Below are 103,277 nucleotides of genomic sequence, written 5' to 3'. Positions count from 1 at the left end.
TAAAAAGTAATATTTTTATTGATATTATATATCACATCATTACTTTAAACATGTTTTATATACAATATCATCTCTTATTTATATGTAATAATATTACGTTAGCAATAAATAATTATTATTAATTAATCCAAAGTAACATCTTTTTATATAAAAAATAATATATTTTCTAAATACAATGTTTATAATTCAATAATTATAAACCTATGATAAGAGATAGGATCCTATAAATTCTTTTAGTTTTACATAAATTTAACATCGTTAGACGAGTAAAAATATATAATTAATATCAACAATAAGAAATAAAAAAATATTTATTGAAAAAAAACAAAGAATTAATCTCAACAATCTAATTTAATAAATTATCAATAGTTTTAAGTACATTAATATCATTTATTAGACAATAAAGTACATCTATATTCCCCGATGAGATGGACATAGAATTCTTTAACACCTTACGGGTAGGGCGGGTAGGGGTGTATTCGGTTCGGTTCAGTTTTTTACCAAAAATTAAACCGAACCGAAATAAACGGATTTTCAATATTTAAATCGAAACCGAAATCGAATAGTTAAAAAATCGAAAAAATCGAAATCGGTTTTTTTGGTTCGGTTCGGTTTTTTTAACGGTTCGGGTTTTTCGGTTCGGTTTTTCAATAAAAAAATCACTTGAAACTATAATTTTTTTTACAAAAATTGTCTATTCGGTTCAATATGGAACAAATGGGTTCCATATGGAAAACCCAAACCGAATCAAAAAAAATGAAGCCTTTAAACCGAACCGAAAACCGAACCGTTTAAAGCCAAACCGAACCGAACCGAACCGTTTTATTCGGTTCATATCGATTTTTCGGTTTTCTCGGTTTCGTTGCTCAGCCCTACTTACGGGGATGTCTTATACTTTTACATACCAACGTTTATATTAGGAGTGGGGATTAAAACATTACAAAATTGATTTAAAATATGTTAGATAAATATTTAATAAAACAGTTAATCTAAAAGTGTAGATTTTGATATAGAAATAAATTCCGAGATAATAAAATTGGAAGTAAATAAGAATATGATATATATGAAAAGAATTCTTACAAGGCTTAATACCTAAATAACCACTCAAACTATACTATTTTTTTCTCGAATAGGGGCTTACAGTATTTTTTAGCTCATCTAAGTGACTAACGTTACAAACATTATCATTTTAGGTATTCGGGCCGTCAACGACGTTAATTTCCTTTGTTAAATGACATGCATCACAATATGATAATTTAAAATATATATATAAAATAAAAAAAATAAAATTATATATATTTTTAAAAGGAAAATACAAATTTTGAAATAACCCAAAACTTTAAAAACCTTCATTTCAACCCCTAAACCCACATCGCCCATCACCCTTTGCCGTTGATGAAGCTCTGCCCGATCTCACCTCCTCAGACGATCAAAACACCTATGAAAATCGTGACTGATCAACAGTGAATCGATGATTTATACCCCACGAACCTTAGGATGAAAATCGCGATCCCACGTGATTTCGACGGTCAATCAACAACAATTATGGTGGCGTATAACTAGGATGATGGCAAAGACTATGTCGGCGACGACAGGTTAATGTTAGGATTTGAAGATTTTAGGGATTTTGAAGTTTTTTTTTATAAATATAATAATATTTTTAATATTTAAAAAAATTTAAAAATAACTAGATTATTACACATATCACTTAACGAAGAAAACTAACTGCTGTTACGTCTCAGACACTTAAAGTGATCATATTTATAACGTTAAATACCTAGATGAACTAAGAAAATATTGTAGGCACCCATTTAGATAAAAAAAAAAAGTATAGTTTGGAAATTCTTACAAAATAAGAAGTAGAAATGGTAATAATTAATTATTTTGGAAGTAAAGGCACTCCCAAATATATTTTCCATTTCGCTTCCTTCGTCTTCTATTCTTTTCTTCATTCTTTCTCCTCCCACCAACACCAACAGGAGAGGGGAAAAAAACTGTTTTTGTCTTCCTCTATAACATAGCCACTAAAGAAAGACAATTTAAAAACAAACAGAGGATTGTTTGCGTTTCTTATTTTTTTCAAATGCACCCGAAAAATAGGATTCCAAGTAGCGGTCGCAGCACCCCATCACCGCCGTCATCACCACTGCGTTCACCGAGGTACCGCCAGGGGAGGAAGTCGGGCCGGTTCAGCCCGTTCCAACCGGGGAGGACCATTGCCCATCGTCTCGCTTGGTTACTTCTTTCGGTTCTTCTTCGTCGACAAGGGATTTTCCTTTTTGCTCCTCTCATTTACATCTCTGGGATGCTTCTTTATATGGGCACCGTTTCCTTTGATGTCGTTCCCGTTATTAAACACCGACCCATACCCGGCTCCGTTTACCGGAGTCCTCAGCTTTATGAGAAGCTTAACATTGATATGAATGCCGATAATTCCTCTGTTGATGCGGTGAGTCACTTGTTTTCGATCTGTTCCTTTTTACTCAATTCTGATGGCCTCTTGGATCTTATTATTGCGGGATGGATTTTAGGTAAGATTTTCTCTTTTGGGTCGGATTTGTTTGTTGAACCATTCCAAATTTTGTGTTTTTGTTTGATTTCTTTTTTCCTTTTTGGTTTGGATTGTGGTGGAATTTTCAGCAACTTGGATGATATAGTTAGTTATATTTCTTTTCCAATTCTGTTAATGATTTGAGCTAGACATGAGATTTCTGAATAGTTCTTCCAATTCTTGAAAGTTTAGAAACAACAAGCTGACTATATTTTTTCCCTATTTGAAGATTCCCTAGAGGTAAAATGCTGAATCAAGGAATCATTTTTAGCATTATTCCTTTTTTTTTATTTAAACTTCACTGTTGTTTGCTGAGGAAGTAGACCCTTGTTTCTTGTTGTATATGCTTCATTTCCAGCTGTAACAATCTTTAGGATCGTATCTGGATCTGAAGAACATGGGAAACTACATTGTCTAGCCAGTTGTCTTTTTTCTTTTCTTTATAGTGAAGATAATTGTACCAAGGTCCGTTTACTGTGCAAGTGAATTCAAATCAGAAGATTCCTCTGATTGATTAAATCTTTTCAAAGTGCAGCACTGGTGATTTATTGATGATTTGCTTCTTCTAGACCTAACTTGGTAATTTGATAATAGTCTCTTGCAGAAGAGGAATATGAATAACTCAATTTTGTGCATCTTTTATTTGCTTGTATGAGTTACGATGCCATGCAATTGAAGTGTCCATTTAACTTATGTAGTCTATACTGCAATGGTTGCATGGTGAAGGCTTTGTGCATTTTAACTTGATTGTTGCAATTTACATCTTCCCTAAACTTATTCAATTTGTTGTAGATTTCGACTATTTGGAAAAATTTCTATAAGGGGGGGGAGTGGAGGCCTTGTTTAAATAAGTCATCTGAAGGTATGCAACTATGGCTTATTCGCTTCATTTTATATTAAGCAGGTTGTAGTTATGTTTCTGTATTTTCATTGATATTTTGGGATTTTATAATTTTCTGATAAATATAAAAATATTACAAGTAATATCCATATCAGTGAATCTCATTATTGGCATTACTTTTGGCGAATGGTAACAAATTGCTTCCTTTTAATTTGTATCTACCGTGTACCGTCTACTTTATTTTTCGGTTTGATGGTAATTGTTGCAAGCATCAAAATTTGACTAAAAAAATTGGAATAGTAGTAATTTTCTAAATCAATGGTACATGCCAAAAAGGAGTTGGAATTGGACACTTGAAGAGTTAAAATCTTTTGCTGGATCTTCCTGGCCCTCCCTTATTTATATAATTTTCAAGCCCATGTAAAATTCTAGTTTAGACTTACAAATCATTTGATTAAATGTCAAACAACTCAGTTATTGATTGAGTAGGTTTCGAGGCTGGTAAGTCAATGATCTTGGGAGTACTGAGGATTGCAATTGGCTTATTGTGTTGATGACAGTTTAAATAGTATTGTCATACCTGGAATTTGACTAAGTTTTGCAATAACTCTTAGCCATTATGCCTAGGAGACCTTATAGCATTAGAAATAACATTGTTTGTGCTTCAGGTGTGTGGAACTATCCCATACCAACATATTTATTTTTGGTTATGATTTCTTTCGCCATAAGTTGAGTTTGAGTAACGACGTTTGAGAGTGCCATTGAGAGGGAGTAGATTTGGCAGTCCAACCGTGTGTCCGTGTCTGAGAATAACTTGTCAGAACTTTGGCAAAATCCTAGTATGTCTGGAACTCAGGTGCCTCATTAACATTCTAGTGTAAATGTTTCTCGTTTAGAGTTTTATGTGCCATTTCTGGTGCTTTGCAGATTTGAGGTATTTGCTTGTTTTCTATGTGCATGTGTGTAATCATTCTCCAAATTTATTTTCATGAGAATGGTTTTTGGTTGTTGACTATCATCATTTGTTTAAAACTGGGCTTTTCTATTAACTACTATAGGCTTGCCTGAATCAAATGGTTACATATATGTTGAAGCTAATGGAGGCTTAAATCAGCAGAGGACATCGGTTGGTTTTATTTCTCATTTGTTTATATTAAGCACTTATGTTTTACCTCCATTTTATTAAGGCTTGCCTATTTTATGATCTCTACATGGTTGGTTTTTTATACTTTGCAGATATGCAATGCAGTTGCTGTGGCTGGCTATCTTAATGCAACACTTCTAATCCCAAATTTCCATTTTCATAGCATATGGAGAGATCCCAGGTTTGTGATAATCTTTTTTGAGTTGTCATGTCATGTTGTTAGTGTACCATCAAAGAGAAGCAATAGAAGTTTTTGAAAATTTCCTTGAACAAAAAATAGCTTTGATTTCCAATTTTCTTGGTTCATGTACCTCAATTATTAGTTTGCACATCATTTCTCTTGTGCATTACACTTGTTAGTTATAATCATCATGAAATATGAGTATATGTTACCAATCATTTTGTTATCATGTCAATTGAAGTTCAAATAACTTTTAACTTTTCCAGCAAATTCAAAGATATCTATGATGAAGATTATTTCATCAGTGCCTTGAAGAATGATGTACGGATTGTTGATAAGATTCCTGAGTACATAATGGAACGATTTGATCACAATTTGACCAATGTTTACAACTTCAGAATTAAAGCATGGTCGTCCATTCATTATTTTAAGGATGTAGTCCTACCCAAGCTCCTTGAAGAAAAGTGAGTTTGAACTCTTTTGATGCTTTTGTTGCATAATTGTTGCATAATTGTTGCATAATTGTTACATTTTAAGTTTAGCTTGTTTACTTGAGTGACATGTGGTGATTCTAAGTATTATTGCTTACAGCAACATTGCATGGAGAAAAACAGGACTTTCTTTCTATGCATGCAGCATAGATCAGCATATTTACACCAATTTACTCTCGTCTAGTTGTCTTTATCCATTAATAAACACTGTTTATGGTTGTCTTAATTTAACCTACTTGCTTTCTGATTGAGTGACTCAGGATTATAAGGATTTCTCCTTTTGCAAATCGCTTATCATTTGATGCTCCTCCAGCTGTTCAAAGACTCAGGTGCTTGGCAAATTATGAAGCTTTACGGTTTTCAAGTCCAATACTAAACCTTGGGGAAACTTTGGTTGCGAGAATGAAAGAGATCAGTGCAAATAGTGGTGGCAAGTATGTTTCTGTACATCTTCGTTTTGAGGAGGTTAGTAGCATGATTGTCTTCTTAGCATAAAAAGTTACTGCTATGACTGTTAGTTGCCATAGTTTTTCACTGTTAAAAACTAGTAGTTTATCGACTCCTTTTTTTTGCAAGAAGTGTATAACACTCTTAATGTGCAGGATATGGTTGCCTTCTCTTGTTGCGTATTTGATGGTGGGGAGCAGGAAAAACAAGACATGATAAAAGCAAGGGAAAGAGGTTGGAAAGGGAAGTTTACAAAACCTGGTCGAGTTATACGCCCTGGAGCAATCAGAATAAATGGGAAATGTCCACTTACTCCTTTAGAGGTATTGTTGGTTTCACTTTAGATTGGGATGGTACTCAGAGATTAGTGTAGGTAAAAGGACATCTTTATGAATAGGTTTTCTTGATTAGTTGATTATCTATTGTCTTGTTTGCTGGTGGTATCAGAGGCTCTCAAAATATTTATATTACCTGATGAAATGATGAAATTTCTCTATTCATTATCTAATAAATAGCACCAAATGAAACTAGAAAATTTAGACTGCTTTCAATAAGTTTATATAGCATGTGTTACCTGGCAAAAAGAATTAATTTTATTGTAATTTTTTTTTTGATAGGAATAAAAGGCCTCAATAAAACCCCCTTGGTGATTAACGGAACTTAACAATAGTTCCTTAATCCACACAAGGAGGAAAGGAGTGCCCTAGGATTCATTACCTGGTCAGAATCTTTTATTTGTACTAATTGAGTCAAAATAGTAGAGACTCAATTTACCCAAATATAGTAACTAAATAAACATTCTTGTATCTTTCAAGGACTGACCTCAGAATGTGACAACTCCTATATGAATTCTGCTGCTGCTTGAAGTAATGAAATCTTAAGAAAGATGACTTACTGTTGCTTTTGGACTTGCCTTTAGGAATTTCTTTGGCTATTTGACGGTTTAGTTAGTCTGTTGCTTGGCCTTAATAGAGTTGGCATATTTAAGTTACATATTAAAAAAAATATATCGACATGACATGGTAAATGTTGCTACTGTATTGATTATGATGTTCTTGTATTAAAAAAATATATCATACATGTACAGACACAGTATAGTTTCTCATATCAATTATAACTCTGTTTTCTTGCACCTACTAGGTTGGATTGATGCTTAGAGGAATGGGGTTTGATAACAATACATATATCTTTTTGGCTTCTGGAAAAATATACAATGCTGAGAAAACAATGGCTTCATTATTAGAAATGTTTCCCAACTTGCAAACAAAAGAGATGTTGGCGACCAAGGAAGAACTTGCACCATATAAGGTTGAAATATAGAAGATTTCACCACCCTCTTCGATATATATATGTACATATATTATATTCAACTTTTTAACTTGGATAACTGCTTTCAGAACTTCTCTTCCAGAATGGCTGCCATAGATTATACTGTCTGCCTTCATAGTGAGGTATTTGTGACTACTCAAGGTGGGAATTTTCCTCATTTTCTGATGGGCCACAGGAGATACTTGAATGGAGGACACTCCAAAACAATTCGACCAGACAAGCGGAAGTTGGCATTAGTGTTTGATAATCCTAATATTGGGTATGCATTTATCTTATTTCTGAATCTATATATACTTTTAGTTGCCTTTTTTTCTTTGAAAGGACCAAAATGATTGATTTAGTGGGCGAAAAAAGGAGGGTGAAAATGATTGTAAGATATGTAATCACTATTAAGATTTGGGCCAAAACAGGGATTAGTTTCTCCTACGTTTAATGGCTTCTGTAGGGTGGAAAGAAAAATTCTTAGCAGTACTATTGAAAGTTTGCAAGTCTTGGAAATATTGGCAGTTAGATAAGCATGAAGAAATACATATTGAAAGAACTATCTTTTTTGCTAGTCTTGCAGTTGCTTCTTACTTGTAATAAAAATTGCTGGATTCAATTCACTTTCCTTTTTATTCCAGGTGGAAAAGTTTTAAGCGACAAATGCTGAATATGCGGTCTCATAGTGACTCTAAGGGATTTGAGCTGAAAAGGCCTAGTGATTCGATATATACTTTTCCATGCCCTGATTGCATGTGTCGTACAAACAAATCAGCCGCATCAAGAACATCATCAGGAACATGATCGACTTGGAGAGGGATTTTGAGGAGCATTTCTTATACCTGTATGATTTAGTGAGCACAACTTGCTGCTGGCCCCGCTTTTTGTGTCCGACTTTTTAATTTTGTTATCCTCTTCATGTTGCAAGAGGGCACACGATCAGGTTTTGGGAGCTTTGATGATTTTTTTCAGAGGTCACATTGATCTATCGATCAAATTACTTCACCAGGATTGAGTTGATGGGGAGTTGCATCTTTTTGTATATGATGCCAGAGAACAGGAGATCGACAATTTTTCTACGAGGGGTAATCCCATCATTAACCGGAGAGATTGTTTCACGATTGCGGTTACAGCTGCTGTATCTAGTAAGGCTGTTGGTATAACACATTGTATACTTTCACACCCTAGTTTTGTTATTGTTTGTAAAATAATTTCAGTTTGAAGTGTTAAGACGGGGAGGAATTTGGTGTACATATTGTCAGAAATCAGGGTCCTTATTTTTCATGTATAACTCATTTAGATTCCAAGAATTTCTCAGCAATTCTTGCTGGATATTTAATCCTTTAATCATTTTTAGTCATTGGTCTGTTTCAGACATTTGTCTCACATCTGTATTGTCTTTAAACTTGTGCAGAAAACACAGCAGTTGTTTTTCAAGGGTTTTTGCTTATTCTTGTCTAGAAATGTTGCCGTCTTTTTCCTTCTTTTTTTGTACAAGTTTTTCTAGGAATGTAATTAGAGCCAACAAGAAATGACCATCCAGCTCAGTTGGTAGAGCACAAGGTTCTTAAATTTGAGGTCGTAGGATTGAGTCCCATGGAGGGTATTTCATATTTTGGAGGTCTCCTACGGAAGCTGCTCTCAACCTAGTGTTGGGGACAACCTATTTTCTTATCTTTCCTTGCCCCATTACATATGAGAACAAGGACAATCATTTTTTTTAATTAGAGCCAACAATTTCATATGGACATTATGTAATTTTGTAGTCTAATATCTAATATCTCCCTCTATATATACAAACACACACTTGCACGTGAGCATGGCATGCCACAAATTTTCTTTCAAATTGAGTGTAATAGGCAGCAACAACCGCAGCACTAATAATTAAAGCAGCAACAGGACTAATAATTAAAAGGCTTGTATGAACTTTAAGATAACAAAAAATACGGGCTACGGTCTGAGCTATCAGCTATGGCGAAAGGTTGGCTTTAATTTTTATTTTGGGTAAAGTATACAAATGGTTCATTGATTATAGATAATCATTTTGTAACTTTTAATAGTTGGAAGACTCAACAAAATAATATCCTATACTCGGAAGATTATTGGTGTATTTTATCATTTTTTATTAGTTTAGGGTGATTACAAAATAAATCTGTTTTAAAGATTTTCAATCATATTTGATAATACAAACTTAAATACCTTTTGCAATTTCTGGTGCTTGAATATTTAGAGATAACGTAACTTGGTTCGTACAAGTTGGCTCCAATTTCTTGAACATTGAGGTTTGTTTTTTATTGAAGGACGGGGCTACACCACACCTATTAGGCATTTGAATTGTTTGTTTTACATTTTCATTCGCTAATTTAAAGCCCGTAAATACCCATTTTTGTGGTTAATGAATGTAGGAGATGAAAGGATTTTTGGGCCTTGAGTTGTTTTTGAAAATGTAAATAGAGATCTTAGACATAAATATGGTGAGAGACGTTAATCTTTATAGAAAAGAAAAAGAAAATGTTAAAATTTATAAATGGTGATGTTATACATTTTATCAAATATGTCTATCGGTAGGAGAGTAATGACCCCGTGATATATAACCATACTAATTGACGTGGATGAAAGAATAATTAGCCCATTTTAGGTCCAGTATATAAAAATACAAAGGAAGGGTATTTGTAGGTCATACAATTCAATTTATTCATTAATACAGTAACAGTGGTACAAATGGAAAGAGTGGGAGAGCGTCAAGTGTTGTTTTACCCAAGGGCAATGGTGCACCAAACAACAATATAAAAGTGTATATTCCCGCAGACAATGGCTATTAAGACTGAACTGGCTTCTCACAACACACTCTCCCAGCAACATTTGAGTGAAAAAAAAGAAAGAAAAAAAATAGTACATTCATTATGTAATAAACAAACAGAAACCAAAACTAGAAAACATATGCAAAGAAAATGCGAGCAGTGGGAGAGTAAAAAGGTGCTAAGTCCAAAGATTTCAGAAGGGGAAAATTAAGAAGTTCCCGGGAATCAAGGGTCAAGATCATGTGACCACACCAATAAGGTAAGGAGCTTTTCTTTTCCTCTCAAATTCCATAGATTTAGAGAGAACCAACTCAAAACTCCCTTCTTTTTTGTACTGTATAGAGCAACTCAGCATTATCCCATTTGGTCCTTTTATGCTTCAGCTGCAATGACAATTCTTACAGGCGGCACTGGCAGATTTAGTGGAGTTAGAGCTGCAGTTTTCTTCATGTATATTATCTTGATTTGTTCTCAGTTTAGTTCCCATTGTGCTGTTCATAATGATGAAACCAGCACTACTAGTCATCCCCCAAGGAAAGTCCAGTTTTTGGACACTGCTTCTTTTCATGCTCCATCAAGCCTATCTCAGTTTTCTGGGAATGAAGATGATCCAGCAGACACTGTAAATGAAGATGATAAGAGGGTAGTTCATACGGGTCCTAATCCTCTTCACAACTAGGGAAGTTTTCTGCTATTTTTTCATGTCACCAGTTTTTTCGTTTTTCTTTGTATTATTATTTATTAAAGTGAATGGGAGAGTATTGACTTTAGCCTTTTCAGTGAGAGGTTTAAATGAGGATTTTATAGGGCAGTGAAGCTTTAGCAATGATCTAGAGAATTATGAGAAAAAAGGGGAAGAAAAGGGGAAAGGCTAGTGTTAATGCTCTTGTTTCTTCTGTACCTTCTCTCCTGTTATAATCCTATAAGATTCAATATAATTTGCCTTCTGCATTAATGCAATTACTTTCACTTATCTACTTTACTATGTTCTGCAACTGCTATGCCTGCCCATCACGCTGGTTTCCCTTTCCCCTTCCATTTTCTGCAATGAACCTCTCCAAAACCAGATTCCGAATAATCCATGAATAGATGAGATAACGATGTTAAACCAAAAAAAGATCAATAAAACTATGTTTCACGTGATTCAACATTGTTTTCAGCTCCATTCGATCTTTTCCATTGTCTCTCTTCCTTGTGTTATAAAATCTAATTCAATTTTTCTTGTTCGTCGTCTATGGATACATCTCAGTTCATTTATTTACAACAGTTCCACTCCTTACCAAACAATTATATGCACTCTACTTCACTCAGTTAATATAAATGAGAGTGCAAATCTATGAAAACTATGGGACAAAACCAAACCATTGCTTCTCTCTTTTCAATCAATTTTAATTACCCATCAAGGAAAAGATGAAGAATTGAAACATGTTGAAGTTGAGGCAATTTCTGACATCTGGGAATACTACTATTATTAGGGTTTCAGCCTAGAGATGTAGGCTACGGTTTTAATATATCCAAACTGTATCATAGTTGTAACTTCACGTATATACAGTGTGCCAATGAGGGAATACTACTATTATTTGGTGATTCATCTGTTACTTAATTTCTATTTTGGTCACCTAATTATTATTCCTTTTAAAATCATACATAATGTTATGGTTTGGTTATATTTTGATCACCCACCGTTAAAGATGTGAATATGTGATGTTGATATGACATTTTTAATTATTTTTCAATGCTAACATCATGTTACTTTACGGTGACACGCTAATATCATCGTTAATTTTTTAACAACGGGTGACCCAAACAGAACCAAAACGTAATGTTAGGTATGATTTTGAAAAAAAAAATAGTTAAGTGAATAAAATAGAAATTAAGTAATAAGTGGGTGATCAAATCGGGAGTTTACCTAATTTTAAATTCTGAATTCTACTGATTAGTGTAATCAGCTAAGTTGAACCTCTAAAGGGGACAGGAGTCATGGAAACTTCCTCAAGAATCGGTTTTGTGTCAAACTAAACCCATAGAAAAAAGAATCCTTCTGAAATATAATATTGACTTGGAAAAAAGGAGAGAACTTCCTTCTTTAAATATTAAAAAGTTTTGAGAAGTTCAAAAGATTCTATGGAAGTATGAGAAGAAGCTATGAGTTTCTGCAAGGAAAGTGTATGGTATTCCCCCCACCCAATGAAATGAATGTTTGCCTGTGAGCCATTATAGAGGGGATGGGGCATTTAAAACTGTGAGTTAAAGAAGTGCAACTACCTTATCTCTCTCTTGATTATTATTTCCAGTATAGAAAGCATGGCTAATAAAAGGAGGCCCTACAAAAGCTGCATACTTTGTTGGAATTGCTAATAGTTCATCACAGTATCATCAACCACCCAAAGATGAGGTTGAATTGATTTTAATCAATGTAGGTCGCATTACAAGCTGTGGTGGTTGATTTTCGTTTTCATCATCACTCTTTCTGTTTTCCTCTAAAAAATCAGAGGGGATAGTTTAATTGATCTGATCTTTTCCATGAAGAATCCAAGTCATTGATGGCACAGAATGTTGCCATTCTTTTGTGGAAGTAATTATCATATTGACTTCATAAAAAGTTTGGTTTACAAATTAAATGACGTTAATGAGTAAGGAATTTGTCATTATCACTTGAGGTTAGGGGTGGGATTAGGCCAGGCCGGCCTCCAGGGGCCTGGGCCTGGCCTGTATAAAGCCTGGCCTGGCCTGGCCTATTTAACTAAACAGGCCGGGTCCAGGCCTTTTTAAAAGTCTATTTAACTAAACAGGCCAGGCTTAGGCCTATTAAAAAGCCTTATAGGCCTGATAGGCAGGCCTATTTAGAGTGACTACTTTGTAAAATATACTAAGTTAGAGTGACTTAATAAGGATTTTACTCTAAAATTAATGGCTAAACTGAAAATATTAAATGTTTATTGTTAAACAGGCTTTTAAACAGGCCAGACTTTTAAACAGGCCCAGGCCAGGCCTAAATAAAAGCCTTTGACAGGCCACAGGCCAGGCCCAGGCCAATACAAATCAATGTAGGCCAGGCCCAGGCCTATTAAAGCCTGGCCTGGCCTGGCCTATTCCCACCCCTACTTGAGGTCCTGTGTTCAAGTACCGCGTATACAAGGTATAAGTTTAATTGTCAAAGGATTTTAAAGAATTTAAATAGATAATACCTTGTATTCACCTTAGATTTATCCGTGGTAAAAGGAAATGTATTTATTTTAAGTTTCAATTTAGTATTTAGAGTTTTTTCTCTCTCTAATTAGATATATGAATTTGATTTCTTAACTCAAATGGGTACTCCAATTAATTTTTTTGGTCCAACTTTATACTTACGTTACTGATTTATCTGAACCATGTCATCAAATTTAAGTATCAATTTGAATCATAAAGTCAGGTGCAAATACTTTATTGAACTAAAGGAAATAAAATACCAAATTAAACTTTTAGACTAGATTCAGAAAAAAACCTAAAAAGATAAAATTAAAACTTAAATAGTACATTGTCTCTTTAAGTCATGTACTAAAATATACATATTTACCTATTTCAAAACAATAACCCCATACTCTAATATTTAAAAACAAAAATGGACCTAATCAAAATCTCATGGCCCAAAATTTTAAGACTTAAAAGAAAAAAAGGCTTGCAGTCCAATTGGCCTAAACAATCCACTAATTCAACAAACTGGGTTTAACCCAATCAATCGATCGATTTATGGGCCGTAAAACCCATAAAATTAAATTAAAAGTTAGTACCAAACTATCCAAAACTAAGGTTTATTGGACCCCAGGTTGAATCTAATTTTTGGACCGCAACAAGTTGAGTTATAAAATGATAAATTATAAACATAAAAAAGCAAAATCTAAAAATATTAAAATTTCAAAGTATTTTTAATGATTTTATAAATATTTTCATAAAGATTAAATATCAAATTTTCAGTTACAACAAATTATACCTTCGAACACAATAAAAAAACCCATTATGTCATCGAACTTAGCACAAAAGAGTTCACTAAATCCTTTTATCATGTCATCATTTACATATGGACTGAACTGTTATATCAATAACATGGATAGTCATGTTAATGCCGTCTATCACATCGATATTATAACAATCACCGTCCTAAAAATAAAAATGATGATTTTTATGACAAATTTCATACGATTAAAAAGTAAAGATAAAATCACGTTAGGACGAAATTACCCTACAACGATTAAGGGAAGCATGCTATTTGATACGTAAAACAAAGGTTACAATAATTTTCATTCTCAACAACATTAGACGTACTTGATAATCATGCTTCTGGTACACAGAAGAAGCCAATTTATTTTACAATATTCAAGTGCTTTCATATGATTTATTTAAAGACGACATCATTTATTATTTATTTAATTAGGCATTGAGAAGGTAAGCATCGACACCCTTAGACAAGGCGGTCAAAAACTCACCGTACTTGACGGGATCAAGGATGTTTTCGTTTTGTTTCTCGAATTCCATAGTCCATTTCACCAAGCTTCCCTCTCTCATCGGCATCACGTTACTGATGGATTTTCAACCCTTGTATGCATTCATGATATCACCCTCCACCAATTTGTAAACAATGGTCCTGTTTGTGTCATCCACCTTCTCCATCATTTCCTTAACAGGCTCAATCTTACCTGCAAGAGAGCAACATAAAATATTTGATTATGTGAAGAAAAGATTTTAGGTATTTGTGGCCATAGGCTGCTTACCTGCAACAGCAATATGCCATAGCCTAAAAGAACCTTCAGAATTCCAGTCGCCTTGAAGAAGTTTTACATCAGTAACTGTTTGATTGGACATTTTTGGTATCAGGTAGGCTTTGTTCTTGTACACATCAAAGAACTTATCAGCTGAGGATTTCATCTCAAATTGGCATTGTGGACATCGTTTTTGGCCCTGGCGGGGAAAAACAAGAACCGACTTAGGGGTTTTTCTTTGAAAATATTTTGAAATGTGAGGAGTCGCCACCAATTATTTTAAGGTGCGATCGGGAAACCATAAAAATCGGATGATTTTAATAAAATATTTTATTTTTATCAAAATAACAAGTTTTAGGGTATGCGAAAACCAGAAAATAAGTTCGGGAGTCAGTTACGCGTGGGGAAGGATTAGCATCCCGCAACGCCCAAAAATTGGTATGTAGTTGATTACCCTATATTTATAATCGAAAATTTTGAGTTTGAATTTTATCTAATTTAAAAATCATTACGGATGCAAAGTTAAAAAGGATATTCGTTTATTAAAGCCAATAGCATTCGCCCCCTAGCATGAATGCGAGAGATCAGCTATTGTGCCCAATAACCGGATATTGCCTCGATTTTAGAATTTATGGTACAGTCTTGAAAAGGATGTCGACTTATTTCGGGAATCACCGGTAGCCACCCCTGAGCATACATGCGAGAGATATACTATTGACTCCCTAATAAGTGAACATTGCCTTAGGTTTTAAAACAAGATGCAATCAAACAATGTATTATTAATCTTAATTAAACTAATGGTAGATTAATGTTTTTTCTAGCTTAAAGTATCAAATTATGAAGAATTAAAGAACCTAGAGGTTCAAACCTAAAAATGTAGGCTCTAATGCTAATCCTATTTGATTTTAAACAATTATTGAATCGCATAATCGTGATGGTCCCTTGAGCATTTAGGCAAGGGCCAACTCAGATTACTCCCCAAATTAAAGGGACTAAATTGAAATCTAATCTAAAGAGGAAGCTCTAATATTAACTTAAATTATTTTTAATCATTATTGCAATTTGAATAATTAAAGTGGAACCTCGAGCAAAAGCGAGGACCAAATTAAGAAATCTCCTAATTTAAGGACTAAAGGTGAAACTAGGCCTAAGATGGAGGCTCTAATATTAATCCTAATAAACTTTAATCAATTATGGACCATTGAATGACTAACTTGGAACCTCAAACAAAAGCCAAATTAAGAATTCACCTAATTTAAGGATTAAACCTAAAACAAAAAATATAGATTATGACTAAAATATTAAAAAATCTAAATTAAGAGATTTAATAATTAAAATCTAAAATTCTAGAACTAATTTAAAGAAATTGAAATTAAAGACAACAATTAAAAGCAATTACCAAATAAATGGACTAAATTGCAATAAATTAAAAATACAAAGCTGAAATTAAAACATAAAGTAAAAGGACCAAAATGTAAGAAATCAGAATATAAGGATTAAATAAAATCAGTACAAAAAATTAAAAGTTGAAATTTAAAGGATTGTAATGCAAATACTAAAAAATAAATGCACAAATTAAAATAACAAAAATTTAAAGGGCAAAAATATAAATTACAGAAAATAAATTAATCAAATAAAATTATAAGTTAGAGATTAATTTTTAATTGCTACTCAAACCATGCATATCGAGAATCATACCCTAGGGCTGGTCACCACAAGGTCATATTAAGGTTTAATATTCTTAATTTAAACAACAAGGACTAAATGAAATAAAATAAAAATAGTAGCTAAATCATAAATAAATAGTGACTAAAATGCATGAATTGAAAGTACAACCCAAAATTCATGAATAAATAATAAAGCATAATCAATCAAGTGACTAAAATAAAATAAAACAAAACAAAAATCAATGACCAATTTCAAATAAATGAAAAATAATAGTGACTAAATTAAAATAAAGAAAATAGAATGATAAAAATGCATAAATTAGAAAAGGGAGGTCCAGCGATCAAAATGTAAAAGCACAATAAATATAGGGGGACCTGTAAGAAAATAAACCAGAAATTAATTTAGAAAATAAAAATGGTAAATAACGAAATGAGGACATTAATTTTAAAATTGATTGAATTAAATTGAAATTGGTAACTAAATTGAAAGAAATCAAAGGTGAAATTGGTTGCGGACATGATCTGACCATTGGGGACCAAAACGCATAGTTATAGTCCAAATGACGCCTTTTGATTTGGGTATAAATACGCTTTATATCATTGTTTTCTCTTTTTTTCTCATTTGTTTTTTCTTTTTTTAGAGAGAAGCTCTTCATTCTCTCTAAACCCCGCCCACCCGGCGACCACTTTAGCCACCTCCGCCCGTCGTGCCGGTCGTCGTATCCGGTGGCCGTTTGACACCAAAATTCATTGGATGGCTCGTATCGACCTCCTAATTTGAGACTTTTCGGCTCTCCAAGGCTCCGATCGCCGCCATCCACTGTTGGATCAGGTCGATCTCGAGGTATGCCACTCCTCTTTCCCTCGTCTCTTTCTCACCGTTGCGACTCACCGAAGGAAGCCTCGATCGCTGGTGAGAGGTTCAATCGAGAAGGTATACCTTCCTTTCTTCTTCTCTTTTTGGTAGTGTGTAAGGTTAGTTAAAAAAATGGAAAAATATAATTTGGTATTTTGTTGTTGAAAAAAATGGTTCTCTCTCTGTTATTACTTGAAAAAATGGTGAGGGAAAGAATCCATTTTCCTTGCTTTTATTGATCGAAAAAAATATAGGTAAACTCGTTTACATTTTTTTTCGAGCCCCCTCTCTTTACATTTTGTTGTGGGTTTTATATAACCCCAAATTACAAATTTCATTTCCTTTTTTTTGCATGTCATCTAATGTGGTTGAGTTGGGATCGGTTGGTGGCACAGTGACGGTGGCAACGAGAGTGGAGATGGTAAGGGCATGCTTGTGCCTATGGCTTCAATAGTAGTCGGGGTATTGAATGCCCCATATATTCAGGGATTCTCATTCCTTTTTTTTAATTATTTATTATATTATTTATTATTATTTTAATATTGGTAAAATTGGTGATTACAAACATTCCAATCTCTGAAGTTGAGCCATGGTCACTAGGGGTGTGCAAAACTACCCGACTCGGTTGACCCAACCCGCCGTCAGGACCTAAAAATCCGGGCAATTTTCTAAAAAAAATTACCCAGTCGGGTCTGGTACTCGACCCGACATTTACTGGGTCGGGCCTGGATCACAAAATCTAGTTTTTCTGGGTAACCGATTAGTTTTTATATAATATAATATAATATAATATAATATAATATAATATAATATAATATAATATAATATAATATAATATAATATAATATAATATAATATAATATAATATAATGAATTATTTATATTATGGATTATTTGATTTTGTATTTCGAACTTTTAAATTTTATGTTCGGATATTAGAGTATATAATTCGAAGTTTCGAACATTTAAATTTGTGTATATTTTTTTAAATTAATAATTTGAAAATAAAAAATAAAAAATTGGGTACCGAGTACCCGACTACCAGGTACCCGATTATCGAGTACCCGTAACATCTGGATCGGGACACGGGCCAAAAAATCATCGACTCGGAAGTTCCGGGTACCTGAAAATCCGGGTACCCAAATTTACACATGCCTAATGGTCACTAGCAAGGGAAGCCCAGAAACCAATACTTGAGTTGAATGTGAATCTTTAGCATAGTTAGCGTATCACCTTATATAGACGATTAGCTATTCACTGCCACGCAATAAAGATTCAATTTTGAATATTAAAAGAGTGCATGTGAATCGAGGTTGAATAATAAATTTATGTTTGTGTTTGTTTGTTTATTTTTGAAGATGTTCATGTTCAATTAAATTTTCAGTATTGTATTTGTGTTCGTCTATTTATTTTTAGAAGTGTACATGTTCATTTGTTTAACGTTCGCGAATATGTTCATTTAACATTTGCTTAATGTTCAAAAACCAACACTATTTTAACCCTTTAATTTGCCAATTAAAGAAAAATGGTGAAATTATGTCTTAAATCCTTTAATTCCTTATACTTCACAATTTAAACTCCAACGTTTACCTTATTTTCAATTGAGTCCAAACCTTCATAAAATATTTAAAATATAAAAAATAAAAAGAAAAGAAGAATTGAGTAAACGAGCTTATAAACGAGTCGATAAACAAGTCAATAAACGAGCTTGTACATAAACATAAATAAACCAAACATACCTATGTTTGTGTTCATTCGTTTATTAAATGAACATAAAAATTTTGTTCATACTCATTTATTTAGCTTAATAAACAAACATAAACAAACGTTATACGAACGATTCATGACCAGCTGCTGAACTCACAGTTCATTTATACCCCTACAAATAATCAAGTAAATATTATTTCTTTTTCCAAAATGAACATTTCTAGTTAACACTAATATCTACAATATCTACATCTATATTTATAATATATATAAAGATAGTTATGATCTATTTATATTTAGTGTACAACTTTTAATTTTACATATTTTTATGATTGTTGAAAGTGTGAAATAAACGATTGAGATCACCTTCTTATTTTTTCCTGTGAATATCTTATCATTTCTTACTGTTAATATAACAACCCCAACCCGTATCCGACACGGATACAAATCCAAGGTGTCACATTGACTTTTCAAAACATTTACTTTAAAAAAATAGTTCAAATTTAAACATACATTTGTATAAAAATGGTGGAGCCCTGAATCCAAAAGTAAATATGAAAATTCAAACTCAATTTGAAAATAAAAACTAATAATTTACATAAATCCAACAAGTCTGTTTACAAAATCTGTTCAGAGCATACACGATTTAAACATTTAATTACATGACAACACAATTCAACATAACAAAAGAATATACTGTTTAAATCATTTCTGACCTAATCCTTGGTAGATATATGTTATCTTGACAGATCCTAGCTTTGCTCTTCCTGCTTCGTTGCACCTATGTGTGAAACACTCACACGCTAAGTCATGGACTTAGTGAGACATAGAAAGTGTAAAATAAAACCTTAAACACTTAACATAATTTGAGCATCTCATACAATCATATAATACATAAACCATAGAACATATCATATAACATATACATACACATATATATACCAGCATTATCATGCAATGTTCATTTATATATTTTCTTTTAATAGCCCATGGTACTTCATTGAGAACATAAGGTATGTGAGTGCATTGAGGTTGTGCACTAATGTTGTCACCATAGCTCGCATAAATTGCACCGAAGTGCGGAGTAGAAATTGCACTGAAGTGCCACATAGAAATATCCCGAAGAACCGCGTAGAAATGTCCCGAAGGACCTCGTAGAAATGTCCCGAATGACCACGTATAATTGTCCCGAAGGACCGCATAGAACCCTTGACTCTTGGCATGCCAATTATACCTTTAGCTCTCATATCACATACTCATGGGCTTTACCATTTACACATTTCTCATAGCTTGTATCATATAGACTTACAATCACATAGATTATAGTCATATAGCTTACATCACATTTTCATGTAATCACATAAATCATGTAACATGTAGGATGACATGTAACACATAGATCATGTAGAACATTGCATATAACACTTAGATATATGTGTGTATTCATGTTACACATATAAACCATTTCAACAATATACTAGTATTCATGAAATCATGAAATCAAAACATTGAAAATAGACTCATCGCAAGTCTTATTTCCATATAATCATATATTATAGTAATATTCACTCACCTTAGCCTCACTTAGTCAAGCAAAACACTTAGCACTCTTGATTGATCTTATGTCTTAGAATCGTTCTGAACTTGCCTTCGTTCGATATCTACACAATAATACGATTGGTATAAATATCGGAATTCATATCACTATAATCAATCCTTAATAACATAAGCTAAACGAAGCACTTAATTCACAATTTCAATCTGAATAGTATCAGTATCCAAGGTACAGTACCGATACTTCCTTACTGTGGTATCGATACTTTACTTCAATATTGATACCCTTTCTAGATTCTGGAATTACATCTTTAAAAATGGTACCGATACTTGTCCATTAGTATTAATACCCTTGGTATCGATGCTACACATTTAGTATCGATACTATACTACTGATTCGTACAATTTCACCATATGGTATCGATATTGTTCTTCTAGTATCGATACACAAACTCAGATGTCACCTTTTTTTGCTTTGAAATATCGGTACTGTTTATTCAGTACCGATACCCCTTGCCCATAACTTACTCATTTAACCCGAAAATTTTCCAAAACTTTGCTAAATTCCTCACTTTACTCTCCTTTTAAGCCTTTAAACTCAACTACACTTATCCAAATCAACTTATATCACTTTAACACATCTAAACATCCAATATCTCAATAGCATACTTGAAACCAAAAATTATACCAATTAATCAATGTTGTTCTTAATCCTTTCTAACACTTTAGATTTCTTATTTCAGCTTATGACAAATCAAATTTCACTTCAAAATTCATTTACTAACTATTTCTCAATAATTCACTCAAAAACCCTTTTTACTTAATCACCCATAACTTGAATTTCTTTTAATTTCTACTTCTCTTTAAGCTTTCTCAAGCTTTCCTAACACTCCAAGAATAATAACCAACTTAAAAATGAAAGGAACAATCAACTTGAGACCAACTCACCTTACCAATGGAGTCACAGGAAGAGAAGAAGAAGATAGTTGAACCATGTCTCCAAAATTTTCTTTCATTTCCTCTCATTCTCCACGTGTATATAATACCTCCACTAATGATTTTTTTATTCATTTCTTGTCTAATGACCATTATGCCTTTCCATCTCTCAATCTTTGTTAAACAATCCTACAAAAAGAAATTCTAATTAAGTCCCTGAACTTTTCAATTTATAACAATTTAACCACCAAGTTTTAAAATCTTACACTTTGGTCACTAGCCCGGTTTTTGGGATGTTACAATTAATCTCAGTGGCGTATCTATAAAAAATTTTAAGGCTGCACACACATATATCAATAATATAAACTTTTTATATTTAGGTGGATACGATAAAATTTTAGGGTGGACATAATAAAATTTCAGGGTGGGCACACATATATTAATAGAAAAAACTTCGAGTTTTAAAGAAGAAAATTCAAATTTTAGAAAATTTCAGGTGGGCACATGCCCACCCTAACATCAACATACATCCGCCACTTATTAATCTTATATGTTTATTTTCATTCATCCAACAATCCTAAAAGGTGTGAAACTAAAAAAAATTATACGGTGTGAACAGATCATGCCTCATATATATCCTATTTTTTATAAGATAGTATATATTCAAAGTTTTCTTTAATCTATTGACAGTGCATATGCACCCTGCAAACACAACTGTTCAAATCTGGATCCTCTAGAAAGAATAACATTTTCTTTTATCATTAAAGTCACTAAATAGGTTCTTATAAAATATTTAAATTTTAAATAGTATTATTTATAGATCAAATTTAATAATTTTTGAAAATCAAATAAAATTAAAATATTATATGCACAACTACACAAATTAAATTTATATATAACATTACATATTCAACTAAAATATCTAATATTTGAATTTTAAATTCAGTGATACCTAACACAAAAAGCAACAAACAATATTATAATAGTTCATATAAATTAGAACAGGGTTCATAACTAGTTTAGCAAAATACATATATAACACTCCAAAATTTTAATTACTCGGAATACATCTGAAATGACCTATTATTATTATTATTATTATTATTGTTAACCAAAATTTGAGAGTTGGACCTCATCATTCCCGACTAATAATTTTGCTTTATTGTCCCCTTCAAGCAATTGCTAGTGTGTGTCGAATAATTGAAGGATTAAGCATTCTAATTATTTTAGTTATATGATGGTAATTTAAATGCGACAGCTGGGTTATTAAGGGCACTTGATAAAAGATATTATAAATAAAATGTTGGTTATTGAAACTTAAGGTCGGTTTAATGTGGTGGGGAATGAAGGTGGTTATAATATAAAATATTTCATATAAGGTAGGAATGGTTTGATGTAGTCTGAATCTGTTTGTGTATGTTTATTTTTAGATAAGATTATTCTAATAAAATATAATTTATTAAATTTTATATTTAATTATTTGTAGTTGTCATAAAATATTTAATATGATTTATGATTATTAAAATAACGTTTATAACAATTAATTATTTTATAATTATTATTGAAATTTTTACCATTTTATCTCTACTTAAGCCTATACATAGAGAGTTTATATAAGCTTTTGAGTATTACAAAAATGAATTCTCTTAAATGTTTTCACTCCCAAAAGCTCTTTAATTTATTTCAAATTATGTTTCTAACATAAAAGTAATACCATTTAAGTCCATTCCATTTTTCAAATGTACGAAATTTGTAGAGGCGATGCTAATCTTAAATGATTCATTCGTTTATTGTATCGATAAACATATCATGACAATTTTGGTTCAAAGATAATGGATCACTACAATACTGTTATCATTCTATTTAATTATTTTATTTAACATTTTCTAATAAGTGTTAATGCTTTGTTTTGCAGTAATTTATTTTCTAACAAAAGTAAAAATATTTTTTTAATAAATTTGAGTTATTATAAATTAATATTTATTTAATTTTTTTATGTATGATAATATATATATTTTATAAATATAATTACTCAAATGTCATTCTTGTAAAAAGATAATATTTTGTTTTATGGTTGAAGTTATTTAATCAATTCGTGAAAATGAAATTATAAGATCGCTTATTGGAACTTAAGCCTTGTTCCTTCTTCATTGATAAAGGGAGCTCGATAATTTGGTGCCTTCGATTTTGGGATGTGCTATAATAAAGGCTAAGGTACATAAATGTCTTCAATGATAGAGTATTATTTTATTAAGTTTTTTTATTATTAAAAAGTATAAAATAGTCATTTGACTATAATACGATGTTTGCTGAAATTGCTTGCTGGAATTGATACGAACTTCAAAGGCATCTAATATTGAAGACGGCGAATTTGCGTTTTCAAATGGAGATCCCTCCTCATCCCTCCAACCACATTATTCATTGTGAACCTGGTGGGTATTGTGGATGGTGTATCGTATGCGATAAACAGCGGTTACCAATCATATTATGCGCGCCATTCTTCTTGCTTCCATCTTCGCCCTGCTGTAAAATTTGGAGGAAAAGCATATGCATGATATTAGTTCTGACTGTATGCATGAATATATATGTGTGTTATACATGTATGTATCCATGAAATTATACGTCGGATGACAGATGGAGACCTTAGACCAAGGACCATGAAATTATACATCTTTAAGCCAAAATAATTTATAATTGATGCTATATATTGTGTTGTTGAACATGGTTTTTTAAGTAGGTGGATTATTGATATAATATTCACTTTTGATATAGCAAAATAATGGCATTGGTGGGTCATCGTCTTCGAGCAATTGCTTCATGCCATTCGGGGGAGGACCACGGCTGTGTGCAGGAACGGAGCTGGCTAAACTGGAAATGGCTGTATTCATTCACCATTTAGTCGTCAACTACCAGTGGGAGTTAGCCGACACAGATTGGGCCTTTGCCTTCCATTTTGTCGACTTCCCTAAAGGTTTACCCATCAGAGTCTGAACTGGCTGAACTGCAGTTGTGCGAGTGTGAGGGCGGTCGGCGACAGGTTACTATCACCACTTACAAGGTCGATTATCGGAGTTCGGATAATCGGCGATAGCTGGGTGGCTGTTCGACAGCGGTGATAGCGAATGGCGATGGAGTGGGGGTTTAGAGTTAGAAATTTAAGGAGTTTGAATTCTTTGGGTATTTTAGAAAAGTTTTAAGTTTTTTTTTTTCAAAAAAATTGAAGTTATTTTTATAATAAAATTTTGAAAAAATATAAACGTGATACGTATCAAATAATGATTTCTTTAACGGCCGTTACGGTGTAAGTATTTAAAAGTTTAATAAAGAAAACGTTAGACATTTATTTTGAGCAAAAAATTCTTTATACACCTAAAATTAATTTAAGATATAGTTTGGACACTTATTTTTATATTAAACCTAATAAAAAATGTTGAAAAGATAATAGTAGATTCAGGTTGATGAGAGACAACTGAAGACTTTTTTGTTTTGAAAGTGTTCAAATTTTATAAAACTTCATAAATATTTTTAAATTTTTGTTTTTTATATTTATAATTTATCATCTTATACATTTATTTTTTATGTGTACTTAATGTTTTATATTACTTTTATTCTTAACAATTTTGTGAATATTTTAATTATTAATTTTATTATTATAATTTGTGATAATCAATGCTAAAGTATTTATTTTGTACTAGTAATTATATCAATAGATAAGATCAGATCACGTTAAATCTCGTGTTTTATATATAATCTATTTCATGTTATTCGTATAACCTGTTGGTAACGCAAATAGTGGATCTTATTATGAGGTTGATCAACGGTATATATATAAGAAGGGAGAACTCTTCCTCATATCTAAGATGAGATACCATGTTATTATTCTCTTTTATCTCCTCTTAGTTTCGAGTTCGAATGAAGTAACACTAATTGAATTTCACTTCTTCACTTTAAGTTACAATGTTTGAGGTCTATGTTAATTTTGTAAAGCAACCTCCATTAAACAAATCCAAAAAAAATTATTTTTCAGATAATAATTTACTTCGATATAATTATTATATCATTTCCCTTGTATTATTGTTATTATTTGCGATAGTAAATATTAATATTATTATTTTTCATAAGTAATTTTGCTAATATAACAAAAAAGGAGTTCATAATCGACGGAAGTTGCAAATAGCAATTGAACTAAAAAAAATATGAGGGTAGTTTTTTTTATTAATTTAGGATGATTACTTTGTTATAAAGATTTTCAATTATTGGACAATGAAAGTTCAAACACCTTTATAGTCTCTAATACTCGAACTTGAAAGCTTTAGAGATAACAACTATCTTTTTAATCACCGAGATAATTTAATTCTTACTTTTTTTTTCATGTTAGGTAGAAATTACCAAAAATAAGAGAAGCATGAGATTTGATAAGTAAAACAAAGTTTACAATAATTTTAATCGTCAACAACATTACACGTACTTCTTAATCATGCTTCTCGAAACCGAAGAAGCGAATTTATTTTACGATATTCAAGGGCTTTCATATGATAATTCATATGATTTATTTAAAAGGCGTCATATATGTCGTTTTCTTAGTTACTTCATTGAGCATTGAGAAGGTAAGCATCGACATTCTTAGCCCAAGCGGTCAAAAACTCGCCGTACTTGACAGGATCAGGGATGTTTTCGTTTTGCTTCTCGAATTCCATAGTCCATTTCACCAGGCTTCCCTCTCCCATCGACGTCACGTTAAGGATGGTCTTCCAAGTCTTGTATGCATTCATGATTTCACCCCCAACCAGTTTGTAAACGATGGTCCTGTTCGTGTCATCCATCTTCTCTATCATTTCCTTCACAGGCTCAGTCTTGCCTAGAAGAAAAGCAACATAAATATTTGATTATGTGAAGGAAAGAGTTTAGGTATTTGTGACCATAGGCTGCTTACCTGCGACATCAATATGCCATAGCCTAAAAGAACCTTCAGAATTCCAGTCGCCTTGAAGAAGTTTTATATCAGTAACTTTTTGATTGGAGAGTTTTGGCATCAGGTAGGGTTTGTTCTTGTACACATCAAAGAACTTGTCAGCTGAGGACTTGATCTCAAATTGGCACTCCATTCTCTGAAGTTGAGCCATGGTCACTAGCAAGGGAAGCCCAGAGACCAATACTTGAGTTGAATGTGAATGTTTAGCTTAACGGTTTGCCTTTTATAGAAGATTAGATATTCCCTGCCACGCTATATGGAATCAATTTCTAATATTAAAAGAGTATAATAAAATACCGTTCAATCCAATTTGATGTGCATGTATTACCAAATATGGAAATATATATATTAATAAGAACGTACACATGATTTTATGGTGAGAGGGAGAAATTTATAAAATTTGAAGTAAGGAAACTTTACAAAATTTTAGAGACAAAAACATATTTTGAATGGAAAATAAGAAAATATCTAAAATATATAGAAATTTGAAATTTTTAGAGGCTGATTGTTCTCATCTGCCCTGTTTAATTTGAGACTAAAAAAAGGAAATGAGAAGATATTCATTAAAGAAAATAAAGAAATAATCTTAACAATCTATTTCTATTCATCAAACGGTTCTAAATCAATGTAAAACTTAATTTTTTTATATTGTGTAATTGAATCTTAATCTTATATATATATATATATATATATATATATATATATATATATATATATATATATATATATATATATATATATATATATATATATATGAGCTAGAATCGAATTACATAATATAAAACTTTTTAATTTTACATCTTTTTAAGATCGTTGAACAGAAAAAATCAAATATTAAGATTAACAAAAGGAAATGAAAATATATTCACCGAAAAAAAATAATCTCAACCTTTAATTTCTCTTCATGATTTTACAAATAGAAAAAGATTAAAAGTTTTATATATATATAATAGAGAAAAACGCTTAATGGTGAGCACGCTTTTCGCCTTTAAATCTTATGGGTTGGATTCTCGCCCTTCAAATTATAAATATATAAATTGATTCGATGAACATTGTGGAACAATAGCCTCAGCTTTCTCGCCCTTCTAAGCGTAATGGGTTGGCTTCTCGCAGTGGTCCCCCGAATTATATATATCGGAATATAATTTTTATTCGCCATCTATTTTTAAGTTGTTTAAAGTTAGCAATTAAATGATATCTTTTTCTTTCAAAAAGGGCATTTCTAGTTAAGGGTAACATCTATAATATCTACTTCTCTATTATTATCTTTAATACGAATTGTGTAAGATTTTCTCTAAATTACATATTTATAGATATAAAGACTATATATCATATAAAATTTTAACTCTAATATGGATATTAAAATCTTAATAATAAATTACATCAAAGTCTTATTTAATACATAATGTTATAATTATAATAGACATATACATAAATAAATATTAATAACACTCTCTCTTAAATATCTTTGAAGATTACGTACCTCGTTAAAACCATACTATGATAAGAGCCTTGTGAGAATAAATCTTAATGAAGGAAAATAGTTTACATATCTTCAATACGCATAATATGTCTCATTAAAAATCTTACCAGGAAAACTCGGTACGATAAAATCTATGTTAAAGGAAAATAGCACAACACATATTTACTCCCTCATAACAATATCACATAAGATCTTCGAGTATTTACAATTCAATTTTGAATAAAATCTTCAAATTTTAAAATAAATAACACAATGGTGAATAAATTTTCAAATTATCACTTGAATGTATTTGTCAAATATTTATATTACTATTCTTTTGAAGATCATGTGGGAGGAAACTTTTAAGGAAATCTATTTCTTTTGATGTATCTTTTTTCAATTGAGCTATATATTTTGTATTATCTTCATATAAAATAGTTAAAATCTTATCACGTGGAAGTAAAGCACATATATTCTGAATGTGTTGGATCAATAGTCTTAATCAAACACATTATTTGTTTGTCTTGTGCATATCAGTTATTTCTATATGATTTGTATATGCATCAAATAATGTTTGAAGATCTAAAGATAATGATCTTATAATCCTTAGATAGTATTCTTGGATAAACATAAATACGATGCTTTTGGACCAACTAAGATACAATGTTTATGGACCAACATAGATAGTACTTTTGATCTTCTGTTTCTATATGACTATTATTTTTGTTACAAGTATTTGTATCAAGTTGATAGAGTTTCAAACCACACTGGGATTTTAGCTTATTTCATTTCTTTCTTCCCTTTCAGATAACTCGAAGTTACATGATCGAGTTTTTCATCTAGAGGTTTAGAGTCTCAGATTTATGTAATATTTTTACACTAAACTTCTACTATGATTTTATTTATCGGATTATAGCAATGGTTTGATAAATTGATATTTATGTTTTTGGACTAGTAGATTTTTACTTATGTTTTATATTTATTTTAATATATAAAATTTGTAAATTATATTCTCGTCACTCCAACAAAAGTTGTGGCATTCGGTATTCGACCGTAACGTCTAAGTCAGATGTTATAATAATAGTAAATTAGTAATAATAATAACGATTATACTATTAATAATAACAAGATAAGCCAAGGGACTACTAAATCAAAAGAAATAAAGATGCAAATATGGATTATATTGAATAGAACAAAAACTATGATGAGCCAAAATAAATACCCTTTTATTCTGAAGGTGCAGATCCATCAATTCGGTTGGGTCAAGGCACGAGTCCCTAAGACACCAAAACATTGTCATTTCACTAAGGTTATAAAACCCTCTTTCTCCATGTTTTCCATTTCTTTCTCTTTTTTTCCCTTCCTCTTCTTAAACATTTCCAAAATCCGGTATCAACCACCGTGTTTACCACTATCGACTGCCGTGCGGGCCGTCGCCTACGATGACATTTGAATCCAATTGTCCTCCAAATTTTCTTTGGCTTTTGAATTGTGAATTCGAAATTTGTTTCACCAGAAGTTGTACCAAACTCTAGATCTGACATTAAACCATTCGAATCCTCATTGTCCAATCTCAAGATATAAACGTCCTATCAACATAGTTATTAGATACGTTGATCTATCTCTTTGATGATCCACAACCTGTTGACTTTTTTAATTTAATAACTATTTTTCTTATAATTCTTATTTTTTGTTTTATATTTTAAAATATCAATAATTTATGTTTAATATATGTATTAATAAATAATTTAATGAAAAAAATATACCTTATATATACATCTAAAACAAAATGAGTTTAAAATCTAAGTCCAAAATTTAATATTTAAAGGTCAGCTCACAAAATTTGGCCCAAATCAATATTCAACTAGTAATGCAATTGAAGTTCGGTCGACGAATGGTATTTAACTATTTAAACTAAAATTGAGTCATTTTAAAAATATCGTTTAGATTCGAACAAAATTTGATGTCTACAGTATACTCATCATTTGTTAATTTATTTAAATTTATTTTAGTGTAGGTCTAGATATATTTTGATCATGAACGAGGACAAAATTATGATTGAATATTGAGAGAGACAAGATATCTAAACTCAGAACAATAGAGATGTAGTAGATATTTAATCTAAAAAATTAGAAAAAATAAAAATCTAATTTTACTTGAGTTAAAATTGATAGAACCCAAAATACTATTGTGCTAAAACTTTTGAGAAAGACAAGAGACCTTCTCACTCTCTCTATATATCTATCTATCCATAATCATGAATCTATTTATGCATTGAAATGATTGATTCTCAATGTAGTTACACGCATTATATTAATGTAATTATAATTGCAACTATAATTATTCAAGATAATTAATTTTCAATCATATGACTTTGAACGCTTACATTCTTGATATTGATGGTGTTCAAACACAAAATCTCAATAAATAATAATAATAATTTCTTTATCACATAAGTCACTTCATCTGTGCTTGAATTATTTAATTTTATATCATATTAGTTATAATTTTAATAATGTTATCACTAAAAGCTTTAAATTCATGGAGGTTGTATAAATCAAGTCACATTATATGATCCAAGTAAGATTCTGATGTTTTATTCCTTCTATTTTTACCGTCCACTTACATTCAAAGTGCAAAAGTAATACAATAGAATAGAATCTAAAAAGAGAGAAAATAAAAAAGATAAAATTCCTTGCCAAAACTATTATTCTAAAATAAGAGATGGAAATCATAGTTCAGTACCAAAACTGGAACAGAAACCAAAGAATACAATCCAATTGGTCCATAATGTTGATCGAATCATCATCATGGCCATGACAGCTCTCCACCACTTGTATATATAAGGCACTCCCTAGGGATAATCTAACACCCCTAATTTAATTTAAAGTTTATTTAAATTATTTTATTTAATTAAAGGATCAAAATGGGTAGCTTTGAAAGATTTTGGGTCAACCTCGTTAGTTTGGGAAGTTTAGGAACTTAGCCTTAAATTTACCCAATTTTCTGGTAAGTGGAAAAATATAAAAATGAGAAGTTGATGGCTAGGATGATTTAAACTTAGGACCTAAGGTATGGTTGGTCATCCCTTTACAATCTACCCTAGGAAATTATTTGTGTGTAGTTTAATAAATAAAGATTTTATTGATTTATGCTTGATTTTAACCCCAAAATAAGAACCCTATCTTTATTTTCATATAACCCTAAATCCCTAAATTTCTTTCCCAAAATACATAGCCATTGCACCCGTCACCTCATCAACCGTCGTCGCCCGATCGTTGTTTGGCGTTCCATCACCATCAGTGGACTCGCCATCGACCAACGACCTCAACCTAGCCCTCAAATCACCCAAATCGACCACTGTCCTTCGTAAATTAGGAGAACCTACTGAAACCCCCATCACCTCAGTTAACTGCAAAATTAGGTCGCCTCCCTCATCGGCTCACCTCACCGCCACCGCAGTTGGACTCCTCGTCGTTGTGCTTCTACAACCCAATAGGGTTCGTCATCCACCGTAGCTGTTCTCACCGTCCGCCGTGGGTAAGCCTTTCGTCACCTTTGTTCAAATATTTTCCATATGTTTTGGCTTGATTAGTTGTTGAATTGGGTCGATATTGGTGTGTGGTTGATCGTGGGATGCTCGATCGTCCGAACCCGCCTTGTAGCTGTTGTCACGTGCCACCACGCACCGACAGTGCGCGTGGGACTTGTTCGTGTCCAGTGAGCTTTCTAGAACCAATTTGAGTCAACTCGAACCGAACTCAGTTAACTCGAACCGACCTAATTCAACTCGAACCAGTCTGACCCATTGACCCTAACACAAACTGTTGACTTTGACCTGCCCGTTGATCGTTGACCTTCTCGTTGACTTTGACTAGTTTGACCGTTAACTTTGACCAGAAAGTCAAAATTTTTGAAAGTCATATTTTGTGTTTTTTACGTCATGGGTCCAAATCCAAAGTTCTTTTTGCCAAATTCGAACTTGGTAAGCTACTTTTAGGCATTCTATCTTTGAATTCAATATGAATTTTTACGTTTAAGTTCCGTTTCTAATGTAATTGGTTTGGCCATGTATCCGAGACATTATGGGATGTGAAATTAAAGTTCGAGGGCGATCAAATGGAGTTTAATTGGTTAACTGATGTGACTCAAAAATCGAGGTAATGTATACGTTGAAATTAAATGAAATGACTGAAATATCCTCGAAATGGGAAAATGACCTAGAATTTCTAATTCCTAAGCGAATACCTGGAGGCTAAATTTCTGAAAGTACTTTACACGTCTGAATTACTCGAAATGACTATATTATATGACAAAGTTGACCTGAATGGAAGTACTATACATATCCGAAATGTTGAAATGATTGAATTACTCTAGATACTCCAAAATGATCGGGATAAACTTGAATACTAAATGACCTAAGTACCCTCAATGACCTAGAATTAAGTGGATGACTTGGATAAGTCAGGAAACACTGATGAACTTATATGTTGTACCATCTATAAGAGTTATGAATCACGAATCAAGCACGTCGACATTTCTTGATACCGTTGCAATACAAAAATGAAATAAATACCGTTGGAATACATGTTCGTCTCCCTAAGATCCATTCAACAGTTATCTTGAAGTTGATCAGTTCAACTAGAGTAATCAATATTAAGAAGCGAATAATGATGAAGTACCTCGGTCTGATTGATTGACAAGTATCACAATATTAAGATTGGTTAGTTTAATTTGACTCAAAATCCTGATAATTCAATATAAATCCTAAATACTATAAATTATTGTTTTACTCTTATTGGGTTAAATTACTAAGAATTCTTCAGGAAACCAAAATGTATAAAATACCTCTGATTGCCTGGACAATGGAATCACTCCTGTCATATATGAAATCTCAAGTAACTCTGATGTAAAATATTCTAAATATATTCCTGATTAGTTAGTGCCTCCGAAAAATATTTGAATACTATATGATCTTGATAAATCACTTCCCGAATAACTGATGAATCGATTAGCTATCAAACCCCCTTTTTACAGGGATCTCATTGTTGAAATTCAATCAGTTTGCAGAAGTTTCGTGTTTTCCTTGCTTGATAATTGCTAAGTAGCTCTCGAAACTAACTAAATCTTCTAGTGTGTTCCTTATGTGCTATATGATTTTTTATCTGTCCTGAAATGTGATTTACCAAAGTTACTGATTTATTGGTTATGAACTATGGCTACATGATATGTGCTCTCTGGTTACCTGTTTTCACTGGAAAATATAATCTTTCCTGATTTATGGATCATGGAATCAACTGTTTATTGTATAAATCAATTATTGAGATACTGTCTAGGTAGGATTCTGGAGTATGTTGATTCAACTTCGATCAAGCTAGTAATTTCTCATGTAGGTTCATCACCGATCAATCTAGTAATTCTTTATGGACCTAAGGTTCTCCCTTAGGGTGGCTCCTCTACTGTGTGCTTTAGGTAAGTCCTTATGATCCTGAGGGCACACCCCTCAGGTGGGCACCTACGCTTCGGCTAGGGTAAGACCTTATGGACCCAATGTGCTCCCTTAGGTTGGCACCTACGCCCAATGGGCCTAGGTAAATCAATATGGATGCAGTTCTAGGTAACTGCATATCAGTGTTCGGTTGGAGGGTATTACTGTGACTTTAAAATATGTTTTAAACTACTAATGTTTTTAAAGGGTTTGTACACATTTCTCTGTTTTTTGGAACACACTAGACTCCTCAATTCAATCTTCTGAATCTTCTCTCTATGAATACTTCCTTTAAACCGTAAATTCTTATTTGTAACTGAAGACTTAGCTAATGGAATATGAATTCACTGCTAGAATCTGATGATGAATGTCTCGGTAAGAAATTTGTGCTTTAACTTATATCCGATGACCTATTGCATTTATATGGTAGTTTTGTATTACTGAGCTTCCCAAAGCTCACTCTATACTCACCATTTCAAGTTAAAAGAATCGATCAAATGCAGCTATCAACTTTAGTTTTGGGAGTTCCTTCAGCTTTGCTTGCAGAGTACAATACAATGTGTAATTAGGGGGCATGCAGGTCACATTTGATTTTTTATATACTGAGTCTGAAACTTATATGATTTAATTATGTTTGTAATATATGAATGGTTTTCTGAACTTGTATTTTATTTATAAATTGTTTTATGATTTTACACGTTTGAACAAAAATTTTAACTTTTCTTGGATTTTTATTGTGGGTCGCTCTGGTGGCCCTAATGTGACACCTTGGATCGGGTCACCCGCATCGGTCGGAGGGTGTTACAGATAACTTTCACCGTAACTCCAGTTAGTAAGTCCCTTTGTAGCATACGATGGGTCAGATCAGGAAGATTGATTGCCAAATTGAGGCCAAGTCCTCAGCTGACAACTCCTTTGATGCTTTCAATACCAAAACTCACATGATGCCAAAGATGTCCGCTCAACTTATTTCGGACATATAACTTTTTCAGGGTAACTGGACTTCGCTTGGCTCTATCTGTCAATGGTATTACTTTGCTGAAGGTAATCCCTGACCTTTAATCATATTCATTGACATAAAATCTTATGTACATCCTTAATTATGGTTGCTCTCTTCTAGGCAAGACTGAGACGGTTAAGGAAGTTCTCGAAAATGTGGACGAAACAAAAAGGACAATTATTTACAACCAATAGATGGTGAAATCGGGAAATTTTACAAGACATAGAAAGCCAACCTTAACGTCACACCCAAGGGGGAGGGAAGTTTGGTGAAATGCACTGTCGAATATGAAAAGCGGAACGACGACGTCCCTGAACCTGTTAAACATTGCGATTTCTAGGGATATGCATGGGTCGGATTTCGGCCAACTTGACCCGACTTGAAAATTTTACATCCTTCACCCGACCCGGCCCGACCCGAAAAATATATACCCTCCACCCGACCTGAACCCGACCTAACTTTTTGAGATAAAATTCAAACTCGATCCGACCCAACCCGAAATAATAAAAAATATTATTTTTATTCAATAAAAATAATTATTTAATTTAAAAATAATATATAGAGAGATATTATTATAATTATTCCTAAATATATATGGTAAAATTATATTTTTTGAGTTGGGTTGAGTATTTTTCACCCTAAACCCGAATCCGAACAAACTTGAATATCATCTTTAAAAAATCCGACCCGACTCCACACGAACCCAATTTCCCCCCATCCCTAGCGATTTCCTTATCGCCTTGTCCAATACCGTTGATGCTTACATTCTCAATGCCTAAGTTACATCAATATCTTGATTATATGTCTTCAAAAAAAGTTGCTAATATTTTAAAATAAATTTGTTTTCTCCGTCTTCAGAAAGCATTGGCGTGAAGTATGTGTGTTGTATCCATCTTTCGGTAGGGTTTGGAATTGGGCTTCGACTTAAATAAATGGGTTAGAGTCGCCACCGATCATTTATTTTAAAACAAATGAGTTTATCGGATACCTTATTTCTTACATGATCTGCGTCTTACCAAAGACGTGTCGGGTTCGGGAGTCGGTTACGGTCAAGGAAGTATTAACACCCTTGAACCGCCCTTTCGGTACCAATTAATTTGTCGGTTGTCTTTAATTGCGAAAATTAAAAATGTAAATTAAAATTTAAAAAATTTAAATTCGAATTAATTACCTTTGATCAATTATAAAGTACACCTAAAAGGTCAAAAAGACTTAGATTTGCAAAAATACTGAATTGACCCAAAAGGTTAAATCATAATACTTTAAACAATATATATATATATATATATATATATATATTTGATATAAACATTCAAGTTAACTCCCAAAAATGCATAAAAGTATAATGCCACCATTTTTAACAGCATTCGGGACATAATATTACATAATAGATGGATAAAACCTCCATGAACTCACGTCCTCACCTTTTAACATGTGACAAAACAAATGTTCTCACAAACATCTGAAATTCTGGGACGCATGATATCCAGAAACAAAGGTTATTTCTCAAATGCTAATTTTCAGGTGTACTCGAGGACAAGTAGAGTGCGTAAAACTGCTAGAGAATAATCCAAAATTCAGTGTTGAGGATGCAACCGAACTACAGCCTAGAGAGCTGGTATTGGTTTCGAACGCTATGCAATGCTCCTCACGCTATATATATATGAATACATAAAAAAAATATAAAAAAATAGTGCCTATTAAAAACACAAAGTAACGCACTTGAACAATAAAAAAAAAGTGATACAATTTGAGTCACCAACCTGATGGAAACCGTATTCCTTGGTGAGTGGGACACCTAGTTCAGCCATACAAGCTTGCACTAGATCATCGGAGCCGTACAATCCCGGGTACGTTTGAATACACCTGTCTTGCATCTTCGACAAAGCCTCGGCCAATGGGTAGCCAATGGCGAAGCCGCCGCCGCCGTAAGCCATGGCCATTGCTATACATCTCTGTCTCGCTGCCATGGTGAAAGTAGCCCTATCGAACGACAAAAGCAACGCTCCGACAGGGGAACACGTCGGTTTTAATAATCCCAACCGAACCACCAACGAACAACAATGAACTCGATCGGGCGGAGGCGGCGCAACAATGGGTTTAAGATTTTCGAAACTATACCATTGTGAAGCCCTCGACCAAGAAAGGAAAGGATGGGACGATGCAACCAGCCAGTTACAAGAACATGAGTTACCCCTTCTTCGTGTGGAGAGAAATGAGTGGGAGTACTGAAGGACGGAGATTGCTTGAGCATAATAACGCATACGGCCGTTAGTGCAGCAACCATAAGGATCTTTCCAACAATATTGTTTTAGGGTCAGGTTCCATGACTGCAAACGGCATCGATCGAGTTGACCTTGTCTGGCTTCTTCCTCTTGATGAATTTAGCATTTGCAGACAAGAAGCTTCAAATGAATTCCTGGTATGCCGAGCAAGAAACAAGGATTTATTTCGATTTCAATGACCAGATCATAGACCCTTTCCTGGAAATGCCACGAAGCTCGGAAAAAAGAGAAAGAAAAGCAAACGTGTGAGGTAAAGGAAAGGACTGGGAGGAGAGAGAGCTGAATATTCGACGAATATTCCCCTTTCCTTTTTGAGAGAAAAAAAGAAGGAAATATATGTGAGTTTAGTTGAGACTTGGAGGTGGTGAGTAGGTAATGTGGTTGAGATAATAGTGGGGTAGTGGTGAGATAATGGTGGGTGTCTATAAAATAATATATAAATTAATAATAATAATAATAATAACTCTTTAATTATTTCTTGGGTTAAATTCACTTTTGGTCGTTTAAATATTTATTTACTTTTAATCACAGTATAAAAAGTAATGATTTGGTCAATATTTTCTTGATATAACTTCAAACTAATTATTAAACTAATATCAATTTGATTATTTTTAAAAGTGACTTTCAATATTTTTATTTCAATTTAATGAAAAAAGAAAAAAATCAAAACATAAATATTGGATAAATTCAAAGAATTTAAAGCAACAATAAAAAATCAAAGTGACCAATATGTAAAGATAGTCAAATATGATGAAAGAGACGAACATTTTTAAAGACTTATGCAAAGAGCGTGATATCATTCATCAATTGAAAGTAGTTAATTAGATGTACGCTTTAATAAAATAGAGTTAATGAAAGAAAGAATCGTACAACCCTTTTTATGATAAGAAATGTCGTAAAAGATAATCACATACCAAGAACTTTTAGGGCTGAAACAGTACGATGCACAATTTTCTCATAGAACATTTAGAAATCGAGAGTTAGACACATCAAGATTTATGGTTGCATCGTGTATGCTCACATTTCTGAGCAGACAAGAAAGAAGCTTGATGAACAAAAGGAAAAATGTATATGCCCACATTTCTGAGCAGACAAGAAAGAAGCTTAATGAACAAGAGGGAAAATGTACATTTATTGGTTATGATGAAAGAAGTAAAACTTACAGCCTATATAATCATTTTTACAATCATATCAAGATACGTTGAGTTCAATGAAGCAGAGATATAAAAATGGAGTAAAGAAAAAACAAGTTAAAAGGACTATTGTTAATGAAGATAAAGATGATGATAATCTCATAAATCAAGATGAACAAAGTGATGATCAAGGTTCTCAACAAAACCTATTGCACTATCTTCATCAAACATTAGTAGTAGAACAAAAAATCTTAGTAACTAGTGGATTGATTTTTAAGTTTGAGTTAATCAACTCTGTATGATATATGTGTATCATATATGAAAAAATATTAAGAAATATATATATATATATATATTGTATATAGTTATAGAAATTTGTTAAATTGGAACCAAATAGTATCATAATATTATAAATATTTATAACTAAATATAAACATAAACTCGAACAACTTAACTTGACTCAAGTCAAATCGAATTTTATAAACTTGATTCGAAAATATTTCAAATAAAGTTTAAGTTATAAAACACTCACCTCTAAGTGCAATAGACCTATAAATATAAGTTACAGTGTGTCATTGTATAAAAAAAAAAAGAGAGAAAAATAAGAGATTGATGTCGAAGTAGAAAGATAAAAGAGTATTAGTTACGAGAGTTTAATAAGTTAGTTAAGTTCCTCTTTTTTGTTCCTTCGTATTTTTTTAGGTCATGGATTCTAGGCCCACTAGAAACACTTTCCTTTCCCCTCCTAGAGTCCTTCTTTCCCTTTCCTTCTAGGTAGGATTAGAATTTGTTAAGAAGAAACTCGGAATTCTATGTTTAGAATAAAATAGATGATCATACAGAGGAGAAAAATCTGCAAATAAAGATGGAAGGTTCATAGAAATGACATCATTTTTCACCTAAGAAAATAGAAACATTCAGTCAAACTAGCACAAAATTAAAAATAATTTGCGTTGAAAAAAGGCTTAATATAATCAATTGCTGCTTCACTAAATTTGTGTCATTGCAGAAAATCAATCTGAATCCTTTAAAATCTAAGCAATCACAATTCCAATGTAAGTCCTGGAAAATTCATCTTACATTATAAAGTATGCATGCCCATGGTAGCTGAAATAAAATACAGTTCTCTTGCTCGAATGCACAAACAAAACCGCAATGTAAGATAATTTATGTTGGAAAATTCTAGCACAAGGAGCTTAAAATAAGGCACAACTAAGGGAAAATTACATAAATTGTTATACATTTATAACCTTGTTGTGTAATACACAAGCACATGAAATATTATAAAACTATATAAATTATTACAACTTGTGGATGTTAAAGGATTGGTCTGAAACTCTCATCTCACACAACACAATAATTTCGCAACTGGGCCAAAAAGTTGATTGCATCACAGATTCTGAATTCAATTTTTACACATTTCTTACCACACCACCGTTCCATCTGCAATGGTGCCACTACTCCATTAACCCCAATATTCCATTATGAACCAGAGGAAATAGCGATGATATTCCCATATTCATCACTCCCCACAGCCAACTGGATGGCCATCAACATTAAGCTTCATATTCCCTGTTTGGGTAGAAGTCAGTGGGGGACCAAAAGGGACTGATGGGGAAAGTCGTGCCCTACAAATTTAAATTCTTATATATTTTAGATATTGTTTTATATTTTCTATTGATAATTTATTTTCGTCCCTAGAATTTAATAAGTTGATCACTTTTAAAATTTTATAAATTCACCCCTAACATAAAAGTCTAAGTATGTATCGGGTGAAAGTCATCCCATGGTTATCCTTATGGGAAAAGAAGTGGAAATAAATTATGAAACCAGAACTATATTCATATTTAGCACACAAATAGACTCCCTGCATAATTAACAACAAACAAGCATACAAGAAACTAGGCTGTCAATTTATTCAGCTATCAAATTATTCGTAAATCAGATGACTTATGCTTCAAGTAGTAGTAATGGAACTTCTAACATGCGATAATCCATCGTTTAGTTTGCTTGTGGGAGGTGAGCGTCCATGCCCTTGGAGAGATCCACCAAGAGTTGCAGCACAGACTCGGGGTGTGAAATCCCATCGTGCAGCTTCTCGTATTCCATAGTAAAGTGCACTACGGCGCCACTGCCCCCGCTCTTGGACGAAACTTGAATGGTCATTAAAAAGCTCTTGAATTCTTCCATTAGATCCCCCTCCAGCACTCTGACAGTGATTAAGTTCTTATCAGGCTCTACAGCTTCAATTACCTCCTTTGCCACTTTACTCTTCCCGTCTAAACAAGTAAAAGGAGCCAGAAATCAAGCGAAGAGCAAGAAAAATAATTATGGGTTTATTTTGTTTATATAATTGTACCGTACCATGCACATAACTCCAATTGATGATGCTACCGACTTGCCCCCATTCCCCTTGTTGTAAATCGCATCCTTGAACCTTGTCACTGCAAGTATGCTGCACATGTTTCAGTTTATAACTGACGAGCATATGATAAAACTGCTCAGCAGAAGCCTGGATCTCTACATCGGCCTCAAGCTTACTTTTCTGAATTGGATTTGCCATTGGTTCACACACGAGATGATCTCTTGATATCAAGAATTAGCTTTGAAGTTGTAGTTTGTTTGATGTTTTGGCAAAATGCTATTTTATAGACCGGTGTCTACGTCTTTGACAACAATACTCTCGAAATGATACTATTCCGCGGATGCACACCTTAAAATTTAAATTTTCTTCGATTAATTAACATTTTATTGATTATATCTATCTTATAATTTTATTTATATCCACCAAATACAAAAATTTATTGTTATTAATATATATATATATATATCCTTAAAATTATTTCTGGATCGGACTCTCATCCTAATCCGTTTCCTGTTCCTTAGCCAATTCTCGCCTACCACGTACATGAAATTATAAATTAAGGTAAATTATACATTTAGTCACTAAGCTATAGGGTTTCTTTATTTTTGTCACTTAATTATGGAAAGTTACAATGTGATGATTAGAGTTATTGAAAAGTTATATTTTAGTCACTCAACCTTTAACTGTCATTAATCCTTTAACAAAATGATGACATGACATGTTAATTCAAGGGTTAGTATCTCATTTGGCACCTCAACTATAACTAAAATACTAGTTCAACACTTATACAATTGGTCAATCCCCAAAATTGGGATGAAATTGGAAGATTTTGGACCAATTTAGAATGAGGGTTATAGTTTAGGGATGAAATCAGAATATTCAAAGTTTAAGGACTAATTTAGAATGAGAGTCATAGTTTAGGGATGAAATTGAAATATTCAAAAGTTTAAGGAACAAGTTTAAATGAGAGTTATAATTTGGGGACATATGATGCAATTAACTAAAGAAAAAAATTCATGTCAAAAAGTTATATCCTTATCTTACCGATTTGAAATGTGAAATTATTATGTGTACAACTTCTAAAAGGTTATATCTTTATAGGAACATTTAGTCTATAAAATATAAAAGGGTAAAGTACATCACAGGTTTTTATATTAGGTTGATGATGAATAATAATTGTTTAGCGTGATTGACGTTGAAATCTATATTTGTTTATGTAATTTTCTTGTTTTGCCTTTGTCCAAAACCTGTGATATACTTTACCCTTTTATATTTTATAGACTAAATGTTCCTATAAAGATATATCTTTATAGAAGTTGTACTTGTACACATGATAATTTTACATTTCAAATCGGTAAGATAAGGATATAACTTTTTGACATGAATATTTTTCTTGAGTTAATTGCATCATATGTCCCCAAATTATAACCCTCATTTAAAATTGTTCCTTAAAATTTTGAATATTTCAATTTCATCCCTAAACTATGACTCTCATTCTAAATTAGTCCTTAAACTTTGAATATTCTGATTTCATCCCTAAACTATAACCCTCATTCTAAATTGGTCCAAAATCTTCCAATTTCATCCCAATTTTGGGGATTGACCAATTGTATAAGTGTTGAACTAGTATTTTAGTTATAGTTGAGGTGCCAAATGAGATACTAACCCTTGAATTAACATGTCATATCATCATTTTGTTAAAGGATTAATGACAGTTAAAGGTTGAGTGACTAAAATATAACTTTTCAATAACTCTAATCATCACATTGTAACTTTTCATAATTAAGTGGCAAAAATAAAGAAACCCTATAGCTTAGTGACTAAATGTATAATTTACCTTAATTTATAATTTCATGTACGTGGTAGGCGAGAATTGGCTAAGGAACAGGAAACGGATTAGGATGAGAGTCCGATCCAGAAATAATTTTAAGGATATATATATATATATATTAATAACAATAAATTTTTGTATTTGGTGGATATAAATAAAATTATAAGATAGATATAATCAATAAAATGTTAATTAATCGAAGAAAATTTAAATTTTAAGGTGTGCATCCGCGGAATAGTATCATTTCGAGAGTATTGTTGTCAAAGACGTAGACACCGGTCTATAAATTTTAAGGTGTACATCCAGATATGTAATTAGTTTCAACCATAGTTTAACATAATTTTTGTTTTTCTTTACACGTATAATAATTTTGAAAATTTTAGGGTCATTTTAGAAACCCTAGGAAATTTCAGGGATAAAACCCCGATTTTTCCCTTCCGAATAGACTATATATATACTCTTTTTTGGGTCATTTTAAACACTGTCCTTTTTATTCTCTTCACGGTGTCGATCACACTGCCTAAAAAGTGAAAATCAATTGTTGATTAGAATCTTAAAATTTCGAATGCCTTCTTATTCGCACCCCTCAACGGCCCTAGCCATGAACTTTTGTTATCTGTAATCGACAAGTCAATATACAATCGACAATACAATATAATAATATTACACAATCTCATTTGAGTATAATAATCATGTATATTTCAATTATTCTCACCACTAAGATCGTAATAATTTGATTGCTAGATTGTGTCTTTATATAACGTTTAAAATCTTACATAAAGCATAATTTTAACACTCAAATTTTAACACAAATCACATGCCTACAAATCACAACCTTACCACTCTGATCTAGGCGCCTATATCCTTTATGTGATGGACTGTAATCAAGAAAGACATCATTTTGATCGAAAATCCAGCTCATGTTGATTAAACGGTCTCAAGAAAAGCTAGCATGTGCATCCGAAAACTCGTATGAATGTATAATCTAGCTTCTCGTGATGAATGACTTCATATGGTGTGCTTGCAACCTGTTTGTGAGAAACGACAGTGGTAAATGCATAATTCCAAAATTTCAAAGGTAATGAAGCTTCGGACAATAATGTTAACCTCATTTCCATGTTGTATTTCACATGTTCTTGCGTGTTTTTGCCCCCTCAAGTTTATTTACTCTTTCTTCCGGTGCTTCAATGTGTTAAGGTTTTCCTTCACTCAAGTGCAAAAAAATAGTAGACATGCTATCTGTCGTATGTGTTTCAATCTTTATATATATATATGGATCGATATGCTGGGAGCTTTTAATATATAAATAATAATAATTGACGGAAAAGGGGGGGGGGGGGAAGAAGTGTATGAAGCACACTATACATTCAACCTGATACATAATTAAACAACTAGCATACAAGAAAAATAAAGTTAATAAGAAAGGCAGCTGTAAATTTATTCATTAATTAGATTGGTACTGCTTTTTAGTAGTAGTAATACGACGGGCAAATGGAATTGTTTTACCTGACCTCCTCATATCATGGATAATATTTGTTCACAATTTTTATTAATCACCGACAATTGTTCAAACTCAAGACCTCAATGAGTTCTTGATAGATAAAAAGGAATTATTAATATCATAATATAACATTTAAGTATATAAATTACAAGGTTTGATTAATTTTATGTTAATTTTATAAAAGAAAATTACAATACGAGTTTCAATATTTAATATGGTAATAAATTTTAAATTAATTTATAAGTCAATAAATCATATATGAATAATTAAGTAAAATATATTTAATTAGTTTAAGTTTCAATTAACTTTTAATAAATATATCCGAAAAAAATTGAATGCCAATCTGCTACACAATAAAATAAAATCAAGTTCCCGACTTATCTTGGTCTAATATTTGACTTGAATTAGAAATTAATTAATATGATATTAACTCAACTCGATATTTAACTCGTACCAACTTATCATAGAGTTAAACTAATTTAGAACTAGATCATACTCTAATCGAACCTAAATAAAACCTTTACAATGATAGTATTTATTATACTTCGTAAATATTTTTTAATTGGTTTGATGTAGAAGTAATTCTTGATATGAATTTAATTATGAATTATATAACTATATTGATTAGAACTTCGGTTCAGTTTCGTATATCTGCAACCAAAACAATGGGTCGTTAAACTCTGCCAAATTCTAGTTTTCTCAAATAAAAGATAAAATAAAACTTTATTAAGTGTGGATGAGCTTGCACTTGCAGAGATGCAAATGTAAAGACAACATACCAGAATGTCAAGTTCCTTACAAAATGAACTCATAAAACATGTGGATATCATCTTAGCATATAAAGTCTGTCAATCGATACATGGCCACGCCTGCCTGTTTGCCATTAGATCCAATAATTAGGTTTCCACGCCATACATATTGAATTATTTATTCAACTTCTGAATAATTCAACTTCTTATATATATATATATATAAAGCAAATAATTCTATAAAGTGACATAACCTCGCCAATTCTTAATAATAAATAACAATAATAAACTTTAATGGCGTGATCCGCATTGCATAAGACTTCCACCACTTGTAGAGTTAATCTTGTCTAAGCGTTTAGGTTGACGTGTTCTTTTTTGGGGTTTGCAAGCAAATGCCGATGTTTATACTCATGGATGAATCGAAGAGGATGGATAGGACAGTTGTTTTTCTTTTTCTTTTTGAAAATTTAAATTTATCATATATTTAAAAAAAATTGAAAGGAAAATAATTATTTATTTATTGTTAGAAAAGGCAAAAAACTATGACAAGAGCCTTGTTAAAAAAATCCTTTCTATACCTAAATTGAGAGAAAAGAGTGCGTTTTACCATAGTAGATACAATAACACCTAAATGATAATTCCACATCATTCAACCAAAACAGAAATTTAAATCCCACACTCACCATAAAAGCTCAACAAGACACAACCCTTTTTATCCAAATAATACCTTCACCCAGAAAAATTCAACACCCAGTAACAAACCCACACTTAACACTTCAATACTAGGTAAACTACTGCACGCATATGGAAGCAGATCTGCAGCTCACTTAGCATCAAATATTATTCCTTAACCAAAAGACCAAAGATCCTTCACTCATTTCCAGTTTACCAAAACCTACTAAACTCCTCAATCCAATCAACTCGTCTCACCTCAGATATCCAACTACGATCATAATCTATTTCATTCCCTTAGCTGTCGGGATCCTTTCCTTTCACTATGAAGAGACCGATAATGGCGATTAACCCGCCAGGACACTAGGAACCAGCGAACCAACATTTAATAAAATCAGCCACAGATGAAGGAAGGCGCTCATCTCTAATCACATACCATTCCAAGGCCAGCGAATCAAATGGACTAGAACATATCACAACAAATATCTGAACCAGAACCAAACTCAACTAATATTTCCTGTCAAACCTGTCTATAACTAGGGATCAGCAGCCCCATAGCTCTCTCTTGAAATTGCCTGAGTTTAATCCAACTTTCAGCATCCTTTCTTCAACAACACTACTTTACTACTATTGTATAATTTGATATCTAGCGAGCATCAGACAATTCTCATCAGATCTCGTCAATCTGAACGTTCTCCATAGCCCAAAAAAAAGCTGGATTCCTTTCAATGCCCTCTTGAACAAGAGCGTGAGCATCCACATATTTTAGATTCTTTTATATTTTTTTTATTAAAAATTTGTTTTCACTTGTGCTAAAATTTTATATGTCCATCCCTCTTGATATAAGATTCTGCGTTCCAAGCTGTTTATACTTCAAAATTTTTATTTAAAAAAAAAGAAGAGCATACACAAAGGAAAGGGGCATAAACAAATAGGCCAGAGCAGAAGTATTGCAGCTGGGAAGCAATGAGGAAAATAAAAGATTGGAAAACAACACCACAAATTGCCAATGGGAGACTCATGCCATACCAGCTTTCGCCAATATTAGTGAGCAATTTAACCACATTATTTCAATCCGATTCAACAATTATTGAACAAAATTAATGTTTTCACTAAAAAAAAACAAGCGTAAAGTGCACTAATGATCCCCCAACTACAAGGTGTTATTTTGTTGAGTCCCCCAATTATTAAGAGTTTCAAAATGGTCACCCGACTATTCATATATTCCAAACTTGTCATTTTTCGTTAAAAAATTAATAGTCGTCTGAGTTGGAAGTTAACATATTGACTGAGATATGATAGTCATTTGAGATTCTGGGATCAGATCTTAGCATATCTCAGTCAATAGTTAACGTTCAGTTCAAACTACCATTAATTTTTTTAACGGAATAGAACGAGTTTGAAACATATGAATAGTAGAGTAACCATATTGTAAAACTTACTAGTCGCGGGGACTCAACAAAGTAATGTCCTATAGTTGAAGGATCATTGTGTAATTTTTAATGGTTTGAGGACTCAACAAAGCAATATCCTATAGTTGAGAGACTATTTTTGTAATTGACCAAAAAACAATTATCGGTAAATGCCAAAAGAAAAAAGAAATTCAAAAGCATCTCAGTAAATTGTTGTCTTAAAAATGTATGAAGCTCCCGAATCTTGAAGAACAATTAATTAATTAGGTGAACTATTTTTACATTAGATTGAATTTTTGAATTGAGAAATTAAATTAGTTATGTTTTTTTGATTAATTTTAACGGTTAAAATCTAATAGTTTTTTTTCTTAAGATAATATTATCACTTGATATTTGTATATATTTTATAATATTTTTAAAAATATTATAAAAAAAACTTTATCTAAAACATCGTGATATGATATATAACATCAAATTATCTAAAATATTTTATAGATTTAATGATCAACGTTGATAAAAAAAAGAATTGATAAAATTTAAAAGGCAATAATTTAATTAAATAAAAACTAAAACATTAATTATTATTTGTAAATAAAAACTTCAAAAACTTTTAAATTTAAATTTTTTGATACAATAATAAGTAAAATGATATTTTAAGGAAATTAAAATTTATTTAATAAAAGTAAGAAATGCCAACAAACACTACATTAAGAGAAAACCTCAGGGATAAAATATAGGAATAATAGCCTAGCAGCCAAACATGATATCCAACAGCCACTCAATAATACAAACCACCGATCAAAGTAGCATCACATGATACTAAACGAGATTAGTTCAACTGTTAAGCAGCTTCATATTATTAAATAAATTTCGAGTTTGAAGATTTATGTATGAAAAAAATCTTTATTAAAAAAGTCACTTATGAAAATCGAATGTAAAATACAAATTCATCTAGATTAATTAGAATAAAATCCTTAAGAATTGAGAGAACAATTTATACAAAACCTTATTTCGATAAACAAGCACGAAACACTATTTGTTGCATAAAAAATGGCAAGATCTCGATATCTTTTTGAATCTGATTTGTTAACGTGAATTAATAATATCTGTGAGTTATAAAATTATATCATGTGTTTATTTTATATTTTTAAATTCGTCGTTTGATGATATCGCCCCTCTTCGATATCCGATGCTAAAGCCGATTCTAAAGTCAAGGAAATCAAAGAGATCCACCTCGAAAGGAGCTTATTTACCAGAGGAGGGGGATGGTTGCCTAGTCGTTGACTGCTAGCCAAAGCTGGAAAACTTTAGGGTTTGTTAGAGACAGTGGCTACGGTAGAGAGAAGGGAGAGGATAATCATTTGTTTAAAATTGTTCGTTGGAGTTGAAACAAATTATGTAACCCTATATATATATATATATATATGGCTCACAAATAGAAGCACAAAATACATTCAAATTACACAATTGAACAACAAACATACGAGAAAATACAAAGCTCCCTCTCTCTGATCACAGCATGTCGATCCAATCACATACATTCAGATCAAAATACATAAGATATGCAGCTGTCAATTTATTCATTAAACAGATTAGTATTGCATCACGCAGCAGTAATAGTATGGACATCCTTTACTTTTGTTGGGTGAGGTGAGCGTCGATGTCCTTGGAGATGTCAAGCCCGAGTTGTAGCAAAGTCTCGGGATGGCCAATCCCTTCGTGCAGCTTCTCGTAGTCGAAGATCCAGTGCACTATGCTTCCACTACCCTCGCTCTTGGGAAAAGCTTGAAGCGTGAGCAAAAAGCTCTTGTACTCTTCCATCAGATCTCCTTCGATCACTCTGAATCTCACCAAGTTCTTGTCAGGGTCTACTACTTCAACCACCTCCTTTGCCACTTTATCCTTTCCATCTAAACAAACAAAATTGTTTCTTATTTTTGTAAAAGCATGAAAAGAATTGTACGTTTGTTGTGTTTAGATACCATACCATGAACGTAATGGAAGTTGAAAACGGTACCAACTTTCCCCCATTCACCTTCATGTAAATCGCATTGTCGAACCTTGTCTTTGGCGGTATGGGGCACATGGTGCAGTTTGTTGGCCAGCATGTCGTGAAACTGCTCGGGAGAAGCTTTGATCTCGATATCAGCCTCAAGCTTACCAATCAGAGATGAAGACGCCATTGTTTTGAAGAAAGATTTAGCTAACTGGGATTTTGGGAGTAGTTCGGTTGTTTTAAACAAAAGCAAAAAAAAGGCCAATTTATAGACCAAGTGTATCTGTGTATGCGCCTAGGTAGCAATCTTCTCCATTATTATTCTGTAGCCAACTGCCGCCCGCCACGTATGTGACTTTACAACCTAATTTCCTTACCGTCTTCTGTTCGAAACAATTGGATTCGTTTCAACTGAACCGCTATATAGGATTTGTTTTTCTTAATAATTTATCAATTAATTCATTTGAATTACATATTATAAATATTTATCATGTAAATAACTTTTTGGTAAAATTAGGAAAATAATACAGGCAAAAAAATAAAATAAAAAATGGAGGTGATTAAGAATTATTTTGATATTTAAGTCATTTTTTACGATACACATGAAACTTAACTGGAGGTGACGAGTTATATATAATTTTGATTCATTTTATATGACAAGTTATATTTTTAATATATTTTATGAAATTTGTTAGTTACACATGGCGACTTTCACATATACTGTAACAAATGAACTAAATTCTAAAATAAATTTAAAAATATTTTTTCACTACTTAATTATTTCACCTGTATTATTTGCTTAATTTTTTCTAACTCTTTAATATAATTTATTTAATTTATTACGTTTGGAGTTTGGACTAGTTTTTAACGACATTAAAAATGTGGATGGGCATGGGCGAGAGATATGGGGCTAGCACTTGCAGATATGAAATAGCCAGGCCAACCAACTAAGCAACATATCAGTCAAAGATATCTGTTTGAAAATTTACATCAGCATCGCAAATATTGCTATTTTTTTTCCTTCAAAGTTTCTCAAAATTTAGTCTTCATTAATTTTATATTACATAGTTAATTTTGATAGATAAAGTTTTTAGAAAATTTTCTAAAAAAATTTAAATAAAAAATCTATTCAAATGATATCAAATTATAAATAATTTTATTATTATTTTTATAAGACAATTATTGCTACTTTTGTCGGTCTGGATTTTGAATTTATTGCTACTGCGCTACTGCGTACTCAATCTCACGTTCAATCTGGATTTTGAATTTATTGCTACTGCCTACTCCACGTTCAATAATTATCAGACATGCCTACAATATAGATACATTTTTTTTATGAAAAACAATATAGATTCATGTACAATCAAAATTGCAAATTCAAGTATATAATACATATTTAAATAATGTATATTGATCCATCAATCGGTTTTTGATCTTCATCTGTTAAAGAAATAAAACTACTACAATTTTTAAATAATATTTTACTTTACTTTTTGGTGATGTATCAACAGTTGCCTTATTTGTTGCAAGACAATGCTTGAATTTTTTAATATAATATTTAAATTATAATAATTTTTAATCCATAAATCGAAGGAATTATTTTATAGTTAAATATGTTCGAATTAGTTATGTCTTATTTACTTTTGGGAAATGGTTCACATTACTACATTTTGTGTTTAGTTCACAAAATTAAGAAATCAATTCGATACATGATTAGACAACGAAGATACAAGAAAATACAAAGCTTCCTCTCTCTTTGACAGCATATATAAATTAAGGGTGTCAATTCATTCTTTAATCATATGAGTAATAGTAGTAATTGTACTACCGAAATACGATTTTCATAATAAATTGAGTAGTAGAAGTTATCCAACCATTTTAATAGTTAAAAAATTATTTTTAAATTTTAATAATGTTTGTATAATATATATATATATATATATATATATTATTAATAATTAATAAAAATATTAAACAGATATTGTTACATAATTACTTTAAATTATTAAAAAAATCAATCGGTTTAGTACGGTTCGGTGAGGTGACGCCATTAATAGCATGGTGTTGGGATGGTCAATCCCATGGTGCTAGTTCCCGTATTCCCAAGTCCAGTGCACTTCGATGTCACTGACCCAGCTCGCTGACGTTGGAAATAATATTGACAGTGAAATAAAATATTAACAATGATTATAAAAGTGAATAAATGTATATAGATAATTGAATTTACATAACAAAAATTATGAAAATAAAATGATTTGTTTTTATCGGTATAAGAAAAAATATATATGTTGTTTTCAAGTTTAACACTATTTTTAAATCTATATTATCTAAAACGATTTTGTTATTTAAAATAATTTATAGAAAATATTTCGATAGAGTTATAAAAATAATAGAAAAGAAACATATATTAGGTATTCAACAGACTATACTGACATATACGTACATGTCTTATCTTCATTCATCAATAGGAGTAATATTTTTAATAATTCCTATATAAGGATGAGATAAGAAAAATTTTACTCTTAAAGAATAAATTTTAAAAAATTGTATTTGAATACTTTAAAGATTTTATATTCAATAAATACAAGCTATATAATTCTCTTACCAAGAATGTAATAATTTCAAGAGATATTGAATGTGATGAAGGAGAACACCGGAGATGAAGCAGAACACCGGAGATGAAGCAAAGAAGAAAAAAAGTTGAAGAACTATTTTTAAGGAAGATAAATATGACGAAAATCTTATCAATCAAGATGAATAATCTTATCAACCAAGATGAATAATATGATGAATAAAGTCTTCAACAAAATTCTAATACATCATCGTCATCAAGCAGCAACAGTAGTGATAGTAACAGAACACAAAATTTTCTTCCCACTAAAGTTCGAAGATCTACAAGAGAGAGAAGAATACCATAAAGGTACAATGATTATGAATTACAAAATGTTTCACTTTTCTACTTACTTATGAACAGTGATTCGATAACATATGAAGAAGCGGTTGAAGATGACAAGTGAAAGAATGTTATGGATGGAGAAATTGTATCGATAGAAAAAATGATACGTGAGAGCTAACAAGTCGACTAGAAGGTCACAAACCAATTGGAGTCAAGTGGGTATAAAAGAAAAAGATAAACTAAGGAATGAAAAATGGAGAAATATAAGGCAAGAGTAGTTGCCAAAGGCTATAAACAAAGACAAGGGATAGACTACAGTGAAGTATTTGCTCCAGTGAAAATAATCAAGACTATCCATCTTGTCAAAATAGTTGCAACACAAAACAAATGGAAGATTTATCAGATGGATGTGAAGTCAACATTTCTAAATGGCTACCTATAAGAAGAAGTTTATATTGAGCAACCACCTGGATACATTAAAAAAAGATACGAAGACAAAATTACTGATTAAAGAATGTTTTGGATGGATTAAAGCAAACTCCAAGAACACGTAACACAAGAATGGATGAATACTTCCAGAAAATAGGTTCATGAAGAACCCATACGAGCATGCTCTGTAAACAAAGAAAAGTGAAGATGGTGATATCATGATCGTGTGCTTATATGTAGACGACATGATTTTCACAAGAAATAATCCACGTATATTTAAAGAAAGTTATGACTAAAGAATTTGAAATGATAGATATTTGTGGAATATTTATATCACAAAACAAATAGGCAGAACATATTTTAAGTAAATTCAGAATGGAGGATTGTAAGTAGATAGGTACTATAGTAGAACCAAGCATGAAATTAAGTCTAAATTCAACAAGAGAGCCAGCGAATTCAACATTGTTTAAAAAAATCATTGGAAATTTAAGGTATTTGACTATTATCATGTATAAGCCAAAACATGCTTATATGCAGACGAGATGATTTTCACAGAAAATAATCCATGTATATTTAATGATTTCAAGAAAGCTATAGCTAAAGAATTTGATAGGATAGATATTGGTGAAATGTCATACTTCCTTGGAGTCGAGGTGAAACAACAAGATGGAATATTTATATCACAAAACAAGTAAGTGGAGCATATTTTAAGTAAATTCATAATAGAGGATTGTAAGCCGGTAAGTCGGTAACTACTATAGTAGAACCAATGATGAAACTAAGTGTAAATTCAATAAGAGAGCTTGTGAATTCAACGTTGTTTAAAAGCATTGTTGGAAGTTTAAGGTATCTGACTATCACATAACCAGATATAACATATATTGTGGGATTGATAAGCAGATTCACAAAGAAACCAAAATAAGATCATTGAATTATGGAAAAGAAACTTTTGAGATATGTCAAAAGTACGATCGTCATGGTTTATTTTACACATATTCACAAAATTATAAGTTAATTGTTATTTTGATAGTGATTATGAAGGAGACTTAAATGATCGAAAGAACACTTTTGATATCTATTCCACATCGATTCTATAACATTTTCATGGTCATCAAAGAAGGAACAAACGGTGGTTATTTCGACATGTGAAGTATAATACATAGATGTTGTAGTGTGCACTTGTCAAGCAATCTGATTAAAGAATTTTTTAAAAGATTTGAACTTGGAACAAGAAGAACCGACTACAATTTACGTCGACAACAAATCTACAATATCTCTTGCCTAGAATCCAGTATTTCATACTCGAAGCAAGCATATTTATACAAAGTATCACTTTATATGAGAGTATGTGAAGAACAAAAACGTGGAGTTAATCTAGTGCATATTTTGCCTTTATTTTATTTTATTTTTTTAGAAAAAATAATATTTAAACTCAATTATAACATTTGAAAATATATAAATAAAATATAGACAAAAGGGTAAGTGATGCCCTCGTACTTTTAAAAAAATCAATGTAGTCCTCGTCATTTTTTTTTGCACCCTATGTGGCTCTCAAAATTAGAAAACAAACTCAAAGTGACATTTTAACCAATGATTTCCGTCGTTGATCGTTACGGGGCTGATATGATAGTCCACAATGGTTGATGACGTGGTAGATGAGCTAAATTGGTTTTTTTGGTCAAGTTTGAGGGTCAAATTGGATTTTTTTAAGTTCAATGGCTTATTTGATTTTTCAAAAAAATTATTTTAGATTTTAAATTTTAAATATAAACTATACAAATATAGACAAAATTAAATATAAAAATACTAAAAATAAAAATTAAATTACTAACAAATTATATATATATATATATATATAATTTTAAAAATTAAATTACTAAGGAAATATGAAGAACAAAAATGAGCAACATGACCACCCGATCAAACATAATTGCTCGGGAATATTTTTTTTAAAATTATGACACTTAAATTATTTTTAAATCTCAACCTTTAAGTTAAAAATAATAAATTTAAATACATATAAATACTTTTTTAATTATAATAATAATGTCAAGTAAATTAATATTCAATCAATAATTAAATAAAATGACTCGAAGAAATAAATTGATATTAACCTTATGTTTTTAATTGTTTCGAACAAATTCTTTCATCATAATCTTTAAACATTTTATATCATTTGCACTTTTAGTTTTAGCAAATCATTCATAATCCAAATAATCCAATTTTTCAAAGGAATCAAATTTCTATATTTGTATAGTTAAAATTTAAAATTTAAAATCTAAAATAATTTTTTAAACATTCAAATAAACCATTGAACTTGAAAAAAAATCAATTTAACCCTCAAACTCGACCAAAAAAACCAATTTAGCCTAACTTCCATATCACCAACCATTGTGGACTGAAAGTCGCACCGTGAAGTGACACATTAACATCGTAACAGTCAACGATGAAAATCGTAGGTTAAAAGGTCACATTGAGTTTGTTTTTTAAGTTTGAGGGTCACATTAAGTGCAAAATAATGACGAGGGCCACTATTTTTTGAAGTACGAGGGTCTCACATATCCTTTTGCCTAAAATATAAATATTAGGTAAGAATTATTGACATAATGTAAAACTCTCGCGTTTTGTTATTTTTTATCATTGAATGATTGAAAATAAATGGTTAAGATTAATAATAATAAATGATGAATTTTCTTTTAAAAAGAACTTATTATTCTCATATTTAAAATTTTAATCTATTCCATTAAATTCGATTAATCTAACAAATCAAAAAGGTATAAAACTTCAAAAATTACATTATCTAAATATATTCTAACTCTATAAATATAATGATTACGATATTCAATTCAATATCAATTTTATTAGTTTTTATAAGAAGATACTTAATCCAGTATAAAAAATTAATTTAGTTTATTTATAATTTTATTAATGATTTAAAATAACTTGTATATTTGACTTTCAATTTTAATTTTCAAAACATAAATCAATAATACACATTTTGAAAGGTGCGGATGGGCTAGAACTTGTAGACATGAAATAGGCAGACCAACCTGCAACGCAATATGACAGAGAAATCTCTGGAAATTTACATCAGCAACCAAATAATTGGTATTATTATACAATAATTATTGCTACTTTTGTCGGTCTGGATTTTGAATTTTTGGCAACTACTAAACCTTACATTTAAGGGTTGTCTCAAAAAAGGTAGAATATTATACGGTTAAAAAATAGGGTAACCGAAAATTTAATAATATAATTAATAAATTCGATAAAATGTTACCTATTATGTTTGCAGACTTATAATGTTGTAGGTAGAAAATATGAAAAATTATTAAAAAATTTGGTAACCGATCAACTTTGGTTATCGGTAGGTATCGATACATATATATATAAATGTCTATACTTATTTCATTGTGGAAAATATTAATTTAGGGTTATTTTTTGAGTGAGTTTTAAGATATTAATTTAGTAATTATACGTGTCTAATGATTTATTTTTATGTTACGGTATATATTATTATTAAATTAAAAATAATAAACATAAATATTACATATTTATTATCATCTTTGGTTAAAATTGTTAAATTTAAATTTTAAATAATGTTTTATAAAATATCTAAACAATCAAATAATTTTTTGTGTAAATGAAATTATTAAATTAATATTGTAGGTAGAAAACATGAAGCACTATTAAAATTTTTTGAAAAATAAATTACATAACTTTCAACAAAGTATCGATACTTTTAACATATTCGATAGCTCTTTACCGATTTTTTCATAATGAAACTGGTTTTGTCATAATGAAATTGATTTTGTCATATTTTTACCTGTTATATTATTATGTATCGATACATTTTTATAAAGTATCGATATTTTTAACATATTCAATAGCTTTTTACCGGTTTTGTCATAATGAAAATGGTTTTGTCATATTTTTACATATTATATTGTTATGTATCGATACATTTTTATAAAGTATCGATACTTTATATGCGCTATTATTGTTTATCTTTTAAATTCCAAAAGTGTCGATACTTATTTAAATGGAATCGATACTTTTAACATATCCGGTAGGTAGTTTAATGTAATAGGTAGCGCCTAGTATTTTTACCTATTACATTATTAGCAACCTTCAAAAAAACCGATAGGTATTTTAATGTAATAGATAACGCCTATTTTTTTTTACCGTTTACATTATTAGCAATCTTCAAAAAACCGGTAGGTATTTTAATGTAATAGGTAGCGACTATTTTTTTTATTGTTTACATTATTAACAACCTTCAAAAAATCGGTAGGTATTTTAATGTAATAGGTAGGGCCTATTTTTTTACCATTTACATTATTAGCAACCTTAAAAGAAAACCAGTAGGTATTTTAATGTAATAGGTAGCGCCTGTTTTATTTTACCGTTTACATTATTAGTAATCTTTAAACAAACCGGTAAATATTTTAATATAATAGGTAGCGCCTATTTTTTTTACCGTTTACATTATTAGCAACCTTAAAAAAACTGGTAGATAGTTTAATGTAATAGGTAGCTCATATTTTTTTACCGTTTACATTATTGGCAACCTTAAAAAAAACCGGTAGGTATTTTAATGTAATAGGTAGCGCTTATTTTATATTTCCGGTTAAATCATATAACATTTACGGTATAGATTTTAACCAATTACTTGTTTAACCTGTCACACCTTTTTTAGCCGTTTTTTAACCGCTTCATAACAGAATTTCCCTACGTTTAGCGTATCAGATATCCAGACTCAATCAGGGATGGACCCAAAGTTTTGTATTATTTATTAATAATTAATTTTTTCCTTTTAGAATTTATAAATTTATTATAAATTTTACAAATTTGTCTCTCTATAAATATAACTATATATAAGACGATTCAAATTGTCAGTTATTCGAGATCAATTAGATCAAATATCAAATAACATTCGAATTGAATGAACTCGAGCTCGATTCGATTCTAGTTCTTAACGAGCCGAAATGAGCTACTTGATATCCAACTCAAAAAGCTCGCGAGCAACTAAAAAAACATATATTAACTTTTTAGATATTTTAAATTAAATTATTAATAATATTACAATGTATTTGTTAGTTTTTATTTTAAAAATAGAATATAAGGTTTTCATGTATTTAAAGTTTAGGTTCGAGCTTCAATCGAGCTAACCCTGAGAATGTTTCGAGTTAAAAAAATTTTGAGTTTGAGTCAAGCTTGAAAATTTTAAGCTCTCAAGCTTTTAAGTAGAGCTTCAATTTTTTTATTTTAAGTTTAAGTCAAACTTGATAGTTTTAAGGTCGCAAATTTTTAAGTCGATTCGAGTTTAATTTTAAATTTTTCGAATCGAGTCATACTTAATTTTAAATATTTTAAATTTAGTACTCGGCTCAACTCATTTGTAATCTTACCCCTAACATAAATCTTTTGTCCTTATCCGAACTCAGTGTCTTATTGATTAAATAGTACTGACACTTCTTTGTTTCTTCTAGTTATAAAAAAAATGTTTTTACATTATTAATGTTTTACCATAAATTAAGTAATATTAACTCGACATTTTTTTTATAAAATCTGAGTAAATATAATGTAATATTTTAAAAAAACTTCTAATTATTTGATAATGAGCACAGACGCTTATATATGCGTTGTTCTAACTCAGAATCTGAAAGAATAATAATAAATCTCTTAACTACTTAGATAGTTTAATTTTTACATTTTTTAAATACTCAATTTATAAAATAAAAATATATAAAATAATAATAGATTTTAAGAAATAATTTTAATCATCAGAATTTTAGATTATTGTCCCATATACTGGTAATAGAAAAAATATTTCATAAATGGAACTGTATTAATCTTACATGTTTTACTTATGAATATATAAATTATAATAAAATTACGAAGTATAATAAATTATCATAATTTTACAGATAATGAGATTACAAAAACATTAAGGACAGTACATTTATTTAAAAAAGTAAATTCAATAGAAGAGTAATATACTAAAATGTATTTCTATATAATCTTGTATTTATCCAACTAAATATCATAATTTTACTTTATAATCTAATAAACTAAACTTGTTTCAAAATTTTCAATTTTACAAAATATTTTAATAAAAGCTATGAAAACATTTTTTTTAATGTTTCACATATTTTCTTTTCTAAAATTTTAATCAAACTCAAATTTCTTTAATGTTTTAGAATCACCTTTATATTGAAAGAAAAAAAGGAAAGAGATAATGAAATCATACTCACTTTAATATTTAGCACACAAATAGAAGAAGATACATTGAATTCGATTCATAATTAAACAACAAACATACAAGAAAATATAGAGCTTCCTCTCTTCCACAACATAGCATATCATATTCACAAGCAGCTGTCAATTTATTCATTAAATAGATGAGGACTGCTGCAAATAGTAGTAATAATACCAACATCAATATGCCATTTTCTTAACTGATCATTCAGTTTGGTTTGGTGACGTGGGCGTCGATGGCGTTGGAGACTTCCTTCACGAATTCCAGAAGATCCTCGGGATGGTCAACTCCATCGTGCAGCTTCTCGTATTCTAAGGTCCAGTGTACTACGCTGCCAGTGCCACCGCTCTTGGGCGAAGCTTGAATGGTGACTGCAAAGCTCTTGTACTCTTCCAATATATCTCCCTCCAGCACTCTGAAAGTGATCAAGTTCTTGTCAGGGTCTACAGCTTCGATTTCATCCTTCACCGTTTTAGGCTTTCCATCTAAACAAAAAAAGAGAGCAAGAAATCAATCGAAAAGAATTCGGGGTTTGTTATGTTTATATAATTGTACCATACCATGAATATAACTCCAGTTGACAATGGTACCGACTTTCCCCCATTCACCCTATTGTAAATCACATCCTTGAATCTCGTCATTGCAAGCATGATGCACATGGTGGGGTTTGTTGGTGAACATATCGTGGAACTGCTCGGGAGATGCCTTGATCTCTACATCGGTTTCAAGCTTACCGGTTAGAGCTGAAGATGCCATTGTTTCAGACAAAAATTAGCTTTCAAGGAGAGTAGTTTGCTGCTTGTTTTAACAAAACCCCCCATTTTATACACTGGTGCATATGCTTAGGCAGCAATCTTCTCGGAATGATACTACTCATGTTCTTATCTGGCAACCAATTGTAACCCGTAATCTGATGACTCAACAAATTAATGTCACATTGTCATAAATATATTTTTTAAAATGATTTTATTTTTATTTTTATAGAATTGCTAATTAAAAGTATTTAAAAAATATAAAAAATAAAATTTTGATTATAATTGAGGGACTAAATGAGATAATTTTCATTAATTTAATATGTCACATCATCTCTTTAATGATGTTTAATGATTTCGTACCTATTTGATAACAAAACCCAAAGTTTAATTCCCATTATGTGAAGCTCAATATCCAAAAAAATCATTTTAACAAAGTTTAGTGGCCATTTATGAATTTTTACATTCATAAGGGTAATAGTGGTGCATATCATATGTAGTTCTACTATTACTGTGCGGTGGGAAAACCTAAGGTTAATTTGCATATGGTTTTAACTTGAAACATTACCTTATCTACTCTAAAAAGTTACATAATTGGTAATAATTTCGGTTACAACCAAGAATATTACATAACAACATGTTTTAACCTAAAATGTTATATTGTCTACTTTAAAAATTACAAAAATGATAATAATTTATGTCACACCCTCATTTTTAAATTAAAAATTATAATATTAATCTAGTTGATTTTATGGACCCAATTGCAAGTTTCAAAAGCTTTCCCTACCAACTAGGTAAAATTTACTGTTATGACTCCAGTAACACAGTCAGTGGTTGTGAATAAGGTATTCAGGCGTTGTCCTCTAGAGGTTTAAGGTAAAATTTTCCTTGCCAACCTTATGGAGCTTCCTTTAGAGGAGTTCGATCTGATTCTGGGGATGGATTGGTTGAATAAACATCGGGTTAATCTGGATTGCGAGTACAAGAAAGCTACTCTAAAGACTTTTGATAGTCGGACTGTTATGTTAGTTGCTGAGCATCGAGGCTATATTTCTAATATAATATCAGCTTTGGCTATTGATCGGATGATACGAAAGGGGTATGAGACTTTCATTGCATGTATCTTGAACACTAAAGGCTCTTTGTCCAAGATTGAGGAAATTCATACAGTTGTTGACTTTCCCGATGCCTTTCTTGAGGAGTTGCGAGGGTTACCTCTAGATAAAGTGTTAGAGTTTGAGATTGAGACTTATCTGGGTTCTGCATCTATTTATATGGCACCATATCGTATGGCCCCAAAGGAAGTTAAGGAGTTAAAGGTCCAGTTACAAGAATTACTTGATCGAGGATTCATTAGACATAGTACCTCACCTTGGGGGACCTCTGGTCCTATACGTGAAAAAGAATGATGGACTGCTTAGATTATGTATCGATTATTGGAAGCTGAACAAGTTGGCGGTTAAGAATAAATACCCACTACCCAGGATTGATGACTTATTCGATCAATTGCGGGGAGCTACGATATTTTCGAAGATTAATCTTCTCTTGTGGTACTATCAGTTGAAGGTAAAGGGTTTAGATGTTGTAAAATACGATCCGCACTAGATATGGGCATTATGAGTTTCTGGTGATGCCTTTTGGTCTGACAAATGCTCCCATATCTTTTATGGATCTGATGAACCGTGTGTTCTTGCCCTATTTAGATCTTTTTATAATGGTTTTCATTGATGAAATTCTAATATATCCCCAGACTGAGGCAGAGCATGATGAGCTGTTGAGTTAATTAATCGATGGAATAAGTCAAGAGGGGGGTGAATTGGCAATAAAAATTCCGGTGGAAGCTTTTGCAGAAAATTGAAAATATTTGCACATCGATTTAGGGTGGTTATACTTTCTCAACCAAAGTCTACGTCCACTACCTTAGCTATCCATACTAAGGATTTTCCACAAATTCACTATTTTTTCTTTCTTTTGAGGACAAAGAGTAACCTTACAAATCCCTCAAGATATATACCCCAATTCTTTATAACACTCTCTCCCAAAAGAGAACAATACAAATTTTATAAACTTACAAGAAAATCCTCACAAGGAAAGATGTTTGCACAATTCTAGAATAAAGAAAGAACACTCAAGAATAATAGAATTTAACACAATAAGTGTTTTGAAAGCAAAAATGAATATTGAATTAAATATGCTTGAAAATACTCAAACTTGAGGTTTGATGCTTTCTCTTTGATTCTATCTTGAGTCTTGATAATTGTTGTTGATCAATGGCTCCTAAGCTTGTTTAAATACACCTTGGATCACTTCTGAACGTTGGGGATCATTAGTGGAGTCAATAGAGTCGTTATTGTGTGAAAACAATTAATAAAACAGTTGTGAGCTTATGGTGCATCGATGCATAGGCTTTGTGCATCGGTACACTATGTGTAAAATTCAAATATTTCGACCGTTGTAAGACTTAGTGTATCGGTACACTGGGGTGCATCGCTGCACAAATCTGCTTCGATGTTTCAAAATAGCCAAAGTGCATCGATGCATGTCTTGTGCATCGATGCATGTCTTGTGCATCGGTGCACTGAATGCATTCGATGTTTCAAAATATTTAGGGGTGCATCGATGCATGGCTTGTGCATCGGTGCACTAAATGCATTCAAAATTCAATTTAATTAAGAGTACATCAATGCATGAACTATTGCTTCGATGCATGAACTAGTGCATCGATTTATTCCTTTGAAAATTAAAATTTTTGGCTCGTTTTTTGTTCGAAATTCTTTGTGAAAATTGTTTCAAAAATATTTTAAGATTAAAACACAATTTTACACTTTAGTAAGGATTAAATTTGGACTTTGAAAAACTTGGAGTAATATTTTGATATTCGGATAATTGTATTGAATATACTTAGAAAATCATTTGTAAAATCTTAAAATTCATTTATCTTAATTTGTTATATCGAAACATCAAAATATTTTCAAAAATCTCCCCCTTTTTAATATAAAAAAACATTTGAGTAATTTTAAGATTTTTTATGAAAATAATTTTTGAAATCAATTTTTGAAATTACTCCCTATAATATATCTTTCTCCCCCTTTTTAATAAATCAAAAAAGACTCTAAAATGGTTTTAAACAAGGTATTTGAAAAACATAGCCATTTGATACTTAGAATTTTAAAGTTCAAGCTGCTAAGATCAAATATCAAGAGAAAGATTAGCCATTAGTTTCATAATTCAATATCCATAATGTGAAATGACAAAATTGGTCATAATGCAACTAATATGTAAATGATGCAAAAATAATAAACATTAAGCTCAAATTGAAAATTCTAAACAAACCAAATATATAATAAGTTCAAACATCCAATCATCCAAAAACATAAATCCAAAAGCATAAAAAAGTTTTAACAATTCAAGGCAAGACAATCCAAAATATTAATCCAAAGTTTAACTCAGGCAAACTAAAGCAAGATAGGTCTAGTCGTCCATAGGAGGATCGAGAGGAGAAGGATAATGTGCTCGCACTTCAAGTGTGAGAGCATCCATACGTTCACGCATCTCCCGTTGAAACTTAGTTAGCTGATACTCCATGAAAGCAAACCTTAGATCAAATGACTCCATAAATGTTCGAAAATATAGAGGTATTTGTTCCTCTTGCTATGCCAGTTCTGGTGTTGGAGAATCATCGTCGGGTACGACCTCCTCAATATCTTGCATAAGCTGTTGAAGCTCTGGATCGTCATCAGTTGTCGGTGCCGGAGGAGGTGGAGTGAAGAACTAACTCCCGGAGTTTGCTCAGTTGGACGATAAACCCATTGGCCAGTTTTCTTATCCTTTTTCCATCCCGATTTCGTTAAGGAAGTGAGATTAATTTGGTTTTGGAGAGAGATGGGAATGTCAACCGAGACCATAAGCCCTAGTTTGATAAAAAAGATTTGAAAGAAGATAACCGTAAACTAAAGTTTCTATATTTTTGGAAGGAATAACGTTTACGTTGTCAACAAGCTCACCAAAAATAATCTGTGGCAAATTAATTTTCTTATTATGTTTGATACAATGTATCCACCATAAATCGATGACTCTAAGAGTGGAGTACCTACCTCCGGATGGTCTAAACCACCTAGAGATCATTAAATGAAGAAATCAATCATGATGTGTTTGTAAGGTACTAACACTATCCTTAAACTTATATGGTGTGGCCACAAGGTCTCTTTCATTATCTATGCCGGCATCGTCTAAACCAAAAGCATTAGCGATAGTTTCTGAATTGATGAAAATGACTTCTCCTAAGAGATAGGATTGTATGCCTATTTGTTGAAAACATTTTGATGTTTCGATATAACAAATTAAGTTAAATGAATTTTAAGATTTTACAAAAGATTTTCTAAGTATATTCGATGTAATTATTCGAATATCAAAATATTACTCCAAGTCTTTCAAAGTTCATTTTAATCCTTACTAAAGTGTAAAATTGTGTTTTATACTTAAACTATTTTAAAACAATTTTACAAAGTATTTCGAGCCTTAATCGAGCCAAAAATATTTTTTTAAAGGGTTTCAAGAAAAATCAGATTGTCTAGGGGGTACATATTCCCCCCCCAGGGGGTACAGATTCCCCCCAGGGGGTACCGATTCCCCCCTGTCTAACGGTCAAAAACAGATTGTAATTAGGGAACTGATTCCCCATGAGGGGGTACCGATTCCCCCCAAGCTCTAAGCTGTTTTATTAATTATTTTTCATCCCCAAACGGCTCCAAAACATCCCCAACGACTATATACGACTTCAAACATATTCCAAGCTATAAATAAAAGCCAAGGACACTTGAAGAAGCAATAGAACAACTATCCAAGCAATCAAACATAAGAGAAGAGTTTTTCATTCTTATTTCATCTTTCTTTTGTATATATTTTGTTCTTGTGAGCTCAATCTTGTAAACACCTACCTTAGAGAGGTTTTCTTATTTACATTTCTTATCCTTTTGTAAAGGGGAAAGATTCTAGCTAATCCCGTATAAAAGCTAGGGAAAGGTTCTAGTTTAGCCCGGAAAAACTAGGGAGTTTGTAAGGTTACTCTTTATCCTCAAAAGAAAGAACAAATTAGTGAATTTATTGGAAAATCCTTGGTGAGGAGCTAAGGTAGTGGACGTAGACTTTGGTTGAGAAAGTCGAACCACTATAAATCGCTGTGCAATTCTCTATCTTTCAATCTCCTTACTCTCTAAACACAAAACCGTTCCAACCTCTCTTTGTAAACCGTTCCGTTTGTCAATTTGAGCTTCCGAAAATCCCAATACTATTGTTTCGGTTTGACGAGCATTTTGAACACATACCTCATTAGAGTAGAAAATATGGACTAATTGTTTATAGACAATGGGCTTAATTTTGCACAATTTATCAAATTTCCAAGAACAAATGACAGGAAGATATTTGAAGTTAATATCCTCCATCGCTTGAATTGAAGGAATACGTTCCTCTCGGATTTTGTAGGATTGAAAATAACTAACGAACCTATCATATAATTCATCTCTACGACGACCGGGTTGGTTGAAGCAAGAATTAAGAATTGTTAATTTGGGTTTGTTTGGGTTTGGATTTTGTGGTGGAGAAGGAATAGGAGGGCGGTTTGGACTTGAGCGACTAGACGATATCCTAGGTCGTTTAGGATTAGACATTGTTCAAGAATCGCAATGGGATAGGTAACCTGTAAATTTAAAACACATGTATGCAATAAAATCAATCCAAAAACTCAATTGAGTCTGCAATAGTCAAGGTTCTCTAAACCGAATCCTAATGGGCAAAGTTTGGAAAACTATTTTGAAAATAATGTTTGAAGATCATAATATGTATAGTTTTCATGAAAACAACATAATTAAATCAAAAACATTAATTAAAACAATAAATTTTGAAATATTAATTTTTTTAATTTCAAAATTCAAAAACAATATGTGTTTTTGATGAAATTGGTTATAAAATCAAGTTTAGAATCAATATTAAGTCAATTCCTGATGAAATGTTCATCCTAGAACTAATCAAAACTAGTCTTAACTTCAAAAATAAATAATATAGAGGTTTTTGAAATATTACCTTGAAAATTTAGGATTGAGAGGAATGTGATGATGTTTTGCACGATTTAATGATTGTAACAGGATTTGGAGTTGAAATGCAAGTAATTTCCAACTTGAAACAGTTGTATTTGAGGCAAATTTGAGATTGGGGTGAGAGAGGGACGAACGGCGGCTAGAGAGTTTGAAGAGGGGTTCGAGAAAAATAAGAGAATTTTTGGGATTTAAACCCAAAATCCCAATGAGTGTATCGATGCAAAGCAGAGTGCATCGATGCACATTTATGGCGTGCATCGGTGCACCTTCATGGTGAATCGATGCACATTCAAGGGATGCATCGATGAAATAGGTAGTGTATCGATGCATTATGCATAAAATTGTCAAAAATCTGTTTTAAACACTTCTAAATGCTAAATTAATTAACTCTAGTGGTATTGGTAACTTATATATTGAAAATTAACTATGTTCAATCAATCAAATCAAATTCTTAAACTACATTTGAACATATCATTAATTCTCACTAAGAATCATAAACTCCCCCTAACTAATAGCAAAGAATACAATCAAAAGTGCTATTTTTTTATAAGCATTTTCCAAAACTAATTAAAATAGATAAAATTTATTTTAAACACCAAGTCAAGGTAGGTTGGTTAAACGTAATTCTCTTATAAGAGTTCAAAATCTTTCTTTATCTAAAGGTTTTGTAAAAATATCTGCTAATTGGTGTAAAGTATCAACATATTCTAGAATTATATCTTCTTTAACGACATAATCTCTAATGAAATGATATATAATTTCAATGTGCTTAGTTCTAGAGTGTTGGATGGGTTTTTTAGTGAGACAAATAGCACTAGTATTATCACACTTGATATGTATGGTACCTACTTCAATTCCATAATCAAAAAGTTGTTGTTTTATCCATAAAACTTCTGCACAACAACTACCGGCTGAAATGTATTCCGCTTCAGCGGTAGATAATGCAACACAATTTTGTTTCTTTGAAAACCAAGAAATCAACATATTTCATAGGAATTGGCAAGTATCGGAGGTGCTTTTCCTATCTATTTTACTTCCTCCATAATGCATCAGAGAAGGCATGCAAGCTAAAGCTAGAGTCTCTAGGATACCAAAGTCCTAAACTAGGAGTGTCCTTAAGGTATTTAAAGATCCTCTTGACAGCTAGTAAATGTGATTCCTTAGGGTATGATTAAAATATAGCACACATAAGAAAACACTAAACATAATGTCCGGTCTACTTGCGATTAGATAAAGCAAAGAGTCAATCATTGACCTATACAATTTAACATCCACACATTTACCTTCTTCATCTTTGTCAAGTTTTGTTGATGAGCTCATTAGATGGCATGATGTTTCCCATTTTCCAGTCCAAATTTCTTGAGCATATCCTCGATGTACTTAGCTTGATTGATGAAGATATCATCTTTTCTTTGCTTGATTTGGAGTCCCAAGAAAAATGAGAGCCCCCCCATCATGCTCATCTCAAATTCACTCTGCATTAGCTTAGAAAATTCTTGACAAAGAGCATCGTTAGTAGAACCAATTATTATATATTCAACATAAATTTGAACTACTAATAAATTTTTACCTATATGCTTTAAAAACAACGTTGTGTCAACCTTCCCTTTTGAAAAACCCTTTTTAATTAAAACAATTTGACAATCTTTCATACCAAGCTCTATGAGTTTGTTTTAAACCATAAAGTGCTTTTGTCAATTTAGAAACATGATTTGGAAATTTTGAATCTTCAAAACCAGGAGGTTGTTCCACATACACTTCTTCTTTTATAAAACCATTTAGAAATGCACTTTTAACATCCATTTGATATAATTTAAATTCATTGAAACATGCAAATGCTAATAACATTCTAATTGCTTCCATCCTAGCTATGGGAGCATATGATTCATTATAGTCTATGCCTTCTTCTTGAGTATACCCTTGAGCAACAAGTCTAGCCTTGTTTCTTACTATATTACCACTTTCATCAAGCTTATTTCTAAATACCCATCTAGTACCTACAGTAGATTTATTACTAGGCATTTCAACTAATGTTCATACTTTACTTCTCTCGAATTGATTCAATTCTTCTTGCATAGCCATAATCCAATGTTCATTATTTAATGCCTCTTTAATATTCTTAGGCTCTATGCATGAAATAAATGCAACATAATTACATATATTTCTAAGATAAGATCGAGTTGTTACCCCTTTGGATGGATCACCTATTATTTCACCATCCTTGACATAGTTGTATTCTCTTGGGTAAGAGACTTATCTTTCTTCAATGGTTGGATTCTCGAGAGGATCTTGAGTTTCCTCATTTTTCGTTTCTTCCTTTGATGATGGTTCTTCAACGTCATGTCTAATGTCATTTGTGTTTATAATACATACATCATCATTTACACAAGAATCCTTCCTCGGAAGGGGATTATCATCAAAAACAACATGTATAGACTCTTCTACAACTAAAGTTCTTTTATTAAATACTCGATAAGCTTTTCTTCCTTTGATGATGGTTCTTCAACGCATGTCTAATTCATTTGTGTTTATAATACATACATCATTTTACACAAGATCCTTCCTCGAAGGGGATATCATCAAAAACAACATGTATAGACTCTTCTACAACTAAAGTTCTTTTATTAAATACTCGATAAGCTTTAGAATTTAATGAATAACTCAGAAAAATTCCTTCATCACTTTTAGCATCAAATTTGCCAAGATTTTCTTTACCGTTGTTTAAAACAAAACATTTACATCCATTTTTGAAAAGTTCATATGGAGTTTTCTTCAAAATAGGCCTAATCATTACTTGATTTACAATATAACAAGAGGTATTTGTGGCTTCTTCCCAAAAATATTTTGGCAAATTGTTTTCACAAAGCATGATTCTAGCCATTTCTTCTAAAGTTTGATTTTTCCTCTCAACAACTCCATTTTGTTGAGGGGTTCTAGGTGCTGAAAAATTATGGCTAATACCATTAGAATTAAAAAACTCAATAAATCCAAGATTTTCAAATTCAGTTCCATGATCACTTCTAACACTAGTGATAGAGTAACCTTTTTCGTTTTGGATTATTTTTGAAAATATGATGAAATGTTCTAATGCTTCATCTTTTGTACTTAAGAATAGAACCCAATTATATCTAGAATAGTCATCTACCAAGACAAAAGCATATTGTTTTCCACCTAAGCTAGTAGTTCTAGATGGCCCAAAAAGATCTAAATAAATCAATTGTAATACTTTACTAGTGGATACATTATTAATGGATTTAAAAGAAACTCACTTTTGTTTTTCTTTAGCTCAAGCATCACAGATTTTATCATTATCAAATTTTAGTTTAGGGAACCCTCGAACTAAATCTCCTTGAATTAACCGTTGCAAAACACTCATACTAGCATGTCCTAGTCTCCTATGCCATAACCAACTATCAAGCTCATCCTTAGCAACTAGGCATAAATTAGTCATATCTATAGAATCTAAATGCACCATGTATATGTTTCCTATTCTATGATCAACAAGCATAATCCGATTAGATGCAATGTCAATGACTTTACAACCATTAGTTTCAAACATGACATTGAATCCCTTATCACAAAATTGACTAATACTTAATAGATTATGCTTTAACACATTCACATATAAAACATTTTGAATTTGTATGGAAGAGGTATTACCTATAGTGCCTATTCCTTCAATGTGACCTTTTGAATTATCACCAAAAGTCACTTTCTCCTCCATTTTTGGCGTTAAGCTATATGAACCGGTTCTTGTCTCCGGTCATGTCCCTTGATCATCCACTATCAAGGTACCATGAATTTGAATTTGTTTCCCATGCCTTGTAGCAATGCTCTTTTTCCTACACGCATAGATTAATTTTTTATTTTTGGTACCCAATTTCTTTTGGGTCTATATTCATTAGTTTCCAAAATTCTAGTCCCCTTAGGATATCCTTAGATCATCAATTTTCTTTTGATGATCATCATGTACTCTTGAAAGTAAGTTATGCAAATCAGTATTTTTCTTTTCAAATTCATCTAATTTGATTTGCAATTCTTTGATCTTACTTTCAATATCATTGTTGGTTTTGGACATAAGACTATTTTCATTTTTCAATTTTGAAATATCATTTTTATATTTTGAAAATAAAGTCTTATAATCCGAAGCCAACCTATTGTAATCATCTAATAACTCATCATAAGATAAATCATCTAAATCAAATGAGTTAGAGGTTACTTGAGAGTTTTCCCCAATGGCCATCAAGCACAAGTTTGCAACTTCTTGTTCCTCTTCATCGGAACCTTCTTCATCGCTCTATGTAGCCACATGATCCTTGTGCTTCTTTTTTATTGACCCTTTTTTCTTCAATAGAGAGCAATCATATTTGACATGCCCTGACTTTTTGCACTCATAGAAAATGATATGGTCTTTCTCTTTCGGCTCATTTTTGAAGCCTTCATTGTGTTTGAATTTTCTTCCTTGGTTGGGCCTCATTAATTTTCTGAACCGTTTGGCAAATAATGCCATCTCCTTGTCATCGTTATCTTCATCCGAATCACTCTCATCTTTTGTGGATTTGAGAGCAACTCCCACGTTCTTCTTCTTCTCTATCTCTTTTTTTATCTCGTCCGTCTTTTTGAGATCTACCTCATCTTGAAGCATCATTTCATGAGTGAGGAGGGAACCAATTAGCTCATCGAGAGTTAAGGATTTTAATTTTTTAGCCTCAATGATCGTCGTTTTCTTTGATTGCCAAGATTTTGGAAGAGAGTAAACTAACTTTCTTACAAGCTTCTCATTTAGAATGATCTCTACAAATGATTTGAGACCATTGACAATCGTGGAAAATCTATCTGTCATATCTTTGATATCTTCACCCGGTTTCATCCTGAAATTTTCATAGCTATGAGTTAGAAGACTAAATTTGGATTCTTTTACCTCGTTTGTGCCTTCATGAGTGACTTGTAGTTTATCTCATATTTCCTTGGTGGTTGTACAAGATGATATTCTCCCGTATTCATCTAGTCCAAGAGCACAAAAGATAATATGGATAGCTTTGGAGTTGAGCTGGAACATTCTTTATTGTCTCTCCTTCACTCCACAATCTTAGATGAGTGGAAGGTTTGATATATCTGTCTTCTATGATATTCCATGCTCACATGTCACTTGCTTGAATGAATACATCATTCTATTCTTCCAATAAGCATAATTATCTCCATTGAAGAAAGGAAGCTTGTTGACAGGAAATGAATCAAGACCAAAGTCCTGGTTTGAAGTGGAAGCCATTGATAACTTGATTATCAATGTAACTCTTTCTCAAATCGACTCAAGAGGTGATTAAACCTTCAAATGAGTGAGGCTTTGATACCAACTGTTAAGTTAATTGATCGATGGAATAAGCCAAGAGGGGGGTGAATTGGAAATAAAAATTCCGATGGAAGCTTTTGCAGAAAATTAAAAATATTTACACAGCGATTTAGAGTGGTTCGACTTTCTCAACCAAATTATACGTTCACTACCTTAGCTATCCACACTAAGGATTTTCCACAAATTCACTAATTTGTCTTTCTTTTGAGGACAAAGAGTAACCTTACAAATCCCTCAAGAATTATACCCCAAATTCTTGAGAACACTCTCTTTCAAAGAAAACAATACAAATTTTGCAAACTTACAAGAAAATCCTCACAAGGAAAAATGTTTGCACAATTCTAGAACAAAGAAAGAACACTCGAGAATAATAGAATTTAGCACAATAAGTGTTCTTGAAAGCAAAAATGAATATTGAATAAAATAGGCTTGAAAATGCTCAAACTTGAGGTTTGATGCTTTCTCTTTGATTCTTGATAATTGTTGTTGATCAATGGTTCATAAGCTTGTTTAAATATACCTTGGATCACTTCTGAATGTTGGGGATCATTAGTGGAGTCAATAGAGCTGTTATTATGTGAAAACAATTAATAAAACAGTTGGGAGCGTATGGTGCATCGATGCATATGCTTTGTGCATCGGTACACTATGTGTAAAATTCAAATATTTCGACCGTTAGAAGACTTAGTGCATCGATGCACAAATCTACTTCGATGTTTCAAAATAGTTAGGTTGCATCGATGCATGTCTTGTGTATCGGTTCACTGAATGCATTCAATGTTTAAAAATATTTAGGGGTACATCGATGAATGACTTGTGCCTTGGTGCACTAAATGCATTCGAAATTCAATTTAATTAAGAGTGCATCGATGCATGAACTAGTGCATTGATTTATTCCTTTAAAAATTGAACTTTTTGGCTCGATTTTTTGTTCGAAATACTTTGTGATTCAAAAATATTTTAAGATTAAAACACAATTTTACACTTTAGTAAGGATTAAATTTGGACTTTGAAAAACTTGGAGTAATATTTTGATATTCGGATAATTGTATCGAATATACTTAGAAAATCAATTGTAAAATCTTAAAATTCATTTATCTTAATTTGTTATATCGAAACATCAAAATGTTTTCAACATGAGCATATGAGGATTGTTCTACAGACACTGAAAGAGCATCATCTATATGTCAAACTGAGCAAGTGAGAATTATGGCTTCAGGAGGTGTCGTTTCTTGGGTATATTGTTTCTGCGAGACGTATTCAAGTCGATCCGAGTAAAATTGAGGCCATTGTGAGTTGGAAGTGACCCAAGAATGTCTTTGAGATCCATAGTTTCATGGGCTTAGCTGGGTATTATCGACTTTTTATGGAGGGCTTCTCGATTATTGCTGCCTCTTTGACGACATTATTGAGGAAGAATGTTCCGCTTGACTAGGGTGATGCACAATAAGAGAGTTTTGAGAAATTGAAGAAATCTTTGACTCAAACTCCAGTTTTAACTCAACCTGAGCCCGAGAAGGATTTTATATTTTATAGTGATGCTTCACACTCTGGACTTAGTTGTGTTCTGATGCAGGAGGGAAGAGTAGTCTCTTATGCATCACGTCAGTTGAGGCCGCATGAGTATAATTACCCTACCCATGATATGGATTTGGGAGAAGTGATCTTTGCTTTAAAGATCTGGAGACACTATTTCTTTGGAGAGAAATATTACATTTTTATTTATCACAAGAGTTTGAAATATCTTTTGACCCAGAAGGAACTTAATCTGAGGTAGTATTGTTGGCTTGAACTTCTTAAGAATTATGATTGCAAGATTGACTACTATCCGGGTAACTCTAATGTCATTGTGGATGCTCTGAACCAGAAGACGATAACTAATCTGAGGTCTTTATTTTCCAAGATGAAGTTATATGAAAATGGTATTCTGTTAGCAAAATTGCAAGTTAAGTCGACCTTGGCCAGAGAGATCAAGGCCAAGCAGATTCTTGATAGCTCTTTGCTCTCCACCATTGAACAAGTTGAGCAGGATACTACCTCAGATCATGCTTTTGAAAAGGATGGAGTTTTATGCTTAAATGGTCGATATTGTGTACCAAAGATGCAGAGTTGAGACATGTTATTCTCAGTGAGGCTCACAATAGCCCTTATGCTATGCACCCCAGTAGAGATAAGATGTAGCGGAATATGAGAGAGAGGTATCGTTGGGTTGGTAAGAAGAAATATATCTATGATTTTATGGCTAGATGTTTGACTTATCAGCATGTTACGGCAAAACACCATCATCCGTCGGGTCTGTTACAGCCTATCAAGATTCCCGAGTGGAATTGGGAGCGTATTACTATGAATTTTGTTACTGGTCTGCCTTTGACTCATTCGAAAAAGGATTTTGTCTAGTGATTATTGATAGACTTACAAAGTCGGCTTATTTTATTCATGTCCAAGTAAATTATTCTTTGGACAAGCTGGCTAGATTGTATATCTTAGAGATCTTCAGATTGCATAGTGTTCTATTATCAATCATTTCTGATCAAGATTCGAGATTTACTTTGAGATTCTAGAAAACACTGTATGAGACCTTGGGTACTAGACTAAATTTCAGTATAACTTTCCACCCGCAGACTGATGGTTAATCTAAAATAGTGATTCAAGATTTTGAGTATATGTTGAGGTGTTGTGTAATTGATTTTTGTGGTAGTTGGGAGGAATTTTTGCCCTTGGTTGAGTTTGCTTACAATAACAGCTATCAGGCTAGCATTCGTATGGTGTCGTGTGAAGCACTACATTGGCGTAGATGTCGCACCCCAATCTGTTGGAATGAGTAGCGTGATAGAAAGACTTTGGGATCTGAGTTAGTTCGAGAGACTGAGAACACATTCAGATTGATTCGTGACCGCCTAAAAGAGGCATTTGACAAGTATAAGTCTTATGCTGACAAAGAAGGAAATGAATCGAGTTTGAGGTCGGAGATCAGATCTTTTTGAAGGTATCTCCATGGAAAAAAGTGTTGAGATTTAGGCGTAAAGGTAAATTGAGTCCGAAATTTATTGGGCCATATCATATTCTGAAGAGAGTTGGACCTGTTGCGTATCAACTCGAGTTGCCTCTACAGCTCAGCCGTATTCATGATGTCTTTTACGTATCCATATTGAAGTTGTATCGTTCAGACCCTGGTCACATTATTCAATTAGAGGATGTTGAGTTGAGGCCAAACTTATCCTATGACGAGGAGCCTATTCAAATTTTGGATCGAGGTAAGAGAGTGCTGAGGAGCAAGCGTATCCCGATGATAAATGTTCAGTGGAGTAACCGTGATCCTACGGAAGCTACCAAGGAGACAGAGGAATCAATGAAGACTCAATTTCCACATCTGTTTGCTTTAGATAAATTTTGAGGACGAAATTTCTTATAAGGGAGAATTGTCACATGCCCATTTTTAAATTAAAAATTATAAAATTAATCTAGTTGATTTTATGGACTAAATTGCAAGTTTCAGAAGCTTGCGAATTGATTTTAAACTGTTAGGAAGTTTAGGCACTTAATCCTAAATTTTTCCCTTTTTGGTCGGTAGAGAAAAATAAAAAAAAAGAAGTGTAGTTGAGGGGTTTTGAACCACTTACCCAAAACATGGCTAATCATTTCTTTACCAACTAGGCTAGGCCACTGTTAGTGTATATAATAATAAAAATAAGTTTTGAGGTTTAGACTTGGGTTAAAATACCAAAAAACCATCCCCTATTTTTAAATAAAGATCGAGCCAAATCCCCAAATTAATCCCCAAAATCCCTAGGCACCCGTCGCCCTCACCATCGTCGAGCAACCATCTGGCCGCCGTGTAGGTCACCGCCCTTATCAAAGTGATTGATTACCTCTCGCGAATGAAACCCCTCTATTCCCTCACCAAAATTCATCGTCGATAGTCGCGATGGAGCATTTCAATGATCGACGAAATCCCTAACTTTCACGACTATTTTCGTCGATTCAGGCCAATCTAGTCGGCATTACTGCTCACCGCCTGCACCGTTGCATCCCTCGCATAAATCTAAACAAAACATGGGTGGGTTCATCAATTATCCGTAGTTGTTCCGCCGTCCGTCATCAGTATGGTACCGAGCGCTTTTTATTCGTTTTCATCATGATATTGGTTCAATTTTGGGTTATTTTAGAAGTACAATGTTAAGTTGTATCTTGTGGAGTGATCAGTCGTCCTCAACTGCCCCTGTCATCGTTGTACGCGCCGCTGAGTCAATTTGACTGAGTCAACCTGTTGACTTTGACCATAGTTGACTTTGACCAGCGTTAACTTTGACCAAAAAGATAAATTTTCTGAAAAATTATATCTTATATTTTTCGATGTCCTGAGTCCGAATATGAAGTATGTTTTATCAAATTCGAATTCGAAAGCTTCCAAATTGACCGAAAAACTCGAACATACGTATGTATTTAAGTATTTTATTTAAAAAAGTTAAATAAGGTTAACGATGGATATAAGATATTTTTATTTGAAGGTACTCAAGACTCTCCAGACTATTCGATAGCTCGACCCAGCTCCTCTCGATCCGTTCGACCTCGCGAGCCAGTGATTACTCGTATGACCCATAAACTCTAAGAATATTCGAATTAAAATATTATTATGATATTAGCTTTGTTGCATTATGAATTAGGTTCGAGCACTTCTGCAGAGTGTGGCGATGCAGGAGCTCAATAGACTTGTTGTTTGATCCTTTTTTGCTAGGTGTGTTCCTTATGTGTTATACGATTGTTTTATCTGTTTTGAAATGTGATTTACCGTAATTACTAATTTACTGAATCTTTTAACAGCTCGATATTATGATTTACTGGTTGACTGATTATTAACTATGACTGTTTGATATATGTTATATGGTTACTTATTTTCACTAGAAAATATGATTATGCCGATTTATCGTCTTTCTTTGGACTAAAAATATAATTTGTTTGGGTAAACTACATTAGTAGTTACCACCCTTATCGTTTCTTTCTATTTTATCGAACTATTTTTTTTGACAAAAATATCAATGTTACCTTTTTTTCTATATTTGTAACCACCATTAAATATTTTACCGCTACATAGGTTTTAATCTTTAACTTTATTTTTCATGCCATTTTCTCTCTCCTAATGCAATGACCATTTTTAGAACCATTCACTTCAAACTTGGCAAATTCTGAATCACAAGCTCTTTTGCCTTGAAATCATCATTTCGATCACCCTTCTTCTTATTTATTATTATTTATTGTCATTATTACTAATCATTATCATTTATTATAGATATTATTTATTGTTTTTTTATTAGTATTTATATTTATTTTATTATTACTTCAATATTATTAATTTATCATTATTATTATTTCTATTACTATTTATTATTATTTCAGTATTATTATCTTTATTAGTATTATTATTAGTTTATCATTATCTTATTGTTATTTATTATTATTATTGTTATATTTATCATTTATTATTATTTTACTATCGTAATATTATTATTATTATTAGATTATTATTATTAATAATAATTATTTTATCATTTTTATTACTATTTATTACTATTTCAATATATATATATTCTTAAACCCAAAATCCATTCAAATAAGCCCCAAACCATACCCAAATACGCAAAATGGCCATTACATTCAAACTACAAACCCAAATTCGATAGCCCAATACAATTGTAATTTGGCTAACCATACAACCCTAATTTTCACAAAGGGGCCCTGCCGCCAATGCCCCTTTAGCTTCTAACGGGCCCACAACATCTCCCACGTGAGCACATTGACCAACAACGTGGTCCCAAAAGCAACCGAAAGCTAGTCCCCTCCCCAATCAACCTCCACAACGGCTTACCTTAGGCCATTTGGGCGTAGGTGCCAACCTAAGAGAATATCTTGGGGCCTAAAAGTCTACCCAACGGAGTACCTTAGGGCCTAAGAGCCTACCCAAGGAAGTACCTTGGGGCCTTAGAGCCTACCCAAGGTCACCAGTGGTCCTTAAGGAATTACCAGCTTGATCAGAGTTGAACCTCCATACTCCAGAATCTTACCCAGACAGTATCCCAATAATCGGTTAATACAATAAAAAGTAGAATTCATGATCCATAAATTAGGAATGATTATATTTTCCAATAAAAACAGATAATTAGATAACACATATCATGTAGCCATAGTTCATAAACAGTAAATCAATACATTAGTAAATCAGAATATCGAATAGTTAAAAGATTTAGTAAATCATTAACTTTGGTAAATCACATTTTAGGACATATAAAATAATCATATAGCACATAAGGGATACACTAGAGGATCTGGTTATTTTTCGGAGGTACTTAGCAATTATTAAGTAGGGGAAACATGAAACTTCTGCAGTCTGATTGAATTTTATAAATGAGATCCTTATAAAAGGGGGTTTGATAGTTAACAGATTCATCAGTCATCCAGGAAATAATTTATCAAGATCATATTATTCAGATATATCAGCAAGATATTCAGGAATTATTGTATCAAAATTTATTTAGGATTCAGACATTCATAAAGTGATTCCATCAATCATGCTTATAAAGGCATTTTAGTCATTTAATTCCTGAGAAATTTGATAAATCAATTTAATAAGGGTATGCATCAATTTACAGAATTCTAGATTTCAAGCATCTTAACAGGTTTTCAATTCCAATCGCACTATACAATTCCCAACAAATGCGACACTTATCAATTATGTAGGTAGAGAAACCTCACGAATATTCATTTCTTAAAACTGGCAGCACTGCAGAATCAAACTGATCACCTTCAGAACCATCTTTGGACGAATCATGAGGAGACGAATTGGTATTTAAGCAATATTTATTTATTTCTCGTATTGTAATAGTATTAGGGATGATCGACCTACTTAGGCTGTACTTTTAAAACCTCAGGGGCTTTACATCATTTAAAGCTTCACTGGTATCTTCAGAAGTTATCCAAAGACATTTACGTAATCCAAGTCATGAGGGTATTTAGATCACTCTGGTATTCGAGGTAGATTTATTCATTCATGAGATTTAAGGTATTCAGTTATATTCCAGGGCTTGGGGTTATTTTAGGTTATTTTACACTTCAGGGGTATTTTGGTCATTTTATAGTACAATGGTATTTCAGTCATTTCCTTTCATCCATTCTTTCCATTTAATTTAAACATGTCATTTTTCTCTATTCATTTCAAACAATTTTGACCATAAGAGTACTTTCGATAAGTTAATCTTCGGGTGTATGCTCATAAATCAGAAATTTTGGGTTTAGTGCCTTCTTAGAGGTTACAAACTATTTATCAGAAATCTCCTGAACAATATAGGAACTTAACATTTAAATAAGTAATTTATCGGATTAGATATGAATTCTCAAGGTAATTTCTCAATCAAGGTCAACACAGGCTATTTTTACCTCTCAAGGGTAATTTTATAATTTCTCATCTAGATATTTTCGGTGTTTCAATTTTAACAAGAGTAATCAAATTTTAAGGGTTATGAGGTTAATCGCTTCACTGGTTAATCACTGAACTTGGAATTATTCCTTATAAATCTTCTAATTTCTTATACGAGCCATCGGAGTTTTATTTAGTTACTTACTTTTTACCGCATTCGAATCAAGTTTAGAAATAATTAACTATATAGATGAGACCAAACATATTCATCCATGCACTTAACAATACCAACATGTATCGTAAAACATGTATAGGGTAGTAAAGTATTACCTCGATTCTTGAGCTACACCAGTCGAACATTAAAACTATATTTGATCACTCTCAAACTTGAATCCAACGTCCAATAATATATCAGATATTGTAACATCCCCAACCCGAATCCAACTAGGATCTGAGTCTGAGGTGTCACATTGACTTTTTAAAACATTTACTTGTATAAAATAGTGAGTAATTTAAAACTTTTATAACATATAACTTATTCAAAACGTTTATAGAACTATTCAGAGCTTATACAATTCAAATCTTTTAAATACATGCCAACTAGACTTTTATACCATAAAATACATTTAAATCATATATTTTCTGATCTGAAACTTTATAAGGAAAAATACTGACCTGACTTGCACCTCAACAATCCATAAGCTTGTAAGAACCTGCGTGTGAAACACTCACACGCTAAGTCTATGACTTAGTGAGGTGAATAAATATATATAATGTAAACTCTAACTTGTAATCATGCAGGAACAACTATTATTATCATATCATACACATCATATCAAATCATCTCACTCATATGATTTTCATATAACAATTACATATATATCACCATTTATGTTTTTGTCCTGCTCCTATACTATTATACTTCATATCTCTTATTTCTTATTCATATGATCTCTTACATTCATATTCTATAACTTATAACAAATTCTTATATCATCATATATAAGTCATTTATACTCACTCACATATACATCAACATATATTCATGTAACAGATACAATAACCCATATCAAACATATATCATATCATGCAATTCATATACATATATCATATACATATATCACATACATATATCATATATTATAGATATGTGAGTCTATTGAGGTTGTGCACTATGTTGTCACCACAACTCGTATAATTCCCACTAGGGGTGCGTAGAATTTGTCCCGTAGGACCACTATGTCCCGAAGGACCACATATCACATATGTCCCGAATGACCACTATATCCCGAAGGACCACATAGACCCTCGACTCTTGGCATGCCAACTATACCTCTAGCTCTCCTAACACTTACATGGCATTCTCTTTTATATCGTTTCACATAGTCATATCTCATATGCTCATAGCTTTTATCATATCATTTCTCATTCATATATATATGATTCACTTTCAAGTATCACATATACACATTCATATCACATGTTCATATAAACTCATAACTTCTTTCACATGTACTTGTAATCAGGTAGTTTCTTTTCACCTAGTTCATGTCACTTTTCATAATATTCATTTATCACATACATAATCTCTATCATATATACATTTCTTCACTTATCTCATAGTTATGTATCATTTTACATAATTTAACTTATATCATATTATCATGTGTGCATATATCATGGACACTTAACATGTATCATATAAACATTTATTCACTCATATCATTAACATATGTAACAATCAATAACACACACATAACATATCAAACATATGCTCATATTAATGAATTCATGCATTCTACTATAGGAAATAGACTTGTTACAAGTCTTATTTCTATTAAACATAATACACTATTTAATGTGCACTCACCTTGGCCTCACTAGGTTCCAATTCGCTTTATGATTTCCTCTCTTTCGATCGAATCTTAACTTGACAATCGACCCGGACTTGTTCGTGCTCGATATCTATATAATCATACATTGATACATATCAGTATCCAATTGATATACTTTAATCTATCATTTCATAAACTGAATAACGATCTATTCCATTTCTCATTGAAGTGCATCAGTACATACTACAGTGCATTGATGCATCCCTTAATAGGTGCATCAATGCACTACCCATGCATTGGTACACTATATACATTCGATGTTTTATTATAAAGGAGGTGCATCGATGCACTCCTTATGCATCGATGCACTAATTGCATTCGATGTTTCTTCTTTAAAGGGTGCATCGATACACCTTACCCAGAAATTGCATTTTAAGCCCGAAAATCCATTTAATTCCGAAAATCCATTTAATTCAACTCAAATGCTTCATATTTCATCCCCTTTTATATTCCTAACTTACATATACATATTTGCACTCATTTCTACTCAATAATCACTTCTTTAACCTTCATATCCTATTCTCCTTAAGAAATTCAAGAATCATACCCAAATTTTAACATATTACAAATCCAATTCTAACACTTCATACATGTTAGTTAGATTAATGACAAGTAAAATTCACTCTAAAACCTCATTAAAGATCCCTCTTTCAAGATTTCACTTATTTCTCTCTTTTCTTTAATTCCCTCTATTCTCTTCATCTTATTGTTTCAAGATAATTTAAGCTCTCCTTAAGTGTAATTATCACCTAATAATCAAAACTCAACCTTAAATTTCAGCTAATAATCAACAACAAGAAATCTTACATTTGCTTGAGCTCTCACGTGGAGGAGGAAGAAGAAGGGAGAAGAGTTTTCCAGATAACTCTCCTCACAAGCTTATCTCTTAATAAAGAGATAAGATAATTTTCTTTAGATAACAAAGACCATTTTGCCCTTAATCTCCTTTAATAATTACTAATAACTTTCAGGAAATATCTCCACATAAATCATTGAACTATTTAACTTTTCTACTTTTATCCCCAAATTCTAAAATTTTACAATTTAGTCACTAACCCGGTATTGAGGATGTTACAAATCTCCCCTCCTTTTAAGAAAATTCGTCCTCGAATTTTCATTGTATATACCAATAAGAACATATCTTTTAATGTTCTTATGTTGGTTTAACAACTTTATCCCATCTTTATAACTTTAATAATTAGTTTTACTTATACAAAACCTTATTCTTCACCATCTCTTGCACTTGTATTTTTCTTCCTCAAAGCTCTCTTTAAAAATTGTAAATACTCTTCTCTTTGTCTTCATCATATCTATATAATCCAAATACATAACCATATTCAAATCCATATCATACTTAATTAACTCACTTTATCTTTTCTTCCAATCTTTTTAACTCTATCACCTTTACTCTTACGGCTAGTCAATAACAACTGTTCAATCTAGAGCACAAGCCCTAATTAACCAATCATATACATCCGACCTTTCATCATTTCTTAATTCTTATATGTACTTTAAGACACATGATCTTTTCATATTACTTTATACTTCTCTTTCAATTCTTACTTTCCCTCAAACATAAGAATCGTTATTTCCTTCACTATATCACATTCATATGATCAACACATTTTTCATCATGTAATCTTGTTAGCTAATGCTAACTCTTTCTTTTAGAGTACAAACCCTTATTATTTCCACACTCTTGCTTATACACAGTACTACCCCTTAGTTTCATATCCATAACTCTGATTTCATTCATCTTATAAACGTATCACCGATGCACTTATTCTTGAATCTTTTTTCAAATTCTAACCACATCACTTGATCTTTTAACGTTCTTATGGTGAGATTTGTTCACCGTATTCTATATTATCCACGAAATAACGAACTTCTCAATTTAATTTCTCCACTTTGGAGAAATGAACACCTTCTAGCACACTTATTCTTGAATCTTTTTTTCAAATATAACCACATCACTTGATCTTTTAACGTTCTTATGGTGAGATTTGTTCACCGTATTCTATATTATCCACGAAATAACGAACTTCTCAATTTAATTTCTCCACTTTGGAGAAATGAACACCTTCTAGCATTATCTTAATATCATTTATCCAAAGGTCTATAACAACATAACCTTCCTCAAATTCACCCTTGAGCTCGGGTGCTCAGAACTCTTTTAACTATTTCGATACATTCATTCTATGAGTTAACGAAGTATATAATTGAAAACACATTGGAACATCTTTCAACATCATGATTCATTCTCTGATCATATACAGGCATTCCCTGAGGTTTTCGCTCTTCTCCCTGCCTGGCCAGGGCAGGTGAATACTATTACCTTCAGGTCTATCGCCTTGTGCTTCACTTTGGAAGCTCTCATAAATTCATGTGCTCATATCATTTCTTCTATCACATATCACGTGTACATATGATCATCCAATTCATATCATATAACATATGTCATTTGCATATGTTCACATATCTTCTATCATATCATATAAACATATATATATCATAAATCATTCTCAAGTATTCACTTATCTTATGTAACATAATAATTTAACTTATTAACAAGACATCATACTCCATACCCTATCAGATCAGAAAATTTTCCACTTTGTGTTGGCATGTGTACTTTTTAAAACACTTTTTGACTTCGTTTTTAGCCTAGAATCGGCTAAACCGTAGCTCTGATACCATTAAATGTAACACCCCAACCCGAATCTGACCCGGATCCGAGTTTGAGGTGTCATATTGACTTTTTAAAACATTTACTGGTATAAAATTGTGAGTAATTTAAAACTTTTATAACATATAACTTATTCAAAACGTTTACAGAACTATTCAGAGCTTATACAATTCAAATCTTTTAAATACATACCAACTACTCTTTTATACCATAAAATACATTTAAATCATATATTTTTTGATCTTAAACTTTGTAAGGAAAAATACTGACCTGACTTGCACCTCAACAATCCATAAGCTTGTAAGAACCTGCGTGTGAAACACTCACACGCTAAGTCTATGACTTAGTGAGATGAATAAATATATAATGTAAACTCTAACTTGTAATCATGCAGGAACAACTATTAATATCATATCATACACATCATATCAAATCATCTCACTCATATGTTTTTCATATAACAATTACATATATATCATCATTTATGTTTTTATCCTGCTCCTATACTATTATACTTCATATCTCTTATTTCTTATTCATATGATCTCTTACATTCATATTCTATAACTTATAACAAATTCTTATATTATCATATATAAGTCATTTATACTCTCTCACTTATACATCAACATATATTCATGTAACAGATACAATAACCCATATCACACATATATCATATCATGAAATTCATATACATATATTACATACATTGATTTCACAATTATCTCTTTATTAGCCCATGTACACATGTGAGAACTATAAATATGTGAGTCTATTGAGGTTGTGCATTATGTTGTCACCACAGCTCGTATAATTCCCACTAGGGGCGCGTAGAATTTATCCCGTAGGACTACTATGTCCCGAAGGACCACTATGTCCCGAAGGACCACATATCACATATGTCCCGAAGGACCACTATGTCTCGAAGGACCACATAAACCCTCGACTCTTGGCATGCCAACTATACCTCTAGCTCTCCTAACACTTACATGTGCATTCTCTTTTATATCGTTTCACATAGTCATATCTCATATGCTCATAGCTTTTTATCATATCATTTCTCATATTCATATAATAATATGATTCACTTTCAAGTATCACATATACACATTCATATCACATGTTCATATAAACTCATAACTTCTTTCACATGTACCTGTAATCAGGTAGCTTCTTTTCACGTAGTTCATGTCACTTTTCGTATCATTCATTTATCACATGCATAATCTCTATTATATATACATTTCTTGACTTATCTCATAGTTATGTATCATATTACATAATTTAACTTATATCATATTATCATGTGTGCATATATCATGGAAACTTAACATGTATCATATAAACATTTATTCACTCATATCATTAACATATGTAACAATGAATAACACACACATAACATATCAAACATATGCTCATATTAATGAATTCATGCATTCTACTATAGGAAATAGACTTGTCACAACTCTTATTTCCATTAAACATAATACACTAACTAATGTGCACTCACCTTGGCCTCACTACGTTCCAATCCACTTTATGATTTCCTCTCTTTCGATCGAATCTTAACTTGACAATCAACTCGGACTTGTTCGTGATCGATATCTATATAATCATACATTGATACATATCAGTATCCAATTGATATACTTTAGTCTATCATTTCATAAAATGAATAATGATATATTCCATTTCCCATTGAAGTGCATCGGTACATACTACAGTGCATCGATGCATCCCTTAACAGGTGCATCGATGCACTACTCATGCATAGGTACACTATATACATTCAATGTTTTATTATTAAGGAGGTGCATCGATGCACTAATTGCATTCGATGTTTCTTCTTTAAAGGGTTCATCGATACACCTTACCCAGAAATTGCGTTTTAAGCCCGAAAATCCATTTAATTCAACTCAAATGCTTCATATTTCATCCCCTTTCATATTCCTAACTTACATATACATATTTGCACTCATTTCTACTCAATAATCACTTCTTTAACCTTCATATCCTATTCTCCTTAAGAAATTCAAGAATCATACCCAAATTTTAACATGTTACAAATCCAATTCTAACACTTCATACATGTTAATTAGATTGATGACAAGTCAAATTCACTCTAAAACCTCATTAAAGAACCCTCTTTCAAAGATTTCACTTATTCCTCTCTTTTCTTTAATTCCCTCTATTCTCTTCATCTTATTGTTTCAAGATAATTTAAGCTCTCCTTAAGCTTAAATATCACCTAATAATCAAAACTCAACCTTAAATTTTAGCTAATAATCAACAACAATAAATCTTACCTTTGCTTGAGCTTTCACGTGGAGGAGGAAGAAGAAGGGAGAAGAGTTTTACAGATAACTCTCCCCACAAGCTTATCTCTTAATAAAGAGATAAGATAATTTTCTTTAGATAACAAAGACCATTTTACCCTTAATCTCCTTTAAAAATTACTAATAACTTTCAGGAAATATCTCCACATAAATCATTGAACTATTCAACTTTTCTTCTTTTATCCCTAAATTCTGAAATTTTACAATTTAGTAACTAACCTGTTATTGAGGATGTTACATATACATATTAATAGAAATTACAACAGAAATGAAGCTTAATTGCAAATAACGGATTGAATCGGGAGGTTAATAAGTGAACAACAACTTACTGGTTCAAATTTGATGAAACGGACTTCGGATTCGAATTAGAATTAGAATGTCGAAAAATATAAAATATGACTTTTCAGAAAATTTAACTTTTTGATCAAAGTCAACGTGGGTCAAAGTCAACGGGTTGACTCAATCGTGTTGACTCAACAGGTTGACTCAATCGTGTTGACTCAACGGGTTGACTCAATTGTGTTGACTCAACGAGTTGACTTAGCCCCACACGCACTGTCGGCATGTGGCAGCGCTTGCGGCGGCGAAGAAGGTCATTGAGGATGGTCGATCACTCTATAAGCTGCAGCTTAACAATTCTAATCTAATTAACTCAAAATCAACCCAATATCTCGATGAAAAATTGAAAATGAGGCGGCTGAAAGTCTTACCCACAACGAACGACATTGGCACAACAACAGGGGACCAAAACTCTTGGATTTCAATCGTACGATGTCGGGGAAGCCAATGGGAGTGGCGGTGAGATGAGACAGTCACCAGATCAGCCGAAAAACTTGAAAAACTGAGACGACGGGGGTGGGTTTCTATAAAGCTTTTCTGATTTCCGGAGCAATGAGGCTCAGATTTTGGTCGTCGATCGATGACGAGTCGGATGAGGGTGATGGTGCGCTCAACGTCGGTCGGTGATGGATTTACTGGAGGCGGGAAGTGACGTGTTGAAGCTAGGGTTGGGAAATTGGGGATTTTGGGGTTTTAAATTTGGAAAAGGGGGATTGGTTTTGGGTTATAACTCGAGCCTTAAACGAATAAAACATATTTTATTTATTTTAATCATTAATAGGCCCTAGCCTAGTTGGCTAAGGCATGGGTGGCCATAACCTTAATGTCTCGAGTTCAAACCTTCCAAATTGTTTTTTCCAGCTTAAAGGAATGAGAAAATTAAAGGTTGAGTTCCTGAACTTTCTGAAAATTTATAAACTATCATAAAATCTTGAGAATCTTACGGCTTGGCCCCTCAAAATTTTGCCTGAACTTCCGTGTGTTACATTAGTTTTTCAATATCACCGCAAACACGCTTGAGAAGCATTGTTATTGCATGAAAAAGATCGAGATGGCAGCTAGCACAGATTTGACCTAGATTTAGTGTGATCAGTATAGATTTGATGAAAATTGATATTTTAAAAAACCAACAGGTATGATAGTATTGATGGATAATTATAATAAATATATTTTGATTTTTAAATAAAATAGATTAATATAAAATATTAACAAACCTAACCTAATTCAAAAGACTTTGAACAGGATATATAATGAATTTTGTGAATTATTTGTGATAGAAGGATTAGGTATTAATATACATAAAAAAAGTTCCAATAAGAAACGTGCTTTGATATTAATATTGACTGAGATTATAACCATTGTGATAGTGGATAAGCATCAAAATTATAATTTGTGATGATTTTATTTATTATGATATTTTAGTGTGATTGCGAAAATTAATGTGTGGCAGGCTGGAAGCTTGCATATTAAAGAATCGATATATATATTATATATATATATATATATATATATATATATATATATATAAGGTCTAAATCATATAATTTTTAAAATTAAAATTTTTTAAAAAAATATTATAATGACAATTCAACATTTACAAGTTAACTTCAGAACTATCTGATAACACATAATATTAAAGTATATTAAAATAAATATGTTAGATCTTATTTGATAGTTTGTTGATAAAAATTAATCAATTAAAATTAAAATTTTAATTATTTAATATAAAATCCATATATAATTATTTTATACGAAAATTGTAAATAATAAGTTTTTAATGAGCTACTTAACTTAGTTTAAGTTACATTTAATAATTTTTATTTCTTTCAATGTTATATTGTATCTAAAAGTTATATTTATCAAATCATTCGAATATATTTAATATTTTAACTTTAAATATTATATCAGATAATTTTATACATAAATTCAATACTTAATTTTCAACATTTGTTTTTTCAATTTATCATATAATACCTAAATCTTCTACTATCATTACAGCCTCTTCTCAAATTTTCAAAAATAATTTAGATTTTTTTAGAGTCCAAACCTTAGTCATAAAATATTCCACTGGTAAGGTCTTGGGGCACCTTCATAAAATATTTTATTTTTGAATGTATATTTATATTAAAATATTTAGAGTTAAAATTAAAAGAGATAAACATGAACTAAGTGATTATAGTGATTTAGAGACTTGTTATTATCTCGTAATCTTTAATCCATCACTCAACTGTTATCATATTTTCTGATTTAACATAAAAAATTTGTTCATACTTATTTGTTTAACTTAATAAAAGAACATTATACGAACAGTTCACAAACAGTTCATAACGTGATTTGTTTATTTACATCCCTACATCATATTCAATTATTAGTTGAGATATTATATCAAAACCCATCTATTGCATCCTATTCTGTATCATTACATACGAATTGAAATAAGATTACGGCTCGATTTTAGGTTTACAGAATATAATGGAACAACGTACTTACTGATGGGTTCCCGTATACAGAAACTGGAAAGCAGAGAGATAAAGTTGTTGAAGGCATAGGTTCAGTAATCAGGGTCCAAGCCCTTGGAGCCAGGGATATCAACCCACTCCAGTTGGATCAACACTTCCCCACTCTCAACATTATTGAGTTTGAGACGCATCTTTTGAGTGATCCTGCCATCCTCCAAAATGATGCAGCTCTCATCAGCCAGGTCGTTTTTCTCCGATGGTTGTAGTTTCTTGAGTGCAACGCCGTTGGGGAGTTCTCCCAAACTCTTCCTCAACCTCACTGCTTCTACGTACGGCTGAATGTCGATCTCCGCAGTTCCCATGGAATCATCATCACTGAACGTGTCTTTGTCGTACACAGTCTGCAAATCCCGATGTAAGTTGTAGTGTATGCAGACAAACTGCAGGTTTGGTGCCATGGAATCAGATATTACTTACTAAACTGATTGGAGCGTTAAGATCTTTGATTGGGAGAGTTAATTCATCGTTCCACTCCGGATTGCAGTTTTTCTTCAGAAAGCGGGTTTTCACTTTCTGCAACATTTATTGTCAGAGAAATCAGCACATGATCAACAACTGTTTAGAGCTTCTTTTTTATGAAATCAGTACAGTTTGTTTAAGCCCTTCCCATTCCCTATTTAGTTTGGTCACGGTATACATGATAATGTTAACCTCATAGGACAATGTCCATATCAAGAATTATATCAATCATGATAATTTTATTTCTAAGAAAATGATTCTTCCACAACACTATTAAACTTTATCTCAGAACCTAAGCTCTGTATCAACAAAAATCATCCATCTAAGGTTCTCTTAGCATGGATTCAAATCGCGGTCGCGGTCACGTTTACCGCGATTGCGGTCATAACAGGCGTTATTGCTGCCATAGTAAATATATAAGAATGAAGCACTACCGCTATTTTGCAGGCGCTATCGCGATTGCGGACCATTATTTAAAACCCTGCGTCTTAGGACTCATACAAATCGCTATCGGATACTTCCAAGCATGTTATCATTACTGTAATCAACCATATATTGACAACATATGCTTTAAGTGAACCCATCTGGGAAACTAAACTCTAGACTCTGTATGTTGAAAGGTCCAAAGAATTTTGTTTCAAAAAAGGATAAAAAACTTTGGGACCCTTTTAAGAATAAATTATGACATAAAGCAGATGAAATTTCTCAAAAGAGTTTAATGGGTGAGATGAGGAAACACAACAAACCTGTCCAGCCGTGGTGATGACAACGTAAGGATCACTGGCACCCGTGACCTTATCAAGAACAGAAAGATTGAAGCCTCTTAGGACCTTGATTCTGAGAAGTCCCAAAGCATCCATTGCAACAAAACACAGTAGCTTTCAATCAAAACAAAGGGCTTCTTTTACTTGGTCTCTCCTGGAAAAATAGGAATAAAGCCCTATGAAATCGAGCATGGTCCCTCACAGACGAATATTTAATTACCACTATTGATAGACCCAGCCTTGGGTGCAACGTGTTGTGGTTCAGGCACTTTCACGATTAACAGGAAAAAAATGCATAGTCAAAGAGCATCTAAATTTTATAGAGACGAGTGGTTCACCGCTACCCTTGGTTCTGCTCTTGGTTCTTGGTTTTGTTATTTTTGAAAGTTTGTTATATATATATATATATATATATATATATAGATATATATATATATATCTATATATATATATAAAAGATCTATTATCCAATATAAAATTTAAAGTATTTTATATTAATTTAACACTATTCGATGATTATAAATTTATGATTAAAATTATTTATTTTTTATTTTATAAAAATCTTATCATTTTAACTATCACCAATCAATTTATATGTTATATTTTAATCTAAATTATAATGGATAATTAAGTTAAATTTTGATGTAATTCTAGTGATTAAATTTTTGTTGATATTTAAATTTATTTAATAAAACACTAATTTTAGGAAAAGGGGTCTTATAGAATAAGATTTCTTAGTGACCAATTTTTAAAATTAGGAGAGAATTATATTGGAGAGATATAATAATTTTGTAGTTTATGTAACTTCTAGAATTTATATTGCATGGATAAATTTTGTAGAATATTAGAAGAATAATTTAGGATACTCTAGGTTTTGATATAAATGTTGAGTTTTAGAATACATGTATTTTTACATTTAATAATCTCTACGTTTATAATATATTATTATTCTTCTCATCTGTTGAGAGATACTATTGAACCACTTTAAATTGTATTTCTTGTGTAATTCTTATTTTACTTTAATTATTTTTTCGGTTATAAATATTGAATATCATAACCATATATGACAATGACCACAACAGATGCTACACTTTGTGGATGAATAGGGAACAATTTGAAATAATTTCATCCCGCAGTAATAGGGGAGGGTGACCATCGCACACCACTTGGGACATCATCAGTCATTCTTTACATTTTAAGAGGAAAACCTATCAAGGGTGGGCAGAAAAGAATGCAAGTACACCCACCAGTGGAGCGTTGATGTACGTTGTTGGCTCCGACTCTTGAAAATACGGCCTCGAATCCGGAAATGCATCCGACACATTAATTGGCCCTCCCACCACTGCTCCCACCAATATATTTGGATTCGGGTTTGGACTTAGATAATACCGACTCCCCTCTTTGCACCCGATGCGACCCGGGTGGACCGCCACCGACGGCAATGAGCTGCCCCTGTGATGAATCCTCTCAGGATATCGTGCTCCATACCCAACCATGTAGGACATCCCCAAAGGATTATCTCCCAGAATATAGTCCACCTAAATATATTCCCACAAAACAAAAATCGGTCAGTAGATGAAGCAATTGAAAAAGTGATATCTTCTGTCATTACACTGTAAATTTGATCGATGATTTTGTCTAATTTTACCTGGCGCTGAGCCAAGTGTTTGAGAAGGGCAGGTGAGGCTGATACTTCACCGCACAGCACCACCTTGTTAGCGTGGCTTAGATAATTAGAATAGGCTAGAAGCAGGAAAGACAAGGACGTTACATGTTGCATGTTACTCCCTCCAGCTTTGAAGATTAACCCACCTTTCATAAGAGGAAAAAATGAGGTAAGCTTTCATGATTAGCAGAGATATATGGTTTCTTATGTCAAAATGTTGAATGTGCATTACCAGGAGAGTACTGAACTTGAGGATGGGAAATTCCAGGCAGTAAAGAACAAATAAAACCATCAGCATTTTGCTTGAAAGACTCGAAATAGTCAGCTTTTCCCATCAGCACTTCCTGTCCCACAAGTTTCACACATCACATAATTAATAATGATATTAATACTGCATACTCTTATAATAATAGTGTGCTAAAACCAAGAAATTGACTGTTCATTGGTTGGTTGATCTTAAAAATAGAGAATGTACATGCACTTAAGCTGATGATATAGAATAATATAAAAGGTATTAAATGCATGAATATGACACAATCATGCAACCTATATATTGTTAAGAGAGAAAGGTCGTCAACGGAGTGGTGATCTGATCACCTTTCAAGAAAAAGTTAATGAGTGAGCATGGGAGGTGACCATCGACTCGGCCTTTAGGCACATGCTTGTACCAGTAACTCACTGTTTGGGGACCCACGAGGATCCAGATCTCTTAACTTAGACTTTGATGCCACCTCCACTTCAGCACAAATTTTGGTTTATGATTGAGGAGACAATACATTACTAAAACCCACCCTAAATTCCTTCAACTTAACGTTATTAAAGATCAACCCTAAATTCCTTCAACTTGGGTTGCTGCATGCTCACATGAAAGCCTAACTTTATGCTTACATGCATCATGTGCAAAGATAAGCTATGGTTTTCCCCCTATCACATGATTAGCTGAGTACAAAGTAACTACGGCCATTTTTATAGAATCTTAAAAATTAACAATTAGCTTGTCTTTGCTCCAAAATCCTAGTAATTTTAAAGTAACTTTAGACATAGAAAGGGGTCCCTCAAAACACATGATTAGCCATGTGACACTCGAGACAAATTTTCTTCACCCCAATAAAAGGAAGCCAATCCAATTACATACCCCCAACAAAAAACCAGCAAGACAATAAGAATAAAAACACTGCAGTAGACAAATAAAATAAACAGATAAACCTTATCCAGACTAAACAAAACAAAACATTCGTAACATTGTAATGTTTAAGCCTAAACATATATATAATCAAATGATTAATTAATTCTGTACCTTGGAAATGAGGACGTTAATCCCAGCATGCTTGTTATCCCAACCAAACTCATTGATGGTATCACCGGCTCTCAAGACGACCTCGTTATTCACTATGTACTCTCTATATACACGCTTCCTTGAGGCCTTGTGCAGCCAAGCTGCTGCCCAAAGCAACTCATCCTACAAAATACACTACATGTTTTAGCCTATATTTGATTTAAATCCACATGGACAATTATATCATAATCCAACGGTTCTTAATTATAAGAAAAATAGAAGGAAATTGAAATCTGTAAATGTGAGTCTAACCTGGTAGCCATTAACGTCGCAGTAAAAAGGACAGACAGCAGAGTGCAGACTGATACTATAGGCACCTCGGTGCTGGTCAGCAAAGTTGAACACCTACAGTTCAATACACCATTTTACCCAACTGTTATTAATCCTTTATTTCTCTACAAATCGAACCTTCAAGGCTTCAATTTATCTATCTTATCATTTGGGACGATGGCAGTGTTGACAGGATACTTACCCTAACCGCTCGATTGAGGAGCAACCTCGAGTAAGCAGGGTCACGAGACCTGAACACGATGGAAGCAGCGGCCAACGCGGCGGCGGTTTCACCAGCGACGTCAGAACCAGGATGCGCTTTATCGATTTGGTGCACCGTACGCAGCGTGTCCATGTCCTCCGGCCTTTCCCAGCAACTATGATCGGAGAACGCATCTCCTACTTGTACGTACACCACTCCAGGCTTTGAAGTTGCTTTCAACAGATAATCCGTCGACCACTTTACTGCTTTAACGGCGTTCTTTAGTTCCGGCCCCATGTTTCTCCCGAAATCTATGACACTCCAGGCTAATAATGTCGTCGTGAACGCCATTGGGAACCCGAACTTCACGTTGTCTCCGGCGTCGTAGTAACCTCCCGTTAAGTCCACCTGAAACAGAAACATCAAACCCCGTCAATGATTTAACGAGACTCTTGGTGCAGTAAAAAGGGAAATGTAGTAGATGCAAGTAGTTACGCCGGCAGAAGAACCGTCTCGCAATGCAGAATCGCAGCGCCATTTGACGCGTTGATCTGGCGGGAGTCCGCCTGAGCGTTGGCCTTCGAAAAACAGAATGCTCTTGCGGAGAGCGTCGGAGTAGTCGTGGCCGCCAATGATTGGACGACCAAAGAGGAGCAAAGAAAAAGAAAAGGCAACAAGTGCCGGAAAAATCGCCGAAAGGGTGAGGGATTTTGGCGCCATCATTTTCCTCGGGAGTGTTTGCTGATGGTCTCTCAGTTCCCACTTTAGATCCTAGAGCAGAACCAACGTGGTTTTTAATACTAAAAAAGTTTCGTCGGATTCAGAGATTAAGCCAATGAAGATGCGCCACGTGGATTGAAATGACTGGTCAAAAGTTGGGTTTCCAAGGCTGAACTTGACTGGGTTAATTATCAGATTATTCGGGTCGGGTTGGAATTATGCTTTTGGCACATCTTTTTTCGGGTTTCAGAAAATGATGAGTGGTAGTCAAATTGTAGTGATCAGGGCACATGTGGACGCTGCCTATTAAGCATTGACACGTAGATAACAAGGTAAGTGGGGCCTATTGATGGAAAAGATGATCAGTGATGAAAAGGGAGAGGGGCATGTGCAGCGTCAGATTTATTGACTAAATTCGAGGATTATTGACGAAATGGGCATGTGAGTTTCTGTTGGCTGCTGGCTAGGCGGTGCATTTATATTTAGATTTTTTGTACTTCTATAGCGTCTACTGGTTCCTATAATACCTAGAAATAAAACTAAATACAAGGCTTTTCAAACACTATAGTTATCTCTAATCGATAATTCGTTTATTTTATTTTTTTATTTTTTTATCTTTGTTAATTGATAATGACACTAATTTTAATATTGATTGTCGATAAAGTTGTTGTTTTTACTTTTTTTTCTAAGAGTTAATTAGACATCGTCACGACTAATCAAGATGTCGTTTATCTGTTATATTGTTGATCTTTCCTGCTTTGGACCCTCAGATTAGATTTGGATACTCGTTATGTGTTCGTAAATAACTTTTCACGTCGCTCGAGTCTGATTTACGGTTTGTTAGTGGTCTTTCAGTAGTTTGATCACCTTTTGTGGTTCGTTTGTCGACGCAATCAGATTTGTTTATATCTATCTTTGTTCGAGTTTTATTGGTTATATTTTAATCTTTCCTTGTAGGGTTCTTATGTGATCTTAAGTTGCTAGTTTTGTTTCAATGATTATAGGAAATTATCCTAATTTTGTGCTTAATTTATGATTATGATTGTAAATTTTATTGTAATTTAGGACATTTCTTATTTTGAATAAAATTAGTGATTTATTCAAAAATAAAAAATAAAACTAAATACAATTATGCTATTAAATTATAAAAATTTAATTTTATCATTAAAGTTATTGAATTGGTATTTTTGTTATTGAGTCATTGAATCATTACGATGTAACGATGTGGTTGTTATCCTTTTTTTCTATAGAAAATTGTCGACTTTGGCCATCATTATCGATTAATCTCCGTTTGTCGTCAATTTCTAGTTATAATAAGATTAGTACTAAAATGTTCATATTTCTCCTCTTTATTCTCTTTAAATTGATTTTTCATGAAATTTACTTAAAATCATATGAAGATTCAACCTTTAATGCTTTGATCTCTTATGTTAGTCATTTGATTATGCTAGTTTTGAAATATATTGTTTGTCTTTCTTATAAAGATGTTTCTCACTATTGAAATTTTCAAATGAATACTCCAAACATTTCAAATAGGTGGATTTATAAAGAAGTTTTGAGTTTAATTTCGTGAGTTATAAAGAAGTTTTGAGATAATTTATATTAATAGAGTGGTAGAAGATGATAAAATGAGTTCGTTGATGTTTAGATTAGCCACAAAAGATATTAGAGAATACTATTTCTAACAATGGCTTAAAATGAGGTAAAATATCATAAGTGTTTGATTAAGAAGATGATGAAAAAGAAGAAAAAGTTGTGTTAGCTCGTGTGTGAAAAATAAATAAAAAAATATTTATCATTTTATAAATTAGACTCTTTCTGCTTTTCAAATTTTTTTTATACCCATGAATTTGAATTCTTTTATGCTTTCTAAAACCATTATGGTCATGGTTGTTGAAAACATTTTGATGTTTCGATATAACAAATTAAGTGTTATTTGATTTTATAATCATTTTTGAAGTATATTCGATTACATTATTCGAATATCAAAATATTTCTCCAAGTTTTTCAAATATCAATTTCAATGCTTACTCAAGTTTAAAATTGTGTTTTAATCTCAAAATATTTTTGAAACAAATTTTACAAAGTATTTCGAGCCTTAATCGAGCCAAAAATAATTTTTAAATAGAAGGGCTTCGAGAAAAACAGATTGTCCAGTGGGTACCGATACCCCTATGCCAAATTTGGATCCGAGAAAAACAGAATGCCCTATGGGTATTGATACCCCCTTGGAGGTACCGATACCCCTAGTCATTTAACGGTCGAAATATTTGAATTTTACACTGCAGGTACCGATACCCATTGAAGAGGTACTGATACCCCACGCTCCCAGCAGACTTTTTTAAGAGGGTTTTCACACTACAACGGCTCTAACATCACCCAAATGATTCACAACGACTAGAATCAATCCATGGTGTATTTAAACAAGTTCTGAAGCCATTGATCAATAAGAATTCATTGAGGAACAAGAGAGAAAGCATTAAACATCAAGTTTGTACATTTCAAGCCAATTTTCCTTCAATATTCATTTTGCTTTCAAGAACACATATTGTGCTCATTTGTAATCATCTTTGAGTGTTCTTTTCTTGTTCTAGAATTGTGCAAACACATTGCCTTGTGAGGAATTTTTGTAAGTTTGCAAAATTTGTATTGTTCTCTTTGGGAGAGAGTGTTCTCAAGAATTTGGGGAATAATTCTTGAAGGATTTGTAAGGTTACTCTTTGTCTTCAAAAGAAAGACAAATTAGTGAATTTGTGGAAAATCCTTAGTGTGGATAGCTAAGGTAGTGGACGTAGACTTTGGTTGAGAAAGTCGAACCACTCTAAATCGATGTGCAATTATTTTCTATTTTCTGCAAAAGCTTCCACAAAAATATTTATTTCAAATTCACCCCCTCTTGGCTATTTCGTCGATCGATTAACTCAATAATTGGTATTAAAGCCTCACTCATTTGAAGGTTTAATCGCCTCTTGAGTCGATTTGGAAAGAGTTATATCGATATTCAAGTCATCAATGGCCTCTACTTTAAACTTCAACCTTGGTCTTGATTCAATGCCCGTCAACAAACCTCCTTTCTTCAATGGAGCTAATAATGCTTATTGGTAGAATAGAATGAGGTACTTTTATTCAAGCAAGTGATATGGGAGCATGGAATATCATAGAAGACGGATACTTCATTCCTTCCACTCATTCAACATTATGGAGTGAAACAGAGATAATAATGTTTCAGCTCAACTCAAAGACTATCCATATTATTTTTTGTGCTCTTGTACCAGATGAATACGAGAGAGTTTCATCTTATACAACCGCCAAGGAGATATGGGATAAACTACAAGTCACTCATGAAGGCACTAACGAGGTAAAATAATCCAAAATTAGTCTTCTAACTCATAGCTATGAAAATTTTAGGATGAAACCGAATGAATATATCAAAGCTATGATGGATAAACTTTCCACGATTGTTAATGGTCTCAAATCATATGGAGAGATTCTTCCAAACAAGAAGCTTGTGAGGAAGTTAGTTTACTCTCTTCCAAAATCTTGGCAATCAAAGAAGACGGCGATCGTAGAGGCTAAAAACTTAAAATCTTTAACCCTCAATGAGCTAATTGGTTCTCTCCTCAGGTATGAAATGATGCTTCAAGATGAGGTAGACCTCAAAAAGTCAGATGAGACAAAGAAAGAGATGGAGAAGAAGAAAAACGTTGAAGTTGCTCTCAAATCCACAAAGGATGTGAGTGATTCAGATGAAGATGATGATGACGAGGAAATAGCATTATTTACCAAGCGATTCAGAAAATTAATGAAGCCCAACAGAGGAAGAAAATTCAAACGAAATGAAGGCTTCAAAAATGAACCAAAGGAAAAAGACCTAATCATTTGCTAGGAATACAAAAAACTAGGGCATGTCAAATACGATTGCCCACAATTAAAGAAAAAGGGTCAATCTAAGAAGAAGCATAAGGAACACTTGGTTACATGGAGTGATGATGAAGCCTCTGATGAAGAGGAATAAGAAGTAGCAAACTTGTGTTTGATGGTTTTCAGGGAGGATTCTCAGGGAAAGGGGCATTGCTACAAGGCACGAGAAACAAGTTCAAACTCATGGTACCTTGATAGTGGATGCTCAAGACACATGACCGGAGACAAGAGCCGATTCATAAAGCTTATCGACAAAAAAAGAGGAGATGTGACTTTTGGTGATAATTCAAAAGGTCACATTAAAGGTAGGTACAATAGGTAATACCTCTTCCATACAAATTAAAAATGTTTTGTTTTATATGTGAATGGATTAAAGCATAATCTATTGAGTATTAGTCAATTATGTGATAAGGGATACAATGTCATGTTTGAAACTAATGGTGTAAAGTCATTGATATTGCATCTAATTGGATTATGCTTGTTGGTTATAGAATAAGAAACATTTATATGGTGCATTTAGATTCTATTAATATGACTAATTTATGCCTAGTTGCTAATGATGAGCATGATAGTTGGTTATGACATAGAAGACTAGGACATACAAGCATGAGTGTTTTACAAAGACTAATTTAAGGAAATTTAGTAAGAGGGTTTCCAAAGCTAAAATTTGATAAAGATAAAATCTTTGATGCTTGTGCTAAATGAAAACATCAAAGAGCTTCCTTTAAGTCCAATAATGATGTATCAACTAGTAGAGTATTACAATTGATCCATATATATCTTTTTGGGCCAATTAGGGTTGTTAGCTTGGGTGGAAAATAATATTATTTCATATTGATAGATGACTACTCTAGATATACTTGGGTTCTATTCTTAAGTACTAAATATGAAGCATTAAAACAATTCATCACGTTTTCAAAAGTAATCCAAAATAAAAAGGGTTACTCTATAACAAGTGTTAGGAGTGATCATGGTATTGAATTTGAAAATCTTGGATTTAATGAGTTTTGTAATTCTAATGGTATTAGTCATAATTTTTCAGCACCTAGAACCCCCTCAATAAAATGGAGTTATTGAGAGGAAAAATCAAACTTTAGAAGAAATGATGAGAATCATGCTTTGTGAAAACAATTTGCCAAAATATTTTTGGGCAGAAGCCACAAATATTGCTTGTTATGTTATAAATTGAGTAATGATTAGGCCAATTTTAAAGAAAACTCCATATGAACTTTTCAAAAATAAAAAAACCTAACATTAGTTATTTTCATCCTTTTGGATGTAAATGTTTTATTTTGAACAACGGTAAAGAAAATCTTGGCAAATTTGATGCTAAAAGTGATGAATGATTTTTTCTAGGTTATTCCTTAAATTCTAAAGCTTATCGGGTATTTAATAAAATAACTTTAGTTGTAGAAGAGTCTATACATGTTGTTTTCGATGATAACCCCCTTCCGAGGAAGGATTATTGTGTTGATGATGACGTAGGTATTATAAAAACAAATGATGTTAGACATGACGTTGGAGAACCATCATCAAAGGAAGAAACTAAAGATGAGGAAACTCACGATGTTCTAGAGAATCCGACCATTGAAGAAAGGGAAGTCTCTTACCCAAGAGAATACAACTATGTCAAGAATGATAAGATAATAGGTGATCCATCCAAAGGGGTAACAACTCGATCTTCTTTTAGAAATATATATAATTATGTTGCATTTATTTCATGCATAGAGCCTAAGAATATCAAAGAAGCATTAGATGATGAAAATTGTATTATGGCTATGCAAGAAGAATTAAATCAATTTGAGAGTAGTAAAGTATGAACATTAGTTGAAAGGCCTAGTAATAAATCTACTGTAGGTACTAGATTGGTATTTAGGAATAAGCTTGATGAAAGTGGTAATATAGTGAGGAACAAAGCTAGACTTGTTGCTCAAGGCTATACTCAAGAAGAGGGTATAAACTATGATGAAACATGCGCTCCCGTAGCTGGAATGGAAGCAATTAGAATGTTATTAGCATTTGCATGTTTCAATGAATTTAAATTATATCAAATGAATGTTAAAAGTGCATTTTTAAATGGTTTTATAAAAGAAGAAGTGTATGTGGAACAACCTCCTAGTTTTGAAGATTCAAAATTTCTGAATTATGTTTTTAAATTGACAAAAGCACTTTACGGTTTAAAACAAGCTCCTAGAGCTTGGTATGAAAGATTGTCAAAATTTTTAATTGAAAAAGGTTATTCAAAAGGGAAGGTTGACACTATATTGTTTTTAAAGCATAAAGGTAAAGATTTATTAGTAGTTCAATTTATGTTGATGATATAATATTTGGTTCTACTAATGATGCTCTTTGCCAAGAATTTTCTAAGCTAATGTAGAGTGAATTTGAGATGAGCATGATGGGGGAGCTCTCATTTTTCTTGGGACTCCAAATCAAGCAAAGAAAAGATGGCATCTTCATCAATCAAGCAAAATACGTCAAGGATATGCTCAAGAAATTTAGATTGGAAAATGGGAAACCTCATGCCACTCCAATGAGCTCATCAACAAAGCTTGACAAAGATGAAAGAGGTAAATGTGTGGATGTTAAATTGTATAGGTCAATGATTGGCTCTTTGCTTTATCTAACCGCAAGTAGACCGAACATTATTTTTAGTGTTTGTTTATATGCTAGATTTCAATCATGCCCTAAGGAACACATTTACTAGTTGTTAAGAGAATCTTTAGATACCTTAAGGACACTCCTAGTTTAAGACTTTGGTATCCTAGAGACTCTAGCTTTAGCTTGCATGCATTCTTTGATGTGGATTATGGAGGATGCAAAATAGATAGGAAAAACACCTCTGGTAATAGATAGGAAATATATTGATTTCATGGTTTTCAAAGAAACATCGACCACTGAAGCGGAATACATTTTAGCCGGTAGCTATTGTGCACAAGTTTTATGGATGAAACAACAACTTTTAGATTATGAAATTGAAGTAGGTATCATTCCTATCAAGTGTGACAATACTAGTGTTATTTTTCGCACTAAAAATCCCATCCAACACTCTAGAACTAAGCATATTGAAATTAGACATCATTTCATTAGAGATCATGTCACAAAAGGAGATATAGTTCTAGAATATGTTGATACTTTGCATCAATTAGCGGATATTTTTACAAAACCTTTAGATAAAGAAAGATTTTGGACACTTATGAGAGAATTAGGTTTAACTGACCTATCTTCACTTAGTGTTTAAAATAATTTTAGCACTTTTAATTAAGAATGAAAAATGCTTATAAAAATAACACTTTTGATTGCATTCTTTGCTATTAGTTAAAGGGAGTTTATGATCTTTAGTGAAAATTAATTATATGTTCAAATAAAATTTAAGGATAGATTTGATTGATTGAACATAGTTAATTTTCGTAATATGAGTTGTCAATACCACTAGAGCAAATTAATTTAGAATTTTGAGTGTTTAAATACATATTTTTAACTTTTCTGTGCACTATGTATCGATACCCCTTCAACGTGTATCGATACCCCTTTGAATGTGTATTGATACCCCCATATGAGGGTACCGATACCCCTATCGGGTTCTAGTCTTTAAATTCCAAAAACCTGCTTATTTTTGTCAAAACCCTTAAAAAATACTCAAGCCCGTCGTTCATCTCTCTTTCACCCCTAATATCTACTTTGCCCAAAATCAACGGTTTCAAGTCGGATTTCACTCATTTTTCAACTCCTAATCCTGCTAAAATCGTGCAAAAATCATCACATTCCTCTCAATCTGAAAATTTTCAAGGTATTTTCCTAAAACCACTAGTTTATTGATTTTTGAACTTATGACTAGTTTTGATTAGTTCTAGGTTGAACTATATATCTAGCTTTGATTATATGATGTTTCTAAACTAGATTCTACAACAACTTTCATAAAAAATACAAGATTTGACCAATTTTTTCAAAAGTTCGAAATAAAAAAATATTTTGTTTTGATTTTAAAATTGTTGTCTTTGATTTAATTATGTTGTTTTGAAAACTACATATTGATTTTCAAACATTGTTTTCAAAATTTACCCATTAAGATTTTTTTAGAGAACCTTGAAATATTGAGGACTCATTTGAGTTTTGGGATTGATTATGTTGCATACATATGTTTCAAATTGCAGGTATCTATCCTATTCTGATTTCTTGTGCCATGTCTCAAAAACGTCATAGGTCATCCTCTAGTCGTTCAAGACCACCAATCCCACCTCCAAATCCACCTCCTATTCAACTAAATTCTAATCCCGATGATCCCGAAATGACTATTTGAAACTCGTGCTTTAACAAACCTGGCCGTAGGGATAATATTTACCATAGGTTTGCCTATCTCTTCGAGTCGTATAAAATTCGGGAAGAACGTATTCGTTCTCTTCGAGCTATGGTAGAAATGAACTTTAAATATCTTCCTACCTTACAAGCTTGGAAATTTGATAAACTTTTTCAACTCAAACCAATTGTTTACCAACAACTTGTTCGAATTTTCTATTCCAATGTCGTTTGTATCTAAAATCAAGCTAAAACCGAAACAATATGAATTCGATCCTATCTTCTAGGTCAATTCATTTATATTGACTCGGATTACATTGCTAACACATTTGGTTTAGATAATATCGATTTAGATAATGAAAAAGAAGTAGTAGGTACTCCTTACAAGGTCAAGTCTAGTGTGAGTGTGTTAGATCACCACGATCGTTTTAGAGCTTTAGACCTTTGGTGGATATATTGTATCCAGAATAATAAAAAAAATAAACCTACCTCAAATTATCTTTTCTGAACTCGTTGAAATCGTAAACCTTGTCCCTAATAAGAAAGTTTGTGAAACTCTTATTTACGGCTGTCTTCTGAGTGACCTGTTTATCAAAGCCCAGCTTAGAGTTTGGCTTGATATAGCCATCCCTCTAAAAAACGAAATCAATATGAAATCTTTAAAGAAATCAGGATGGAAGAAGGAAAATGATCAATGGGTTCGATCCCCTGAGAAAACACATGGAGCTAGTTCTTCACGAGCTCCACCTACACCGGCACCAACTGCGGACGATGATCCAGAGCTTCAACAACTTATGCAAGATATCGACGACAAGCCGGTATAGAAAAAAAGTCAAATACCTATATACTTTCAATCGTTAATGGAAATATTGGATATGAGGTTTGTATCTTTAGAGTCCTACTTGACTGCTATGGGGACTCAACTTTTGGAGAATCAACAAGAGATTCGAGCTACCCATAAAGCAATGAATAATCGATTCAATGTTGTGGATGATAGACTCGATGCGCTTACACGAGATGTGGCTAATATATGGGCACATCTATCTCCTCCCGATCCTCCTACAGATGCTTGAACTTCACTTGCTAGTTTTTTCTTAGGTTGAATCAAAATGGATCCTAACATTGTTTTTAAAACATTTTGCTTATTTTTGTTTTGGATTTTGGATGTTTGAAGTGTTTGGATGTTTATTTTGGTTTGAATGATATTTGAATGGTTATTTTAGCTTCAATTTTTATATTTTGCATCATTTAGACACATATGACAAATTACCATTACACATTGTTTATGAATATTGATTATGGACTAATGGCTAATCTTCTCTTGACTTTAATCTTAGCAGCTTACGCTATATCTAAATGTCAATTGGCTTAAATTTTAAATTATTGTTTAAAATCGTTTTTAGAGTCTTTTTGATTTAACAAAAAGGGGGATAAGTGTTATAGTAAGGGGATAAGGGAGTAATTTTTCAAAATTGATTTCAAAAATGGTTTTTGAAAGAAAATCTTAAAATTACTAAAATGTTTTGTTATATCAAAAAGGGGGAGATTGTTGAAAACATTTTGATGTTTCGATATAACGAATTAAGTGTTATTTGATTTTAAGATTGTATAATCATTTTTTAAGTATATTTGATTAAATTATTAATATTACTCCAAGTTTTTCAAATGTCAATTTTTATCCTTACTCAAGTGTAAAATTGTGTTTTAATCTCAAAAAATTTTTGAAACAAAATTTACAAAATATTTCGAGCCTTAATCGAGCCAAAAAAAATTTTTAAATAGAAGGGCTTCGAGAAAAACAGATTGTCCAGTGGGTACCGATACCCCTATGCCAAATTTTGGATCCGAGAAAAACAGAATGCCCTATGGGTACTGATACCCCCTTGGAGGTACCGATACCCCCTTGGAGGTACCGATACCCCTAGTCATTTAACGGTCGAAATATTTGAATTTTACACTGCAGGTACCGATACCTATTGAAGAGGTACCGATACCCCACGCTCCCAGTAGACTTTTTCAAGAGGGTTTTCACACTACAACGGCTCTAACATCACCCAAATGATTCACAACGGCTAGAATCAATCCAATGTGTATTTAAACAAGTTCTGAAGCCACTGATCAATAAGAATTCATTGAGAAACAAGAGAGAAAGCATTAAACATCAAGTTTGTGCATTTCAAGCCAATTTTCCTTCAATATTCATTTTGCTTTCAAGAACACATATTGTGCTCATTTGTAATCATCTTTGAGTGTTCTTTTCTTGTTATAGAATTGTGCAAACACATTGTCTTGTGAGGTTTTTCTGTAAGTTCGCAAAATTTGTATTGTTCTCTTTGGGAGAGAGTATTCTCAAGAATTTGGGGAATAATTCTTGAGGGATTTGTAAGGTTACTCTTTGTCCTCAAAAGAAAGTTAAATTAGTGAATTTGTGGAAAATCCTTAGTGTAGATAGCTAAAGTAGTGGACGTAGACTTTGGTTGAGAAAGTCGAACCACTCTAAATCGATGTGCAATTATTTTCTATTTTTTGCAAAAGCTTCCACCAAAATTTTTATTGCCAATTCACCCCCCTCTTGGCTATTTCGTCAATC

General features: G+C 32.2%; 7 protein-coding genes, 1 long non-coding RNA gene and 1 pseudogene across 9 annotated transcripts; 2 read left to right on the top strand and 7 right to left on the bottom strand.

Moving 5' to 3' along the window:
- The first annotated feature begins 1,967 nt into the window (after positions 1 to 1,967).
- LOC120170117 (protein ESMERALDA 1-like) lies at positions 1,968 to 21,693 on the top strand. 2 transcript variants are annotated; one of them, XR_005520727.1, is made up of 11 exons: positions 1,968 to 2,449; positions 3,344 to 3,413; positions 4,451 to 4,518; positions 4,629 to 4,717; positions 4,984 to 5,181; positions 5,469 to 5,673; positions 5,811 to 5,978; positions 6,796 to 6,963; positions 7,053 to 7,243; positions 7,608 to 8,189; positions 21,683 to 21,693. XR_005520727.1 is itself a non-coding variant. In XM_039178132.1 (10 exons), the coding sequence occupies exons 1-10, from the start codon at positions 2,084 to 2,086 to the stop codon at positions 7,768 to 7,770; spliced, it is 1,686 nt and encodes a 561-aa protein (XP_039034063.1). In that variant the 5' UTR covers positions 1,968 to 2,083; the 3' UTR covers positions 7,771 to 8,413. The 2 variants fall into 2 exon arrangements, 1 of the variants encoding a protein (XP_039034063.1); XM_039178132.1 differs by lacking the exon at positions 21,683 to 21,693 and having other exon boundaries at positions 7,608 to 8,413.
- Positions 21,694 to 25,793: 4,100 nt separating this feature from the next.
- On the bottom strand, positions 25,794 to 26,378 carry LOC120170131 (kirola-like). Its single transcript, XM_039178142.1, has 2 exons — positions 26,157 to 26,378; positions 25,794 to 26,081 (listed from the first exon to the last, which is right to left on the bottom strand). Exons 1-2 carry the CDS (start codon positions 26,344 to 26,346, stop codon positions 25,813 to 25,815), a joined length of 459 nt encoding a protein of 152 aa, XP_039034073.1. The 5' UTR covers positions 26,347 to 26,378; the 3' UTR covers positions 25,794 to 25,812.
- A 9,093-nt stretch (positions 26,379 to 35,471) lies between these two features.
- On the bottom strand, positions 35,472 to 36,614 carry LOC120166961. Its single transcript, XM_039176117.1, has 2 exons — positions 35,909 to 36,614; positions 35,472 to 35,798 (listed from the first exon to the last, which is right to left on the bottom strand). The coding sequence occupies exons 1-2, from the start codon at positions 36,407 to 36,409 to the stop codon at positions 35,652 to 35,654; spliced, it is 648 nt and encodes a 215-aa protein (XP_039032048.1). The 5' UTR covers positions 36,410 to 36,614; the 3' UTR covers positions 35,472 to 35,651.
- Positions 36,615 to 39,553: 2,939 nt separating this feature from the next.
- Positions 39,554 to 40,200, bottom strand: LOC120170090 (MLP-like protein 28). The gene is made up of 2 exons (XM_039178113.1): positions 39,928 to 40,200; positions 39,554 to 39,842 (listed from the first exon to the last, which is right to left on the bottom strand). Exons 1-2 carry the CDS (start codon positions 40,124 to 40,126, stop codon positions 39,565 to 39,567), a joined length of 477 nt encoding a protein of 158 aa, XP_039034044.1. The 5' UTR covers positions 40,127 to 40,200; the 3' UTR covers positions 39,554 to 39,564.
- A 7,331-nt stretch (positions 40,201 to 47,531) lies between these two features.
- Positions 47,532 to 48,342, bottom strand: LOC120170096 (MLP-like protein 28). Its single transcript, XM_039178117.1, has 2 exons — positions 48,081 to 48,342; positions 47,532 to 48,003 (listed from the first exon to the last, which is right to left on the bottom strand). Exons 1-2 carry the CDS (start codon positions 48,274 to 48,276, stop codon positions 47,726 to 47,728), a joined length of 474 nt encoding a protein of 157 aa, XP_039034048.1. The 5' UTR covers positions 48,277 to 48,342; the 3' UTR covers positions 47,532 to 47,725.
- A 9,524-nt stretch (positions 48,343 to 57,866) lies between these two features.
- On the bottom strand, positions 57,867 to 79,170 carry LOC120170106 (annotated as a pseudogene).
- A 7,794-nt stretch (positions 79,171 to 86,964) lies between these two features.
- Positions 86,965 to 88,443, bottom strand: LOC120166952 (protein C2-DOMAIN ABA-RELATED 9-like). The gene is made up of 3 exons (XM_039176107.1): positions 88,259 to 88,443; positions 87,471 to 87,566; positions 86,965 to 87,394 (listed from the first exon to the last, which is right to left on the bottom strand). Exons 1-3 carry the CDS (start codon positions 88,370 to 88,372, stop codon positions 87,086 to 87,088), a joined length of 519 nt encoding a protein of 172 aa, XP_039032038.1. The 5' UTR covers positions 88,373 to 88,443; the 3' UTR covers positions 86,965 to 87,085.
- Positions 88,444 to 89,387: 944 nt separating this feature from the next.
- On the bottom strand, positions 89,388 to 92,500 carry LOC120170072 (endoglucanase 8-like). Its single transcript, XM_039178104.1, has 7 exons — positions 92,246 to 92,500; positions 91,751 to 92,158; positions 91,531 to 91,623; positions 91,240 to 91,401; positions 90,175 to 90,286; positions 89,925 to 90,088; positions 89,388 to 89,814 (listed from the first exon to the last, which is right to left on the bottom strand). Exons 1-7 carry the CDS (start codon positions 92,471 to 92,473, stop codon positions 89,488 to 89,490), a joined length of 1,494 nt encoding a protein of 497 aa, XP_039034035.1. The 5' UTR covers positions 92,474 to 92,500; the 3' UTR covers positions 89,388 to 89,487.
- LOC120170082 lies at positions 92,052 to 97,912 on the top strand. The gene is made up of 3 exons (XR_005520723.1): positions 92,052 to 92,181; positions 93,789 to 93,792; positions 97,902 to 97,912. It is a non-coding gene; the product is annotated as an uncharacterized LOC120170082 (long non-coding RNA).
- Positions 97,913 to 103,277: the final 5,365 nt, after the last annotated feature.

The sequence above is a fragment of the Hibiscus syriacus genome, unplaced genomic scaffold, assembly GCF_006381635.1.
Source record: "Hibiscus syriacus cultivar Baekdansim isolate YM2019G1 unplaced genomic scaffold, ASM638163v2 tig00003041_pilon, whole genome shotgun sequence".
In the NCBI taxonomy this organism is placed as follows: Eukaryota; Viridiplantae; Streptophyta; class Magnoliopsida; order Malvales; family Malvaceae; genus Hibiscus; species Hibiscus syriacus.
This window is presented reverse-complemented; position numbering and strand designations above follow the sequence as displayed.

What these genes read in the sequence shown, in the direction of transcription:
- LOC120170117 (XM_039178132.1), top strand. Translation starts at nt 2,084, where the DNA reads ATGCACCCGAAAAATAGGATTCCAAGTAGCGGTCGCAGCACCCCATCA. An exon ending in AAGAACTTGCACCATATAAG is followed by an intron (nt 6,964 to 7,052) that starts GTTGAAATATAG and finishes AACTGCTTTCAG; the next exon opens with AACTTCTCTTCCAGAATGGC. An exon ending in TTTGATAATCCTAATATTGG is followed by an intron (nt 7,244 to 7,607) that starts GTATGCATTTAT and finishes TTTTTATTCCAG; the next exon opens with GTGGAAAAGTTTTAAGCGAC.
- LOC120170131 (XM_039178142.1), bottom strand. Translation starts at nt 26,346, where the DNA reads ATGGCTCAACTTCAGAGAATGGAGTGCCAATTTGAGATCAAGTCCTCA. An exon ending in ATGGCATATTGATGTCGCAG is followed by an intron (nt 26,082 to 26,156) that starts GTAAGCAGCCTA and finishes CTTTTCTTCTAG; the next exon opens with GCAAGACTGAGCCTGTGAAG.
- LOC120166961 (XM_039176117.1), bottom strand. Translation starts at nt 36,409, where the DNA reads ATGCGTTATTATGCTCAAGCAATCTCCGTCCTTCAGTACTCCCACTCA. An exon ending in AGGAATACGGTTTCCATCAG is followed by an intron (nt 35,799 to 35,908) that starts GTTGGTGACTCA and finishes ATATATATATAG; the next exon opens with CGTGAGGAGCATTGCATAGC.
- LOC120170090 (XM_039178113.1), bottom strand. Translation starts at nt 40,126, where the DNA reads ATGGCAAATCCAATTCAGAAAAGTAAGCTTGAGGCCGATGTAGAGATC. An exon ending in CAATTGGAGTTATGTGCATG is followed by an intron (nt 39,843 to 39,927) that starts GTACGGTACAAT and finishes TTACTTGTTTAG; the next exon opens with ACGGGAAGAGTAAAGTGGCA.
- LOC120170096 (XM_039178117.1), bottom strand. Translation starts at nt 48,276, where the DNA reads ATGGCGTCTTCATCTCTGATTGGTAAGCTTGAGGCTGATATCGAGATC. An exon ending in CAACTTCCATTACGTTCATG is followed by an intron (nt 48,004 to 48,080) that starts GTATGGTATCTA and finishes TTGTTTGTTTAG; the next exon opens with ATGGAAAGGATAAAGTGGCA.
- LOC120166952 (XM_039176107.1), bottom strand. Translation starts at nt 88,372, where the DNA reads ATGGATGCTTTGGGACTTCTCAGAATCAAGGTCCTAAGAGGCTTCAAT. An exon ending in TCATCACCACGGCTGGACAG is followed by an intron (nt 87,567 to 88,258) that starts GTTTGTTGTGTT and finishes TAAATGTTGCAG; the next exon opens with AAAGTGAAAACCCGCTTTCT. An exon ending in TTAACGCTCCAATCAGTTTA is followed by an intron (nt 87,395 to 87,470) that starts GTAAGTAATATC and finishes CGGGATTTGCAG; the next exon opens with ACTGTGTACGACAAAGACAC.
- LOC120170072 (XM_039178104.1), bottom strand. Translation starts at nt 92,473, where the DNA reads ATGATGGCGCCAAAATCCCTCACCCTTTCGGCGATTTTTCCGGCACTT. An exon ending in TTAACGTCCTCATTTCCAAG is followed by an intron (nt 90,287 to 91,239) that starts GTACAGAATTAA and finishes CTTGTGGGACAG; the next exon opens with GAAGTGCTGATGGGAAAAGC. An exon ending in TCAAGTTCAGTACTCTCCTG is followed by an intron (nt 90,089 to 90,174) that starts GTAATGCACATT and finishes CTCTTATGAAAG; the next exon opens with GTGGGTTAATCTTCAAAGCT.